This window comes from Sparus aurata, chromosome 8, assembly GCF_900880675.1.
Source record: "Sparus aurata chromosome 8, fSpaAur1.1, whole genome shotgun sequence".
NCBI classification, from domain to species: domain Eukaryota; kingdom Metazoa; phylum Chordata; class Actinopteri; order Spariformes; family Sparidae; genus Sparus; species Sparus aurata.
In genome coordinates this window covers 26,450,340-26,573,589 of record NC_044194.1, presented here as the reverse complement: position 1 = coordinate 26,573,589, position 123,250 = coordinate 26,450,340, and the positions used below count along the sequence as shown (strand labels likewise).

Below are 123,250 nucleotides of genomic sequence, written 5' to 3'. Positions count from 1 at the left end.
GTCAGAAATACAGCGATAGCACATCTCAAGGCAAAAAAAAAAAAGCAGTTGATTAAGCAAAAGGGTAGCTGTTTTTTTTAAAGATTTTTTCTGGCATAGACACCTTTATTAAGCAGTAGACCGATGCAGGACATGCAGCAAAAGACCTCCGGCCGGAATCTAACTGGGGTCAGCTGCGTATGTGGCATGCGCTCTAACCACTCAACCACCTGCGCGCCACCACAAAAGGGTAGCTGTTGAAGTGATACCATGCTTTAATAAAAAGGAACACCCTGTGGATTCATAGCTGCAGGTTAGCCCTGGTGATTTAGCCTGAAGTGTTGTGATAAAGGCACATCAAAGACTCCGCCAGGCTGGACCTCACTGTTGGTCCGGGGTCTGGGGTCGGCTTTGTTGCCTGGGGAGCACCAGGTCATGTGTTGTCTGTCTCAAATACTAATACTCTACAGTTTGCTCTGCAATTCAGTCAGCCTTGGTGGGAAGCGCGCAAGTTTGGATCCCCCTAAGACAAGAACTGGACCTAGCAGGTGTACACCCGCATGCCCAACTCGAAGAATGTTTAGGTTTTCCAAACATGTGTCCGCTGTGTGTCTTCCCTGAGGGCAGGTTGGGCGCCCAGAAAATCAGCCAGCATTGTAAACAAGACACAAAGGGCGGGGCCAGGGGTCTGCAACCTGCGGCGCTGGAGCCGCCCCTTCAGTGACTCCTGTGGCTTTGACATTTTACATAGACATGAATAAAACCTTTTTTTTTAACCACATCGCTGTTTTAAGCCGACAATGATTCTTGCATTGTTTGACAGCGCAAATGTGTAGCCTACACACAGAATTGTATCTTTTCTATCATGTCGTAAGTAATTGGATGATCCTGAGTTAATATCATTGTTTTTTATGCTCAAGCTCGAAGGTTAAGTGCAGTATGTGGAGGAGGATAAAAAGGAAGGATTAACTCACACTGAAATGGACTTAGAAAGAAAAGAAACTGTTTCTTTTTTTACTTGTATTTTTAAAAAAAATCCAGCCTGCTGCTATGTGTTTTATTTATTATCAAATGAGGCTTCTTTTTATATTGTATATGTTCACAAACATACTCAAGTAGCTCTGCGTATACAGTCCTGTATTGCTACTCTATTCCTATTTATTGTAGGCTAGCTCTTTTATTTCATCATTTCTTTTGGCGAGGGCCGGGGGCTGAAACGGCTCTTTTGATAGTAAAGGTTGCTGACCCCTGGGCTAAGCAGACAAAGTAAGGTCCTTAAACAGGATCAAATAACACTCGGAGGCAAATACACCGGAGAGAGTGAACAATTGCAATGCAGGGCGGAGACGAACTGTCAGAGATGGCACGAGTAAAATACATTTCATTTTACTCATACAACATTAAGACAAGCAGATACAAGGAATGAGATAAGACAAGACACCAAATTCAGTACAAATAGAAGAAAACGTACAACATTTGAATTCATTTAACAAGATGCCCAAAAGTGTTCACTCGTAAAAAAAAAAAAAAAAAAAAAAAAGTAAAGAATAGATAAAAATTATTTTTTTAAAAAAAGAAGGGGTCAGAAATGAAGACCAGGAGTAAAAACAAGTAGAGTACAATGCACCAAAGCCACATATGAAACAAAGCAAATAAATAAATACATTTTAAAGAAGCACAATCAATTCCCGGCTTGTGGTCTTTCCCTCCTGATATGTTCAGTGGAAGGGCCCCAGAGTACTTCCACTTAAATGTGCTTTCATCTGTCGTTGCGGCATCTGTCCTTCTGCCTTTTTTTATATTTTCGTCACACGTTGTGACGTATCTTCCACTGCGCAGAGGACTGTGGGTCAGAGTAGCCAGAAAAGCATGCTGGCTTGAAAACTGCAAAAAGTGACAGGATGCAGCAGAACATCATGGGGTTTTCGGCCTACCGCATTTCACGTACTTCGTTTTGGGACATACTAAATCTTTTTCTGGCTTACTTAATATTGTGGTAGTATGTGTATTTGTATACTGGGTATACATCTTCACAAGGGAGATGAGGATAATTTGATACAGGTGATAGATGTGACTAAGGAGCAGAAAATCACAGCAGCAGGAAACATACAAGGCCACAAAGGGGTAAGAAGTCTTGACCTGAGGAGTCGACTTACATCTTAAGGAGAAAAATCATTCCTCTGAGGACAACAGTGTAATCATCTTGACCAGAGAAGACAGATGGTTTGAAAGAGGAGTAAAGGAATCCATCTACGTCAAACTGGAATGACCGTCTTTGAACAGAGGACAATGTTCAAAGACGGACGCCTACGATGCAGTACTGAGTTCTCTCCCCAGACATTTTAACAACCGTTCACACCGGGGCTCACCTAGCCATAGAAACCCACGTGAAGGCCGGTTGGGACACACGACCCATAAGTGGCCCACACAACTCGGAGGAACTCAGAGCTCACATGTGTCCTTAACAACTCTGTGAGGACTCTCCCACACAGGGTTTAAAAGCCTGCAACTCCCCTCCAGTCAGTTAGACCTGAAGAAGCCTCTTGGATGAGAGGTGAAACATCTTCAGGAAACTGAAACAAGTGCAGTTGCCTATGCTACAGCACCTAGATTTACCATGACCTGGATGCCTGAGACCCTTCATTACCATCTACCTGCTTTGTGTATCAGATTAAAGCGTTGCTGGCAGTCTACTCAAGTGATTCACTTACCTTATTTGTTTTTTACATCCCAGTTACAGCGAGACTGCATTATCAGCCTATTACCTCATCTTTGTCTCATCCTCAAACATTGTTAAATGAGTAGTTGCTTTTATTCAATCAAGGCATTTTAGTACTACACTTGACATTGCAGTACGTTATACGGTAATGGATTTAATTCATTTATTTAGATTTTTGTTGTGTTTTTGTATGCTTTGAGGCATTTCTTCCCCTTCTGTGATGTTTTTTCAATTGTGTTTTATAGTTGCTGTACAAATAAAGTTGCCTTTATGAAAATTACATGATGACTTTATGTTAAATAATAGGGTTAAGGATATGGCTGAGGATGACTCAATTTAATTCAGTTAAATTGTTTTCTATGATTTGACAGTCAGGTTTCTCCTGAGCTGAATTGCTTCAACGACAACATTCCTTTTTTTTTGGTAAGGAGTGACAGTCGATCAGATTCGATCAAACTGATTATATTGTAAAGAAATCAAATCCAAATGTTAACATTAAGGATTTAGGGAAGTTAACACTTGCTCAATCCATTTTTTTATCCATTTGCCTGTAATGCTCAGAGCCGACAGCCTGATAATTGTGCAACCTCAAAAAGTAGTCCTAGGGGAAGCTTTATCCTTCTCCTGAAGAAGGTCAACCAAACTTAAACTAGAGGCTGCAGATAAAGCCAGCTTCCTGTTTTCGTACATTGGGGATGTAGGGTGTGAACCACTTATTGGTGTGTCACCCTGCTCAGCAGCCCAGGGAAGTTGAAATAAACATCAATGATACCTTTAAAAGCTTTGGCAATGAACGAGACATGTGTCTGATTCACCGTGATGGTTGTGTAGATTAATTTGAAACCAGTATGCCCCAACCAAGTGGAATCATTTCTAGGTGCAGCTGCGGCTTGATGTAAGCCAACAAAGTTTTAAGCACACCTTGTAAAACAAACGCACTTTAAAATGGCCACTAAAACATTTGTCTCTTGTTGCAAACATTATGGACTGTTAAAAGTTTTACATTCTCGTAAACTCGGCTGCAATCCCACTTAAAACTCGTCAAACGCCTAGGGGTCAGGAGTTAACTGTCCAGCGGAGCTCCCACACTGCACACTTGCAGCCATCAGGTGAGAGGCTACAATCCCTGAAGACGTTGTAATGAAGAGATTAATCTTGAATCATCATGAATGTTATCCTATTGCATGACTTTTTAAAGGTTTTTGTGGCATTTTTATTTTTTTCATCGTCTGTGTTCAGCATTTTATTTATTAAAAGCCTTTTTTCTGCATTTAAGTTTGGTGCCTTCTGATTATTTTGTAAAAGAAATAACAGCAATTGCAAGTTAAGACAAGTAAATCAATGCATCATTGATTTTTATAGTCAAACCGATTTGCTATTTGTCAGTCTCAGGAGAACTTCCTGCCATGCTCACTGAATACAAGTACGTGACTCTTCTCTGACATGATACTGAGCAAGACGGTTGGCCTGCAAAACACCTCCGCACCGGTGCAAACACCAAATACCAAAAAACGTTGTTGTGATGAAGATGATTATCATCGTATGTTGTGTTATTGGCTTTGTCAATGCAACGTTAAACGTAAGAGCAAACTTACTCATTTCATGTGCTTTCACCAACTCCTTTCAATCATTTTGTTTTGTGAGTTCCTCCACACATGGATGGAAACCATAATTAAGTCAGGCTGTGAGCTCATGCATTGAAGAAAATGAAAGGGACTTATTGAATCACTGCATCATAAACCCTTTAAAGCTAAGAGGAAAATCCAATGAGGAGTCTAAACATAGCAGGAATTTCCTCTGAGACAGAGCTACAGTGATGGCAGGGAGGTAAACGTCTTTAACTGTACTCCCTTTGGAGGACATGCTGCTGAGTTGCTGAGATGAATGGCTGCAAATAAACTTCTGTCTGCTATTAAGGATTTCCATCTTTCAAACTTGTGGGACTCCCCTATGACTCGTGCCGTTGGAAGCGTTGCAGAACTGACGATGACGTTCAACTACGCTGACGCAGACAGCCGTCACTGCAGAGAACCAGAAGAAAACACAGTGTGTGAACTTTAAAACGATGAAATAAACGAATGAATGTGAAACACGGGTGAGGACCGGAGCGCCTCAGGTGTTTTTATTTCATCAATATTGTCGTGATTGGGGTTTCAGTGTGGCCCTTTTTTCTTGGTCGTTGGGGTATTTTCCCTGCTTTGGAGTTTCAGAGGTGCGTCTCAGGATGACACGTGTTTTCCCTGGAGGCCTGGAGTTTGACACACACATCTGCATCGTGTCTTCTCGTCACTCATGGTTAATCACCGTGGTCAACTCTACATTGGCTGCCAGATTGTGTCTGACACCGCACTGTGGTAGTTTAACCTTCGAGCCCTTATCCGAGTGTTTTTGCCTATTTGCTGTTTTTGTCTTTGGACCGGATTCAACCCTGTTTCTCCTCGTTCCTCCCCTGTGCTGGCGTCTCCACGCTCTCCAGCCTCCTGCCTACGCTCCCCTGCCACCAGCCACACTGCTTCTGAGACCCCATGAGCCGAACCTCCGCAAGAACCTCGTCTACCAACCGGGAACACCGCACCACCACCACCACCACCGCCACTCGGCCAGCCAGCCAATACGCTTCTCTGTATTCCCTGGAGTTTCTTGACCTCTGGTAACCCCTCTCCTCACGGCACCCTCTTCATCCTGCCTCAATGAGCTACCCCTGGACTGCACTTCATTCATCAATTGTTAAATAAATCACCTTTTTAAACCTTCTCCAGTCTGGTTGTCTGATGTTCTGAAAGAGTAAAGAAATGATGTTCATACGCTGCTAATTAACTCAGCCATTATGTTTCAATGGGAAATGTAATTTATATTTGGTAGGGAGCTCGGCGTGGGAATACAAAGTGCAGCACTTTTGACGCTGAAGCTTGCACTGTCAGTCCCCTGTATGGTTAGGTTTTGGTAACTAAAACACTTCGGTTAAGGTTGGGGAAATGCTGCACTTTCTGCAAAATATAAATAGAGTTAAAATGTTGTGTCATATGCCTCAGATCATGTGTCACTTTTTCAATATTTAACCGCAACCACGGTCTTTCCCTAACCATAACCAGCCGCCTAAAGCATAACCATGGGAAAGTTAAATAATCCTTTGGCTGCTAGGATCTGATATGATGATATTTCATGAAAACGAATGAATGGTGCTGTGTAGAGCGTATACCTCCACCAAGGCCCAACTGTCCCCTTTTTATTCTCTCAGGCCGAATCCAGTTTTGAATAACACAGAATTAAATCTGCTGGACACCGGTTTGTGTTCGGGGCATCATCATTCTTTTCACAAAGCTCCATGCATCACTCCCTGAGAAATTCATCAACATCTTGAGAATCTTGCTACGTTATAGAAAGTGAGGGTGTGTGGCTCAGTCTGTGACTCCCTATGCTCTAACACTGCACTGTTGGTTCATATTCATTGGCACAGTTAGGCAAAAACAAAGCTTCTCTGCTGGCCCACATATACATGGACATAAGGTGACACAAGAGCAGGGATGGAATGTAACAAAGCACATTTTACTCAGGTACTGTGTGAGGTACTTGTACTTGACTGAGTATTTTTCATTTTCTGCCACTTCATAAGTTAACGCCACTACGTTTTGGAGGCAATTATTGTGCTTGTTACTCACTGCATTTATTTTATAACTACTACTACTACTAGCTACTTGTTACTTTGCGGATAGCATGCTGCATCGGAGCCAAAGCAGCACATTTTTACAACAGTCGTATGAAAAAGCACTGATTCCGATCATCAGAAGAAGGCTGAATATTGGATCATATAATCAGCCAGGAACATTTAATATCAGATACTTTTACTCAAGTACTATTCCAATGAATTTAGCATTTACTAGTAGTATTTTAACACATCATCTTTACTTTAGTATGATGTTTGGGTACTTTTAACAACGCTGCACAAGATGAACACCAGCCGGCAGCCCGGACTCTCTAAAACAGGCTGCACCTCCCAGCCGTGATCCTGGAGGAGGCTGGAGGAGGCCGATCTCAGCTCTGCCCATCCTGCAGCCACACTGACTCACACGTACTCTGTGCGGTGTACGTTTGTTCTTATCAGGTATCTCTCTACCAGATAAAACCACTGTATCACATGCTGTCACAATCAGATTCTCAGAAAAAAGAAACCCTGAGTGTTATTCGCGCTCTGATCTGCTCCATTCCACCTCGACTACACCAAGGCTAACACTGGGCTTGAAAAATACATAGATTTCTCGGCAATATGAACACGTGATAAATCATAGCCTGCATATTTGCTCAGGAACCGTTTCTCCAATAACCAACTCTGAACATTTTTCACACAGTCCGATTTATCTTCTAGGTTCACAGTTCAGGAGGCAAACACGGGTCAGTCGGAATGGAGGCACTTTGGAACCGGTATGATACCAAACTTAAAGCTGCACTAATGAAAATTATTAAGTTGTAAGAAAAGTTGATTTTTGAGTCTCCCTCCCATCTCGTCAAACACTGGCGCCTTGGGATTGTTCGGAGTGAGACTTGAAAATCTAATTTTCTTTACAAATAGTACCTTTAAAGCTTCACTCCTAGTGACTAAAAGATAATTATAACCCAACCCAGCAGTGTCACCTTGTCAAAAATTATCCAGTGGTTTCACACTCCTAAATGTTGAAACGCAGGCTCAAAGTGTGGTCACGGGCTTTGCAGCCTTCTTGCATGACTCCACCCCATCTCCTGCACCTTCTGGTATGCAAGTCAGGTAATCGACATGTGGTATGAACGTCACACGTTCAGTGTCAGTATGGTGGGTAGCCTGGGACGCATACAAATGCGAACAAAGGAGTGGTTTGCAGAAATGTGAACTGCCAACAGTTTATCCTGGCGACTGGGCTGCTGCAACTCAATGTTTTGGCACAAGCATCATTTTCAAGCCTCAGCAGGTGGCCGCTTTTAGCCAAAAAGCTCAGATAGATAACAGGCACAGAGAACAAAAAAGCAACCAACTTGTCTAGAAACTGTTTTTAGCGGGCTCACCCCTCAGGATCCGTGTTGCCGGAAACACAATGAATGCTACTGCAGCTTCCTCTCTCCAGGATGTGTAAATATTATCATTTTACACCAAAATGAATGTGTATATGTGTTTGTTTATTTTTTGGGGTAGGTTAAAATTCAACCAAGCTTGTACAGAGATGGATTGAAAAGTACTATCAAGCCAACATTGCACCAGAAAAGGGAAAGTGAGTGTGTCCTCCCGCTGCTGGCTCTACATCGGACCTGTCACTACTGCAGAGTCACTTGACGCAAAGGAATCCATTCACATTAACAAGACAAAAGCCAGACACTATTGGGTGTCGGTGGGGTTCTTCGTCGAGCGTGAAAGGGGTTGAAGTATTTGTTTGTTAAAATGTTAGCCATGACAGCTTTATGAGGGGATGACATGTCAGCGATGGCTCTACGGCTGACCCACGTCAACTTTCATTGAGCCTTTCGAGTGGAGAACGTTTTTAATGTGGAAAATGTGATGTCACCTATGAATTAGCCGCAATGTCTTTGGGGCCAGCTGCACAGGGACTCAAACAGGAATTCAGATATCACGAAACGCCTCAGCAGGAAGTGAATCACTCCTGTTTTCCTGGAATATTTCCGTGTCCTCATTAAGTGCAGCGCGGCTTAATGTTCGCCACAACCACACGGTGACGTTGGTGTGATTCATTCATCCTATTTCATGTGTTCAGACAAGGCAGCGCACTTAGAGAAGCCCGTAGCGATCAACCACACCACCCTGAGAGACATCCAGGGACCTCTGCTTTAAAACGGAGGTAAGTAGAAGCATCTGCAGAGGATGAGTCCAGTTCACAGTTGGAGAAACCTACGCAGAATTGACCTCCCAGTTCTTCTTCCTGACTGTGTTCTCTTTTGCTCTTTTTCGTCAAAATCTGTTGCACATCAAGTTCTACTCAGCCGTGGCTGAGAGGCATCCAGAGATGCCGGGTTGGACTGTGAGGGAGGGTGAGCAGAGGTGATGAGATGCATGGAAACCAGTAGTGGAGCTCGCAGCTCGTGGATAGAAAGGCAACCGGTGGAGATGTCACACAATAAAATGTGAAACACAATCCAGCTTGTCTCATAGAAGGTGATTTGTCTCAATCTTTATTCATATACATCTTCTTTATGCTCCGTTTCATCACACTTTCCTTTGCTCTGCTCCTCTTTCACATTTCTCATCGTCCTTCTTGTGTGTCCAGGACAGCTGATAGTCTGCCCGAGACCCGATAATCTCCAAAGAGTTTCCCCTTTTTAACCCTACCATGACCCAGGGCCCGAGACAACTGACCTTTTGCCCCCCCACCCCCGTCAGTGGTCCGGTGTGTTTCCGTCTCACCTTTTCATCTCACATCCTTTATCATCCATGGATGTCTGGTCGATAACAAGCCCAAATTTCCCAAAAAGGGACACGGCTGTATTTCTACTTGCCCTTCTTCTAATGCTGTGTGTGTGTGTGTGTGTGTGTGTGTGTGCATGTGCGTGCATACGTACGTGTCCGTGCACGCTGATCATCCATCAAGCCCAAGCACACGATTTACAGTCCAGACGAGCTCAAAGAAATTCTCTTTGATCTGGAGCCCTGTCCCAAGTTAGAGCCCCAGCCACAGCAGACTTGCCATGGAGACCAGGCGTTAAGTCCTGCTGGAATCACTGAGCCAGTGTGGAGGTACTGAACCTTCACCCAAAATAGGCAGAAGCTATGTGCATCATACTGACTCCGGGGTTTCGAGCTATAATCTGAGCTGGATCTCTTAAATAACCAACCCTAACCCTGGTTTGCATTAAAGAGATATTCCGGTGTAAGTTAAATCCATGGTCTAACACACCGTGAAACTGTGTTAGACTCCCTCTCGAGAGATCAAGTTAGCAGGCCGCTAATTTACGGAGCTTTATCAACCTCAGAAAGGACCGCACGACAACAACACACTGCAGTAAATGGATCCAAATATAAACCACCACCAAAAAGCCACAAATAATGCTCAGAACAGCACCAAACTTCAGCAACAGTACAAATAGGGTCTCAGCACATAGTCTGGGACATCTAACCTCCGCTAGCTTAGCTAGGGAAGCTATTGGGATGCTAAAAACAGACTTCAACTCTCCTCCATCAGCTTCCAGGTCGGGGAAGTCCCGACGCGACGATTACCGAGTGCGGTTAGAAATGCTCAATTCCGTTCTTTTCCCTGTCTGCTCTCGATAATAACTGTTATAAACTGGCAGGTAAGACGCATGAACTTTGATTGCTTTTCCATGGAGTCATAATTATGCATTTTCATCCATGAGCCGCGGAACTCTTCTGCACTCGGTAATCGACTCGTCGGGACTTCCTGTCAACAGGAAGCTGCTGCAGAAGAGAGGTAAATTTTGTCAGCTTCCCAATAGAAATCCCGCTAAACTAGCGGAGGTTAGATGCCCCAGACTATGTGCTGAGACCCTATTTGTACTGTTGCTTAAGTTTGGTGCTGTTCTGAGCATTATTTGTGGCTTTTTGGTGGCGGTTTATATTTGGATCCACTTACTGCAGTGTATTGTTGTCATGCGGTCATTTCTGAGGTTGATAAAACTCTGTAAATTAGCGGTCTGCTAACTTGATCTCTCGAGAGGGAGTCTAACACAGTTTCACGGTGTGTTAGACCATGAATTAAACTTACACCGGAATATCCCTTTAAGCGATGGATCAATAGACTAGCCCAACAGGTGGGTTCAGAGAGAGAGAGAGAGAGAGATTTCAGAATGTTTAGTATAAAAGCATCTCACAAAGTTTATGCAGTTTTTCATGACGCAACAAGTCTCACATTAAGTGTTTTTTCGAATTTCTACTCTTTCTTATTTCTACATAGAAGTAGCCTATAATTGCTAGGCCTACTGTTTACTGGGTGTTACATTTCACATGTTTACTATCAACGGATTATAGTCTTTAATCGATTTGGTGTACATGGTGAAACCAGTTGAAACAGTGTTTTCGAACAACTGCTGGGAGGTGAGATGGACTTCAGACCCAGAAGCAGGCAGGATGCACTTCCTGAGCGCAGATCTGGGCACTACAGGAGATCCTGTACCACTTCTTCTTCTTTTTTCTTATTGTTGATCTTGCTCTCCACATGTCCTTGCTGGGACTTCATGGCACCCTCTCTCCGCTCCCACTCTTGCTCCTTTTCTTGCAGAGTCTTCTGTGGACTAGAGGAGGGAGGGCTCCTCCTGCTCCGCCTGTTTCAGAGCGGCCATCATTCTTGCGTTTCTGTTCGTCCCAAAAAGAGCGTTGGATTTCTCCGTCCCCTGTTGCCAGCGGAGGCGCTCAGTCTCCAGCAGATCCTCTCCCATCTTGAGGTCAGATGTTGACTTCCTGGTCTCTGCCTTGTGTTGCCTGGGATACTTCCAGAGCCCTCTCAGCCTCTCCCTAGTGTCTCAGAAGAGCTTTCTCCATCATGCTCAGTTTCTCGTGCAGCTTCTGAGCTTGAGCCCTCTCAAATACAAGATCATACTCAAGTTGCTCGGCCCTTCACTGTTTCTCTGCCTTTGATTTCTGACCTTAATACCTCCACTTCCTTTTGAGGATTCTCAGTCTCTCATTTTGTCCACCCTGACTTAAAGGTCCTTGCTGATGGACGTCTGCTGCTGAAGTATCCATATCATTTTTCCACAGTGTCTCACAGAAGGCTCTGAAGCGTAATCTCATATCCTCGATCACCTCCACTGAAGAGTCCAGACTGGCCCGAGCGTTGACCAGCTGGGAACATATCTCCCTCGCCATCAGCTCTCTCTCTCTCTCTCTCTCTCTCTCTCTCTCTCTCACGGCTCCACGGCTTACACTTTTGTTTTTCTCGCTAACTTCTCCCCTTTGATCCACTGGGGTGAGCCTCGCCTCGCTGTCCTTCTGCGCACAAATCCACGCTCGACCTGTTTGCTGTTCTGTTCTAATCTGCGCCGGCCCTTCCCCTAACTCTGACATTTGAAAAAAATCAGCACAATATTGTCAAAATTAGCCACAGGCAAGCTTTTGTCCAGATTTATAACTCCCTCCAGCTGCAACATTTGTCAGATCGTAAAGAGATTTTTTTTTTTTTTTTTTTTTTTGATGATGATTTTAGATTAATTTGAATCATTTGTGGTTCAGAGAGTGCAATACCCCACAAGTGGACTGCTCTTTAAAACTCCACCAGTACTAGTCACTAAAGATATCAAACAAATGTATTGAAGTATAAAGTACAATATATGCCGATGAAATGTAGTGGAGTGGAAGGATGAAGCAGCTTGAAGTATTCAAGTAATGTACAAATACCTCAAAATAAGTACAATACTTTACTTACTTTTAAATTTACTTAGAAGTTTTAAGGAACTTTGTCAATACTTTACTTACTTATAAATTTACTTAGAAGTTTTCAGGACCTTTGTCCAGTACTAGTCACTAAAGATATCAAACAAATGTATTGAAGTATAAAGTAAAATATATGCCGATGAAATGTAGAGTGGAAGGATGAAGCAGCTTGAAGTATTCAAGTAATGTACAAATACCTCAAAATAAGTACAATACTTTACTTACTTTTAAATTTACTTGGAAGTTTTCAGGAACTTTGTCAATACTTTACTTACTTTTAAATTTACTTAGAAGTTTTCAGGAACTTTGTCGTGAAACACAGTTTTGGACGAAAAGTAAAACCTTTGAGTGCCTTCCTTCTATCAGTCACACGTCATCATCTCTGATTCACACCAATAGTTTTCCACAGCAACAAGGAATTCCTGACACAGTTAGACCGAGCGCAGCCTATTTAACCCTGTGATGCCGCGTCTGTCTTAACTCTGCGTGTAATGTTTTCACTGGATCCCTAATGGTATTTTGATGGCTCTGACTCTTGACATACAATATGCATGCACACTCATCCCTCCCCCCACGGGGACGTTTGGGGAGCGTGCCTTTTTAGGCTTGAGTAGCCAGATAATTAAAAAAGACTGCCGTTTCAAACCACACGATCTTTGCACGGAGGGAAAATCGATCAAAGGCGGAGGAAGGGAAAGTCTCGCCAAGACTAGCAGAGTGATGTTTTCCCGCAGAAGTATTACATATTCAGAAGATCTGCTTTTCAATGCATCAGAGAATCGGTGGTTTTTCAAATTCAGAGCAGACGGACAGAGTTTGAAAACATCTGACGGCTTCTGATCGTTACTTCTGATCGGCGATTAGATCAGGGGGGGGGCGTTTAAAATGGGGACTGCGAGGCCCTGTTCAGAGTCCAAGATCGCGTCAACAAAAGCAGCGTCACAAGAGGTCTACACAGGATGCTGAATAAGCCTGAGGCAAACCGCTGTAGGATTCCCCGATCGGTGCCTGACTCAAACTGTGGCTGAAGGGGAACATTAAGTGTAATCTGGTAAAATAGATATTTCCTGTGGAAGGTCAATGTTCCACGGCCCTTCAACAGCAGGGGGGAATCAGGCATCCTCAGTGTTGTTATGTTGATTGAAAAAAAGCGAGAAGAATGTCGACCACATAAAAGCAGGGCCGGGACCCTCGCTGAGTCAGGCGGCGATGCTGAAGAAGCTCGACTCTCCGGGCTTCACTGTCCCCGCGCTTTGCGGTCAGATGCGTGACAGATGGCATTCTCTCCTAATATTCTCCATCCCCTGGCTTTGAAAGCACCATTTAGCGTATATTTTTCTTGTATTTCATCTTCTCACAACATCCGACCTTGCCTGTTTTTGCTCAGCTTGACATAGTAAATAACACATGTGCCAATTCAAAGAAACACACACATGCTCACGACTGCGGGGCCCGCTGTCTTCACTTGTATCATTCAGAGACAAACTAATTTATTCTTGAGAAAAAAAAAAGAAAAGAAAAAAAAAAAAAGAAAGAAATACTGTCTTCACAAAAACATCACATGCATCAACAAGTTTGATTTTTAGACTTTGGTTTTGAAAAAGTTGCGACCACGAGTTCGCTGCAGATCAGCAAATACTGGTGGTCAACCTTTCATTCCTTCAGCCAAAAGAAGTGAACAAAGTGCTGCGGCGTCCTGCCCTCAAAGGGTGATCTGTCTCAGACCACTAATTGCCTGCTAAGTGGTTACTGCTGAAGTGCATCGGATGATTTAAAGAGAAAAAGTCGGATTCTTTTGCAGCAGTTTTGGGTAACTCGCTCCCTCCAGAATGAAGTTAAAAATAAATTTTATTAGCCGATCTCCATGCAGAGCATATTTCGAGGCACTCCAGCGCCCACACAAGCGGCGTATCGACTAATTTGTTTGCTGCCAGTGGATGTGCTCGTGACCATGAGCACTGAGATTCATGCGCAAAACATTAGGCAGGTCCGAAACACAGGGATGATTGAGTCCTGTGGTGTGCGCCTCTCTGCGAAAATGATTTGTCAAACAGTGATGGCACTGTCCGCCTCTGATCCCTCCAGCAGCTTCTGATATTAGCAATCCACAGCTGATCTTTTATGCGTCAGAGTGAGAGTTCTGTGTGGGAAGAGCGGAATTCACTTCAGCAGTTCCACATGGTCCAGTGAGAAAAACACTGGTAAAAAAAAAATGTTGTTTTGTTTTGTTTTTTTTTTCAAAAAAGGTTACTCAGTGTTTGCAACTTCAGTCATCATCAGGAGGATGTATTACCTCCAGATTGTTTTTAAGGCACTGACATGTTTACCAGCTGTGACAGCGTCAGCTGGATATGTATTCACTTTGTAGCCTTGGAGCCACAAGAGAAATGCTTTTGACTCCTTTCCCAGGCGTTTATACATGAGTCTGTCTATCTGTGGACAGATTTTGTCAGCATGATAGCGTCACAACCGTGCGAGAAACAGTCACAAAACTTCAAAGATAGTTGGGATTAAAATGAAGGATGAGTTTGAAAGGCTTAACAAGACAGAAAGAGAAAGAGAGGGGGACTGGAATGGTGTCTCGTATCTGCAGAGACACTGCAGCCCTCCGCCTGGATTTTCTTATTTTCTCAGAGTGTTGCTGCTCGGGGCGCTTTGCAGACCCAAAATGTCGGGATTTGACGTCCTGGGAATGACACTCCACAGGCAGCTATCTTTGAGGTGCATTCACGAACAGCTGAGACAAACCCAACGGATTCCACCTCGAAGTTTAATCGACTTTGAATCATATTAATATGACGTGAGCTTCAGCTAGCTTTGACCAGAGGGATACTTTCTACTTTCAAACTTCAAGTGCATTTCAGAGCCTGTACTTTATTACTTTCACCAGAGTCCTTTGTTTTTTTTGTTTTTTTGTTGCATCTGTACTTCTTCTTGAGAAAAGAATGTGTTCACTTTTGCCTCCTCTGCTCATTGGTCAGAGCGAGAACATGGCCGTTGCAGCTGATGCGATACCATCGCGCGGTGGTCTCTAGCTCATCTGGGTTTCGGTTCTTCCGATTTTCCCCTTCCCCGTGCCAGAAGCACCAGAGCTCTCCCTGTTCCAAACCCAAACATTTTAATATCCACCATCCACCATTTCTCATTAGTAATTCTGATCGATTATTGATTACTTCTGCAGGAAAAGGTTCTGCTTGTTTTGTGGTCATGGGTCTCTGGCATCTGTTTGTCACTGTTTGTCACTGATGTTGTTGTTGTTGTTGTTGTTGTTATGAGGGTTGGGGGGGGGAATCAGCATCAGTCCTGACACTCGTTCCACGCAACTCAGCTCACGCGTCACCCTGAAATGTCAACTTTGTGTCTCGCACCAGCCGCAATGGCCATGTTCTCGCTCTGACCAATGAGCAGAGGAGGCAAAAGTAAACACATTCTTTTCTCAAGTAGAAGTACAGACGCAAAAAAAAAAAAAAAAGGACTCTGGCAAAAGTAATAAAGTACAGGCTCTGAAATCACTTGAAGTTTGAAAGTAGAAAGTATTCCTCTGGTCAAAGCTAGCTGAAGCTGACATCATATTAATGTGATTCAAAGTTGATTTAACTTCGAGGTGGAATCAGTTGGGTTTGTCTCAGCTGTTCGTGAACGCACCTCAAAGATAGCTGCTTGTGGAGTCTCATTCCCAGGACGTCAAATCTCGACATTTTGGGTCTGCAAAGCGCCCCGAGCACTTGTGTATAAAAATAAATAATACCAAAAGGAAAGCTGGATTTAATTAACACAAAGTTCAGCAATGCCAGTCATGTCTCCTGACATTATGTCACCCTTGCATCCTTGAAGAAACCCAAACTGCTTCACAAGTGCTCTTCAAACTATCATAGAGGTGAAAAATGAATTAGAGAATAAGAATCACACTTTGTGTGATCACCTGTTTGGGTTTTTTTGCAAACTTGATCAGCGCTGCGTGCTTATGTAATGTCACACCACAGTTCAGGGCTTTCAAACAGTGACTTTATGATTCAGCACTTAATGAGACAATGTTTCTTGTGCGTGAAAAGCGTAGTAGTAAATAAGAGGTTTCGCTCCAGCTGGGGAACAGACCTCAGGACACAGAGGCCCCAAATAAACAAACTTAACTCGGAGGTAAGTCAGTCAACACCAGGATTAAATCTGAAAAACTAACAACCCTGTGAAAACGAATGCTTCAGGTCAACATAAAGGCTTTTTATCTTGAGTTCAAACTTCAACAGGAAGGAACGAATGATTCAAATGCACTCGTGCACTGATTAGCAATGTGCCTCTCCTGCAGTATTTAGACTCCAGCAGCCAGACTAGGGCCTGCTGTTTATCCTGAGTTTAATCCAAATCAACACTGTTGCGCGCTCCTTTCAGCGATGGTGTAAGGCAACATCCATGAGGAGGCAAAGTTAGACAGGTCAGCTAAGTGAGTATGGCATTAAAGAGGGACACTACATCTCAACGCTGTCATGTTGCATATTCTTAAGTACGATTACACGGTGCTGGAACACAACAGTCAATCACAGCGAGACCACAGGATGACACCAAGACGGTTATATTCGGTTCATCTCAAATTGAAACAGACCACGTGAGTTGGATACATGTCTGCTGGACAAAAGCACCCTTCATAGGCCATCTGGAGTCCTTATTTAGTTAAAATACTTGTTTTATCTAAATAAGTCATCGCGACAAGTACGAGATTGTTCCTGGCAGAGGATCTCCCAGGGGCGCCCTGGTAGCTGCCCCGTCTCTGGGTGTCATCCAGTGCTTAATTTGTAAAAAAAAAACAAAAAAAAAACAAAAAAAAACAGGCCACGTGGCACAGAGTGGTCACTGTGCCAAGAGGGTCAGAGGGAGAGAGAGGAAAAAAAAGTCATGGAATACATCAAAAAATCCACAGAGCTTGGAGCGCACTGGATAACGCCTGAGTGCAAACTGTGACAGTTACCTAAACTATAACTGTCATCATTCAGTCCATTACATTACATTGGTGATCGGAAGGTCGCTGGTTCCGGCTGCATGTCGAAGCAAGATACTGAACCCGAAATTGCTCCTGATGAGCGGTTGGCGCCTTGTGTGGAAGCGTCCGCCAATAGTGTATGAATGTATGTGAATGGGTGAATGCGACAAGTGTTGGAAAGCGCTTTGAGCTGTCAGTAGACTGCAAAAGCCCCATCCTGCACCACTGGTGCTTGGTGCTCGCACACAGTCAAGGCTGATGGACAGGGTTTCCCAGATGTCCAATCTTAAATGTGAGGATAGCAACCATATTATCACCACCGCGCTGCTGGTGCTGTTTGCATTTATCCCAACGCAAATGAAAAAAAAGGTGTTTATGTATATATGTATATGAATAGCTCTATATTCTGTGTGTTCCGTTTGTAAAGCCTGGAGGAGTTTACTAGCTTTGATTTCGTTTTTGCAACCCTAGCGTTGTGACAGATAAATCACCTTGAACTTTGAGCCTTAAAGCATGTAATCCATTTACACATCTGATCTTTGGCTTGAGAAGATAATCGGCACCACCTACAGTTATCTGCAAGTTGACCTCCGTGTCATCCGCTCATGTCTTGCCAAGACCGACAAAATTTACAGAGATGGCTCTAGAACCCTGCATTTCTGAAACGTCTGTACAGAAAACCTGTTTTTTTGGTGTGAAAAATCCAAACAACCAGACGAGAAATAAAACAGACCACCCCTACGAAGTGTATTTTCTCTTTTTTAAGAGTATGGGGAGTTTTTACACTGCAGTCCTTCAGTATTTTTACAGATTTATTGTGGCCCTGTACCAAAGCACAGTCAATTTGAAATAAAATAAAGACTATGAAGTAAAAGCGCTGACTTTCAGCTTTAATGAGATGTGAATTGTATTGACGTTATGGCCGTTCACTGTTAATATAAAGGCGTCTCCAAAGAGAACACAAACGTTTCCACTGTTCAGCTCTGTACAAGCGTAGAGTCAAAACAGTGAGGAACATGTTTGTTCTCTTTTGCCGCATGTTATATGGATATTAACCAAGAATGAATCACTGCAATGGAGCCAAACGGGCTGGACCGAAAACTTGGACGCTTCACTCCCGTCATTTGATCATCATTTGAATTCTAAATCAACAACAACACTTTATTGTTACTTTTTCCATTTTGACGACCCGGGACCTTGCAACCTTTGCATCGGACAGACAGATACAGGTAAGACGCAGAGGCACAGAAACTTCAGGACACAGTAACACTCACTGCCACAATGAGAAAGGCCCGTTTTTGTAGAAAAACTTGGTCTAGCTTTAAATCCTTGAGCTCAAATTCAATTTCACCACCTGCATGACACAAAATCTAATAACTTCACTGCCATTTGAACAGGGGAAACGTCTCACACTGAGCTGCTTTCAGTGTCTTTCCAACAAGATTATAGTTTGCTTATAGTTTAATACAGGTTCCCTCTCCCCTGTCCCACACGCTGAATGGACGCTCATGTATCAAAAAAAGGTCAGTCATCCGAGTGATCAATGGCACGGTGGGCAACCAGAAAGAGTCAAGAATTTGAAAAGATTCAATAAACTTTGGAATGTACATTCAGACATGCTGTCAGCTATTTGTTCAGAATAAAGAGCGGACCTTGAAGAAACATAGGTGATAGATAACAGGCCCGTTGTGTTGGAGCACTCTTGGTTTTCACAATTTGCTGTTTATGACTTCAAATTCAATGGACGTTTAGTTCACCAAGGAGAAACTCTATCCAACTATCCAGCACTCACTACAAATATACAAGGTGGGCACCCCGGTGGTTCAGTGGATGCATAGTTTGCCAAACCTGAGCCCACTGCCTCGTTTCTCAATCTTTCTGCAGCAAAAATCGGTCCAAAAAGAACAATGATAAGACACTTTGCCAGGAGGTTGAATCGGGACATGGTTTAATTCAATGGAGAGAAATTCGCTTTGAAGCGCTTACTGTATTCACAATCGCATTGAGGTTGGGGCCATACCCAGCATGCACAGGGAAAAGGGCGAGGGAACATCTTGGAACGTCTACCAGTCAATCAAAGCACATTCTCAGATAACTGCTCACATATGAGCTGTTGAGTCTCTTGTTCCCCTGACTTGACATCACATTGTTAGGACCTAATGAGTTCTGTTTGCAGCTGGCACCTACGTTACATCTGACAAATTGTTACAGACCTGGGATCTGTGTTTAAGACAGTGGTGTTGCACTCAGAAACCGTGGGGGACCAAATCAATGCCAGCTTCTGAGTAATGCTGTTTTAAGCTTAAAAAAATGGCGATACATGCTAATTTCCAAGCCAGTGGACTACTGAGGTGGAATTGTTATTTTCAGATTGAAGAGCTAGTGTCAGCAGTAGCTAGCATGCTAATTAAAGTGACCTAAAACACAACTCCTTCTCTGCAGTTTCTAGCCACAGACAGTTTCCTAACACTGGTAACACTTGCTCTAGTAATAATCTAAGTTAAAAGTATCATTGGGAAAAACATGTAAAACCGACTTTTGTAGTCTGGTGGTACAGCAGAGGTTACTTCTGTATCTTTTGCAAACTGGCAGCAGGCCAAACAGACTGTGGCTGGGTGGATGTCATCTTTTAGTGTCCTTTGGGCTCCTAAATTCACCTGAGGCCCTGTGAGGCTCTCACAACGCTGTAGAATGTCCTTAAGAGACACCTTTTACCTCAGATGCCTGGAGTTTGTGACCCCTCTGTCAGAAGACCACAGGAATATGAACACCCTTTACACATGCTACAGCAGGCACAGGTCTCTGCACAGGCAGATTTCTCAGACAGGTGTAAGTGGGACATGATCTCATGAGGAGACCATCTGTTAAAGTTCATGATAGAACTTAAACAAGCTCCACTGAACATGCAGTGATGGACTGTGAACATTTTAAAAAAAATGCTGTATACACCCTACGGGAAAATGTAAGGAATTCTCAACCGCTCAGATGTCCATGATGTTACATGAAAATCAGACCCTTCAAAAATATCTCTCCACAGCAAATACCACGTGTACCTTAACAGAATCCTGTCTTTCTTTGTGCTTTGAGCACCGTTATCCAACCACTGTGACCGAAGCATACTTACTGAAGAATCCTAACTATCTCTACATAGGTATCCAGGTTTTAAAATAAGGAATCTCAGCAATTAATTGCTGTAACATAGAGCTGATCGTAGAAACACCAGCAATACAATACTGCTGAGACGAGTTCTATATTTTCAATTCACTCTGGCGCTCATTTGACTTTAGCACAGAAAGTGTTTCATGTGAAGGCACAGGATACCAACTTTAAACTGCCCCCTGCCAACGGGAGCGTTTCTGATAGTAAAGACAAGACAAAGGTGCATCGAACTTTCAGTATTGTCCCTTAATGCCAGAAAGAGTCAACATACTGAATACTTAACAACATGCCAGGCAACTCAGTGACCGAGTCATCCTAAACTGTCTTCGAGAGACGGGATGACAACATTGACCCAGAAAATTAGGAGGCCTCTAACTAAATTTGCAAATTTCCGTCAGCAGAAACGGTAAGCATTAAGTAAGTAACTGATGGCGGTAGAGTCTCGTGATCGCAGCTCTGATATCACCCACCATATTTACTTCTGCTGAGAAGGTTGTGTTTTCACCCGTGCCCGTTTGTTGGTTGGTACAGACCTAATGAACTTCTGGAGTGGATCCTGATGAAGGGACGCATCGGTTGTTGCTGGTTTAATATTTAGAGTAGATACACGGCTATCGAGTTTGACACAGGCTTGATTGAATAGCAGGGGACTGATGGGCTTTGATGGAGGTGTTTGCTCTACTGAGTGCCATTCTACTGTAGTTAACAGCATATTACTGTGAAGACAGATTCAACTGGATGTCTTAAAAGTGTTATTGATACAATTCAGCCACTAAATGTGGCACTCAATCTCCCCCCCATCACTGACTTCAGGTCAAAGCGCTGCTGTCTTTCGTAACATCTGCAGCCTCAAGTGGTTGCCAGTTTGTTGTAATACCTTTACGTTCCTAATGCTAAGTGGCTAACGTTAACGTTTCTAGCGCTAGCTAACGTTAATGACACTAACGCTAGCTAATGTGCGACGGTACATGCTGTAAGTAAGTCATTTTGACATATTTTCCCACCAACTGGGTACTACCAAGACTGTTGATCACTGATGAAACACAGATACCACACGATACCAACGGTGTTATACTACTGGCTGACAAAACGCTGTTAAAAGACAGAACCAACTTAAGAATTCTCACACAGAGATGAACAACACGATCATTTCGGACCCAACAAACATTGTAAAATGATTCATTCACAACCATGATAATGTTTTTAAGGAGAAGATCATTTTGATCTGCACCTTTCTACAAGTTCTGTAGAAAAATGAAAGATTTCCTGCATAAAAAGGTTGTCAGCGTGACCCTTATACGAAGAAGAATGAGGAACTCTCAGAGGGTAGGAGTTTGCGTGGCTTTAACAACACTTGTGGATCAGTTGTCAACACCGCTGTGCAGACCTGTGAGGAAATGCAGCTTCCTGCTTCAAATGACAAATTATCAATTTTTTCAAATTGAGAATGTCGTTAAAATGTCAAACTTTAATCACCAGCTAAACTGTTGACGCAGAGCAGGACAACCATCACTATTTTTCACATTGCGCCATGCTCAAGCTTCACCACACACAACTTCCAGCTGTGCAGATTGGGGGTCAAAACTCCAGCCTTCATCACGGTTACCCACAGGATATTGATGGAGTCCTGGCGTGTTTTCCCCTTCGTGCACCTTGGAAGAAGACAGATTTGCGTCGGAAATACTCCCTCAGCCCGTTATCTCCATATCAGTGGTGATTGGTGGCATAAGTGAGCTCCACATGTTGTCCAAGTTGACAGCCACATGTGGCCTTAATATAGTTAGGGCTGCTTTGGTTGTTGGTTTAACCAGGTGAGAGATAATTGGTACTTTTCATTCCAACAGTTCTTAAATGCCTTTTCACAACAACAAAAAGAAGGGTTAATAAAACAGGGGAAAATGAAGTAATCGCATAAAAGACTCAAATACGGCCTTCATGGCATGCTGCCAACTGTGGCATGCCTTCAGTTCACCAGGAAGCCCCAAACAACAAACAGGAGTGCATTACAGAGCGGGTCCTGCCTGATAAAGAAATGCACCTTGAAAGCCAAAACGCGAAGAGACGGCGTGCGATGAATTCAGTTAATCTGGGGAAGAGTCCATCCTGTTCTGTTTATTTTTACATGCCTAGCTACATCAGTCTGCCCATGTGGAAGCACAAAAGGGCTAAGGCATTAGGGTGAGAGTGTTTTTCTGGTCAAGGGTCGCGTCCTCAAACCACGACCTGAGCAAGAGGGGGTCTGGAGTCATCAAGGAGTCTCTGTGGGATATCTCATATGCAAAACTCTTTGTAACAACACAAATGCCCCCTTCCGGACCCATCAGAACAGAGTGACTAATGATTTGATGATTGTAAAGGAGACATTCTTGGGTAATGATTTTTTTTAAACATGGGTCAACCGGCTAAAAATCGCCTACTGACCCCATTCCCACTTCCAGCAGGCGAGTCTGTGATTTGACTTTGAGGCGTTACGTTTAGAGAATACAACAATGGACCCATTGTGAAAGAAGTGTCTGTAGAGCAGTGGATAAATTCTTTTGAGCGTCACAACCCCCGCGAAATGACTCGTTTCACCATCATAATTTGAGCCATTCGGTCCAACAACATTTGGATAGCCTAGAAGAGCTGCGCAATCAAATTATTTAATCCCCTTTCAAGTTAACCGGGCACTAAACCAGAAGTTAGCCGGCTCGGTTCGCGAAACAGGTGTTCTCATAGCCGGGACGTCAGGCTTTTCTGCCTTCAAAACGCAGCTGAGCAGCTTTCACAGGAATGTACTGGCTTCACCTCCAACACTGTGTCCTGTATTAAAATGTCCTTAATAGACCGCATCTCAAATACCTTCCTTTTCTCCGCGCCACCACCGGATGTTGACAACGCGTCATCGCTTCACGCGGCGTGTTCAGCCGGCTCTTACATGTAGATCGAAGCTGAGACGAGGTGAAAAACCTGCTTCTACTGTGGAGTCAATTGACCCGGGCGTAATTGCAGAGGTTTCACATTCCTATTGCGCACAAAAGCCCGATCTTAGCGGGTTTAAGGGGGATTTTTTGACCCATGGAAAAGGGGTATTGTTAAAGACTTGGAGTGATTTACATGTATTAACTATTGTTTCGGCCTGCGTGAGCGGATTGTAACATGTCGTGTAAGAGAAGACCCTCTCCTTCTCACTCAGTTGCCTACACCAGCCGATTTGTTTTGTTTCGAGTTGTTTTAATGCTGTTCGACTGTGGATTTGACTCGGGTCGGACAGTCCAAGTGTAGAAAGGGGGGTTCGCTAACATAACCAAAGAACTGGCTTACTGCGCGACGCAGTGTACGACGGGGCCCCTTGATGAAGAGCTGGAACACCAACATCACTTCATCGTACTGAAACCACACAGCTTCCTCAGACAGTTTCTCCATTTCCATGTCTTACACTCCCGTCTTATACTACATGATAACACGTTCACAACGATATTGTTACCATGCTGGTGTTTAGCAAGCGTAATGTAGCCTATGCCTTGCTCGCCATTTTAGTTTGGCATGTTAAGCATGCTAACATCGGTGTGGGAAGTTGACATTTAACAGAATTCCGAAATCAATGTGTGGTAGAGAACATATCGGGATGTGAGCTTGAGATTCCCCTTCACTAGAGGTGTGGCGGGTTGTTAGTATTAGAACAGGTCAGGATGTTATATGAGGGGCAGTTCTCTTCGCCTGAGGTATAAACAGGGTGGCAGATAGGATGACATTTACCGTCCAATAAAATATCAAAGGGTCGCTGCCCTGGGGAAGGCATGATCAAAACAAACATCAGGGGGTCATTGTTGGGGGAGGGAGTGATTAACAACTGTCGTAAAGTATGTAACCACTAAACATTTGGAGGTCTATAGAGAACACTGTGGATGGAGACGCAGAATGCAATGAAAATCAAGCATCTATAAAGACACGGGCTTGTGTTAAGATTCGATCTGACCGTGAATTTTTAAAATAATTCAACTGGTTTTCGAGGAATCTTTAGTCTAAGATGTAGGAAAACTTTGACAAATAAGAATCACCAAAATATTCTCATATTTCACTTTAAATGCTGTCGTGGTGAAAACTTGAAATGAGCAGGCATGCTGCACCTCTTCTCGCACACAGCATTCACAAACCACAAACTGCGAGAGCACTCTAAATTTACAAAACCAATCATCCTTAAGCAACAGCTCCTCACAAAGCAAAAACAAGCTGAGGGCCAGGATAGTGAAGGTTTTCATCAAAATGACATTATGCAATTTTGGTGCTGCGACATGCGTTGCAGCTGGAACAAAGACCAAGAAAACAACCGAGATTTCGCAAACCCAACAGTAGCGATAAGTGCACAGGAAGTGCTGAAGCACAGATGCTTTCTCAACATTGAAGCCACAGTGGAGCGTCAACGCTCTGACTGTAGAAAGCAACTGTAGGAAACTTGATGCGGCAGAGGAATGCAGTTTGATTAATGAGCAACTGATCGTGACCCCGAAACGCTGTCCAGACTCAGTCTAAACAAGGGGGCTTGAGTGGTTTTACCTACATCCTTCATCATTGATTTGACAGTATTCTGCTGTTAAACGGTCACATGTGAAAATGACAACAGTGAATGTGGCCACATTTTTGTCTGATTCCGGCATGTTGTTAACCGAAAGCACTGCAAAGTCTGTTATACTGTCGTCTAGCACATTGTGTGAATCAAAGGTACCAGTTAAAATACCACATTGGAGAAATGTAACTCTGTAAAAGTTTAGAGGATTTGGACACTGACATTAGTGAGGAGAAACTGCAGCTTAGATAGCCAAAGTCAGTTTCAGTCAGTCCAGCACCCTGACATTGGTATATACTGTATCAAATACCTGACAGATCATGTCTTTGTTGAGCATGCTGCTGCATTTATAGGCTCACACTAAAATCCTCCTACTCTAAAGTCAAACAAGTGTGTTTTCTTTGGCACAGTATTTAGACTGTGTCGGCTCAGTTCACAAGTTCACAACATTGAAAAGTGTCAGAAGTGTCATCAGCTCTCAGTTTACATTGTCTAACATGTCTATTTTTAACGAGGTTGGGTATAATTATTTGATTCAAACACTTCAGAGCAGGCCTGTACACAATACGCTATATCTGTCTATAGCCTTATCCTATATCAAATAACAGATTTAAATCTGCTAGATCTGGATTTTCATTTGAATCAGCGTCAAATTGTACTGGCTAATAGATGTGAGCCACCTATGTACGCCTGATTTTGTTCATCGAGATCCATGTATGATTCACTATGAAATTCCTTTTATGATGCTCGGTCTCAAAATGTTCATGAAAGTGAAAATGTCCTGGATCTGTAGCTTTATCCAGTCACGGTTTAATCAAGTTATTGGGGTCGAGACCCTTCCTCCATCCAAGTTTCATGGAAATCTGTCAAGTAGTTTTTGGTATAATCCTGCTGACAAAAACCAACCAAGCAACCAAGCAGCGGACACGGAGCGAGAACATAGATCAAGCTAACGTTGACCACCATGAGCTAATGCTTATCCAGACCGTGGAAGGCTGTGGCTGTGAAAACACCTAGTGTATTAATCAGCATTGAGTTGCTCTTCTTACATATTCAACTTTATATTTTCAAAATGTAGATTGTTTTATTTGTTCATAAAAAAGTTGTAGTCTCTCTTGAAATAGGTAATGTTTTGAGAAGGACTTGCACAACTACGGAGCCCCGTAAGGGACATGGGGGGGGGGGGGGGAAATTGATGGGTGAAAGAAAAACAAAAAAACAAAAAAACATGTACTTTTGGCAAAACACTATTAGAGCGCTGACATTAGTTTAAGCTGGCGTAACATAAACGCTAACTCCATTTCCCCCTATATTAGTCACTATCCCAGGCTCTGTGTTGTGTCCTTGTCTCTTTGCATATCCATAATGTCCTCTTTTTGGACCTCTCTTGACTGCAGGAAATACTCCAAATCCTCCTCCAATGACTCATACTTTTTGCTGATTCCCGGATGGCCAAGTGATTGCAAGCGACCAGCAAAGTGTTACAGCTTCGCGAGATCTCGCAAAAAGGACATCTTGTTGCTTTTTTCACCCATCCATTTTTTTCCCCCTCATGTCCCTTACGGGGCTCCGTACACAACAGATTCATCCATTCATGAATTTACATCCACACTTTTGCCAGTTTTGCCACTACTGCCCGTTTAAAGAACTGCAGAGGATGGGCACTTTTTTAAAAACGTTTGGAAAACAACAACAACAACAAAAAAACACACAATGACGCTATACAGCTTGTCTGGCTTAAAGGTCCTATTTGTAAGAAAATTTGAACTGTAATTTGATTGTAACTTTTGTCAACTTTTCATACAAATCGGACCTTAAATCCAAGTCTGGGGAAGTCCAGAGATCCCAAATTGATTTGAAACTTGGTTGTTTACACCCCTGAACTGTGGTCAAGATGCCTTCTGGGAAAAATGGGACACATGCCCTACACAAAGTGGCGATAACTCGTTCGGCATTTGATATGCAGTGATAAGAGAAAACAGTGATATCGGTACACCCTCTGGTGACCTACTCATACCGCTCATTCAAATGTTGTTGTTCTTTTGTTTGTTTGCTTTGTTTGTCTTTTGTATTTCTCTCTTTTTTGGTTTGTTCCGTTCTATCTAGCTTAACTAGGGGGCTACATAGCCTATGCCAGTGCTATCACTGGGATGTGTTATCAAAAGCGTACTCTCCAATGGTGTACCTATCCATTGCTGTGATCCTGTCTGTATTCTGTATGCAAAATGATGGAATTAAAAAATGAAGTTTAAAGAAAAGAAAACATATCGCAGCTTAAAAAAAGATGTAGCTAACATCTTTTAAAATAAATCTGGGCTTCCCATTACTAAGCCGGTCGAGCTTTGTGGAGCCATTCTGTCCATTTTTAATGTTTGGAACAAGTCCCCATCGCCTTCTGTCTCTTTCGGAGAATGCTGCAACGCTGCTTTTCTCTGAGGCTGCAGAAATGTTTTGCGAGGTACGAAAACTTCACCCGACCTTCCATCGGCACGGGGGGTGGGTGTCTAAATTTTCCTTTAGTTGCATTCATACCCTCCAAAATAAACTTGATTCGAAATGAATTTGTGAGGTAGCATGTGAATCCAGCATGGGCATTTTCACAGATCCAGATGTTTTCTTTCCTGTGCCCTGTAGACTTTTCCCCTCAAATTAGTAGCACATGTCCTCTGGATAAAATTCACCACAGGTTAGCCTTTTGTTGTCCTTTACATATTTTAAAAAGCTGCCCATGTGGTTATAGTTCTATGCAACTCTTCAGTGCCATTGTTCTGAGAGGGAAAGTTTAGTCTGGCCAAGTTCTTTGCTTTGCTCCCACAGGGGCAAAACCATCACATGGGCCAGATGCGAGCACTTTATTGTCGCTGGGTGTTTGTTATTCTTGTGTGTGGTAAATCATTATCTTGTTGTCCCATGCAAGTCAAACATGCTGCCGCCAACAGTGAACCAACTTCAGCCAGGCTGTTGCATATAAGACTCTACGGACGCAAGTGAAGAGCTCCTAGGCTGCTACTCCATGTGCGACTATATTGCGTCCAGCTGTAGAGTGGAGAGTAAAAAAACTGATCAGACTGCCAACAGACCCATGATCACTTCAGCCTGAGAATTTTTCATTTTGACAGATATAAAGTTTTTACTTCTGTTTGAGTCCTTTATTGAACCGTGTGAGGGAAAAACTACAGTCACATCAAATATCGTGCGTTCGTCATGTAGAAGTTGATCTGCTCTCTACAGGAGATAGACAAGGGGATTTTTATTTTGACAGATAGAGAGTTTTACTTCTGTTTGAATCCTTTATTGAACCATGTGAGGGGGAAAAACGGTGGAAGTGGACAAGTGGATTCAGATGAAGATTATCATCTCTTTGGTCAGGACGGAGGGCTCGAAGGAGACCAGCTCAGGGATGCCAGAACCTGGATAAATCCCTTTCATCGATACAATTGAGTTAGGCTAGCTAAGCTGCAGTTTCTCCTTACTAACATCGGTGTCCAAATCCTCTTAACTTTTACAGGGTTACATTTCTCCAATGTGTTTTTTTTTTTTTTACTGGTACTTCCTCCACCACTAATAACATGCAATGTAATTTGCAGCCATTACTGAATAATCTTGTTTTACAGATGGAAGCCGAGCCGACGGATCTGAACGGCCGCGCTTGCATTGATTTTTTTTTAGTAGGCGTGTAAACGGTTTAATTTATCACCATGTGTCAGAGAAAAAACAACTTCACAATATTCACAAGAGCAGGCCATGACACACACACACACAGCTCTAAAAAAAACATTTGAACTTTTCATGAACTTTTCATGCCATTTGTTCTAAGAATGTTTTCCATGGATTTTTAATATGAGGCTATGTGGGTATACATTATGGCTAACTACTGTCCCATGCCACAGCCACAACGGAATTCATGTCAGTGTTGTAGTTGAATAAAGTATGCATGTAAATAGTTAAGATTTAAGTACAGTCTGATGTGCTGATTAGCAATGGATCCTCATCGATCCAACAATTAGCGCACAAAGTTTACCATTCTGGAGAAAGGTTGGTGATATCTGAACTCGAACAATGCAACATCAGAAGCAACACCACCTAAATTCATGGACGGCACTTTTTGGTGGCTTTTCGGGCCAGTTGAGCACTTTGAGTCAGCGGAGCCCATCAGTGAGAGAAATCGCTTTGATTGGTGGATTAGCCAAGCTAGTCGGTGCACATGAGAAAAACCAAAAAGTAAGGGAGAGCCCATGTCGTGTCCATGATTTTACACATTTAGCGCCGTTTCTTCTTTTTTTAGTCTCCTTTTTTTTATTAGAGAAATAACAACAGTCTGTATTTCTGCAGCAATAAGTCTGGTTTTCCTTTGTGAATGATGACATACTTAGCATTACCTTACAAATTACTCACATCACATTTATTATAACAAGTAAATGTTAAATGTTGATGGATGCAACCTCTGCATCCACCCTCAGGCAGTGGCGGTTCTAGACCAGGGGGGCCAGGGTGGGGCCGGCTTTTTTGTAAGGGGGCACATACAATCCGGAAAAAAAGATAAATCCCTCATTCAGACAAAACAGTGTTTACAATTTCAACATTTTTCACTGGGTAGTAAACTGCTAAGACACTTTATTTCTGCCTTTCCCTTCAGGGAAGAAATCTGTCATTGTATTATTGATGCAGACTCCCTGTCGGGAGAACTGCCCCTGCCCTCAGGCCTTTCAAATCTGAGATCTCTCCACTGCTGGAAAAGCCTAACTGATGTTAAAACTGCCATTTATATCCTTTGCTTTTACATTTTCTTTTGAAATTTAAATTTCAAAAGAAACCCTCTCCTCGTTATCTGTCTCTTGACCATCTCCCTTTCCTTCACAACGTATTTACACGTTGCATGTGCCACATTCATCAGCAATCCCGCTTCCTTTATTCCGTCCATGATGGAAACACCACCTGTTGCTGATTGGCTTGAACTGGGCTGTGTACAAATCCCAAGATTATTATGTTGAGTACACATGGAAGTGGCAGCTGGCAGGCCTTGAGGAAGGATTTGCTGAATTTAACATGTAGTGTATTGGAATAGAGTGGTTGGAAAAGTTGCGACTGTATAATAAAGACAATAGGATCAATGTACTCTGTTGGTTCTGAAGGGAAAGCTCCTGTTTGTTGCTGTATTTTTGGGAACCTAATGGCTTTAAACTACTTTATGACAGAAAGGATGCTACCAATAATCCCCTGAAACTAAATTGTTGATGAGAAAATAAATATTGAAAAAAACAACACAACTGACTTGACAGGCTAACCTCACTGAAGCAACTAAAATGCTTCCTGTCGGTCCAGTGCAGCACATTTGAACCTGTACTCAACAGACTTAAATTAATTTAGAGGCTGAAGTGGTGTCCACAACAAAGATGACTTTTCTGCCTGCAAGGTCTAAACTCAATTAATTGAAATTAATTTAAGCAATTTAACTTGTAACTTAAAATATGTTGCCCCCATCCTGAACCCATGACACTTGACACAAAACCTCAAAACTTATTACTGGACCACTGACGTGTTAATGAGCCAAACAAAGCCTCTGGTTGAGAGATGGTTCTCCACACACACAGTGACAGGAAATGACACACAAACATACGGTATTATAAAGCACAAAAAACAACAACTTTATTTACAAAAACAGACCACTGCCCCCATCCCACAAACCCCTAAATTCAATGACTACTGAGGAATGCTATGTCTGTGCCTGTGGCTGAGGTTGGGAATTCACAGGACTGAGAAGAACAACACCCAGTGCAAACCTTCAGTATTCTTCCACCCACTTATTTAGTCTGAGTTCAGCCGTCGTCTAATGCCACAGGGTGGCAAAACGTCTTGAACCGTATGGCCTGAGGCATGAGTGGGTTCGAGGTCGGCTTCTGTTTGGTTCCCAGTTGCAAGTAAGCAATATGCTTTAATAAGCCTGGGGCTGACGTGTTATTAAACGGGCGGCTCGGCAAGGGCCCAACAAAGACTTAATTATACCATTTCAGACTATGGTATATGCATCATAACAGACTGTTCTAATCAATACAGGTTTTATAAAATCATACCATACAAAAACATTTTTAATCTTGCTCAGACCAAAGATAGAGGACACACAAACTGAAAAACACCTTCCTGCTAAATAACAGACATTAAAAAAAAAAATCCCCAGCGATATCGATCTCTACACATCATGTCAATGTGACCGTTCTGCTCAGCATGGACTAAAAAGGGTTTTAAATAAAATGTATTCTCGCATTCGCGCTCAGATCATCATGTATCTATGTGGATGACAGTGTGGTCGCTCTCTACGCAATTAGGCCGTGTGAATTCTGTTCACACAGCTGTTCATGTGAATTAAGCTTACTGTGAGAACCCTACAGACTACTGACCGAGGCCACTTGTCATGTTTCCATGTAATGGTGTCTTTATGTACTTGTGTGTGGTTTCTGCTAACGACAACAGAGGGGAGGTGAGAACACTTACAGGAACTCTCATAGATTGAGGCAGTAAGTCTGTACATGGGGGGGGGGGGGAGACGGGGGACGGCGAGATGGTTGAGACAGCTGTGTGGGTGAATGCTCATTTTTGAATGCAGGTATTTGTTTTGGTGCGTGTAAATTGCATCATAATTGAGCAATGTACACAAAACTACATATCTTGTGGTCTGTTTCTATGCAATAAGATGTTTGTCTCCACACAGTCAGCTGTATAACAATCCACACAAGTCCGTGATTTCTGTTGCCATAGGGGCATTTCTGTGGCACAGCATGATTTCTGCATGTCATGGTACTAATGAGTGCCTCCGTCCGCCCCTGCTGTAGGATTTAGAAGGCATAGCGAGTGCGAATGTCCTCCAGTTTCTTGGAGACCTCGGGAGGCGTTCTGTCCAGCTCTTCTGCCACACTTTTCTGCTTGTGAGGGTCCATACTGTTAAACTGCTCGCAGAGATCTCCGTCAATGACATTCTGGAGAGAAAAGCAGAGAAGACAAACCAATGACTGAATGAATCCCAATTGTCTGTGATGATGATGTGCACATCTTAAAGATATGAACAGACGTGAAATAATTCCAACAGATACCAACCTTGACTGGGAAGTAATAGGATCTAAAGCTGAGATGATCTCTGCCGCACAGTGGAGGGAACTCAGAGCGCATGTGCATCTCTAAATGCTGGAAGAAGTCATGGTCCTGGACAGAGAGACGCAGAACAGAGGAATTAAAACAAAGAAGAGCAGGAAGATGGCTGAGAAAGCAAGTTTCATGAAATCGAATTAATCACCGAGTGGAGTAAGGTATTTTAAAGCCACGGTGATGCATTTAGGTGTGTGAGGATGTTTGTGTTGTACCTCATGTGAGGTGAATGGGACCAGAATGCCGATGCCTCCAGACAGAGTGGTGTAGACCAGGGACTCTGATCCTCCAGGGATCAGAGTGGTTTTCTGGAGAGATAACACCGTCTCTCCTATATGGTAATTCACTACCACCTCAGCCTGGAGAGACAATGGAGGGACAAAGAGTCAGTCTTGTTAGAAATACTGAGTAAGAAATACTGCATAAGAAATACCACGGTGTGATGGGCAAAGCCATACTTGGTTTGCTGGATGACTACTACGATGCTCATGTATGGCGCTTGAGTTTAGATTGCAGTGCATGATACTGATGTATTCTATTTACGTGTTCCTGACAGTCTGACATATGTGGCTGTAAAAACTACTGTCATGTGTAATGTTATATTTTCTACCTCAATCAATCACAGGGGATGCAAAGCACTAATTTCAGCACTGAACAACAGAGTAGATTATTCACATGCTTCAAAAATAAGGTGTCATGTGCTATTAGTAAAATAATCACAGTAAAAACTATATTTATGTGACAGGAGAATATTGAATTTTTTCCTAACACAATATTGAGAAATGTTTGGTTTATGATCAAATATCAGACACAGTAGCACTGGAGAATGATACTGATACGACCCCAATGACCCCCTGACTTCCATCAGTGACAATGACTGATTATAGTCAGTAACTTCTATTGGTCAAGATCATACAATACCATGTCAGACATGTCACTGAAGTGGTTTCAGGGCCTCAGATCCTCCACCCTGACTGCTGCATGTTCAAGTACATTAAGTACAAGTATGTTCACAGTACACTCTGAGCCAAGGTCAGACAGAAGACACACACCGTCATCTTCTGCTTAGAGGAAATTGGTCCGGATGGTCACATCTAATCCAATAACCATAAAAAAAAACTGCTTTGCCAATAATTAGAGGTAAAAATCAGGATGTGCTTTGGATACAAAGGAAGCATTGGGAGACAATAAAGCCTCAGTCTGAGCAAACTGCATAGAGGATATACATGACACTGACGCCATAACACCAAAAAAGCAGAGGCCAAGTAAAAATAAACCTGGCCCCAGACATGCACAAGAACACAGCTTCTCCCTGAAGGGAGACAACAGGTCTGGATGAGACCGACAACAATGTCTCCTGAGAAGAAAATGAGTCCTGCTCAAGATTCAATAAACCTCAGAGCACAGAAATAGGACTGCAATCTGGGTATTTGATTGCTCAGACCATCAATCACTGGAACAAACAGCTCTCTTCTGACAATGATTTAGCCACTGGGGCAAGGGCCAGTGTTTTAGGGCTTCCGGTGTAGCGAGCCAATTTCTGGTCAAAGCCTCTTCCATGTGGCGGTCATTGTTTACAGTCTGATTAGAAACTTGAGACACATCCAGACAACAGTGGCTGATCAAAAGCTAGATCATTGTCAGACAATAGCAGATGGGTTACAGCCAATGCATTCAACAACTTTTGCTCTCAACATGAATGATTTGCCTGCATGCAACCAAAGTAGGCTCAAATGTGTAATTACATGGAAAAATATTCAAGCCCATCATAACTGTGAGGGATTCTAACACAGTGGAAATGTCCCGTACAGTCACCAAAGACTAAGCAGTTTAACAAGACTCTCAAAATGTGTTTCCTAACTGTTGATAAGGTGAGGAAATGAAATCAGCACTGGCTAGCGTTGCCTTGGGGAAGGGAAGAACCAAGAGCACCCAAAATAGTAATTACCAAAGTTGTGCCTGCAGGGAAGCGGAAAGGAATTCAGCACTTAAAAGACTGTACCTGCGGTCTCTTGTGACAGCAACAGTCTCATACTCTGTCCTATTCTTTGTGCTATTGTAAATGGTACACTCACATCGGCCTCTTAATAAAACTCAATGTGGTAAAACAGTAGCCTGTTAATTAAATAACAGTAAGACTGATCAACATGAATAAGAGCTAACAGTTTTAAGTTAAATCAGAGAGAAAAAAAAGCTGCTTTTTAGATTGCTACATTTCTGTTTCTTCAGTACAAGAGAGTAGATTTTGTCATGTCAATGAAGCTTTGCAGAACTAATTAAGATGGAGAGGGACAGAAATGAACCATGTACACTATATGACATTTGAGGTTGAGACAGTCAGTCCTTTCATTTTGCTAGACAGACAGCTGTGCCTCCTGACCTTGATCTTTTGAGATACATAAATTAAATCAAAGTGGAATGCATTTAATTTAATGTAAGACAGCATTTAGCCAAATTATGTATGGATAATTAAGTTCATCCAGTCAGATGTAAACACGCAAACAAGATATTTTGGATGGGAATAAATCCCAGCATCCACACCCACCTCTATAAACAGACACGGTACATTTCCAAACTCGAAAATGAAATTCTCGATCAATGTGCACAGAGGCAGAAATAACTGACAAACACTGTGTCACAAAGACAACTGGGACCAACTGTCTAAATTGGAGGGACTTTCCCAGTCTATGTGCTACCTAAACAGTTTCTGACCAGTTTTTAAATATGGGATGAGTGATGCTGTGTGTGTTTCGCTAACTATGTGCGAGCGTGCATGTGGGTGTGTGTACACACTTGCATTTGTGAGTAGGTTAAACATGTGGCTGACAGTGTTATGCAGTGTGCGTGTACATGTGTGTAGTGTCTATGCGTGTTGGCGGTTGGAGGTCAGAACAGTAGAGGAGACAGATTAGTGAATCAGGCCAAAGTCCTGCTCATGCCTGACTTTTAGCCGAAGCAGGCAGCCTGAATCATTCAAACCTGACTCATAGTATTTCTGTTTAGCACTGAAGCTCAGTTTTGCTCTCTCTACATCCCTGTCGCTCTTCATCTTACATGCTGAGGAATAGACTGGTCTGACTATAAATGCTCAAATAATGGTTCAGGTGAATAATGAAGACACTGGTGGCCTTATCTCGTACTGACTGGTTTAGGTTAAGTGTTTATATAATCTGTAAGCTTTGTAATCAATGTCCTTTACTTTCAATATTTAAACTACTGTTTGTTTGTGATGGAAATGTTCTATTTCGATATTTCAGCACAGAACCTGAACAGAACATGAAAAGGCTGACTTGTTCAGGTCTTTGTTAAGCTGAAGACCTGCATTTGCATTATGCTGAGAGATTTTCAACCTGAAGCACTCAGAGAGGCCCCACAAAAAAGGCAGAGCAATCTGAAAACAGACGCTGGACACACAGAATGAACACTATGTGGACACTGGCCCTCAGAGGGCTGTTGTTTGCAGAGAGATGGTTTTACCTTCTGTGAGGCTCCATTGAGGAGGCCTCTGTCCCATAATGCTTTGTTCCCTGTGGGGTCTTCATCCACATCATCGCTGGTGTTGGGGGGCAGACGGACCTGACAATCACAAAAGAAATTTAGACATTTATCTCTACAGCTTCTCAGTTCTACTGGGCTCCAGATGTTTTTTGGGGTCACTATTGCCACCTGTGTTTTCGGGTCCAATGCCACAAAGAATATGTGATGCATCTGATTCGAAACAGTTGCCTATTTTAAACTGTATTTAAATTTGTTCTCTCTCTGCCATTCAATACAAATCAGACAAACACATTAAACACTCCCTGTCCCCACACTTACAATGCTGATGTTACCAAACTTGTCAGCAGAGGCCATAGTGTCGTAGTCCAGCAGACAGGCTGTGGTCACCCAGCGGGGATACGTGTCGTCAGCGAAGATGATGAGCTGGTTCTCGTTGCGTCTGTAACGGACCCAGAACAGGCTCTCCTGAACGTCAGACACGATCACACGCTGGCCGATGGTAAAGATGCCACTCACCAGGTTGGGAACATGCTAGAGAGCATAAAGTACACTTAGAGTAGGACAAACCATGTATATATCATAATAATACATTTATTTTATTTAGCACTTTTAAGCGTACACAAAGACACTTGCCAGGTTGAAAAGCAGAATAATAAAAACAATACACTAAAAACAGAGAGACAGGAGTTCTACGTTGAAAGCAGTTAGCTTGGGGAAAATCTACTTGGCTAAAGTGATGTAGTGCTGCTGCCTGATATGCAGTGCTGCTGCCTGATATGCAGTGCGGTTCATTGTTCCAGTTGGATATACATTAAAAACTCATTTGTCATTCTGGAAAATCATAACCAATATGGGAAGTACACAGGAAGAGACGAGACTGTTGCAAATCCAATCCCCATCACATCAGCCCATTCCACAGATGTACTGCTACACTGAAAGTGTCCAGACATGAGCCAGTGGAGCCTTATGAGCTATTGCAAATGTCTGAATCAGTTGGATCAGACATTAACAAAACTTTAGCCTGCCAGCTCCCTGGTTCAGTCTTATTGAGCCCATTTGTGATCTGCCTGTTACAAAACTATTAATTCCTACACACATGTATGTATATGACACACGCATATGACCAGGTTGGAGCTGTGACATATCACAATGATACATGGAAAAATACTTTTTTTCACCTCGCCTCGACAGACGGACCATTTGTGTCCTGATAAACTGCCCCTTTGCTGTGATTTATTTTAAGTTGACATGTGTCAGATTTAAATCTGAGCAGGAAGAGCAGGAGACTTTTTACTGAATTAAACAATTCAGCTAAATTTACACTGATGTCATTCACCAGCAGATAAAATCAACATATTTGTCCCCACAGGGAGGAGAAGCCCCAGCATTGCCAGTTCATGTCTACTGGAATGTGCCAGCAAAGGAAGTGAGGTTACAATACAGCCATTGTTTCAATGTTTTATTTAGTTTCTAAAAAGGTAAAGATAATACAGTTTAAATCCTATTTACTGCATTTAACTGGACTTGAGTTTAGGTTATCACTTTAAGTCATTGAGAGAAATTTGGTTAATATGTGTAGATTTCCGATTGAAAAACCTTATTATTGGACCACAATTACCCGTAACCATGTTCCTTTAAAGTTTTATTTTCACTTAAGGATGTCCATTTACAACTCTGCTGTGTGAAACAGAATGCGATTGCTTTTATCCTTTTGTAAATATTCTCAATTAAAGGCAGTATAAACGCAGCCATCAACTTTATAGATTTTTGTAAATACATGCCAATTCTGCATTTGATGCCAGTAACAAGTTTTAAACAAGTTGAGACAGAGGCAACAAAAGACTGTGAAAGTTGTTGAATGCACAAAACACGCCTGTTTGGAACAATCCACAGGTAAACAGGTTCATTGGTAACAGGTGATAACATCATATTTGATATTTGGGTCTTTGCCTTACCTTGTTTTCACACTTGCGAAGCAGCTTCTTTTTGCCCAGGTCATAGATTCTCAGCAGTTTCCCAACTCCCACCAGCACTCGTCCCTGGAAAGGAGCGATGGCCAAAGGGACGTCCTCGACCGGAGTCTGTCAAACAAAACACAAAGAACTAATAAGCTGAAGCCATTCAAATTCTTTTTGTCAGCTTTTAGGAGACTTAAAAACTCAGCAGTTTTGTTGGTTACAGAAAGAGTTCATATTCATGAAGAAGTAGAGGAATGGTCCGTTGTCTCTCTCAACACAGCTCCAGTGCTTATTAGGTCATAACTTTGATTTAAGAAGATGTGAATGACAAACATCAATATGTGAAAACAAATACTACAAGAGCCTGACCACTCTTTGGTCTTGTCACTATGTCCAATCCTGTAAGATATTTTGGAACAAAAAACTACATTTATAATTTTATTTGGTTTCTAATTATTTGAATGAATTATGAAATCAAAAAGTCACTACCTCTCAAGAGATGAGCAAGAATGTTGGTAAATTATATTTTTCAAAACAAGATTACAGAGGTCACAAGTCAAAATTCTTGAGAGTCACTACGAGCGTCTTGTGATTTTCTGCCTTTTTTCTTAAAGCGTTTAATGTTCAATAGGGATGAGGTCTGGTAAGTGAGGATCGAAGAGCTTCAAGTCAGCACCCTTTTCTTCTTCCATGGCCTTAAAAACAGGTCAATCATTACTTTGATGCCGCTCTGAGGTTAATTGTTCTGCCAAATCCTAAAATCCTTAACATAAATTGTGTCTAACAACTTTAAGCCAGACAGTCTGTTAACAAAACAGAGGAAAAGTCATTAACTTAAGTTACTGTGCAGCTGTTTTTTTTTTTACAACATGCTCATTCCATACTGGAGTTTTATGAACGGCTTCATTAACCCTTAGTTAAGTCTGACCTTTGATTTGACCGTGAAGAAGACATTCTTAAAATTAAGGCTACAGTTTGAGGTCTTTCAGATGTACTTTTACAAGGTGCTCATCCTTCGTTCAGTTGACGCTGTAATCATTGTAAGACTGATGTGAACCTTACTCAATCTGAGTGGCTGTGATGATTTTGGGTTGCCTGCTTTTATAGAACATTTCTGCAGTCAATCAGTAAGTATTCCCTAAGTAAATGCAGTTTACTTACCTCTTAAAAGCCCTCAGGTGAGCAATCAGCTAAACTGCTTTCCTGTTTTTTTTTATTTATCTGACATCTCAATTTGAGACAAGCACAGTAAAATAACAAATAAAGTAAGAATATCAAATAAATGGAACAGTCATTTTGCTCAAGTTCAATGTCATCGTTGTGTTGACATTAAAATATCTGATATGACAACAATTGAAGTTACACTTACTAGCCAGATCAGGGCTTTTTCTCAAATGGTCCAATGACACTGCATCAATTAATTCCATATCCACGAATCGTTCCACTTCACACTGGTTGTTAATAGTGGTTATAATCTATATAACATATAGGCACTATTTAACCCATTGCAAATAGGGAACCTGCTATCGTTAATGAGGGAAAAGTAGTTGGTTGCCTCAGAGAGAAACTGGAGTTGTCCCCCCCCCCCCCCAAGCTGAGCTTAACAAGATATTTGCTTTGAATATCAACCAGCAGCAGCAGGAAATGTTTAGTTTGTAAATTAATTAACACTGAGCTCTACAGATAGTGAGTATTTTTCCCTTCTAAAAAGCTGGTGTATCAGGTAATAATGGTGCTGTTACAACCTTGTTGGTGATTGGGAAATACTGCCAACGCAGAAACCCTAAAAAGTACATAATCCATGATAGCGTATCATGACTATGTTATGCATCAGTATCCAAGTTGTCATCTATCTGGGAAATGCATGTGTATGTTGTGCATTGGTAACAAATATAAGTGTTTAGACCACCCTCATCTAAAATATCTTGCCTATCTGGTCTAGTGGTTGGGAATTTCCTCTAAAGTCAAAAGAAATGTCTGACACCACGGTGCAACACTCATGACTCACTTCCCTTGTTAATCCACATCAGGTAACAAACACATGTGGGCTGATTTACCCCGATGGCCTCCACCCTGCTCGAGTTTCTGGGGAATTGCCTCAGAACAGTGCTTGGCGCCAGGGGCAGTAGCTTCTACGTTTGGTGTCATTAAGACTTGCCTGGGGGCTGTCGTGGATGGTGCACTTTAAAGACCTGTCTTTCAAATTAAATCCTAATCTTAGTCTCCATCTTAAACCATGACCTACTAACACTTCAATTTTAATAACAAAAGGGAGTTTTCCCAGACAATTAACACCCTCGGGCCCAAACTCTATGGTCATTTGATATCAGGTCCCCAAGAGAAAAATGTGGGTAGAGGTTTCAGGCATGGATTACATTTCATCTTTACTCTCTAGCAGTCAGTCGTTTCAGTGTCAAACCAACCTTGTGCACAAACTCCAGCTTCTCCCCTCCACTGACGAGTCGATAGGTGTAGATAAAGCCACCACCCACTGATCTTGGGTTGAGAATCATATCCCTGGCAACGCCCACCAGAACATACCAATCATCTCCTGTGTTGGGGAAACGGCACACAGCGACACTGAAAAATAACAAACAAAGGAAAAGAGAAAGAAAGGAGATGTGAGATATGGGCTCTTGAACATCAGCACCATTAAACATACTACCATGATGTCTCTGCAAGTTGCTTGCTCACTAACCATGGACAGAACACAGAGAGCAATCTCCATCTGTTTTAGCTGCCCATAAAACATGTTTATGGCAGCTGCCAGTTATATTCTGTCACTACTGAAACATACTTAATATAATTTAAGAGATGCTGGGAGTTTTAGAGGCTGACAGTCAATTTGAAAAGGTGTAACAAACAGAAAAAATGTCTGGGGTCAGAGTCTGGACAGGATAACCTCATTTAACCCCACAACACCCACACACAGAGAACACTTATCCAATATCCAATCCAAAAACAAAGATCCAATATTGAGTATCGGTATTGGTCCAGTATTGGCCAAAATCACTGGATCGGACATCTGAGAGATGGATAGATTCAAGTTTTACTTTGCAAAAAGCAGTGTTGCATGCTTAGCAGTTTCGTGGCTCAAACACACAAGGGAAACCTGCAGCTTGTTTTCGTTTGTCATTGAGGTATAGGCTACACTGTGTTATACCTCGTATTTTACACTGGGAATACTCAAGTAATTGTAAATGTTTGAAAAATGCTTAAAGTTCTTGTGTAAAGTCCATATAACAAGAAGCAGCACTCTCAAAACTAGTTCATGATGTAGTCTATGTATTTCTTTAAGAGAAGAAGAATATTTGTTCTACAGTTTAAGCATGTTTTTGAATGGTTAAGTTTAGCAGAGTTCCATACAGATGTATTATCTATAGCTACATTGTTTAAGTGAAGGGGAAAGGCTGAATCAGATCAATATCGGTATAAACAGTTACTCATTGTAGTCTTAATGGTATTGGACATGAAAAAGTGTCATCGACCCAGCCCCACACTCCATGTCATGTGAAACCTTTTCTTCAGCAGTGCCTGTTTCACACTTTTAACAGTTGTTTCGTGTAACCTTGACTCTTTGTAATTTTCATTCTTTCACTCTCTTTAATTCCCTTCCTGTTTAGAAATCATTTCCTAACACTTAGTGTCACTACAACCATCTGAATACAAACACCCCTACTCATTAAACAAAAAGCTGAACTCATGGCATTTTTTCCATAACATCTTCTGGTCTGGGTCATCTCGGTTTAATTCGACACATCAGGCCAGCTTAGCAGACATGTGCATTTCCATTATAACAGGGCTACCTGCTTTAAGATGCCTTTAAGTGATGACATGCATGGCCTGTGTAGTGATCAGAGGAGCAGCTGTGAACACTCTTCCTCCCCGCAGAACTATCTTAAACGGCTGTGAATAAAGCTCCATTAATTCAGTGGCAAACACATTACATTTCCTGTAAATCCCTCACAATAGAACTCCATAATTTATTTATTCAAAAGCTTTTATTATGAAGCTCCTCAAACAGCTGAAAGTAATCACACTGAAACTGTAAAATACAGCAGATATCCGAAAGTACGAACAGAGACTTTAGAGATAAATTGAACTAAAAACGCCTTTCTGTCAGGTTTCCTGCACGGACATATGTTGAGTCTCAACACAGGCTCATTTGAGGGAGAGGAGGGGGTAGTCATGGTCATCGGCCATAAGAAGTCACCGCAGCCGACTTGGAGGCAGGGCGGGCGCACTTTGGACCTATTCCAGAGAAGGTCCATCCTGGGCGCGGCTTGGTTTAACCTTGTGTGGTAAAACTGGTAATGGAAATGCAAATCGGCGTGGCTCGGTCTGACTCGGTGCGGCCAAAAGTCCCCAGTGGGAAAGCCCCATCAGTGTCACTTTTATTACACCATTCCAACAACTCCCTTTTTTTTTCTTTTATAATCTCAAATGTTCCGATTAGGACATGATCTAAACTAAGGGTGGGAACTGTTTGGGATTTCAGTGATTCTTCTACTCTTTTCAAACTCTTTATTTTAGCTTTTAAGATTGGAATGTATTTTAATTTTTTTACATAGCAAAATATTGTTTCTAGAGCAGCACAGGAGACTAAGTAGTATCTCCCTGCAAAAAAATATTTTGTGAACATCAAAGCATTGACGGTTAAGAAGAAACCAGCCACAGTCATTCATCCTGTCATCCACTCTCTGCCAATTTAGATTCCCTGGCTGACAGGTACGGCCGTTTGAGGGAGATTTTTCAAAATTTTAAGATGTGTGATAAATTAAAGTGTGCTGAACAGTTTTGTTTATGCTTGTTCCAAACAAATTAGCTGTAAGCCTAACAAGTACTGTATGGCTGTGATGGACGCCTTTCTTTCTCAGTCTGTCTGTTCACTCATTCCTCATCTGAATGCAGTTATCTACACTTCTACTTGTGCAAAGTCAAGGAATTGAACCTGCTCACCTGAATGCAGCTTCGTTCTGTTCCAGCTGCACCTGGTCCAGTGTTGAACCCTGTATGGGGTTGACGAGACGCACCAGTGAGGCCCACTGTCCTGCCCCAGCTTTAGGCGCACCGAAAATGGCTTCTGGGAGATTCTCGTTCAGGAATGCGGCAGCCATCTCAGCAGCCAGCTCTCTTTCATCCTCACCAGCAGCCTCTACCATCTCCTGCAGAGGCAACAATGAACAAAGCAGGTCAGCGGACGGGACAGCACACTATTCTGGTCATCAGCCATCTTTTCTCCATTACTAGGTGACTAATAAAGTCACTGTGACATATTGAACCAAAGCACACTGCCAAAAATCTGCAGAGATTTAAGATTTTTGGACTTTCGACTAAAACACGCTATTTGAAGATGAAACTTGTATCTGAAAAGAATGTGATGAGCTTTATCTCACTCAATTTGATCTAAACTTTTAGTCCAACTCTAGGAATCCCCTGTAGCTATAGTAATATTTAGCCAGTTTCAGTGAACCTTTATTTAACCTCACTGAGATTACTTTGTCTTTAGCAGGGGAGCTAACCCTTGGCCAAACATTGCTGCCGCTGGACTGTACGTAATCAATCTCCATGACAGAAACAAAAAGCTTCAGTAAGGCCTCAGCTTAAAGTACTGAGATGTTGGGCTGCCCCAGTAGGTCAGTGGGTAGAGCACAGGCCCCATGTACAGAGGCAGTGTCCTCGCTGCAGAAGCCCTGCTTTCCATGCAGCCCTTTGCTGCAGGTCACCCCTCCTCCACTAACCTGCAAATCTTCACTGTTTCATCAAATGAAGCCATGAAAAAGTCAAACAATAATAATAATAATAATAATAATAATAATAATAATAATAATAATGCACTCAAAACGTTCTGCATGAAGGAGATGCCAAATTACTTCATGATTTCTTTGTGTAGTCTGTTTCTGTTGAAGTTGTCTTTTGGTGCACAAGGTCAGTATATTCTTAAAACTCAAAGGAGGTGAAGCAGAGTTTCAGCAAAGTGTCTGTTAGAAGCACATGACAGTCGGTCCTTTTAAACTCTAACCTGGAAAAATAATGGGAACCTAAACATCCCTGACTAAATGTATTGCGTTAAAGGACCATTTAGCAGGAGCATTACTCCATCTTCTCATTGATGTTGCACTTCATACCTCAGCCATCTGTTGCTTTCTCTGAGCTTTGGTTGCCTCAGTGTAGGCATTGTGGTCCGTCTCGATCAAAATAAGGTTGTTCGTCTCCGGGTGGATTACAAATTTCCTGGGAGTGTACTGCAGAGGAAAGGCTACCTGGTTGAAGACCGCTCCCAGTTTCTCCAAAGCCAAGATTCTGCCCGACAGAAAAGGAGAGGACGAGGAACGCAGTTAAAAAAAATGTTTTCCTTGAGTGGTACAGCAAGGCTCCAATGATGGATTTAAGCCTCTCACCACAGCTGTTTTGTAAGTCCTGCCACAAACTCATAATTTACAGTTCAGCCCAGGAATTCTGGTGAATGTTGGACCATTATCACAACACAATTGATGTGTTATAGATCATCAGGCCATGTGGTCCATACCTGAAGTTTCTATTTGTTTTGTTTTTTTAACTTATATCGCAAAGCGTTAAAAACTAAACAGCATATTAATATTTTTAAAGAGATGTAACACAAGAGAAATTGCACTTTCAAATTCACTGCATTTTTGCCCAACCTGAATTTCTTGATAAAATGTAAACACTGAGTTTGTTTCAGACTGATGCTCATCAGTGGCTGAGGAGTATAATTATCAATCACACAAATCTTCTTCAGAAACATCAAACATACAACCGTCTCATGGGTGAACAGTGAAGCATTCTCATTCTACATGCCATACTTTTCCTGACCTTAAACTCTCTAGAATGTTTAAACTAAAATGACACATGAGGCTGCTTAAGCTTAACACTAACATATCCATCCAGTGTGTATCAATACCTCAGTGTGTTGGTGGAAATGGCCACGATTCCCTCAGGACATTGCTCAGAGGCAAAGCCAGAGGCGTATTCCAGAGTCTCATATGACAGAGGGGTCAGATGGAAGCGAGACTGGTACGAGTAGCTGAGCCAGGAGCGGCTGGACATTGCCAACACCTGAAAAGAGACACAGACATTAAAGATCCTCTCTCCTTTAAGGCGACAAAAATGACAAGTCCTGTTAGAGCTTAAAGTTTTATGTTTTGGTTAGCCAAAAAACATTTACTTTCACACTTGTGTGAGAGTAAAAGAATGTATCATTTTGTAATTAAGTAATAGCACTGCAGTTATATTGGCACTGTTAGCATATTTTGTGTGTATTGATTAAATGCCAACGTTTGAGTCACATACAGCTTCCTGCCCTTGCATCCGGACTCTGAAGAGTTTGACAGGTCGAGACCCCAAGTAGCGTGTTCTGGTATCTGACAGGTCACCTGTCACTGGGTCAAGCACGGTCCTCAGCAACACACCATTCTGAGAGAGGGGATCAAACACACAGACACATTACTAGGATTGTCATGTAAATAGGCGATAATGTTTTCATGTCAATTTCTATTAATGCATGATTTGGGCTAAAATTTTGGACTTCTGCTGTGATTTGTGGGTAAATGGTTGGTTAGACTTCTGATTAGAAATCACAGGTTGTTGAAGATTTTTTTAAAAGAAAGATACACAACTAACAATACTGACTTATTGAAAACTTAATATCCAGTCACAATATTCCTCCTGGATGACTGATGAGACGGATATGTTTTATATGTCTTTAATTCATGATGATTGCAAAACATGATGAGAATTGTCCTCTTGGATTAACCACTAATCTGAGCCACTGCTAACATATACTAAAGATAAAACTTATGACTAGTGTGTGATTTCGCAGGCGTTTAAAGAAACAACATTTCTGGAAACAGTCTGACAAATAAAAAAAGAATACCTGAAGTCCTATGTTGAGGTAGAGGAAGCCGATGGTTCCCTTTTCTCCAAGTTCATCCTGTTTCTCGACCCCTCCCATCTCGACAATACACAGACTCTCTGGCTGGGCTGGAAGGGCCTGCATACTCAATGGCTGTAGGCAGTCCTGAACATGATAAAGATTCAGAGGGTTATGACCATTATAGCATACAAAGTCTCACCAAAGTTCACACAAACATTTAGCTGGAAATGTCTTCTTCCATTAAAGCCTTAAGTAGTATGGACATTGGAAATCAAGCAATTAGTTACTTTTTGGGAACGATCTATAATTGGTGAATGTCAGTATTCATTCCATTTTACGAAATCAAGGGTGACATCGACGGATTACTGATCAATATGACAACTTGCTCTTTGAAGGTCAAATTTTGATGGCTTTTCAATTTTGAATTGAAATCGTGACACCCCTTACCAGAAAACATTAATTTGCACAAGTGTATGTCTTTAGAAATATTGAAAACCCCATAAAAGATCAGTAATTACTAAAGGATCATCTATCTCCAATGTAAGAACAGATACAGCATTCTCTGGACTCTCATCCCCCTGTGACTGGACATGAAGGCAGCTGCCAGGATGTCAGCAAGTTCCATGCTTCGTATACCTCATCAGACTGCATCCGTAAGGTTAAAACACATCTTCATAAAAGTCTTAATCGATAAAATTATGCGTCGGACCCATTGTTTATTCCGGAGCTGCTGATGCAAGTTGCTATGTTCAAGCGCTGCTTGAACAGATTAACACTGGTTAACACACGATTAACACTGGTCAGTAATACAGAGTAATTTGATCTGTGAATGAATGCTGACTGTAGCCTTTCCATTGCAGACAAAAGCCAGATGTTAGAGAGTGCTAGGAGTATTGGGGAGTGTTATGTCCTGTGTAAAACAGGTATGATAGAACATTCCTAGCATAGTTAGCACATCATGTTGGATGATTGTGGGGCAGCTGAAAAGATGGTTAAAACATGCATTTCTTTAAAAAAAAAAAAAAAAAAGTACAAATTTACATTAGCATATTGCTGATTCGTCATCTTAGCTTCCTGCTGGCATTACCCTGTTAAGACACCTAGCATTCTGTCTGATTCATCCAACTGTAACAATATCAACAACTGTTGTTTACATACACCATCTAAGTCATACATTGCCTTGCATGGTATTTCAAATTTAGTAAGTCAAAATAAATTGCATTGGAAATGTTTACTTCTCAGCTGAGCAACTTGAGGACAGTAAGCAGTGTATGAGATGGAGGAGGTCATTGGACCCACCTAAGGTAATAATTGATCAGCTCAGATGATATGTCAATTGTCTGAGAATGAGGCTGAACAGGTCATTAGTGCTGCCATAGGCCACAGGTAATCAATTTCTCATCCTTTCCCATCACTCCCTTCATGCATGCTGTCCACTACAGGCATATATTGCAGGTTAGTAAGGGCCTTTGTTCTCATTTGATTAGTAGTAATGAAAACATGATGCAAAACCATTTGCTCTGTTTCTAAAAATGTGTGCATGAAAGGATTAATCAATTACTATTTCACACCACCATTTGTTTCAAAGAAAAATTTCGTTACGGACGGACGGACGGACGCTCGTCACCGTCAGCCGGGGGGCACTTTTTTTAATGAGAAGACCGCAGCAGCCCACAAACACCCCGCTATAAAGCAGCTAACATTGAAAATGAGTATAGCGGTGCAGCTCCGCTGTTCCACCGTCTGGAGAGAACTCTGAGCTGGACACATTTAAGTGCATGAACATTAATAACATGTCTTATGTAAGGACAGTGCTTTCTGATACTGAAAAGTCAGTAGCAACTTGTTTTATGTAAATTTGGGCCCGTTTTAGTTTAACAATAGCTAAACAAGATAAGAATAACATAAAAATGTAATGAAATATTGGGCACATTTCAGTATGCAACCAATTATGTGCAGAGTTATGTTCAACCATCCAGTACCTGGGAAGTGGGAACATGAAAGTGCTTTGGGTCAACCTGGACACATCAAGGCATATGCATCTATTGCATTTATTTTATTTTCTATAAATTGAATAAGAAGTTTTCCTTTTTATGGGTATTTTTCCTTTTTCAGTCGCATATCGTGATATATCGTTGATGAAATTTCTTGCAATATATTGAATATTGCAGATATCGTGTATCGTGATATTATCATTATCGTGGGCCAATATCGTCACAGTATCAAATCGTGAGTTACCCGTATCGTCCCACCCCTACAGGACACAACCCAAATCTTTAAATATTTGTGCTGCAACTACAAAAGAATCAAGTTTAAGATCCTCCTACACTCAATTTCTCTTTTTGATAGAAAAACTCTGCCTGAATTGCAGACAACATAATTGTTTTCCAAGTCATGTCATGGACTGTCAAGCCCTTCCTCCAGGACCACTCTGATAACCAAACAGGAACTTTGTTCCTCCTGTCATGTCATCAAGAACTCTGATGGATCCAGGGTGTATGCCTCTGCCAGCGAGGGTTTGACTAAATTGTTTTATGTTTTCAGAAGATTAGAATATCTTATTTCATTATTTCAGCAATATTACAATTGAATGGTCAAACAATTTTCTCCTCATCTTTAGAATAATCCAACTCCCTGTAATGTTTCCAGATTGGAGAAATATGGCATTATCCAGGGTGTCTTATACCCGAGTTAGTCTTGAAAATAATTACACGGGCGAGGAGGAATGTACAGAAATATTACTTGTTTCTGACTTGAGAAGAATCCAAACAAATTAGTTTTGCTACAGGGATGTAATGGCCCCGCTTCAGCAGGATTGCATTCAACTCAGGTACATTCAAACAAGCTGGTTCTTCTCCACTTAGCGGCCATAAAACTAAGATTAATGATGCAGAAGGGAGAGGTTTTTCCCACGAAAACATGCTTTTTAACACACTAATTTACAATAGAGGTCTGGTGGGATTATCAAGGCCAAGAGGACAAATGACATCCCAGTGATTGAGGGGGTCAACAGATATAAACAAGTTAAATTTAAGACATTTTAAGGACCAAGGGCCACCCTGAGTGAAGTCCCACTTGGACTTTGAAGTTGCACCTGACTCACTTATATTAAAGTATTTCTTTGTTTCTTTAGCTGTCTGTTTATGTACTCCCAGTTCACATGCTGCTTATCTTTGCTATTTGATTGGGCCATGGTGGATGACATATGTGCATTTTCAGCATGTTAAACATTGTGTTTTAATTAACGTTCTACAAGTTACCGTCTCGAACAATGAAAAGAGTAGACTCCTGGTTGACTGACCAACCGCAGTCCAGTCGTCTCCTCTTTTCATAAAAACAGTAAACGACTTCTGCTTTGTTTCTTTAGCTGTCTGTTCTCTTGCTGTCCGTTTTCTTCCTTCCATCTTTTTGTTTACTTAATGTTACCTTTCTGCTTTGTGCAGAAGTTTCTATTTTAATTTGACAGCCAAGTTTCAACTCCAACTGAGTTTACTATAACTTTGGAACCAGTTTTATACAGCCTTGCAGTTTTTTTTTACAACGACTTTGAAAGTTTTAAATCTTTTTTTCTTGTGTGTTTTGATAGCATCTGGATGCCAAATGTGGGATTAAAATTATTTACTGCTCATCACCACTTGACCAGCAAGATTGGCAGCACAATAGTATGCCAATAACAGTACTCAACTGTCACTCGACTGACAGTAACCAAGCCTTTTCTTTCTAACACTTTAGACTGGGTTAGACAATAATACAGAACATATGATATGAATGTGTCAGCGTGCTGTGTGTTGTTTTCTCTGCCGAAGGGTCCATCATTTACAAACTAATGTTTTTCGTACCGAAGGGTCCAGGGAGATGATTCGGACAGTGTTGTCAACCAGTCCCACAGCCAGGAATCGCGAGCGTTGCTCACCAGGTGGAACATTAGCCAGGCTCATACAAACCACGTCTGCAGACATTTCCTTCCGCTCTGTGTACTCATTCAGCTGTCCAGACTAGAAACGAAAAGAGAAATGGGATTAATACTCAGTCATCTCAGTCCTTTCCTCTGGTTGAGGCACAAGTTTTCTGTCTTCAATACTAATTTTAGTCACACTGAAATCTTCAACTTTTGCCGTTAATATAAATTGAAGACGCTAATAGGGTTTGATTTTTGCTGTGCCATCATATTTAAGTTTGCAATATAGCTAATATTGAGGTTTTCATTAGGGGTGGGTAAAAATATCGATTCATTAATGCATTGCAATATATTTTTTCCCAATTCAATATCGATTCATAAAATCCTCTGAATCGATTTGGGCAAGCGACCACCTGCTGTCCCTCGCCGAACCTCTCGGTCGCCGCCTCCAGCAGCTGGAAGCGTTTTGCCCGCGACCTCGCTCGAGGGTCGGAGGGTGATGCGCCGCGGAAACACCGCCGTAACTGCGGAGGCAGGTAGTCGATGTCTGATGCACCGCTCTTTCGGAGACTAAACTCCCAGCGCAGCCGATCTCACCCTGGCTGCTGCCCCGTGCGCCCGCCAATAGCACTCTCCTCCGGGGAGGGTGGGGGGGGGGGGGGGGGGGGGTGTCAGTGTCAACGTTTACCCCCTCACGTCTAGCCGGAGGGCAGAGGGACCGTGGTCATGTCTGTTTATGTCAGACAAAAGTGTACCATGCAGTCCCAGAAACAATGCCACTTTCTCAGCTTAACTATGGTTGCACCATTTATAACTTAACACATCGAGTACCTTTGTTTACATTTCAATTCGAACTAGAACTTCCTAGAGGAAAGATTTATAATTTAAGATGACTTTTTTTAATTAAAAAATGATCAACAGGTACTCTCATTATTTATTATTACTTCTTATTACTGAATCGATATCGAAGCATTTAAGTCAATATTAAATCGAATCGTATATTTAATCGAATTGCGACCTAAAGAATCGAATCAAATCGTGAGGTTCTTAACAATACCCAGCCCTAGTTTTCATGTCTGCCACTATGGTCTGTCAGGGACAAGACAATGTCAAAAGACTAATTGATATTAAAAAAGCCAATGTTGAGGTCTGCTTTAGTAAACATTCCCTAAAATCCTTTAATCCCCTCCTGCCCTGTGATAACTTCTGTTATGATTTGGCACTATACAGAGCAAACTGGCCTGACTTTAGACTCTATTGACATCGGTGACTTGTAATATATACTAGGTCAAAGTAGCACAAGACATTAAACACTGAAGCGTAAAAAATCAGTAACACAAAACCTCAACTGCAAAATTTAAATATTAAAAGAATATACCCATTTCCTGTGGAGATATTTAAGTTGAATAAGTAAACAAAATGTGCAATGGCAGATAAAAACATCTTTTTTCTTACCGGGTCCATCTCAAAGTAGACCAGCTCCCCTCCCGTAAGTGCGATAACAACCTGTCTCTGATTCACAGCGCAGCGGACAATAGTTTTTTTGCCAGGAGTTTTCCACTCATTTACACGCTTGTCTGCTCGGATGTGGCGGATACCGTCTGGGTATACCTGTGTAGAAAAAGAAAGTGAATAGTGGGCAGGTTTCATTATTGACTGTATTTACCATTTTCTTATTCTAAGATATCGTATATAGTTCTTCAATTAACTGTCACAGATAGAGCATGATGAGCAGCATCACATTCTAACATTTAAACTTGTCTTACAGATAAATTTGTTGGGAGATTCGGAAATAGTTTGAGATGCAATTATAAAATAAAATGGTCAAGACTGCTTGTATCAAATCTATAGTATGTCTAGTATGAACACAGGTATGAATAAGGATGATCTAAAAGGTACATTCCACTCACCTGAACCAGAGCGTCTTCCCCAAGCAGTGAGCAGGAGAGGGTAGGTGTCGTCCCAAGAAATCCAGAATCTGTCACTTCCTCTACAGTCTCCCCGATGGAAAGTACCAGAGTAGCGTTCACGAAAGACACAATGATGTAGGCATCAAACTCATCTAATGAAAGAAAGAATGCAGACAAAAAGACAAAGGGTGACTGATTAGGAAAACAATGCTGATGGAGTCGTGCTGTATGTACATGTAAGTACATGATCTTGATACATGGGGAGGACACAGCCATACAGCAGGGCCATGTTCTAGGTTTTTCCATATTGATTCTCATGGTGGATCCCAACAAGATAACTGTAATTTCACATTTTTGTATTAAAAACTAAAGTTCCTAACCTGTACTTTATGCACACGCTAGGGTAAAGGCTAAGGGGAAGATGTAGTGAGAAAATTTGGATGATTTAATAATCCATAGCTGTCATAAGATTTGTTGTGATAAAAAAAAAAAATGTTTAAAAAAATGTTTTTCCTCCTCTCTGAACCTTTGCAGAACAGATATCTGCATATATTTTGCAAATCTATATTATGAATAGGTTCCACCTTTATTTCATTCTAAAGTCCAATGCCAAAACAACACACTCACTTCCTTCACACTGAAGACAGTGCGTGTGTATTAAAGTTAAAGACATAAACATGAGAATTTATTTCCCCCACAGGAGACTCAGCTTGGCAGTGTGTCATCTCAGTTTGAAAAGACAAAAATATGCTGATCTGTTTGCAAACTCAAGACATGACAAAGTGCAGCCCTATGGTAACACAACCTCCATGTGGTCAAATCTTACTTAACACTATCCAAAAGGATAAAGACCAGACAATCTGCAGACAGCAACCCCTCACCTTATCAAGAAAAAATCCAAAGGTTTATACTTTAAACTACTTTCATCTTCATCTTATGTCACTGACATTGACAGACAACTGTAGATTAAGACTGATGTCAGTCAGCTGTGGTGGTAAATGTGACAAAGTGTAAAGAGCATTTGACTTCAGGGAAATGCACTGTTGTACACAACATTTCAAACTGAAGAGAAAACATAAACACCAAGATGCATGCAAACACTAAACATCTGCCTGTGCATTAAGGCTCCTCACTTCCCTTTACCAAACACATTTTCAAAGGAGTCACAGACTAAGATATTAAATGGCACAGTCTTGAATCCAAATGTAAATGTAAGGGTCGACTGCAGGTCGTTATAAATCCCTAGTTGATTTGTGTACGCTGGTAGATAAAAAGACCTAACAAAATGTTTCACAATGTTGCCGAGGGTTTGTACACACAGCACTCAGAGACATCAAAATGGTGAAATTTATTCATTCTAATAGCCTTAAGATGAATCCTTGCCAATCAATCCCATAAATCCCAGGCTCTACTGACCTGACTATAGGCTGACATTTTACTACTGGAATGTAGATGCTTGAATAAGGAGTGTGTGAAGCGCATATACCTTCAACATGTCTGCGTACTGTCCACACAGCATTGGGGTTACCGGGCAGCTCAGACACAGCCATCTCTGACACCTGATTAGAGCCAAATAGGGAAGGAGGTTGAGAGAAAACAAAAGACAAAAAGGAAGCGAATAGCATTTAATTTTCATCAAATGTCACATATCATAAAGCAGTGATGTTGATAGGTACATATCCTGCACCTCTGACACATTTATATGCTAAAGGATGCAATTAATTCACTATCCATGGGTCCAGGGGTCCCACCATATTTTATTCTTGATAATGCTACATTGTGAACAACAAATACATATTGAAATAATTATAAAAAGGTTTAGGTGCTGTATCTAAGGCAACTGGGCTTGTTTCAGTTTCTTGAAGATGTTTCACCTCTCATCCAAGAGGCTACTTCAGTTCTAACTAACTGGAGGGAGTGGCAGGCTTTGAAACCCTGTGTGGGAGTGTCCTTAAGAACATAAGTCAGCTCTGAATTTCAGAGTCATTAGGGCCATGTCTGGGTCGTTGGTCAAACCGGCCTTTGTGTGGGTATGCAGGGCAAGGTGAGCCTAGGTTTGAATGGCTGTTCAGCTGTCTTGGGAGAGAACTCGGTACTGCATTGGAGGTGATATGTAATATCTTAGGCCACCTCCTCTGTAAAGACGGTCGTTCCAGTTTGACATAAAGTGTCAAACACAGGAGTGTCTCTCCTTTCGGGCTTTAGATGGATTCCTTTAGTCCTCTTTCAAACCATCTTCTCTGGCCAAGATTTTTACACTGTTGGCCTCAAAAGAATGATTTTTCTCCTTCAGATGTAAGTGGACAGCAGAGTCTTGCCCTGAGGAGTTGGCACTCCTGTGTCGTGCCATTCGATTATGGAGAGGATGTTTCGTCTCCCCAATGTACACATCTGTGCCAAAAAAACATTGGGGAGACAAAACATCCTTTCCATAAACGAATGGCACAACACAGGAGGGCCAACTCCTCAGGTCACGACTCTGCTGTCCACTTACGATACAGTATCGAATTCTCTCCCCAGACAGCTCAACAGCCATTCACACCTGGGCTCATCTAGCCCTAGAAAACCCACGTGAAGGCCGATTTGTCCAATGACCCATAAGTGGCCCTGACGACTGTAAAACTAAGAATCACAGAGGGTTTGAAAGCCTGCCAGCTCCTCTCCAGTTGGTCAGAACTGAAGAAGCCGCACGGATGAAAGGTGAAACATCTTCAACAAAATGAAACCAGTCCAGCTGCTTACGAAATAGCACCTAGATTTACCATGACTTGGATGACTAAGAACGTTCATCCACAATTATAAAAAGGATTCATTATAAAATGAAAATCAGCTAGTCACTGTTTCTGGCTATCTATGCTATGTTGAAACCATAGAAGGAAACCACTACTTTAGTTACATTCAACTATGGAATGCATCAGTAAGGTGTGATAGGTTTGTGGGCCAACCCAACTCAGGATTTATCAGTCGAATCAGATTTTGTTGTTCAATAAAAAGTTTCAATTGTTCATTAATGTTTTTAATCAGCCAACATCAGTATGTTTAATCTGTAGCCCGATGTGAAAACATCAGATTTCCGCGCTCAGAGAAAGTCAAAGTGTTCAGTTCATTAAAATCCAAGCGCACCACAGAGTGTCTCTCCTGCGGGGCTGCAGACAGCTCTGTCAGAGCACAGCTGGCGCTACACAAGTCATGATTGTTTAGAAAACTGTTTTAGAGTCAGCAGGAATTCTCTATGCAGTTTGACTCAAAACTGGGATTTGAGCTCCGTTTCATGAAAACTACAACAGAGATTATATATATATGGATGTTATGGACATAGAATAATGAAAAAATCATCATCGATTACGTTGGTTGCGTATAAACCTCGCTATCACCATAAAACTTTGTCTGTAACCGGGTTTATGAACAACCAGGAAAAGTAAGGTTAACTGTTGAATTATTTCTATTAATGACTAAATGATTGAATAAACTCGGGTTTTGTCCAGAGTTGTTATTTGCAGCTGAGGATAACAGAAATGATCCAGTTGTCTATGCAGCACATGTCAGATGTGCACGTGAACTTTGTGTGTATACGAGCTGTTTCATAATGCTTCTTCACATGTTGTGTGTCGAGACTTTTACCTTCCCACATGTCCAACTACTCAGGACTAACGGAGCCAAACAAACATTCACATGCCGTGTCAATCAACTTCTTGATTTGATTCCAGATTATCGCGCATGTGTGTGTACACAGAACATTTGACAGTGTTGTCTGAAGTTTCTCTGTTGAGACACACTCACAACATTTACAGTATGAATGCAGGCACTGAGCGCGAAACACATGTAACTGTGGATTACAATTGTTAGTGTGATGAAAACATGTGCCTTATATAAACACCAGATGCAGAACAGATTTATGCTGAAATCAGATCCAATTACAGACTCTTCAGTTTTTATTCAGAGAAGAGACATGAACTCATCATTTTTCAGCCAGCAGTGTGTGTGCGTTCCGGTTGTTGTTGTTGGTGTGTGTGTGTGTGTGTGTGTGTGTGTGTGTGTGTGTGTGTGTGTGTGTGTGCGCATATGTTGTTCTGTGTTCTCTGTGTGTGCGTGTGTTCATGTTGAACTGCGTGTGTGTGTGTGTGTGTGTGTGTGTACCTCCAGTCCGTGTCTGAGGACCCTCAAAGTAGATCGGGGTCCTCGTCCACAAGCGACATACAACTGTGGTGTATCTTCATTGGCCAAATCAGCAATCTGTCAAGAACAAGAAGAGATTCATGATCCAACAAGGAATGCACTTTTCAAAATACTTTTTATGACAACACTACAGCTCCAAATGATTTGGGATGCTAAACAAACTCTTACCTGACAGGACATGATGGGTGACAAGTTTTCCTGTTCATCCACCAGCACCAGGTTCTTAAGGGGCCGGGGTTGGAAGAAGAACGTGTCTCCCTCTTCCAGCGGCATTGCAGAGGAGAACTCGGGCTCTTCGTCATCGTCACCCAAGTGCGCGATCTGGTAAAGGTAACTGAAGGAAACGGAAGATGGAACAAAATCAGAAATAAAACAAAAAGACAAACAGTCAAGAATTATGTCCATGAGCAGAGATTTAATGATGTTTTTTTTTTTACAACAATCTGAAGGAAGAAAAAGTACAAGTTGGTTGAAAGTTGTATTGTGTTTGGTTAATAAAAGCCAATTGACTTACTGGTTTCCAAACTCTGAAGACACAAACAAGAAGCCAGTCTTCAGGACACACATGGCTGTTGCCACAGGGATGGTGTCAAAGTATTTCAGCCGGATTTCTGTGACCTGAGAAAGAAGTCAGACTCTTTTTGAACATGCATTTCTGTGCATCAACATTTAGCAAAATAAATCAATCCACTCTCTCAATAACAATTTAATGCTATCCTCCGTTTCACATTAGAGCAGAGTTATATTCCAAGTATGCAGCACCTTCATGAAGATGGATTTGAGTACGATTAATGTTCCTTTGTAGAACTGATCTGATACTTCATTCAGCTTTGCTCACCATTTCCTCATCTGTTTCCAGAGTAACCTTGAAGATGTCGCCCTGCTCAGTCTGGGCCAGGAAGAAGAACATGGACTTGGTCTTGTGGGTGGCTGAGCAGACAAATATCATACCACGCTCTGGGTCATCCAGGTCGTTCTGTAGGACGGGCCAGACAAAGAGAAGGAAGCAAAGTAAAAATAAATGTGCACACAGTGGCTAAAAAACTGACCTGACACAGAGGAATATAAAACAACTGGAGTGGATAAATTGTCTCACAGCCTCCAAATAAACAAACCAAACACACACCTCCTTCTATTTGAAATCAGAGTAGTGGGTGACAACAGTCATTAAATCACTAAATTATAGCTTAAATCCTCAAAGTCAAGAAAAAATGTCACATTTTGATGCATGCTCCTTTTTCCTAGTGTATTTATTTATGACTCACCCTGCGTCGTGGGATGGGACAGCGGATGTCCGGCTGGTCTCCAAAATTCTTATAAGTGATGTAGTTTTCCGAGCAGATCAGAACACCGCTGGGCCCGTCAGAACCACCAGGGACTGGACAGAGAGGAGCATTCAGTGGAATGTGTTTCACATTAAGATAAAAGTGAAAGCAGCTGGAATTCGGGAGCAGGGTGGGCTCTGGTATCCAATCCGTTTGTTTCCTCTTACTACTTCAATGTGTGATGTTGTGTTGGTAAACTGGTGCTGAGATCAGAGGAGTTAAATCTTTCTCCAGTGGTAGTCAGAGAAGAGACATGACAAACTCATCACATCTACAACAACTTTATGATGATTTTTTTTTTGTAATCTAACAAGCCAATGTGTGCCATCTTACAGCCATACCTGTCTTTAAGTTTCATGGACACAAATTCCAACAAATTGAACATAACCAAGCTATTTCTGGCTAAACTGCATTTCCCCTGTCCCCGTTTGTTTGGGTTTTTTAATAACATCTCCTTTGCTTCCCTTTTAGCCTCTAACCATTTCCTAGTATTGCTTCCCTATGTGTAACTAGCGCATGTCCAAATGCTTACCAGTGATAAGGAAATTTCCATGCTCTTCCAAAGCCTCGCTGTACTTGCGGACCACGTGATTCAAGCCCAGGTCAAGCTCGTAAAAGGTGAGCGTCTGTTGCGTGTTAGCAGCAGCTTCTCCTGTCGGGTCATTGTCAGCTTCCTGAGAAGAGCAAATACCAACATATAAAATCAGAGGTGTCCAAAATGAGTCCATGATTAGGCTCGGTATGACTGATGACACTAAGGGAGCAGTGGCAACTTTAAAGGGGGTAAAAAATAAAAAAGGTGGCCGGACATTTAGCCATACTTAGTTGAAAGTGGCTCTGAGATCAGAGGTGTTTGATCTTTCTCCAGGGATAGTCAGAGAAGAGACATGAAGAACTCATCACATCTAGAACACAAGCCAGTTTTATTTTCAAGGTTTAGTCAGAGTTTTCAGGACCTTACCTCATAGTCCATTTCGAGGCAGGCGAACATGGGATTTTCAAAGCCGACGTCGACTCCGACTACATGATAAACCAGTGTGTTTGCTTTATGGGCTTCCAGTGGAGAGGAGATGGTCAGCCTTGCAGCTGCATCTCTGTTCAGGATGTAAACCAGCTTCTGTTTCTCTATCGCTCCTGGACAGGGGAAGGTCAAAGAACATCCAAAGTGCTTAAATTTCACTCAACTAGCTGTCATGTGGTTTTTACATAGATGGCTGTCCTTGAAGACTAAGATTCTTACTGTAACATGCAGCATACATGTTAGTTATATGCTTCTAAAACTTGAGTACTAGAAATCTTAAAATGTTATATGATTAATTGTGACTACACTGCTTAATTAAAGTGCTCTACTAAAATGCTAAATACTTACACATGTAACTGTGGTCTAGAGGTACACTATTCCTCCCAGCTTGAGTCATTGTAATCACTTCTCACCTATCATAACAGCTCTGCCTTTAGGGTCGACAGCCAGGAACTGTCCGGGGACAATGCGCCGGCAGCCACTCTTCCCAAACGTTTCCTGGTGGATCTTCTCAAACATGTTTTTGGATGGATGATATTCCAGGATGACGATCCGACCACTGTCACTTCCAACAACAATGTAGTCTACAAGCACACATGGACATGTATAAATACGAAGGTGGTACATGGAGCAAGAGAACAAAGCTTTTGCCTCTGACACTTTACGTTTCTGTGAGGTCTTTAAATTGATGCAACATGTGTGTCCCAGTGCATGCTCCCTTGACTACATACCTTTGGTTCCTCCAGTGAGTCTGAAGGCCATCAGGGACCTAACGATGCCAAAGACCTCCACTGTGAGAAGAGTGTGCACCTTTCCTGTATTGGCATCTGGCCGCAACAATTCCAAGATCTTCCCCCTGGAAACGACAATCTCCTGCATCTTGGTTCCTACCGAGGCAAAAACATCTTTTTTTCAGCATCCAGCTTGTGAACTAAAAACATCACTTACACACACACACACACACACATCTGGTGAAATACCTGTAATCTACTAAAGAACGCTTCTGATAACCCACCACAAACTCTATGATTAACTGATATCAACTCGGACACCTGAGTTAACAGGGGACCACCTGATCCACAGATGGAGGTCTTAAGCCATCCCCCACAGCGTTCATTGAGGAAGTGTGTGCGACTGAAAAGGTGGGGAAATGGTAAGACAGACTAGAGATAGCCCAACCCCACAGGAAAAAGGCCAGGCAGCAGTCTCACCTGAGAAGTTCCCATGGATGGCATGAGTGATGCCAGTGGCTCGCTGCAGGGTTATGTTGTACAGAAACATGGCTCCCTTTTTTCTGTGGCTTCAACACAAAGGTTCCTCAAGGGCCGCAAAAGGAGCACTAAGCCCGGCTCAAAACTGTAGAGAAACAATAAAAGACAGGGGTTTATCAGTGGACGGTGATATCTCTGTTAATACTTTGACCATGTCTGGATAAAGAGGGCTATTCAAAACTGAACTGAGCAGCACTGTTGAGGAAGGAGCACTGTGGTATAATCAGCTACCTTCCCCCCAAAAACACCACGCACTTCACAATGAAGCCATTCTGAGTTAGTCGAGAAGTTCTCTAAATGCTTGCTGGACACACAAAATGAACTCGTGAGGTTAATGTTTACATGCCAGCAGCCGGCGAGCATTGCTAACGCTAGCTTAGCAAATACGACACGAACTTTATGCTCAGCTATACTCGATTTATCTACTTTAGTTCGCCTAACCTGTGTTCTCTGTTGCAAGACAAATGTGCCACACCGTAACCCTTTCTTCCTCGCCAACCTGTGCACACATTTAGCGTGTACAGCTCTTATCAACTTGTATTCAACTGTGTGAGCGCCCATTCATTGAAGGCGCCACTTCTGCCTGCCGCTATTTTTCCCATTTCTTGCTCTATCGCTCAAAGCCCGGCACCCTTAACATGCATACGATGTCCATTCGATAGCGGACAAACTGTAGATTTGAAGGATGGAATATTTACCGGCGTGTTTGATAAGATGATTCAGATTATGGATGGATAACGTTTCATTTACAAAAGCAATTTCCCCGTCACTCAGGGAAGCCAACGATGAGCCGCCGTTTTGGGGTCCTTCGTCAGCCAAATACCGTCACGTGAGGTGGCCCACACACTGCCTGGCGGAAATCTGAGACCGGCGGTGGTAGCGCCGAATCTCCAGCAGATGTCGCCAAAGACCGTAAGACTAATACAGAGAAACACGGGGAGATGGATACATGGAGGGTGTGTGGGCTTCACAAAAAACGATTTCTGACATTCGTAGTATGTACATGTGTTTTTTTATATAAAGGAAATAAAGTGACTCACTTAAATATTCTATGGTGCAATTCATCTATACGAACTCATGTTGTGCAGTAAAAAAGTAAAATCTTACCAGTAGTTATGTCAACACATTTGTCAAACTTTGATCAGCCCAAAATTCAATACAGTATCAACACAGCGTTTTTCATACAATCATAACAGAAGACATCTCAAACAATAAAGAAGTGTTCAAGGGGTTAATACACTCATAGTGCTGTACTGGCGTATGTTTGAATGACTGCACACACACATCACTACTAAATGCCTAATCCTAACCCTAACCCAAACCAAACCAAACCATAACCAAGTCTTCACACTCAAACAGCCCTTTACAGAAGTGTGGCCCCAAATGTTCTCACTTCTCACTCACTCACATCCTAGTCCTGATGTCCTACCCTAACCATAACCACTTCTTGCCTAACCCTAACTCTTACCCCATAGAGTTCTGCAGGAATGAGTCCTAAAACCCTGAAATGTTGGCATCTTTGCACTTCATGTTTTTTGAATGGGTTTTTGGTTAAATGCTTTGAAATAAGGTCTGTGATTAACGCAAGTTTGAGATATTTTCACTTTTTGACTAATAAACCGTTTAGCTAACAAGTGAGAGTATTTCAGAATACAGAGGTTTTCAGGGACATTAAAGGTCATCACAACAAACGTGGAGACTCATCTACTCACTAGTCCATCTTTACAGGTGGACTTAATTTGCGATCTATTGTTACCCTAACTTTGCAGCTTGTTGATTAATATTAAGTTGTGTATAGTATAGTGTAAAAAGATGCTTAGCGGCAATGACATTGAAGCCAAGCAGCCATAATGTAGTTATGTATAGCCGTTAACTTTAATTCAACGTAAACATTTGACTTCTGCCGATTGCGTTTGTGCTTCAAAAATCATAAAAGTGGGGTTAATTCGTGAATATGAACTTTTCTGTGTGTGATACTTGGAGAAAAGCATTGACGTTTCTCACCTATCACTTTCTTCAGCATGATTTGCCAAAGGAAATGGGAGCGAAAGTGTTTTTTTTTTAACCTTGACCAGCTTGACTCATAATAAAGCAACCTACAATATGTGTAAAAACTACAAACTCCTAACTGCTTTGCGCAACGCGGCCCAAAGATTCAGCGAGGATAAAGGGAGTTCAAGTGGGTTCATACCCTCATGATTGCTGTTGGTCACGCAGTAGTGCTTAGTCTTTCAATCAAGTCTGTGCAGCCCGTAATGAGTGGATCTGCTAAAAGGATGGGTTAGGAAAAAACACAACTGGGAATGATTTACAGTCATTCACAGATTCAGAGGTGAGTATTCAGCCGTGGACTTTAAATACAGCGACAACAGACTCAGGACTCTGTCACTGTTGTGGTTTGGCTCCTCTGAATAGCTTCTTTGAGGGAGTCACACAGTTGTTGCTGTAAAGCTGCAGAGTTCACTTAACTAGGAGACTACCTGTGAGTTTGCTTTCAAAGTAAAATCAGCAAAGGCTTGGAAAAACAAATGTGCCGCATGTCAACAATGAGGTGTATTTACTAAATGTAAAAAGCCCACCATCACTCTACTTGTGTGTCATTTCAGAATTGTATTACCCGGGTCTTTGTTCCCTCCTCTTTTTCACAGAAGTGTATTTATTTATGTATCACTTGTCTCAATAAATGTACAATACAGATTAGATTAAGCCTCAACAGTTTCAGTTTGATTTTATACTAATGGCCATTAGTTTATATTGCAGATGGATGGAAATGTCAAGCATGATGGAACATTTTATGCATATGCCTGGGGAATGCCCTTCATTTCAGACTTGATAGCAGAAATCCCATAAATGTTTTTTTTTGTGATTTTTGCGGTTATAAATTGGATTTCTGTCCTTATCTTTATGTATTGTATGACTCACTATGGCTGCTTCAGCAGACAAGAGAGCTTCATATGTGATCCAGACCATCATTAAGGCGGGGAGGCAGGTTGTGTCAGCAAATGAAGATTCACAGACATCCATCATTTCATGAATGAACATTTCATTTTGGACTTTTGAAGTACATTAGCACTACAAAGTACAACAGTCTGAAAACACGATGAGTATAGGACTTTGTGCAGACTTTATTAATGGCAAATGATCAAAAGCACAAGCCTATAAAGTACTAAAACAGGAAAATATGGCAGGATCTAACATATTTGTGCATATTCCTGCATGTATGTATGCATGTATGTTGCTATCAACTGCATGGGTGTATGCATGTTACAAGTAAGTATATGCTTTATAAGTGCATGCACATCAACACATGTATATACACACACACATATATGCATAAACATACAAGCAGTGTGTCTTTAATTTATGGGTCTCTATAGTTTCTGCTGATTTGTATATTCATGAATTTGGTATTTGTCCATGCAGCTAAATTTATAGAATGTGAATTTTAAAAAAGCCAAGGTAGAAGAGGCAACAAAGACTGAATAAGGGACAGAAAACATGCCCTTAAGTCTTTAATTTGACAAAAAGCAACATAATGGTGTAGCCGTCAAAGCCACACAGTAGTTTAATTGTGAAAAGGTGGGACAGGAAGTTGTAGATTGACGCTAGTTAGCGTGACAGCAGCGACCACCGGGGTCTACGAGGACCGTCCCTCCCAGGAAGACACCAACCGACGCCGCCTCCTGCTCCTCCTTCTCCTCCTGCTCCTCCTGCTCCTCCTGCCTGGTGGTTGAGGGCCGACCCTGAGAGCACGGTCCCCGGTCTGCACCTTGTGTCGGACACTGGCTCGCCTGTCGTTCCCACTGAGCGAGCGGGTTAGCAGGTTTTTAGCCTCCCCATCATCTGGTACCCGTCGGCTTTGCATAGCTAGGCTGAAACCGCTAATGCCGTTTTTTTGTGTGTTTGTTATCAGAGGTCCATTTACATTCCTTCGTCGTCTGGCTTCGCACGCAGGGAGACTGAGGGGAGAGAAGCACTTCGTTAAACCTCAGACAACGTGACTGAGAGCCCGGAGCGAGATCCGCTGGATGCCCGAGAGCAGCGGCAGCGGCAGCGGCGGCGGCGGGCACGGCTGAACAGGACCGGCTGAACAGGACCGGCTGTGGAGAGCGACACTGATTTGGGATTTCACCCAGAGACACAACTGAAACAGCAAGGTGAGCATGTGGGTTATTTAATTTCTATGCAGCTCGGATACACAGTGCTGGTGGTGAGGAGGAGGAGGAGGCAGGTATCCTCCTCCTCCTCCTCCTCTTCCTCCTCCTCCAGCGTCTGCTGCTGGTGTCGGAGGCCACGGGCTCCGCTCATCCCCCTCTGCCCGGCCGGGGATGCATTGTTGTCGCTGACCTGCCTGACAATGTCTGCCTCTTGTGTCGCCGTGGCCATCAGTATGTGGGAGCTCAGGCAAACTGCCAGCCTGATTTGACTACTGTATTTCATCTTGCAGGGTTTTATTGTCTATGTAAAGAACAAAAAAAAATAGAAAGTTACAGTAAAGTGTCCGACATCAGATCTTATTCAGTGGGCACTCTGGGAAAGTGAACCATTTGTGTATTTTATGGCCAAACTCTTTCTGAAGTGCTTTCCTAGAAATGCAGTCACTGTGCAAAAAGAAAAAAAGAAAAAACCTGCCAGTAGGCAACCCCTAAAAATGTAGCGTCCTTTATCGCTTTGACATTTTGCTCCCAGATGACATTAAATACTGTGACTTAGCTAGAGCTTGACATTTAAATGCATCCTTCCTTAGCTTCCTTCTCGTTCTCCCCATGTCCCTCCAGTCACCTTTCCACCCCTCTCCTCCCTCCCCACATCTCCCCCTACTCCTCCTTTCCCCCCCGTCTCCTTTTTCCTTTATACACTTGACACCCATTTGCCCTTCTCCCCACTTCTCCCTCCCCCTCAGTCCTCTCTCCCCCTATTCATCTGTCTGTCGCTCTCCTTTTCCCCTCCATCGATTTGCCTGGAGGTGTTGCTAAGAGACAACAGCAGTCGGGGTGCCGTGAAGGATAGAGAAGATGTAAGGGCAGCTTGGCCTGCTAGGGAAAAGAGTTTTGAGATTGTGAGTGAGTCTTCTCTTCTCTTCCATCTTCTTCTCACCATCTTATTTGGTAGACAAATCAGAATTGTATGAATATGCTAAATATGCAGCCAGTTGGGCATGCTTCCAGAATCACGTCATGCCTGTGCCCCGGCCTGGATGTCAAACAATGCTGGTTGGTTTGTGCAATGTTACACTTTTAGTATATGAATTGGTAAAAAAAGGAGGAAAATAAGGGTAACCACAGTTTCCAAGAGCCCAAGTTGTAGTCTTCGAATGTCTTATTTTGTCTGACCGACCGTACAAATTCCAAGCATCTTCAGTTTACAATGATATAGAACGGAGTGAAGCAAAAAACTGCAAGTGTTCACCAGTTTCTCTTGAGAAGGCTGTTAATTTTTGATTAAATAAACGTTATGATCAATTTGATTTTCATTACATTTTAAAGCCCTGCTGTTAAGTGCTCTGCTCCAGCGTTGAGCACTGATGTAAAGGAAGTGCATGCCAATCGGTATTGTCTGGGGTCTTCATGTGAGGAAGTCCAATATCCAGTTGCAGAGTGTCAAGGCCATAGTGATATGTCTTCATGGGTGAGATTGTATTGAATGCTGGGCTGAAATCAACAAACCGCATTCTGAGGTAGATGCTCTTGTTCTCAAGGTATAAGGAGACTGTGTGGAGGGCAGTGGATATGGCATCGTCCGTGGATCTGTTGGTCCTTTATTGTCATTCGTTCAACTTGAACTCCCCACTTGATTTTATGGCGGTCTCTTTGTGTGCTCAAATAAAGTAATGTCCAAAACCAGTGACAATAGGTCAGAATATTCGGGGCACTGAAATAGGTGCTGGAAAATAAATGCAAAAATGTACAGTGGAATCTGAGCTCCTTTAAAGAAACTGTAAACCCAGCTTCAAATCTCAAGAGTTTCTCTACAGCATTATGAATGAATGTCTGAATAGCTGAAAATGTAAGTTAAAAACGTCAAAAACTGTCAGGTTGTACATTTTTAAAAGACAGCCTGTCCATTTCAAACCAGTAGAAATACAGAAATCTCTCAAGTGAACACTCCTCTAAATAAATGTTGTCTTCATGTAGGATGTGATCACTCATGAAGCTGATTGAGGAAGTAAGTGCTCAGCGCCTGTAGGGGAAACATTTCTGTTCTATTTCTGATAACCTGTAAACTATGCTGACTGATCTAAAACTAAATGTCAGTGTTTTAGTTAAGACCTCCCTCATCTATGTTCTCATCTCATGCCATCGTATTTTAAAAGGAGCATAAAGAAACCTTCATCCTCTCAAGAAACCCAGAGTCTCACATGTGCCAGGTCAGTCTCACATGGACCATGGACAGCTTAGCAATCCATGGTCAGAGGCTTCATAACCTTCAACCTGGCCTCCTGGTGCCTTTACAAGAAGGATTTGTGGTTAGCTCCGAAGCAGGCTGTGTTCAAGATAACATAGCAACACATCTCAATGCACCGCCTTCTCAGTTCTCTGGAAAACAGCATCATCATTCGCAAAATGTCCAGAAAGTTATAACTATTTAGTCTCTACATGTATTAGTGTCCTGCGATGACTTGTCCAGGGTGTACCCTGCCCTCGCCCAGAGACAGCTGGGATTGGCTCCAGCAAAACCCCCCACAACCCCATTAAAAAAAAGAAAAAAAAAAAAAAAAGGGATAAAGCGGTTACAGACAATGGATGGATGGATGTATTGCGTGCTCTTCTTTGTTACATATTCTGCTCTGCTGCCAGTAGACTTGCCCATGTTTGCGATTGGGCAAGAAACAGGAACAACTCCCCTTTTATGTGAATGTGTTCGTGGCTCAGTGTGGAACACCTGGGTTGACTTACGGAGTTGATAACCACCTTCGTATAACTACTTGGTGTGATTCGGACTGTTGGGGTTAGTTAAGCCGGACAACAAAAACATACCTTGGGTATGTTGTACTCCTCTGGTTTAATCATCCCCAGCAGGCCATCATCAAGTATTGTCATATCACCGACGACCCTCAGTGCCTCAGCACTCCAGTGTCCTGCTCAGTGGCAGAGAAGCTCCTGTAGGACCTTGCTGATCCAATCCACTGTTTCTATAAATGGCCTCCACCAGACCGCAGGCTTCAAGTCCCACAGGCTAAAAAAAAAAAACTGCTTGCATCTCACACACCTTTTACATAACTTCACCTATGGGACCCAGTTTTAAAAGACATTTTTTTCTGATTACGTCCCGTGGTAATGAGTGCAAGGAGTAACCACACACCACGTGTATCCAACGCATTGAGCACAATGCTCAAATTTCTATTCTGGATTTTTCCTGGCTTTGAAAGAGGCTTTGATGCTGCAGCAACAAAGCATGCCTGGCTTTGTAATCATGGCCAATATAACACCTAAACCCGTCTATTCTAATTTTATGCTTGTATAAACACTGTGTTTTGGCAAAGACTAACACAATACTCTCCCAGTGGAGGCAGGCCACGGCTTCTAAATCCATTTAAGTTGCATTTACATTACTGATAGGACCAGAACAGATCCATCAATTTGTAAGATTTACTTGCTTAAATCTACTCACTATAATTTCATTTTGGCATGAAACCTTAAATCTGGCTCTCTGGTCCTCATCCTTTGGCAATATTTGACTTCTTTCTAATACTGTTAACAGTTAAGCTTAAAATGCTTGACCTGTGAGTTACACCATTGACAACTATCTAGAAGTGCCTCATAGCTTACTGGACAATACAAAACTGTGGTCAACTCAATTTCCTACCAGTGCTACACTAATTTATGATGCTACTGCTGTTTAGATATACACCAACTTACAAAAATATATAAATCAGCAAAAATATTTGAACACAGATATACAAAACTAGGTGTAAACAAAACCTCGTGTGCTAAGTAGGCTCATTTATAATTCTCTATGTTTATCATTTTACACTTTTTAAGATTTTTCATACGTACAAACGCATCAAGAGTTTGTGTAAATAATGTATGTGGGAAGTTTGTGTTTGAGCAGAAAAACACAGATTAAATAAACCACTAATGTGTTGAGATAAAGATAGTTGTCTACCGCGGTTTTGAGAATACCCCAAAACGTTGCAGTATATGATGGTAATATTCTTAATAAATGAGAATTGTATTTTTTCTGCAGTTCAAAACATGCAATGAAATATACATGCTTTGTGAAGGGGAACAATAGCTAGAACACAAAGGGCACACGAGGAGCAAACGCAGACGAACCAACACCAGGAGGAAAACAGGCAAACTGAAAAAGAGTGAGGGCAAAACACAGGTGGTTGCAGAATACAGGTGGGAAGCAGACAAAGGCAAATATCACACATGAGGAGAGAACTTAGGTAATAAACACAATGATAACCCCAAACCATGATGGGAATCAATGACAATAAAATACATTTTCATAAAACTGAAAAGGGACCGTGACCTTGGAGATCTGAGAGTGTGTTCCATTTAATGACATCTGTATGAGGCAAAACCTAATTCATGTCCCTCAGACATGTTATGTGTTTTGGATCAACTTCAACTTGAAGATAGAATGTGTGCTCCACTGACATCTGGCTGTGTTCAGTGGTAAACAGTCCAATCAGCATATATTCCCAGATCAAATTCATCTGGAGTAGTCACACGTGGTTATCAGCTCCAGCTCTGATCGGCAGTGATACAAAAATGACGCCCGAAGGAGTGGTGCAAATTCTCACCCCCCTTTCTGGAGCGATGGTATGATGTTTATGAAGTAACAGATGTTGGCCTGTAACCGTGGAAGCAGTGCTCCAACACTGTTCAGGGGGCAGTCAGGTTTAGAGATATAAAACAGTTAACCACTGGTTGTCACTCCATGCTGCTTTCTACTGTTCCCTGTCTTCCCTTGAACGTGACACACCAGAGAGAATAAACAGGCCATTACAGTTGGAACATCTTCATCCCAGAAGATGAATCGTAAAAACTTTTGTAATCCCCTAATTTTTCACCAAGGACCATCGTCAGGTCAAAATATTTATAGTAAATCATTTGACAATATTTTGTTTTTTGACCAAATACAAATATTGATTCAGGCAAAAGAACGCCACTTGCTTTAATCAACATGCGGCTCGAACTTCACTACAGCAAGGAGTTTAAAATATTCAAAGTTCACTGCCTATGCACATGGAAATGGTATTTTAAAATTCATTGCAGAGCATAATTTGGCGTAACGATGAAGTTTCTATGAAGCTGAGAGAGATTATTCTGTTCGCGCTCAGAGGCTGCTGGTGTCAGGCTGTTGGCCTCCGATAATAGCCAAGTAAAGTTAGATGTAGTTATAATGTCACTCACACTTCAAACATTGTGCAGTGTGCATATATTAAGTTAGTACAGTGGGTTAAATATAGAAAAGTCCCAGTGGGGGTGTTAATCCGGAGCGCTTTGTGTTTCTTAATTACAGTAAGCTTTTGGTGGGTGTTTTCCACAACAGCACTCACGCATATGTTTTAAGAAGGTAAACTATAGGCATACATATTTTGTAAATATATTCCAATATGTTCTAAATTAGGTATTTTCCCCCAATTTTCCGCAATCATGTTTCTTGGGAAAATGGGAAAGAATTTTTGAGTATTCCAGAGAATTCCATTTCCCAGGATTAGATCCTAATCCAAACTGTACAGAAGTCAGCTGCCAGACTTTTAGAAAGAACCAGGAGAGGTCATCTCATCACTCCTGTTTTAGCCTAAGTTTAAGTATAGGTTTTTAGATTTTACGAATTACTTTTAAGGCTCTTCATGGCCTCTCTCCCTGCTTTGACCTCTTAGCACCAAACGTACATTGAGATCCTTTGGGCAGATGTCTTCTGTCTGTTTTAGAGACCAAATGAAGACTAAAGGTGACGGAGTGTTTGCAGTCAGGGCCCCCGAAGCTTTGGAACGATATGCCCGAGGACATCAGTGACCTCCTTTTTAAAGGTGTGACATGCAGGGATTTCCTTAAAAAAAATACGAAAGTAATCCCTCTCAATGATCACTTGTCACCCTCTCAAAGTGTGTGGCGGTGTCTGTATCTGCAGAGACCCCGCTCTATGCCTGGATTTTCTTAACTGTGTAGTATTTTGCTGTGTTTATAATGTTTCTGGGCGGGATACACATGCCCAGCCGGTGACAGCACAAGGATGGGACTATAAAAACCTCTACCTCCTCCCTCTGTGTGAGCTGCAGTTTGGACAGAATGAAGTGCGCACATTTAATCCACTCAAATTCCAACTTTATAAACAAGAATGGCACTTAGTAGAGTGCATACATCCACCAATCCCCCACAGTTCCCTTGAATTAAATCAAAACCTATCCAATATCAAAATCTGTAGCCCTGTATCAATCTGAATTTTAAACCACACATTGCTGCTCAGCCACTTAAACACACCGATTTATTTTTAACACGATCCGTGCATTATTTCCAGAGAAATAATAAAACGGTTGAAAAACACACTCTCTGGCAATGATAATGAAAGTAAAAGAAAATTCCAGGCTTCATCCCTTTATCCGGGTTCCGCCCCAAAAGTTAATGCGGGCTATTCCGGGCCATCTTCCATCCAAGTTGCGTTGAAGTCCATTAAGTAGTTTTTGTGTAATCCTGCTGACAAACCGAACAACAAACAGAACAGGCAAAAAACATAATCTTGCTGGGGGTAATGAAACCTTTTTCTCCGGACCAGTGTCAGCTGGGATCAGCTCCAGCCCCACGCACTCCTACAAAGGATAGGCAGCTATCCTGGGGATGCATGGGTGGATTGACGAATATACATGAACTGTTTGACAGATTAAAAAATCTAATAAAACCTTCAGATCTGTCCTATGCTCAAACCTATCATGTATCTCAGGACATGAGACACCAGCTGACAGACTAAGCACTGAGCCAAGAGGTTGCTAATAGGATTCTTACCTTTAAACCATGTCTACACACACACAAGCACACACACACACACACACACACACACACACACACACACACCTCATTATACTCCTCTTACATTCTGAGAGTACTGAGAAAAGATTTGAAATGTAAATCCCTTCCGTCAAATGCAGTGAGTGTACTCAGGATCTGTGACTGGTGAACACAAGTAGTCAAAACAATACTCACCAATCTAAAAGTTATTTTTATTTTTTCATTTTATTTTATTTCTGAGCACAGATTCACACATATACAGTTTGAACAGTGTTAGCCCCAACTTTGATTTGAGTGCAGAGCTATGCAAGCTCCCAGATTAGGTGCTGCTGCTCAGTGCTGAATTGTGGTAACATTACTGCAATTGCTTACAATGGCAGATTGAATACTCGCAAGACATTATAACGCTATTAGAGAATAGGAACTGGCTTCTGTAATGTCCTGCATTTCCTCCAGTTTGTGTGTGTACCCTCACCCTCAGCTCTAGTAAAAGCAGTGAGATACGTGTCATTAATATGGGTGTTGAAGAACACAGAAGTCATGGTTTAGTTAATACCCCCATTTAGGAGTCACGGTTTCATGCAGGTTTGGTACAGCAGGGGAAATGAACATGAATGCATCTTGTCATACGGGTGAAAATGTGAATGTGGTTTAGCATGTTTAATGTGTTGTACCTATAACAGTGGAGCAACGCAGATACAACGTCTTATCATCTTATGCCGCGACGTCTTATCCACAACTGACTGGGAACCTAAATTGTTCTCAAACAACAAGTTTAAAGGACACAAGTGGGTCTTCAAGCTCTGGTGTTTCGTTTGTGTTCACCATTGTGTGACTGACTCGCACACAATCAGCTTATTTCGCTAACCTGAGCACATGTTGCTAACAGCATATGGCTTAAAGTTTCTTCTTGGAACTTGGGCTTATGAACTTTGCCTGTGCATTACATGCATTAGTCTGCATACTGTGAAGGTTGGACCATGACCCCTGCACAGTGACATTGGTGCACAAATACACGAGTCGTTAAAGCTCTAGTGAATAAGATTCTCAACCAAATGTTTGACTGCATTGAGTCTTGGTTCTGTACCAAAACTGGTGTGGTTGGTCATCATGGTTACAATCATTGTTGGGAGTTTAAAAATCATAAACCCATTTGGAACTTCCAAACTTCTCCATGAAAGCTTTCTCATGGAGCTGGATGTGTGCAAATTAGGCTGTGACAGCAAAAGGAGCGTTTTAATGAGCTGAAGAAACTGTATAATGTGCATCCAGTTTAAACACTGCCTTGAGGTAAATGGCCTCCAGTGAAGTTGAGTTTATGTGCCTTCATGAAAGAAGGCATCATTTCACATTGTGATGGGCACAATGTGAAACCCCTTCAGGTTGGGAAAGCACACGCAGGAGCAGGGAGAGAATTGAACAGGACATTACATAATGCAGAGTACATGGTGGACATAAAACCTAGTCTTCCCCACATGTGTACACACACAAGCAGGCACAAGGACAAACTCACACATAATCCTATCATTTTAAACTGCTTACGGTAACTGTATTTTTTCTGTCTCTCTCACAGAGACATACGCACACACACTCTATCCTATCACTGTAAACTACTTAACTTTCTCACACACATTAAACTCCTTTATTTACACTGGTGTTTGAACCAATGCTAAAAACCACTTAGTGTAAAACCAAAGAAAGCTTTGAAAGCACTTTGCGTCGCACTGCACCGTTGTTTATTTCAATTATTGGAAATCAATTCAGCTGCTGTTGATGGTTATCTGGTATTGTTGTTTATGGCTAATTATTTCTCCAATAATAATCACTGATCTTACACGAAACTATCAGATTAGATAACACAGGCAATGTCGGTCCATTTATCTCCACATTGTTTGTCTACTTACTGATCAATGGCTTCTGTTACCGCTAATAAAAGCCCACACAATCACCAATGGATGACAGGGGAATTTTGTACCACTTTGTGCTCATGGAGCAGAGAGAGGCAAACAGCATTTAACACAAATCACTGTCAAAAATGTAACTGACTAAATGTTTTGCAGTAATTGAAACATTGTTTTAGGTGCCTTTTCAACGGAGCTCATTTATTTAGCAAGGAAACCAGTTAACCTTTCCTGACAACCATGTCTGTCTACATTTATAGAGTGGTTGCTAATTGCTTTAAAGAGGTCAGATTATGCTAATTTTCCGGTTTGTACTTTTATTTTGGAGGTCCTAGTAGAACAGGTTTACATATTTTTATTTTCAAAAATTTAATTATTTTTCTCATATGGTGTGTTCAGGAATTTGGTTAATTTTTCTCAATTTCAATATAAAAGATACATAAAAAGAAAAGAAAGTACACATACAAAAGCAATAGAACATGTTTTGTTCATAGGCAAGTCGATTTAATTGAAGTGTAACCTTGCACTGCATTCAGCATAATATCTTCTATCACATGAACAGATAATTTGCTGGCTCCCCATTAAATAGGAATTCAGTTGAATTACTACCCTCTGCAAGCACAGTGCATTCTACCATCACATGTGCAGCCCACACTACTGCCAACACTGCTGCACTGTCTGCAGCAAAGAACTGCATGCCTTATATATAAGGAGGCCGGAGAGGAAATTTGATTTCTGCAGAGAAGTCTTCTTTTGCAGATAGGGAGTGTTTTTGTGGGGATTGTTCCACGAAAGTTAAAAGTCAACCAATTAACAAAGTTCAACCCAAATAAATTGTACTATGTGAGTACTCATGTGGTAAGGCAGTAATGACTACTGAGTCAAGAACGGGAACATGTCGTCAGGCATCGCGCCTGGTGTAATGCTGTTGCAAGATGGTAATTCCTGTTATTTCTAGTTTATTTCTAGTAATTTCCTTGTTTTTTTTAATGCTGGTGTGAACAGGTTCATAGTGCTGTAGTTTTCCAAATGGATTGCTTTTGTGCAGTCGTTTGTAATTGAACTGTACTGAATAGTTTTCTTCACTCTTTGCTCTCGTCTGCTCTCTCTCCGTGCCTTAAAAGCGGACTTAAGTGGTTACCCTCCGGTGTATTTCATGAAGGTGTCAAAGCAAGTGGACCCAAAACAGCAGTAAATACCATTAAAATTCAGTTTACAGCTGCCCCCCTAAGACCAAACAACAGTGACACATCAGCAAAACACAGTGAGCATTCCAGCGTTTCCAGCTTGATGAAATCGATGCCCAAACACCAGATTAGATTTCTGGGCAGTCACATGCTTTGCATTGGAGAGGTACTTTGAACACAGCTGAATAATATAATTATAGATCACCGTTCTGCTCTCACAGCCAATCCTGGGGCTGGAGCCACTGATGTTCATCATATCATTAGAAATCTGCAGTGCCGGGACTTAGAAGCCCTTTCCAATCTGTCTAATTAACTCAGCAGGAAAAGCTTCAACTAGGTTAATCTGATACCTAGGGAGTTGAGTTTTAATAGAGCAACGCACAGCTAACTGGGTTAGCCTGTTTTTCTCCTCACCTCTTTTCTCCTCTCCTCTGTATCTTTCCTCTCTGAATTTTTTTTTTTTTTTGATGATACATTCCTCTTCACTTTTGGTTCAGAAGGATTTTAAAGTAGGCTAACACATGGGTCATCCTATTGATACAGTCTTAAAAAGGTTGCTTTCTCTCTGTCTCTGTCTGCAACGCTCCCCATGCATTATTCGCAACGGGAAATAGCTCAATTACACAGGATCCTCACAAGCAACATTCACTGAATAAATAAGTAGACACAAAGCATTGAGGTGTCAGACTGATGTTCCTTTTACTGACAGGAGAGCTCTGGTGACAGACATGGCGGGTATTAGACACACTTTGTTAACAGTTTGGCTCGCTTTCAGTAGAGAATAAGGCATTCATAGATGGAAATAGACAAACAAAACAAAATGGCAATGTTGATGGATAGCCAGGTGTGGTCTACCAGGTGTATGCTGGTCCATGTGAGCAAAAAAATCTAGATAGATGGATCCAAAATGTACAGAATACCCTCAGGGGCCTATTTTTATTGTGTCTTACCTTTCTTCGAGGAAAGTATCTCTGCACAGCACTCAGTCTAAATGATGTGTTCTTAAGTCTGATCAGGATGCGTGAGGAATGGAGTAACTATTTTAGAGGCAAAGTCTTGCTGTGGGACGGTAACCAGATGGTCCAGTTTGGTCTTTACTGGGTTTTCAAAATGAGGATGATGATTGCTGTATTCATGGTAGAGAGGCTCCAATTAACAATCATTTTCATTATTGACTCATTTGCAGAGTATTTTTGGGAAGCATTTAAGACTCTGCATTTGCTCTCTTAAAGGTCAAAGAAAAGCCGAAAATCCTGAAGTTTAAGAAGCTTGAACCAGCAAATCTGCGCTTGAAAAATGACTTGAAATGAGCAATTAATTGATTATCAGAATAGGTGGTGATTTAATACTTTTCGACCAATCGATTAATCGTTGTAGTTTATAGTCAAGTTTAACAGCACTGCAGTCAACCACCTCAGTGACAGATTTATAGTTTAATTGACACCTCTCTGATAGTGTCAGTCTTCGTAAAGGTGGCATTCATGGCTGAGCTGTTGTTTTCGGATTGCATTAAATCCCAATAATGAAGACACTATGAATAATGTCATGGGTTTTAGTTTATTAATAAATGATTGACTATTCACTGCTGCCAAAAATTCATAATGTCATCTGTCATGGCAGATGACGGTGTGATATGTCAGGGGTTTTTTTTTGCTCTCTCTCTCTGATCTTACCTGTGCTTTGTTATACCCGGTGGTGCGGCATTGTGGGAAGGAGAAAATGCCACTTGTCAGCATGATTAGGTCGCTGTTTGAGTCACTGGTGGTGACAGTCTCGGATTCCCGCGAGAAGCCCCTGAGCAAGCGTAACTACCAATTGTGTACCAAGCTGTTGCAAAAAAGCTCGCTACTTTATGTAATGCGGTGCAATATGTCAGTGTGGTTCTATAACAAAGTGATTCTGCCGTTAGTTGGGGGAGATGAAGGGGGACAGGGCGCAGTCAGTCTGTCCAATGTGAGAGGCTGTGTCAGGTAAAATGCATCTTCTTGAGAATGCTGCTTTAGTGTTGCTTTCGTAGGCTGTGAGCCATGAATGAATGAATGAATGAATGAATGAATGGTTCAGCCATGTCTTTGAGCTCAGGTCACACCTGTCAAAGCCTCCCTTTTGTTCCAGATAGTTGGCAGGAAGGTAGAAAGAGCCATCCATCACATCAGCTTACTGAGGGCTTTGTTCTGTCAGGATTATCGGACCTTCTCTACACACCCCGTCCTCACCTGTGTATACCCATGTACTGACAGCCATTATGACTCTTTCACTACACCGCTGATCTAATTTAAAGCTTTAAAAATGCTGGAGCTCCAGGTAGCGAGCAGCTATTGCTATTTTGGTAGCGGCTCTACAGTCAAAGTCATTACTGGTACTGTGAACTCAGTGATCAGAGTCTTATGACAGGATCACTCTGGTGGAACACATTGTAAATAGATACGCTTGTGTCACCGATCTTCATGCCCTCCTCTACAGTATTTTTCAGTTAATTCGACTCTCACGGAAAAAGCTGCGGGGCCTGTTCCTCAAGTTGAGAAAAAGCGAGTTCCTTTTCTTTTTCCGTCTGTCTCTCTCATGTACGGCAACACAGACGTGAGCGCTTCCCAGGGCTGCTGTCTGTCAAGTGTTCACTTCATCTCCTCTGACTCCCAGAAACCTTCTCATCTCTTTGTCTCTTCTCATGCTCTCATCTCTCTACGGAGCAGGGAAGAGCACACATGGGAGACAGAGTGGGGAAGTGCAAAGGGATCCCTCCTGCTCTCTTTTCAAGAAAACATGTAGGGCCGAGGCCTAGTTAATCGAATTCCCCCCGAAAACCAGAGAGACTTTGCTCGCTCTGAACCACAACCTGACTTGAATTTAAGATGCACTCATTAGTTGACTGCATGCATGACACAAAAGCTGAATTGATTTCAACCATGTTTTGCGTGAGCGGAGACAGGTTGGATTAAACAAACACTCTCTATCAGACGTTGCGTTAGACTCTGTCGTTGCCTGTCATTTTGACCAACAGGGTCATAAAAATGTCATCATAATCTATTAGTCCCTGTCTGTTTTACTTTCATTTTTAATGATAATGAGACGTAGCCTAATTGATAGCATTTAGTTTTCAAAACAAGCCGATCACAAGCGCAATTAATATACAAATTTACAGATTATGCAAAAGGTGAACCGAGACCCAGACCGTTCGATCACCGTTAATGTCAACACCACCAGAAGCAGATGAACGATTTGGGTTTTTTTCTGCAGTGACAGTAGAGGGCATTAAAACACAACCACACATGCCCTTTTTGATTTAGTTCTGAATGCTAAATCTGGGTTCTTGGGACTGGATTTGTCATTGTCACTCCAGCCAGTCGGAGAACATTTCTCCCAAGTGATCACAAGTCGGGAGGAAGTCCTGCAGCACCCGTTCCCTCCGCACCGGAGGGGGCTGCACCCATCTGTAACCCGAAGTGGTCATGCATATGAGATCAAAGACAAGATGAGACAATAGCTAATTAATATGCACACTTGCCACCAGCTGGACAGAGGGGTCTATGCATGGGGTCTACATATGGCTGGCAGTGTTGCGTATGAATTACTAATGTCGCCTTCAGTATTCTAGCCCGAACAGCCTTAAGATTTTTTCCCCATTGTTAAAAAAAAACTCAGTCAGTTACAATGGAAATATTTAGCTAACCAGTGGTACCCGCCCTCATAACACTCTGTAGCAGTTTTAAACACGTAACTTGCTTCAGTCACTTCCCCCTTCCCAAAAATATATCTTTTTGAAAATCAAGTTAGAGTAGAGGTCAAAACTACTTCAGTAAATCTTTGGCCTACATATTGTTATGGCAAAATGTCTGCATTATGATTGAAAAAATTCAATATAGGGCAATTAAATCATCCATTTATTGCTTCGTAGTGGCCAGTGCTGGCTGCAGTGTGGCTGACTTTAATCCGGACGTGTTGCTTTTATACATCAAACCCCTGTTAGGCACAAAATCCGAGTTCCTCTCTCTATTCCTAATTTTTCATCCAACACATTTGTCACTAGAATCGTTATGCCTGGTGGGACATTATTGTTTTCTTCTTTGATTAAGCTTTTACAAAATAATGTACGACATGGCTTATTGTAAACTCTCCTCTGTTGACACTTGCTTTTGAAAACCGCCCCACTGTTCAATCTGTGAAACCACACCACAAAATGTTCTTATGTTAGGTTTAAACCTTAAACCGTCTCTCACTAGCTGACACTGCGTCTGGCTCACAGAGTTCATTCTTTGTTGTTACAGTTGTTAATCTAAGTCTGCCTTTGTCCTTCTGTCATCCAGTTCTTTGTCAACTGGTGCAGCCTTTAAGTTGTGTCTCGCGAATAAGATGCTACTCAGGTATCTTAACCTTTTTAGGATGAAAAAGTATGTCCGACAGGATATATGCTCCATTTCACTGTTGTTCGAACAAGATTAAGCATGTTGTCTACCTTACAGACACATTTATGCACACAGTTGTGCTTATGTAGGTGGTGTCATTGTGATAAATGCGACACAAACAACAGCTGTGCCGATGACTCAAGTTTATCTCGTCGTTGTAGCAGAGAGGTACAGGAATTACTGAGGCCTCGCAGTATAATGACAAAAAGAATTTATCATATGCTATATGGAGTTATGGGAACTAAGAAATGTAGTTACAATCTTCTACAGTAACAGTTGGGTGAACACGCAGCAACTGTCCATGCTAAGAAGGGTTAAAGGGACAAAGATTGATGATTAACTCCATGTGCTTTATTTAACATATCATATTTGGTGTGTGTGTGTGTGTGTGTGTGTGTGTGTGTGTGTGTGTGTGTGTGTGTGTGTGTGTGTGTGTGTGTGTGTGTGTGTGTGTGTTATACATCTACCATACACAGTGATATGGTTGAATGGAAGAGAAATGTGAAAACTGTACCATCTGTGTACGTGGCAGATGAGCAATGGGCCAACGTGTAATGGTATCATTGTTTTATAGAGCCCAGGCTGGGGTAACTTCTGCTTTCACCATCACATATCACCCAGAGAGCCCAGGGGTTTATGAAGGCAGGCTTACCCACTGAGTTTGCATCAGGGCTGAATTCCAAAGCAGCGTCATCCCTGCTCGCCTGTGCTTGGATGGATAGTCTCTGCAGCAGCAGCAGCTGGCACTGGGCCTCAGGACGAAGGACTCTCATCCTCGTCTTCCCTTCTGTATTCCTCTCGCCTCTCTCAGGACTGAAATCTAATGGAAAGAAAAGGAAGGGGGGGGGGAGCAAAGGAAAAGCCCAGAGACACTTGCAGGGCTGGCAGGGAGACAAGAAGGAAGAGAGACAAGTGGTTGGTTCATGCTTTCTGTGTGGCTAAACATGAAGGGGCACAGTGCTAATGCAGACATGCCATCCTTGTTCATTCACAGTCTTGTTTCTTGCACAGCCTAGGACTGACAACACGAAAAATTTAAAAAAGCCCTGCCCCAAGTAACTTCAGTCCTACATGTCTCCCAGCAAATAAAAGAATCTTTCAGAAATTGACCAGCCGCCGTCAATTGTGGATGAAAGACCTGTCAAGCTTTGGGTTCTCACACACACAATTTTTTTTTGTTGTCGACAGAAAGCAGACCGCTCATTTTTAACCAGCAACTGTCGTTTTTGCTGTCTGAAAGGGAAGGATTTTATCAGCTCTGTTAGTTGGTTTAAAATGTTGTCTCGGGGGGAGTTTGTAATGTGTACACCTGACTCATTTCGAAACAGTAACCATGAAAGAAAGGTCTTAAATATGCGCTTTATACCTTACTTAAGTTGGTATTAAGCCCCAGGCAAAAAGTCAGCCTCATCAAGGTGTTACAAGAAAGAAAAAGTCAGACTGTTGTTTCATTCTAGCTTAACCCTCATATACTGGTATCTCAAACATGTTTTCACTTTTAGTGTTATGAAAGGAAGGACATTCAGGATGAGTACTAACAAATGTGTTCTTGCGTACATAATACTGTTTTTTTTTGGAACCATCATTAGCTGCAAGTCAACAAGCTACCAGACTCGCTCATTAGCCGTTATGGTAGCTTGTTGAATACAGTTGAATAAAAGAGAAATGCATATGGAGCCAGAGTGTGCAACACTTTTCCCATTCTCAAGAATTAAATGTCTCAAAAGGCCACATGAAAGGGAACGCAGCATATTCTGTTAAATAGATGCATATGACAGTAGATGCAGTCTAAAATGGCTGCAAAGACATTTTTCATTTGAGCTTGACTTCAGCAGTCAAATAATGCGATTTCACACCGACTGGGGAGTACTGTTTATGCCAAGGTAGCATATCAAGTTATTTACTGCATAAACGCTGTGAACAGGTAGTTTGAAACCAGTGGAAATGGTCGATGTTGTTATAACTTAAACGTTGACCCAGAGCACTCACCTGAATGCAAATTGCGGGGGAAATCACAGCATGTAGCAAACATTCAAAAGGGAGAGTGGAGGGAGTGTGAGAAAAATGTGTGTGTGACAGCAGGGGTTCGAATGATAAGAGGCTCGAAGAAAAACTGAAGGATGGGGAGAAATTGTTGAGGCATTGAAGTGCAGAGAGTACTTGAGATGTAAATGGTAGGCAGGATGGCAGATATTAAAAAAAAGAAAAATCTAAATTGGCATGTATGTCATAACAATATTTGCCAAAGTTTCATGAATCAGTGCACAAATGATGATAACATTTCCTAAATGAATAATTATAAATGATTATCCAAATAAAGTTATCAACACCTTTTGGTTAAAAAAAAAATAAATGGAAAATTCAATGATGAAGTTATTTTAAGTCAGCACAATGCCACTGCTGTAAAATGTCATATTAGATAAGCAGCTCCTACTGAAATGTGTCCAGTGTAATAATACAAATCCCATAAAACAGTATTGTCACACTCGCAGTCAGTGTCCTGGATCACACTAGATTAAACCGTGAGGGCTTGCACGACCCACTGCCAGTAAACATGCTAGCAGACTAGCTCGCTCGGTGGCTGTAACCCTTCCTGTAATTCTTCCAGGCTCAGATAGTGGGCTTCACAATCTCACACGGAACACAGCAAGTGTGTGCACGGTTTCCATTTGAAATTTCCAGCTAGTTTCACAACAAGGATGTTCAGCACTAAATGTCTCATTTGCTGAACAGTCATCACATCTCCAACTGGGATTTCACGCTGACGGTGAAATAAAGTTTCTGCAAAATATAAAAGAACAAGTCTTTGACAGCACAAAAGCTGTGAACAGGTAGTTTGAAATATGAAAATGATCAGTCTTTTTCTATGGTGCATATAGGTTACACAGAAATCACCTACCTCTAAATAAGAATTACAGCATGTAGCAAAGACTTCCAAGGAAGCAAGGAGGAGGGTGAGAAAAATCTGGGTGTGACGGCAGGGGTTTGAATGACAAGAGGCTGGAAGAGAAAGTGAAATGGAGGGAATAATGAAGACTTTAATATAAGGCTGTCCGGCAGATATTTAGATTTGAGCGTCACAACAGCATTATTGCCAAAGCTTTAGGAATAATTCCATTTGATCAATTCAAACAAGTGAAGAGTAACACAGTATTATTAAAACCAGCTCTGTGTGTGTGTGTGTACGTGTGTGTGTGTGTGTGTGTGTGTGTGTGTGTGTGTGTGTGTGTGTGTGTGTGAGTTATAAAAATGAATGCTAAAAATGTCAATCAAGTTATCAATTAGAGAAGATATATTTGCACATCATTGCACACATTTGTGTTGGTAAGAGTCATTTCAGTCTTGAAAAATAAGATCGCGGCTCTTGTTCACCGTCACAATTTATTAATTGTACTGACGTTTCAGTCTGTTTTTTCTCCCTCTGGACTTCCTCAGGAGTGTTTTGAAACATTCAGTAAAATGAATAAATTGCACTCCCGAGCAAGAGCGATTTGCAGGATGTTCTTTACCAAATCATCAAGTTATTGTAAATCAATATACTTGAGTGAGCAATCAAACAAACAACAAAGTGTTTTCATATTAGTTTCAGCTGGTTGATGGGGGTCGTGAGGTTTGCTGCAGTCATTTCACATTTGGGGATTTCTACCAGTAAAAAGAGAGCGTGACAGTGTGTGAGAGAAAGCGCTGGCACTAGACTTTTATGTGACAGCAGGGTGTGAATGTGAGCTGTGTCAAAAATAAATAAATCATTAGGATCTGCGGAAATGTGACGGACGTGAATGTGCTGTCGAGAGGCAATAGGTGCTAGGGAAGAAAGGAAAAGAAGGATGGGGCTCCCTGTCTATTAACTTTCCGCACAGAAGCATACTCTAAAACAATAACCCATTTCGAAATAATGCAATGCATGGCTGAGTTTTATCTCCATACAACGCTTATGAAAATCCCATTTTAGGAGGGATTTATATAGAAAAGCCCTTCCAAGAGGGGCACATTTAGAAAATGAATGGGAAGAAAAAGAACAGGGAGTAAATATCATGCAGTGAGATGAAAGTGAGAAGAAGAGGTGATTGTTTTTTGGTGGTAGGCAACTCCATGGCTACCTTTATTCAGCTGTCAGGGAAGACGTACTGTAAGTGCTTTTAAGTGCGACCTTTTTCCGTCAGTGATAGCACAAATGCGAAGCTATCTAATTCAGATACAGGATGTAACGACTCATAAATCCAAAATACGAAAGTTGAGTGAACAACCGAAGAGAGAAAGCCAAATCCCTTTACTCTAAAGTAATGACTCGGTGGTCGCGTATATATCAGTGCTATCAGATTAAGACGGTTAAGAGGCGTTGAGAGCGAGGAGGGGAGGGTGAAAATGAATCAATTGATAAATACAAAGGGGAGGACCAGGATGAGAAAGAGGAGGAGGAGGAGGAGGAGGAGGAGGAGGAGGAGGAGGAGAGGCAGCCTGATAAATTACAGTTGCATGGAAACTGTTAGAATAGAAAGAGGGGTGGTTCTTTTTATGATTGATTATTGGTGAAGAGAGAAGGCAGGCTGTGGAATACGGAGAGCGAGGGAGGATGTGAGAGTGGAAGAGTAAAAAACAATGAATGATTTTAAGTGTGGAAAACAAGCAAAAAAATTATAACAATGTACTTCTAATTTAGCACATCCAAACAGTCACATCATTTTTGTTTAACCTAATCTGTTTCTAAGGGCTCGGTATATCACCACTGTTTCACAAATGAATTAAAATGTATACGTGTTAGCTCATCAAAAGCAACAGGACTTTCATTCATTTGGCCTCAACTGAACTGTGCCACATTTCTCTGCTTCTCCTCTCCTCTTTGTTTCAGTGCTGCCTCACACTCCCACTATTCAGGGGCTGGGTTTGTTTCACAATGAGAGCACACAGGCTGTCATTACACAGATAGCTTGTGAACTCTGCTTAACACCAAAGAGTTGAGGTGAGGACGCAGAGCAGAATGCTGCTGGACAGCGGCCTTTTAACCACAGTATGCAGAACATGCTGCACACCTGGATCATTTTTATTTGTATTCATCTATTTCTGTAGTCAAGGCATCACTGCATGTGTGTTAACTTTACTACAGGTGAAGTGGACAGCGTGCGCTAGTCTGTTTCCCTGATTTTGTCAGCCTTCGGTCTTCTCCCACGCACCTGTCGACCCTAAGGTGCACAAAAACTGCGCTCTCGTTTCTCTCTAAAAACTGGAGTCTACCAATTTTGATGATGACAAAACACAGATCCGCATGATGCCGACGTCTTTACATTCATGTTAGAAGCCGGAACCAGCGGTCAGAATTCTTATGCCGAGTTAAACAAAAATGTTATGTAATTTGAAATTGTAAAATCACAATTATATGTTCATGTTTTTAAGGAAAATAGCTTGCGCCTATTCTACAATCTCAGTTTTGTGTCATTTTTAAAAATGAATTGTCTACCTGACAATGTTATCAATATGACTTTGAAGCTGTCTCATTCACGAGGAACCCAGTACTTGGTATTTGTAAGTTTGTCCGTGTTCTGCATTTTGCATGTGCACAAGCCTGCCAGTGACACGACACACAATCCTGCCACCAATTTTACGCATACCTGCTGTTTGTTAATGCAAACAGAATGTATAAATGGTGACCCATTTATACATTTTGCAGGCTACATTTTCTGTCCAGGAGAACAAAGCCATCCACAATCAAATAACTTGGTGATAATCAGTCTTCGCTCTTGGCTCTTCTGAAGAAAGTTAACGATGAAGTGTCATTCTCAGGTCGTCAAAGATATCCCCAGTAAGTAGTTCCCGGGTCATGGAAAACTACTATACACACCAGGTGGTGAGCCATTGTTGAGCCTGTTTATGCCCGCTAATTCTCCCTTTTGATTATACAGTAATGTGTTGAGTGTCAAATAATTTAAAAAGGTCTTTTGCACCTGGGTGACTGGCTATACTGGTTATGTTTGTAATATGCCACTCTTGTACTTCAAGGCTGCTGCTTTGTTTGCTCACACAATGTGCAATGTGTTGCCATTGTCAGCCAGTGCCTCTACTGTCACCTTTAAAAGAAGCTACGTCTCACCCCTACTTTGTACAAAATGGAATTTAACTTTATGCAAAGATTTTACGCACAGCAACCTCAGTCTCACTTCATTTTCATATGGCGTTTGAATAAATGCAAAAGAGGGTCCTCGTGTTTTAAGGCTTGGTCCACTCCACAGCAGCCTGGGTCCCACCAGTCTCCTTACCTGCCTCCCCTGGCTCTCATTAGCCATCACTATCTCAATAAAACATCTTTAAAAAGTATGTTGCTAATACATAAAACAGTCGGAACAGAAAGAGACAGATGATGGAAGAAAGGTGTTAAGACCTTTAAACAGTACCCAATCTGCTTTCTTCCCATTAGCTCTGTAGCTTTCAGCCACCCACTCATTATTATTTTGGTAATAGTGTAACTGTGTAATATCGCCAGCATAATGGAAACTGATGAGTTGCAAAATAAGGAAGGGTCCATTAGTGGCTGTTTCGGTTCCCATTAGGCTAATGTATTTGTTGTGTTTCTTCACCTGTGTTTCTTCACCATGAGGCAAACCGAATCAGTCACGACGCAACCATTTATAATACAACAAATCAACACAACAAGTCATTTCAAAGCAATACTTCGCTTTCCAAAGTGACGATGATTAACCGTGTTACGGAACTCTAATGAGCAGATAATGGTTCGACAATCAAATGAGATAAAAGCTGCCAAAGGCATGCAACTGCTGTAGGATTCAGTGCCACATACGTATACCGCACAGGTCTGGAGCTGCCATGGCTGTAAATATGACTTATTTCATAGATTGGTTGCACAGGATGCTCACAGATACCAGCACACCAAAATCAAATCACCACCATCACTGCTGAGGGCAGATGGACTGATATTTGAGGTGGTCAGATTCAGCTGAAACAATGTGGATTCAGCAGGGCCCCGTCACTGCCATGGTGTGATGGGGTTAGCCAATGAAATTCCAATGAACATTTGTACCTGCATATACTACAGGACAGAACATCTTGTTTTGAGCTATGTGTTCCTGCTGTTCTCACATGAAGGTGTAAATTATGTGTGGGAAATTGGAACCATCTCATAGTCAGCATGAAGTTTGTTGTGGCCGAAAATGAAAGCTTAGCGAGTTAATGGCTTCTTGTTTTTCTGCCAGTTTCATTTGAATGCATGTGTGAGTGTAGAATTGGCTTCAGGCAGGCAGCCGAAGGCTAGTCTCAATACAACATATTTCCCGGCCGATAACATAGTTGTAAGCCAGACGTTCGCTTGTTTCTATTAATTAATTTTCGGAACATTTCCTAATAAACACTTTTCAGGGCAAACATCGCAGGTGGAATTTCTAACATTACTAATGGCTGCGTTCCATATAGATTTGCTAGTTTGAGAGCCCTGGTATTGTGCATGCTCAGTCCCTGACATGGCTTACTTGGACGCTTAATAGAACGGACTGGCCCTAATGTTATTGGTCATAACTGTGCTTTTCCTGCTATGACAAGCCAAAATGTCTGCCTGGAAAAGGGTCTATTGCCTTAGATAAGATATACATTAATGTCTGAGAGGGAAATTTCTTCTTGACTCCATTCTTCACTTCCACAGTGCATACAAATCAACTGTACATACTCATATAGCAAGTGAACAGATCAACATCTCAACAACACACACTGATTTGAGTGTCAGCATTGATACATGTATACTGTTTAGAGCCCTCCAACAGCAGAAGGAAAAAGGCTTGTCCTCGGCATGTATGCTACTCCATGCTAACACTTTAGTCTTGAGTCAGACTTGTTAGGGACCAAAACAGAGCTAGAAGAAGAGACTATACTGATTTTCTATGAATATGTCAAATGATCGGAAGCTTGGGTGGGTGAATTGGCAACTGCTTGCTGGCATATTCGGCACTATAACTTTACAAGATGAGATTTATAAGATCATTCACTTCTCAGCTTATTATAGACATGTGATGACTCTCTTTTAATGAGCCGTAAACAGAGATCTATTTGTCATCTTCATTTTACATCAACACAGACAGTTAGAGAGTCACTGCTTTCTGCTTGGGGCCCCTGGGAGTTGCAGAGTGCTGTGGGGACTGTTTTTAATTTAATTTCATCAATATTTTACTGTTTTCTCCCTAAAGTATAGTGTATAACCTTTTAATAAACCCGCCGTCAAGGACAGTAGTCCCATGGAGTTCAAAGTGGATGTTCTGCAGCTCTCTTCTCCAGCTGTGAGAGAACATGCAGTTGATTGTGGGACACACTGCCAGGGCACGGTCCATGCTCACTTCCGTCTTGTCAATAGTTTTGGACACAGTGAGGTTCAGGTTGTGCCCGAAGCAGCTTAACCACGGCCGGCAGGATAGGTACTGAATAGCCACTTTTTCTATGTGGCACCCATTGTTGGTCATGAGACGGGACAATTTACCCCCTTTCTAATTTCCATTCGTGCAAAGCTTCCTGCAAGGTATCAGCCAAGTGGCAGCAGTGGTGTGGTCTTCTGGCAAAAAGCTTGTTTGTTGGCATTTGGATACCAGGGTCCATTCTGTGTCAATGAAATGTGAAGTCGGTGACACGTATGGTGCCTTTTTTTACCTGACCACGTGTCCTTTGTGAGGGAAAAGTGTTGTCCAGGTGAGATGGCTCACTGCAGCTCAACTCAACTCACCTTTCTCTCGTTATGGGCAGATACTTACTATTACGATACTACAAATTCATGTTTTTTTTTAAATGATGAATGTGGGCTCTGCTACAAGTCCAACAGGACAAAAAACACCCTGTTCTTATCAATGCGCTGTTCAGCACCACTGTTAAAATACTTGAACTATGGCTGTAAATCCTAGATTCACTGGTATAATAAAAGAAAAGTAGGGTTAATAGAGCCACTGTTGTCAACGTAAAGTTGAGTTTTGCGCTTAACACTTCATGGCTCGGTGCAGGAATCGGCCTCTTGCCAGCGTATTTGTGACCTCTGGCACCTCCTAGCAGCTCAGTAGGGGAGGAGTGTTCATCACTCTCAGTCTCTTCAATAGTCAGATCACACATATGTTCACACTCTCGCTGCCTGTCTCACTCAGAGCAGTCTTATATGACACACAGACTCAGTCTCACAACATTAGAGACGCACAAACAGCCACGCATTATTCATTTGAATTCCTTAGGCAGAAAGATGTTTGATGTGTTTAATTGGCCACTGGGGAGCTATTGGCCAGAGCGTGCTCTGTTTTTCTCTCTCTTTCTATCTTTTCTATCTCTCTCTATCTATGTTTCATACTCCTCTCCCTCCCCTCACATGTAGCGTTCAGTCTGCCCCCTTCCCGTCTCTTTGACTGCCGATTGAACCCCAATCTCGCTGAAAAACAAAGAGTCTTAATTCAGACTCACCACTGATGATCCTCTCTCGACTGAAAACAATGAATTTCAATCACTAGATTTAAATGCTTGACATCAAGAATTAATTTCCTGAGGGTATTTCTCTTTGACTTCCCAATTTGAATATGTCACTCGCAAAATGTTGGAACTGTTCCAATGTTTTAATCTGCAAAGTAATTTTGCAGGCGCAGCCTGACATCCACTGACACATGAACACATTAGACTGCTGTTGCTTCAAGATGTTTTCATGTTAGATGAGGTAAATTGAATTTCTCTCTCCAATATCCGAGCAGATCCTTTGACAGAGGTCAGGGTTGCTCTTGGGGATTTTTAAAGGCTTTGCTCGATGATGCCTGGGCACTGTACACACAAAACTAAAACCAATTGCCTGCTTGTGAGAGTCACTGTTCGTGATGCTGAGGATGGTTCCAGAAACCTCGTGGACAATAATAAGGAAATAGTGCCTCTGTGCCTCTGTGCCAAGTAATTACTAACAGTAATTACTTAATGTCAGCAAAGGGCAGCACTATTTTAGCTGACTTTAATCTCAGTGAACCAAAATTCTACCTAATGAACCGCAGTGTGTGTTCCCTTGACCCCCCCGTAAGAAAATGTCATTGACGGTGTTGCTGCTGTGTGTCCTTGCCACTTTTTAATTTCTCATGGTGGGAACAAGCTGCTCCTGCGAACCTCTTAGGTTGTTCCTCAATATGCAAATTCCCAGCTGGTGTGATTATCTCTGTGAGTCTTTGTCAGCTTCTGAGACCTCTGGGAAAACTGTCATCCCTGTTTTCATCTCCAGTGCAAAAAAAGTTTCAGACAACTTTTTTAAACCTCTATAGACTCAAATTAAGCAACTCTACTGAACTGTATAATACATTCTGATTATAAAGTATCCATTAAAAGTTTCCAAAGATTCAGAATGTGTCAGGATGAATTTTAAGGGTATTTGCTTCAAATTATGCAAATAACAACAGGAATATTTATCTAAACTGTTGAGTTAAGTATAAGGAAGGTTACTGGACTTGACTAAAGCTAAAGCTAAAAAAATACATTTCAAGCTCTTCTGCACAATTTGACCTTACATTAGGTGTATTCTGAGACTGTTGTTTTAGACTGCTTCAGTTTTAGCTTTGTTTATCTAATAAACTGGCAGCTGTGTATCTGACAGAAATAATGTGACATTTGTCTGAGTATAAGGCATCCAGTCATACAGAGACACTGTGTTGATTTCGTTCAGATCAGGAGACTTTAATATGAGTGACCTTTTATAGGCCCTGGCTAATTATAGCTATGCTGACAGTTCCAACCTAAGAAGTAGTACTCAGTGATTGCAGAGCTTCAAATTATTTAAAATCATGCTGCCAGGAACTTGGCGACGACAAAAATAAGAGACAACATACAACCATCACCCATCCTGTCTGACGTAAACAGGGTTGTGTGAAATAGAGTTTATTTAAAGAGGTCATATTATGCTCAATCAGGTTCATACTTTTATTTGGGGGTCCTAGTAGAAAAGGTTTACATACTTAGATTTTCAAAAAACACATTATTAACCCTTTCCCTAATGGTGCATTACTTCAGCACCCCTTTTCACACTGTCTTGAACACTCTTATCTACAGAACACTTGTATCTACGGAGTGAGACATCTCGCATCTGTTCAATCTTTTACTCAACAGGATGTAGCCAGTCAGAGGCAGAGTGGGGCTGGACATGCTGAGCAAGGTAGTGTGATCCGAGGACTTTATAATTGGTGTATATATGTATATATATATATATAAATAAATATATATATATATATGTATATGTATATGTATATATGTATATGTATATGTATATATATATATATGTATATATATATATGTGTATATATATATATATATATGTGTATATATATATGTGTATATGTGTATATGTATATGTATATATACTATATGTATATGTACTATATATAATATCTATTATTATATATCTATATATATCTCTCTATATCTATATTATATATATCTATATATCATTTCTTATACCTATATATTCTCTATATATATATATATATATATATATGTATATATATATATATATATGTATATATACATACATACATACATACATTTCTATAAGGCCTGTTTCATAGTGAGGAACACAAGTTACAAAAGTAAAGTCAACTTTAAACCAGGCATTTCAGGCAGTGCAGGAGCAGTGTTTTCTGTGGGAGAGAGTAACTCCCTTTGGCATGGACTTTGGGCTTTTTCACTTGGCAGACCTTTGACACCCAGAAAGATGATACATTACACAATTAAGGAGAGGCTAAAATCATATTATGACCTCTTAATTTAAAAGCTCTGTATTTTAATGGAATAATTCATTTAAGATTTCTGACTGTGCATGTAGGTCTCCCACTGATTATACCTTACTTTGAATGTAAAACGGACGCAATATCAAAAAGACACTACCGGGGAAACTGCAGTTTCCACTTGCGGTAAATCATGAAGTTAAAGAACCTTTTGTACCTCCCTTCTTGCTTGACTTGCTGTTGGTAATTATGTATTTCCTTCTTTTTTGTTTTGTACAATTGTATATGTATTTATTTGGAGTTGTAGAATAATATAATCTTAAATAAACTCAGGACTGGGTTTTGGTTTTGAGAGCTAGTTCGTTTTTATTCAAACATCCTCATAGCCAGTCGACCGAATAGGTTGACTGCCAGTCACTCCCCAAAACATCATAAATCACAGTTCCCAGAAACAGTGTGACCTTTGCAGCGTACCAGTGACATTGGACATCAGACCTTCATTATAGCTTGCAGTCTGGTCGGGTTTAGGCACTAACTGTAGACGTTACTTGATGAACGTGCCCACGTTAAGCACATAATTGCATTTACGTAACTTTTCTGCGATAGTAAGTTAAAAAAGTCTTTTGGTTTCACACTTGGCAAGAGCAGCAGTCTCTGGCTAAAAGTCCTGTGTTTGTTTAATCGGACCATCCATCCTCAACCTCATCCTTATGTGGTCTTGCAGCCTATTCTACCTGACTTCTTCCTTTGCTGCTCAAATAATTACTACAGCCACTAGAGTTCTTCCCCTAACAAGAAACATCAATAAGAAGGTAATAAGAAACTTTCATACTGCTTTTTTTTTTTTTTTTTTACCACAAGTATGTTAAAAAAAACACAAGTAAAAATTAGTGCTAATATTTTCTTAAAGTTGTTAGGAGCCTTTTTTATTTTTTGAAATAGTTGAAAGCTACGTTATTACTGCTTTGAGAGCAATACAAAGAAGACACAGCTTACCTTTGGCTTAATTAGGCAATTGTGCCAAAGTAGAAAGCGCTTGAACAATATTGCTCATTTTCTGAGCAAAAATTATTTAAATTTGATGTGTACCATGAAGATTTGCTGCTCTTTTCATTTTATGATATTGTTAACTGAAGATGGAGTTGTGTTCACAAAGAATTTGAATATCTCAAGACATCACTTTGTAATCAGGGAAACTATGGTTGGAATTCCGAATATTTTCAGATTTTTCTTAATACACCAAAACTTCATCTTAAAATGAATTTGCAGGTCAATCAAACATGAAAATAACCAGATATTATTGGTGGATTTCCTGATCTTAAATTCATAACATGCTTTGCTTAACTGATATTTGTGTGATATCTAGCTGTTCCATACAGGCTGTCCTTTTATCACAAAGCTGTTGAATTTCATGCCAAAAATCCACGAACTTCATTTTGGATCTTAAGAACTAGGGAATAATTACAGTCCACTCTGCAATCAAATGAGATGACTGCATATACGAGATCAGTGCTTATCACACTTAGTCTGTCAGGCCTCCTTTTTGAAGCCCCCAGAATTAGTGCCCTCAACCAGTAAATGAATGTGCAGTTCAAATTAAAAGTAAGCTTAACTGTCAGACACCGTCAGGGTTTTTGGACTCAAAGACAAATCTCTTGCACTTTATTCATAAGAAACACCAGACCAAGAAGGATGTTGTCATATTTGGGATGTGACTGACATGTTTTGCTAAATTGGCAGCTTCACCAGTTTTTCTTTTTCCTCGCTGTTTGTAACCTGTCCGCCTCGCACAGGCCCTTCCGTCTGATCAATGAAAATATTTCAAACCTAAATCTTACTTGCCTTGCAAGCATCAGATTGTTGCTCAGTGAATCTATCATTTCAACTCTCTACATCCTACGTCATAAATATTGCTGTAAAAAATGAATCTATGGGGCGCAGTTTGGCTCGGTTGGTAGAGCGGGCTACCCATGTACAGAGGCTTTGTCCTCGCTGCAGCGGACCCGAGTTCGACTCCCGGCCTGGGGCCCTTTGCTGCGTGTTGCTTCCCCTCTCTCTCATCCTGTTTCCTGTCAATTCTTTAGCTGATCTGTCAATAAAGCCATATAAAGGCCTCAAAAATACTTTTAAAAAATAAATAAATGAATCTACAGTCTGCCATGTTTTCCTTTAATCTAAATCATACACGCTAAATTTACCAGATAGAGAGATAGAGAGATGTTTCCTTGCAGCAGGTCGGATCACTCAGTCCCATGATCAGAGTCTGAGTTGATACGCTTAAGACTGCAGCCTGGCCTGGACACATTATGATGAAGTTGAAAGAAAGTAATGGCTTTTAAATGCAAATATTTTACCCACGAAACAGTTCATCGGGACATACAGTATGCAGAGATGTATCAGTAGGAGGAAGATGAATACAGAAAGTGTATAATGCCATTTTTGCCAATTAAATTTTAAGGGCAAGACTTTTACAGTAATTTTGTGCGAAGTGACAATAACCTAAAAGCAGGAATGAAAGAATAATCTCTTACCATAGGATACAGACAGCGGGTTTCCATGGCTACAGCCAAGGTGCAGAGTGAGACTCTCTGCTTGCAGTTTATAAAAATGGAGACACTTAAATTCAGTGATAAAAAGCGCATTATCTTCTTTTCAAATCTGCTGCTCTTTGACTGTGTCTGGGGTTATTGTCTGAGCATGCTATATTTCATTTCATGTTTGTATTTTCTCTCTTCTCTGTGTCGTGTCACTATATGATGGTCATGACTTTCTCTCAGTGTTTCCAGGTAGCGAGTAGAATCAAAGCCGGGGGTGTTTGTCTCAGATACATCCAAACATGGACGTCAAATCTGAGCTGCTGATGAGGGTGCCTCTTTTAGTGAATCCAGAGAGGTCTTCTGGTCAAGACTCAGATGTAGACATGTTTTCAGACAGGAGACCAATTTCACCTACTGTATCAAAGAAAGAGATTGTGACTGTGAAGTAAATCTCCCACTTAAAATATAGATCCACCATATAATACCTTCAAAAAGAGCATCAACACATGAAGAGATTGGCAATGTGCAAATGCAGTAAATCTGCATTTGTGTTATTTCAATTTTGGTTCATGCAAACATTTACAAATGACACGCTATATCATCTGAGTGTCACGGAAACATAAAACGGTGTCATTATCAAAATCATGTCCCGTGAGAGATCAAGCTGATAAGCCTGCTAACTGGCATTAAGCATGCCTTTAGTGAGATAGCTACCTCAGTTGATACCTCGTGGCTTCTTTTTTCCTGCTTTAATGAAACTCAATTGAATTTAATGTTTGAAGAGCAAATTGCAGGCGAGGAAGAGAACATAGATGCTTACGAAGCTTTCGTGTTTAACCAGAGCTAGCATGTTCCTTGCTGGCCGGCAAGTTCACTGTTAGTTTGCCAGCTAAATACCATACAATACAATACAAAATATTTTATTAATCCCACTGGGGGGATACTTAGTGTAACCATACATATAAGACAACAACAAGTAGGACAATAATACAAAAGACATACACACCTCGGGGCAGTGGAAAATAAGGGGAGAGCACAGCACCATGAAGGATGGTATAAACATCAGAATGACTACACCCTAACATATTCAACATTTTCATTTCTAGCAACACTCCACAGTGCTTAGATTGGTCACAGTCCGAATCGTCGACATCACACCATCATCACATCAATTAACATTGACAGTCAGCAACAATGTTCATTAAAAAAAGCGTCACTGCAGCCGGTACAAAAGACGTCCTGGATCTCTCTGAGAATCTTGGCATAACAAGCCTGTCACTGAAAGAGCCCTACAGCTCACTAAAAACACTGTGTGTTGGATGTCCCTCATTTTGCACGACGCTCTTGAGTTTCCTGTCCACTCTTGGTCCAGGACCACATCAAGTGAGTCAGGGGTCACACCAATAATAGATCTTGCCTTCCTGATCAGTTTATTGATCGTATTCCTCTCCTCTGAGATGAGACACACCCCCAGCAAACAACAGCATAAAACAAGAAGCTAGCTGAAATACTCTGGTAAAACAGAGGACCTGAGCTTCCTAAAGAAAAATGACAAATATTAATAGTTTACCAAACATCCCACAAGTTTATAGAATCAAATCTTTAGCTTAGGCGCATGGAAGAATTTTTCTGTGCCACTATTTGGTAGGAACCATGCTGCCCATGAGAGGGGAAACTTTCTGGGACCCAGCCCCTAGGGGGACTCATAGAGGCTGGCAATCATTTTCTTCATCCTGAATATAAATGACTTCCAAATTATATTTTGAACCAAAATAATGACCATTACTTATTAAAACAACAAAACTAAGCATTTAATTTATTGTTGCTTTAGTAAAACAAAGCCCATTTCTCCTGAAAGTGGTATGAGTCTTTTTATTCGTATGAAACATAAAGTGCAGTCTGTCACATGACATAAGATATAAATTGATCTAAACTAACTCTAGTTATTGTGGGAGTTAATGTCCTTGCAAGGCCAGGACCTGCACACGGGGGGATGCCAGAAAAGAAAGGAGAAGAAAAAGAGGGAGCTGGCAATAGCTTTAAACCGAAATTGTAATTCTATGACGATCTTTTTTTCAGTCAGCTAAGCATGCTGCTCACGGCCAGGATGAAGAGGCAAATGATAGCTCGGAGGCTATCGTGACAGAAAACATTAGTATGAAGAGGTAGCCGGAGGCAGCGAAGTAGCAACCTCCACCTGTGTGAGAGAGGATGGTGTGGATAATAGAGAAGATGCTGTGCAAGTTACCAAGTATGAGAAAGATCGAGAGCACATGCATTTTTTTTTTTTTATGTCATATGACATCATATGTGATTCGGTGGGCTGACCTGTGACCAGGGGATAGACTGATACAGCCATTGCAAATATGTTGCAGTGACATTTCTCCAGCAATATACATGAGACCAAATGTATCCATAGAAGATCAAGGTCAAGAGTTTGTTTGTGTTTATGCGCTTTCATCAAGTTTTTAAAGCCAATTATGGCAATATTCTTATTTTCGTTAGCACATTTGAATCTTTTGACTTGTTTTGGATTGTCAGCGCCGCAGTCGCTCTGTCTTATCATTCAGGCTTGGTTTGTCGAAGCAGCAGGGCACGTGTCTGCACCATCGTCAGAAAAAACAGGAGAAGTGGGTGTTGCATTACAAAAGCGTCGGACAGCAGCAGCCGTGGTATCAGCCCTTTACTGTTTCTGATTTTAGCAACAGTAATTGCACAAGTGTGCAGATAAAAAGGAAACACAGAGAGGGAAGGTGGTGGCAGACTGAGACTCTAGACTGCTGGCGGGCTGAAGGAAAGAGCCTTGTGTAACAAAAATATAGATCTTGTTATACAAAGACCATCAATTGAAACCTCCATCTATTATTTATGTTGAAGTGAGGGACAGTGGAGTAAGGTGAGACACAGCAGGAGGAGGACGGTTGAGGGGGAGGTCTGAGGTAAAATCTTGATTGAAATGGAAAGAGAGAAGGTCGATGGGACGGAAGAGGAAAAAGAAAAAAAATGAGGCAGCAAGATTAGGAGAAAAAAATGGAAGAATACAAGAAGAGATAAATGACGGATATTTATTATAACCTGGTTGAACCTTTTAAAAAATCAATGAGACCATGTGCTTTTAAGAGATGCCTCCACTGTGAGGATGCACGGCAGAGAGGGAACGAGATTGGAGAGAGGTGTGCGGCGCACCTGTAATGTCGGCTTCAGTCATTCATCGTCATAAACACACTCACGATCAGAGGAGATGGGGATGAATGAGGAGACTAGGAAATAATCAGAATCAAATGGTAACTGTAGGAGATGGAGGGAAAAGGTGGGTGGAGGTGGTGGTGGTGGGGAGGGGGGAGTAGATTATGAGACGATGATGAGGAAAAGTAATTGAAAATGGTCGGCACCGTGATAACAGCTGCTAATAGCAGATGCTTCTCCTGCAGAATTGTGCTGACGCCTTATTTTAAACTGTGATAATGAGAGGAAAAGACAGGAGATGGAGAAAAACAAGACGTGAGCCGACTGAGAAGATTTGACTCATATAGGCAGGCTAATGGCAGGCTGGCATCAACATGCTCGGTGACAGCAACAGTTGTGTGGAGTAATTAAGGTAATGAAATATGGTGATTAAACTTGGAAGGTGAGTAACACAGATACAGTGATGTTGATATGCATCCAGACATACAGGCTAGCTTAAGCAGCTAATTGCTTCGCTGGTCATCATGCATCTCCAGAGAAATAAGAACAGGAGCCAGTGACCTGCACTCATGTGGTGTCGGAGCAATCGCAAAAGTGGGGGTGGGGAAATGGACGTTAATGCTCATGCAGGTCAGAACTCTGGAGCTCTTTGGTACACGACTTGACAATTTTGTCGTGTTATAAACAGAGACATGGCAGAATAGATTCAATGTTTGGTTGCTTGATTTCATGGCTTTAGTGATAGTACAGATGAAGAATGACAGGAAACGGGATGAGAGAGAGGATGTGATGACATGCAGCAAAGGGCCGTATGTCAGATTCAAATGGGGTCGGGCAATTGTATTGTGTATCGGCGAAAGGCTCAAGCAATCGGCGGTTGGTTTGTTGCAGCCAATATTTTGGTCTATTTTTGTCATTTTATTTTGCTAAATTAATGGTGCGCCTCATTGAACATTTTACTCAATAGATTGATAAAATAAGTACCGAAATTGGAACAGGCAAAAATTGTGGTTTTCTTAATGTGATTAGAAATGAGTCGAGGAGAAGCGGAACTAACCAGTTCAAACAAATGCCAGCAGACTGCTTGAGGAGCGGGGCTCTTTGTGCAAGTGACCAGAGCAGGCTGATGAGCAGCGCAGCTTGCCACTCACACTGAAAAGTTGGGAATAGCTTTAACCTGTACGTGACTTCAAGACAGTTAGAAAAATGAAACGTGCAGCATTTCATAATCCTATTTTTTCAGGCACAAATCGCGCTGAGGAGCGCAGGAATTAAGCACTTGTCTGATGAGAGCCGAGTTTCTCTCGGTGTCAGAATAGCGTACTAAGCAGGATGGTGTATTCACAAATGCTCGTGCAAATTGATAGTGTTATCGAGTCCTTTGCCGCTACCATATGTTTGCAGAGACAGCAAACTGCTTCAGTTATTGCCTTTGGCTTCCCATTTGCATACTGTATAAAACCCAAAAATTCACAAACTGGTGATTTTGTTTTCTTTTTTGCAATTAGCTCCTCCATAATTGCATTTGCTGAAAATGTTCTTTCTGAACAAAATCTAGCTAGCCTGCAAAAACAACATCATCCATGCTGCTCTCTGTTCAGAAAATGGGAGGATCTGAGGAGATTGTGACAGCACTATTAGTCAAGGTCATGTCAGTGCTTGTCTAAAGGTCGGCAGTCAGTCTTGTGTTTAAACAACGGAGGGGCGCGCGGGGGGGGGGTGGGGTTGCCTCAGGTACCAAGACACTGCACAGCCACTTCTAAAATCCAAGACAAGATTTATGGAGTTACCATCGCTATACGTTATGTCAGGCTCCGACAACAAGGGCCATGCAATTTTGTAGGAGTCGTAGGGTTTGGTCTTTACATGGGATTTGTTGACATTAAGGAATATAGAGTATCTTGCCGGACTCATTGTTGAAAGGCGAAAGACCTATTCTTCATGAATATGTTGCCAATTTGTGAATGCTACACCCCTCTCTCAAAGGTTTTTTAATGTATCAGAAATTACGATAAGTAACCCTTCTATTTTTACGTCTTTTAGATGCAGACCTTGGGGAGGGCATGTTTCCAATGTCAATGATAATGAAGCTGGTGCTCACTGCTCTGCAGCAGTGCACAGAAGTGCAGAGTTGAACTGCGGCTAAGAGCGCCAGAACCACATACATTTATACACTTTTGGGCATATGGTCTGGGCTGTGGACCAATGAGTGCCTAAAAGCCACTTGCATGCGGATGGACTCGTACTTGAGTTTGTCATTGCTCTGTTATCACACACTCTTACCGACAGGATAAAGAGAGGAGGTGACTGAGGGTGTCATTTACAGGAACACTCAACAGGAGGCAGAGTAAGAGAAAAGACTGAACATTTTCCAGACTTTGTAAGAGCCATTGTTACAGAAAAGCAGCTGGCAGAAGGGAATTGGGCGATAATTGCTGGTTGTAAAAAAGCGATGGCATCAAACTTCCCTGGAAAACGGCAGGACAATAGGTATGACTGAAACAGAAGATGCAGAGAGCGACGGTAGAGGAACGTGGGGGTAAATGATTGACATTTACCATTCAGAAGGCAGAGCGTCGCCAAAAACTGGACAGAATACAAAACGCAGAAGTCGAGTTAACTTACTGAATACTGCATCTAAGGTATGTACACCTGGATATGTGATGTCACCAAGCATGTGTCCGCGTGTCAGTCTTGCATCAGTCTGATCTATATTCTCCTTTCGCATGCGTTTCTTCAGCAAAAACCCAATGCGACGCGTCCTTTAACAGAAGATTTCAATGACAGCCATGCGGACATTATGGATAACAGCTGCTCCCATTAACAGCTGCCATAGTCAACAATCGTCTGCATTTGTCCTTGGCTTTCTCAAAAATGAAAAATGAATTCAATAAAGACTGCTCTCAGTTGCACTGGCTGCATTTCTTGTTAAGACCAAAGGGGCAGAGGCAAGCTTTATACTCAAATTAATTGTTTCCCTCGGCATCAATGGCATTGACAGAATACATAATCGAAAAGTGAACGTTTTTCCTCCAGTGTAACTGGTGGAAAAACCCAACCAAGCTGAAGTTCATATTGTATTCTGCAGCTTGTTAGGACTCAGAAGACAGCTGTGGTGATGTCACAAGCTCTGCCAGCTCTTCGTGCATGTGTGTTTGTGTGCGTCTGTCTGACACACACACTCCACTTTTATGCCCAGGGGAACGACGGTAAAGTTATGAAAAACAACCAGGACAGAAATGGAACACAAAAGAAAGGAATGGATCTTTGTTTTTGAGCACTGACCAGCAGGTCAAGGTTGGGGGCTTGTGGTTTGTGTTGCCGTGACAACCCTGCATTTCTTTTTTTTGCTGGCTGCCATGGCGATGCATCAGAAATAGAGTAGTGGAAAATGATCGTCGTGAGCAAAAAGGAGATGCAGGCGGTGTTGCAGACAGTCGTCACGATGTAAATAGTAATCACATCTAATCAAAATGGACTCCAGTACACAACTAAGTCTTACTTGATTGAGAGCAACATACAGGGGGATTTCTCCTTAGAATGAGGCTCAAGTCAATGTTGTGACAAAGTTTTTATCATTTTATTTTTATTTTCCTAATCAGTGATTCCAATTTAATACTTCATGACAACCATCATTAGTGGTAACAAACAATTACATTGTACATAACAATTAAGTAATTGCCATATTAATAAACATCTGTTACAGTTTTACAATTACAAAAAAGCCTTTTAATTAGTTTAAAGCAATTGTTTTGTTTGAAGGCACAGATCACCATATATGGATCATTTGTGTTGTAAGACCTAGCAGTGCGAACAAAGACCTTACACTGGTGCTAACCAGATGTAAACAAACCGACACATGCAAAACAACAAGGGGTGTGTGCGAATTGACATGATGATGTGATTGTTTCCCAAAATGCACAATTTTTTACACATTGCCACTCAAAAAAAATCTGTTTTTTGAAAACCTGCATTTAAAAAAAAATCTGTTTATTCGTATATACGCCATTGTATTAATCTAAAAAGTACTGTACGTGTGAACGAGAGGCCAAATGCAGAGGATAATGCACACACACATACACACACACACACAACTCACTCAGATGAGACGCTGAATTCATTTTCTGTTGATCGATCAATCCACAGACCAGTATTCTCAGCTCTACCTAATAATTTAGACGAAAGAAATAAAGCAGTAAAGATGGTTGCAGCCTGTGTGAAGGGGCACTGTGGAACCTCTGTATTGTGCTGGAGGCCGGTCATTCATTGTTCAGTGTTAGTAGACTCTAATGGTAGCTACTCTCTGTTAGTGGAGTGGAGAGAGGCACTTAAGAATGTGTATGTCGTATGTGGTTGATAAAAATGAGATTAATAAATATAAATTGCAAACAAATTGCTACATAGAGCTCCTTTTAAAGATGTATTATATATTTACACAGTAACACACAATATCCCGCGGCCCACTGTTATTATTTTTCCCCACATGATTTAGGCTGCCTTACTATTCCCCTCAGTGTCTCCTTCTTGAATTTGTGTTTTATTTATTACCACGTCCAGTGTTCCATGATATAATGAAGCCCCTAATAGCAAAGTCAGCCCATCAAAGGAGTCTAAAAGTCTGCCAAAAAATCTCCACATTGAATTTTTACATCTTATTCAATCACTGACCTTTTCCTTGGGCTGATGATATTCAGCTAGTTGAGTCGTATTTCCTCACATACAACCATTTACTTTTCGGATGAAAACACATTTTTTTCCTCAACTTGTAATTGAAGTTATTTTTTAAGGTATTTTCTCTAGATGTGTGCATCATGCCTCAGAACAGCATCAAATCTTAATAAGTCGGAAAGAAGATTAACTTCGGCTGAGCTCATTTACATCTGTAGTCTTAATCAATACATAGATACGTTGCAACCTGGAGGCAATTTGATGCACGATCATCTTGCACAGCTGCAGAAAACACAGCAGCTACCGGATCTTAAAGGAGTTCGTACGGGAGGTCTGTTCCTTTGAAAAAGGAATTTTTCTGCCCCGACTCCTTCAATCTGTAAACTGTCAGTCAGCTTCAACATTTCCAATTCAGCTTGGTGACATTTTGAAATGTGTTCAGTAGTTTCTTTTTCCCTGAAAAACAAACTGAGCAGGTGGGAGTACTAATGAAAAGAAGACTGAAACGGGACAAATGCAATTGATGCAGCTGAAAGAGCAAAAAAAGGCTGCTGGAGACAAATAGAGCAGGGGAAAATAAATGTTTGAGGTGAGCCAGGTTGGACCGAGTGAGAGAGGAGAGGAAATTAGATTTAAAAAGTGGGAGAGAGGATCAAAGTGGAAAAGGACATCAGGATTAAAGTTGTCGATTCGGTCAATGAGGCTAATGGCAGTAAATGACATTCTGTCTTTTATCTCCTTCTTTTTATGTCTCTACAGGTTTTTCCGACGGAACAGGACGCCGGACTTCAGGCTGCACGTGGCAGTCGCTTCCCTGAACAGCAAACTCACACAGACATTTGATCATGAAATAAAAGAGTGGGTGCAGTGGTTTGTGCCCCAGGGGTCCAGGTTGCACAGACTCACACACCCACACACACACACACACACACACACACACACCAGAACTAGTCGTTACTGCAGCTGAAAGACAAAAGTGTAACTGGGATCAGTGTGTGTGTGTAGGTGAGGTAAGCAGGTGTTTAGAGGGCATCAGGCGAACATGGGCAGCGCAGACAGCTGGCATAAAGTGGGCACTGCTTGAGTCTTACCCTCGGATTACAGTTTGGCAGATTAGAGCTAAGCAGCAGTCACCTCGAGCTCACCAGCCTCATGAAACGTACGCTGGCGGCCAACAGGGCACACACAAACAAACACACACACACACACACACACAGCAGCACAGCTGTAGAACACAATTAAATTAGTGCAGCTGGCAGACTGTGCAACCCTGGCTTAACACCATACCCGCATTAAATCACAGGCACAAAGACGTGCACACACGCACACACACACACACACACACACACACACACTCACTCTGGGTGCAGGACAGCGCCGCCCCCACCCTTCCTCCCGTCGTCCTCACGAAGCCAGCTGGAGAGAAGATGAGATTTGGGGCTGATTGGTTTTGTCTTTTTTTTCCATCACACCCTCATCACCCTTACAGCCCTCCATCCACCACTTTCGCCGTTCCTTGGTGCAGCTTTGGCTCAAGATGAACCATCATCATAAAAATCTCGTCACCGGGAGAACATCAGACAATCCGCGTGCGGTGCTTTGATTATTTCTCCCAAAGGACTTTTGGTTTTATCTTTTGAGTATTTTTTTTTTGTTGTTGTTTTCATCTCTATGGCTGCAGAGTGGAGCAGAGAAAGGACTTCTTAACAAGTTGTTGGACTTTTTTTGTGGATTGTTGGAACAAAATCAGTCCGACTTGGCAGAAGCCCTCGACTGCAGAGCTGACATCTAGAAGGTGATAGCTGTGCTCTCATTGGAGCAGCGTACCGAAATCTTCTGCTACTCTCGTAGCGTGGTTGATATTTCATCACTCAACACAAAGAGTTTGAACTTTTTTCTCCCAACTTTTTAAAACTTGGTGTCTGCGAGGGACGCCAACAAAAGGGCACTTTTAAACTTGACACAGCTGCTGTTCTGCGAGTAGCTCTCATTGCCTCGCTGACACCGGCAGACACAGACAATGGACTGAAAGGGTTGAGAGAGAAAAGGTGAGACCTTGAGAAGGAGAGAGAGTAGGTGAGATCAACCTCTGGAGAAAAGCAAAAGAAACAGAAGGGAGAATACTGAGCTGCAGACAGAGAAGCCGAGCCGAGGCGCAGAGAAGAGAGGAACAAAACAGGTATTTTTTTGGTGTAGGACTGCTCGAGACGTGATGGAACAACCTTCAGGCCAGACCTCCCCCCTTCTACCGCTCCTCCTCCCTCTCATCCTCCTCCCTTCTTCCCTCCCTCTCTCCGCTGCTCTGAACTAGTCTGCCAGCTTTCCTTGGCTACGTCGCCTCAGAGCCACGAGAGAGACAGAAAGAGAGAGAGAAAGCGGAGCGCCGGAGCAGAGCTCAACATTCACACAGATGGCAGAGGAGGCGAGGAGGACCTGCTGCATGCGTCCACGCCGCGCGCTGGATTCCACTGAGGATGAACGCTGCGATTAATGCAAGAAAAGAGGGAGGGAAAAGAGCAAGGTGGACATAAAGACAGTGGAAGCCAGAGAAAGGGCAAGTTGGAAAGTAAAGAAGGAGGGAAATGAACAAAGGGTAGAAAGGTGGAAAAGAAACGAGAAAGGATCGAGGCTGAAGGAGAGATCACCTCTCATTGATAGCAAAGGACTTTCGGAGCGGCTAGGCTGCAGCTGTGTGTAAATCAGCCGCAACTCCTAGCCTGTGTGTGTGCGTGTGTGTGTGTGTGGAGACATTTCTGTGTCAGGAGAACACAAAGCTGTAAAGGAGAGAGAAAGAGAGAATCCAGCGGGAGACGGGGAGAAAGCGTAGGAGCATCGCTGGCGCACAGCTTGACTGTGAGACAAATTGACTCTGACACATTGACTCCTGTCTGTGTGTGCGTGTGCGTGTTTTTACTCGTCTGATACAGTGGGTGATCTTGCACTAGACCGGGAGTCATCCCAGTCACATTGACCGGCCCTCTGGGGTTGTTGCGTGGAGGTGACAGCGGCGGGGGAGGCGGTGGTAGAGGTGGGCTGGGGACAGTGGCAGGCCTAGGGGTGGGGGCATGGCCATGGGGGGGCCGCATTCCCTCCTCCACCCTGCACCGGGACAGGAGGTGGGGGTGGGGTTCCTGGGGCGGGGGTCCATTCAGAGGAGCTCCCAGACTCTCCGAGCTCAGGCCCTGGCTGAGCGGAGGGTCGACGGGGGCAGCAGGAGGTGGAGGTAGTGCCGGGGGAGGAGGCGGGGCGGAGAAAGGAGGCAGGGTTAGATGTTCCCGCAGAGTCTGGGTTCTCCTCGGCTCGCTGACTCTCATCTTTCTCACCTCGCTCTTCTTCTCCGTCTCGCTCCGTGGGGGCGTCGGCTTCAACTACTTGGAGCCACCGGGATGGGAGGAGTCGAGGCGGGTGAAGCTTGTGCCCAGCTACGCCGGTGCACACAGGTTATCACCACCTGACAGCCAACAGCAAAAGACATGTGCCTGTCCACGCTGCGTCGGAGACCCTGGTGTCTCTGATTGGTTCGATGAGAACTACGACCCGGATATCTCACCTGTGTGGACCAGAGACAATGTGCAGCTGCCTTCTGATGTCTACTACTGGTGGGTGGTAAGTAACCATATATTTACACTTGCATAAAGCCTGAAAACGGGGGGAGCTGCTAGCCATGTTGTTTTTGCCATTAATGCATTAGGCCACTCCAAAGTTGACAGAGTTTTAGTGGGTTTACCTCGCAATTTGGACAACTTCGAGACATTGGTTATTAACTGGGAATTTGATGGAACAATTCTTGAATGTCTTGGAAGTGTCTTGGAAAATTGGACACTTGCATTTGAAATCTGGAAAAAACCCAGATTTCATTACCATCGTAAAGGGCAATTCCAGTACATTTAAAACAGAAGTTTTGGATTCTGTCCAGAAAGCCCCGACATGGCAGCCATGGCATCCTTTGGGGCAACTGCAACAGTCAAAGTTACAATCACTGAAAGTGCTTGTTTTTCCACACCAGACCTTTTTGTGAAAGAGTAAGATCCTTTTTGCCTGCAACCACACACATTTCCCAATTTGCAAAGCTAGCCTTCATATTATTGCACTTTTTTGTTTTTGTACAAATTAGGCAGAAGTACAATATACTACGTCTTGATTAGCTCAAGACAGAGCCAAGCTGGCTGCCTACCCCTACTTTGCGCGAAGCTAACTGAGTCCTTTCTCGATCAGCAAACTTAACATCCAAACATCTTCTCTCATTGTAATATACATATACATAATTGTATTATGTGTAATACACTGATTTCCCAACTTTTTGGGAGGGTAACCCTAACCCTAGACACAAACATTTTAAATTCTACACGTTAGCTTTAACCAACATTAAATACTGTACAATTCAATAGTTGTTTTTTAAGTTTTGATATCACCACCTTCATTCCATTCCATTAAAAACACACAGCTACTACTAGTACCACAGTATTATTAATGTTCTGCAACAGTCAAAACATCAACAAAAAAACAGCTTTGCCAAATGTAGTTTTTACAGTGCATGCAGCACCATCACATACTTCCCATTTGTGTTTATGGCACAGAGTGCGACAGTCAGTTGCATGGGAGTTTACTAGGACATCAACATATGGGGAGTAATGCAACATAATCACGGATGTGTCTACATCTTCCTCATCCTCCCCTGTCATTGGGCCAACCAATCCCCTCTTACAAGCAGTACATGCTCCTCTTGCATCCCTGCCAATCATGTGTCATGGTTGAACAACATGGATGGTCGCTGAGCTTTTCTTAAACCACCACTGAGTAATGTCTGAAAGAGTGAAATGAACTGTAGCTGGTCTCGAGTCCTGGTTCACAGCTGCAGCCTCGGTCCAGCTCTAAAATGGCAGAAAACTGCAAACACAGGCCAACAGCTGCCAAGTCATTAGGTCACATTGCAACAGGGAGGTGATGAACTAGTGGGGAGACAGAAGGTAAAAATAAATGATGGGAAGAAAAGAGAGACGGGGGCTGGATAGGAAAGACATGAAGGTGATCACACAGAGCAAAGCAAAGAAAGGGGAAACATGAACAGTAGGAAAATGGGAGTGGTGAAATTACAGAACAGGGGAGTAAGGAATGAAAGAGATTTGCAAATAAATCAAAGAAATGGAGAGGGGAAGGAGGACAGAAAAAAAGGCGACAGGAAGAAAGGAAGAATTTTTAACATCTGGGAGAAAACAATGAAACAAATGAGAGAATAAAAGAATAGTTATAAATACATACAAGTACATGCACAAACCAATGATATTTTATATTTGATGTTTTTCTGTTATTGTGCACCACACAGAACATCACATCCAATAGACTGGAGAAGTGCGACACACACAAGTTGCCTTGCTTTCAAATATACTGAGCACAACTCTCAACCAGATTTCAGACTTTATTTCTGTTGTTTTTTTTAGTGCCTTTAGTGTTAAAACGTAATAGGAGGCCGCATACATCAGAGTAACCTCTAAATGCTGCTGATTTGTTGCTGCCATTAGCTAGTTAGCTCAGTTAGCAGTGAAGTTAGCGATGAAGCGCCTGGGGACTGTTTGTGCTTACATCACTAGCGCTTTCGACTGGGACAGGTTAGGGCTAGCTGGTTAGCACGCTAACGCCTGTTGATATCTCCATAACATAATACATATATGTCTGAACTAATGTTATAATTCTTATAACACCTTTTGATAATATGTTTTTTAACGGAAATCTGGCGGAAAAATCCTGGAATATTTTTGGAAGGTTTTGGGACAAAATGTGAAAAATGTTGCTGGAGAAACCAGCAGCAGTGAAAAAGCATCTCAGAAAGCTAGGTTTTGGGAAGACCAGTCAATCATCCTGCCCTAAAGGATGGTACCTGTTCACTTTGATAGGAACAAATAGACCATACATTCTTAAATTCTTAAATTATTTAGAGAATAAGGCTGTTATTTCTAATTTCCTGTTCTCTACTTACTACAAACTCAAAACGTCTTCCACGCTACATGTTGTCATTTAATGTACAGAATGATAATTCCATCGGTAGAGTCACGTAGGGTGTTCCACTTTACCCTTTCACATTAAAAGTCTTTCTGCCTTCCTTCCATAGGTAGTCTTTTATTATGAAAAAACACCAGGAAAGGTCAAGTTTTGTCCTAACCCATCTTGAATTAATTAAGTATGAAATCATAATTCCTGTCAAAAGGGAGAAACTCCGAGCTGCAGGGTGGAGAGTATGACATGTTATGGAACCTATGCTTGTTGAAGTTGCTCTGTGGAAATGGACATCAGCTTGTCACTACCCATCCCGAATTAGTGACAATTGTCCTTTATTTTGATCGCGTTGGCCATGCCCCAACTATTATCTAAATATCCGCTTTTTAAATATCTACTCCCAATACTGTCTCTGAAGCATCTATAGAATAGTGTGTGTGTGCGTTCTGGTCGGCAGATGTCCACTACAGAGGATCAATAAACACATTTTAACCTGGCCTGGGTTGATGGATGGCTGGGTGGAGGGGAAAAGAGAATAGAAAGAGGAATGGTCATAAACCTCAGGAGGGACAATGCGCTGGCCTCTACATGTGTTTCTAACCATCATACGCCTTGTTGTAAAAGTGCATCAGAATCAGAAGACGGAATTAAAGGTTGTTTCCTGGTGAGAAGTTAGCCGTGTAAGTGCTCGCAAATTACTTGCTTTTCTCTCCTCTGAGGGAAATTCTGGTTTATTATTGAGAGCGGATGTAACAAAAAAAATGGTGAAATAACCTCCCTGCTTTGACATTTTTTCCCACCACTCCACTACTCGCTTCTAACCCAGCATCCAATCAACCATTGTTAGGAGGGAAGGAAAACAAAAAATGATTGCTTGTATGCATGATTGGAGTATATGCTCTTCAATCAATTCTAATATGTTATTATGCACTCCTGCCTCAGGAGGGGAAGGACTAAATGAATGAATTGAATGAAAGGAACATTTTGAAGAATGATTTGCTGCACAGGACTTAAATTATTTAGTTCTGTGAGCCTCTTTTTAGATTTAGGATTATAAACACGGCATCCATCTTGGTTGATTAAGGGACTTGGTGTGTTACTCGTCTTTTTGATTCACTCGGCAAAATCCCTGTAGGTGATTTTTGATGATGTGCAGAGCTGGAACAGAAAACAGGCTTGAATTGAGGTTTGGACATGTGTTTGGAAAGACGGCTGACATTAGAGTACAGGGGCCACAATTATAAGATAGACTTATGATCAGTTTTGATTTAAGTATGTCTTAAGCAGAAAACCACGTGTGAACTGATTTATAAAGCCTCTCCCTGATGTGGAAATGATCTGACCTGTAAGCAAAGTCTAGTCTTGACGTAAGTGATTCTCCTGTTGGTTACGTAGGGGTAATGCCGTTTGGGACAAATATGGTCCGAGCCTGGGGTGAACTTTTTATGAGCTTTATTTACAATGTGCAGCGGCTTCACACTCCCAAGCTGCATGTTTGACTTTGTGTTTTAACACAAAGTTTACACAAAGAAGCATTTCCGTGTGGATGGCCGCTCAGTCCACATGGACAGCTTCAGGCTCCTCTGCATAGTGGTGATCTCATCTTTGGCTATATCTCTATTCCTGACTAAACCCTCATTTGTGCTGGATTTATATCAGGGAAAATCCCAAAGCACGTGACCATCAATTTAAGCTGATTTGTGATCTATAGGTCACAGGTTTGTAAGTTACAAATGGGAGTCTTAGAACCTGCCCTGGCAAAGTTTTTTCATGCCAAGCATCTACTGTGAATTAAAAGTAAGTATGTTGGAATTGATTTTAAGACTATGGTTAAGTATTAATCTAAGATCATGTTTATAAATGAGACCCCAGGATTTGGTTGCAATATATATTTGTGAATCCTTAACTGAGATTGAGCATTGAGTCTTTTCTACATCCTAAACCAGTTCCAGCAGCTAAAAGGATTTCAACCATTAAAACTTAAGGAGCATCACAGCTATTAAAGGGGCACTATGCAGTTTTGGAGTCGTAATTAAGACTCAGAATTTTTATATTTATTTATTATTTATATTTGTTTCCATAACTGAGTAAACAAGCTCAGAGGAAAATAAGGTCCCAGAACGCTGTTTGAAGCTAGGGAGGTGGCAGGGTCCGCCACATATAAACAAAGTAAAACAGTATGAAACTGTCTTCTCCTCTAAGGTCAGTTTGTGCATTTGGTGTATTCAGTCATGGAAACAAAAAAGATTTTGTATATTTACATATATTTATTATGTAAATCAGTTAAGTCGTGTCGAACAGGAAGCCAAAGAGGAGAGAGAAATACCCGTTTTTTTAACCTAATGGATTGTTTTTGGTCCTTTATGTAACTGGAATACTGTTTTGTACTGTTTTGTACAGCGTTTTGATGAGTTGTTGACCACATTATCTCTGTTGATCTTCAGTCTCATTAGCAAACTAACGATGGTGTTGTGATTTGGCTCATTTAGCTCGGCGGCAGTTACGCCTCTTTAAATATTTAGTGGCAGCTAATCCCGATACAAGAAATTCTTGTGTGGTGCAACTCTTGTCAGCTGAGTGAGGCGTGAATCTCTGCTTGGTTAACGCTTCTCTTGTAATTAGAGGCCGAGTTTGAACTTCACACAGCTGCTGCAAAATTAGTTTAAGTGAAAAAGATAACTTGCGCTCACACTTAAAAGTATGTGCCAGGAAGCTTATACTTTAGGAGTCAGTAGACAGCTGAGAGGAAGGAAGCAAGACTGCATTTGGCATGGCCACAGCAAACATCTGCCAAAAAATGAGTGGCCCCTGAACAACAGTGGTGCGGGCGAGCCAAGCTGGCTCTGGCATCACGCAGGGAGTCAGACACGGAAGAAGCCCGTGGATGGAGGGATCAAGGAGAATGTAAAAACAGAGGGAAGGAGTGAGAGAGAGGTAACGGCATGGGAAACAAAGCCGGGGAGCGTAAAAGACAGATTTAGTGGTCTCTGATCAGCGCTGATGAGCTGCGTGGTGCGCGGGCGTCCCAGAGAGAGAGGAAGCGATGAAGAAAGACAAGAGGAGGAGGAGGAGAAACAAAGAGGGAGCAGGGGAAATTAAAGAGGTGGAATTAGACATGAAGGCAAGGAGACCGCTGGAGAGGACGTGTGAATGAAACTGTAAGTGAACGAGATCTGTGTTGGGAAAAGAGAATTAAGGCCAGTGGTGGGTGAAAAAGGAAGCAGTGACAAAGGCGTGTGAAAATGAAGATTGCTGTGTGGGAGAGGAGAAGAAAGAGGAAGGAGAGATGGCTGTGGAGAGGAACATCCATGTGGTGGCTGCCAGTATCCTCACAGGGCTTTAATGTGTGCGCGGGTGAAATCACTTGCTCCTTTTCTACGTCCACGCACATCTGCCTGCGTGTTTTTTCTGACAGATGCTGACAGAATCCTTCTTTAAGTCAGGCAACTTGTTTTTTTGTCAGCTGCTGCTAGTATGTGTCATCATTCTCTTAACATCCCACAAAGGAGGCATTTCAGAACCATAATCCATGAACAAAAAACGCCACTCTTCACATTTAACTGAACAGACACGGCAGAGATGTATTTTTATTCTTGACTGTGAACGGTTCATGCTTGTAAGAACTCAAGCGCTCCGTTAGTCTGCAGTGACTGAAGACCGCCTCAGAAAGGACCGAAAGATGTTTCGCTTCCTTGTTCACGCTGGCCGTGAAAAGATCCCTGCTTAATGAAGTTCTGGTGTAAATGATGCACGACTAACTTCATTCTGTACAGATATATATGCCAGAGTTGATCTGAAGCAAATGCAAAGCTTGAACTCTCTAAGTTAATCAAATCTGATGGATTTCTTCAGCCTTTTTTAGTCTCAATGTCCCTCTGGTGTTTAAAATCAATCTTTAATATTTTTTCTAGCTAGTTAATAAATGTGTGGTTGAAAAGTAAAATAGAAAAATCAAAGACCTGAAATAAGCTGGAAGGAAAATGACCAATAAAACCAGACTAAGACACCACACCACACCATCCTAATATAGATACATATACAGGTTCTCAGATGGTATAATGTTCCCCATGTTCAACATCGTAGTTTAGTGTTAACACGCTACTGTTTGCTAAATACCAATAAACACAGGGTTGAGAATGTCATCAGTTCATCAGGTACAAACCAAAATACTGAGCAATGTAAAATCAGGTCAGTGCCTCCAGAGTTTACACCAACAGGCTACATATCTGTGAACATATTAAATAACTATTGGAGGAGAGCTGTTCAACAATATCCCAGTTTTGTTGTCGTATTCTAGCTGAAAAAGCAAAAACTCACCCATCTACTCACGCTCATGCTGATGGAAAGTCAGATGAGGATTGTATTCCACAGAACACACAATTTTCTTTCAGTTGTGTATATTGTATATACAGTATAAGTAATGTAGATTAAAAGTAGTTTTTTTGACTTGGAAACCTAAAAGCTTCCCATTCACTGTCTTTTAAACTCCATTTACATCTTGCGTTCTTTGAGCTGCCCTGCGTTGTTCTGCCTCCTTCTTATCTTTTACTTTTTCTGTCCTTTATTTATTTGGTGACAGATGGTGTAAAAGAAAAACTCGCCTGGAAAGACGCACAAAAAAAAAAAACCTTCAGCACACTCCCATGTTTAGGTGTAATAAACGGTTGATGTGCAGACAACCAGATCCAAGCAGTCTGTTAAGAGCTGAAACGTCTGGTGGGAGTGAGAAGTTTACTAGGTGTTTGGATCCTCCTGCACTTCTTGCATTCTATTTGACATTTCCATCCCTTCTTCCACTGCCATCTGTTTATTTTTTATTCATTATTCAGCCTTTTTTTGACATGTGGACAGCAATGTCTCTGCTCCTCTGAACCACAGCTCGCCTGGTCTTGACTGCGTCCTGTCAGTCTGACACATGGCCGTTACCTAGGAGCACACAGACACACCGGCGCAAGCACCTGTCTGCTTTCACACGAATGCTGACAGGTGCATGCGTACACACGAACATGGGCACACAGAAAATAACTCAACATAAAGTCTGTTGTCACATCCAGTTTGTCTGCAGAGGAGAAAGTGCACATCCTAACCATACTTTACCGCTCTGTCTTCCTGTCTCTCTCTAGATGCTGCAGCCCCAGTTTAAACCCCACAGCATCCAGCAGGTGCTGCTGAGGCTGTTTCAGGTATTTTGTATTATTAATTTATCTTTCCATTACCCTACTACTTTCAAATCAGCCAAGTCATTACTTCACACTCTTGAGCAAAACCCAGAGAGGAACAGATTGTCTTTATTAGACATTAGCGTCAATCAGTGACTCAGCTCATCCCTTTTTAATGTATCTGTTTTTCACTCTCTTGATGCATTCACATCAGAATGTGTGTTTAGATATCTCAGTCTGGCTCCCAGAGGCCAGAAGGGCTCATGTATTTTTCATGAATGGTCTCATGAAGAATTCTCCCCAGTATGGAGAGCAGGATGCTTTTTTACTATCACGTCAGAGATGCAGGTTTTATGCCTCCTGCTGTTCTAGTGCTAGTTTCTTATTTAATGTTCGGTGTAGTTTCGATGTGGTTAGCTTGATTCAATAATGGCTGTCTATCGCAGGTAATTCCTGGAAGGTCGCCGTACGGCTCTTGGGATCCCGGACGCTGCCTGCGCTGCGCCGTCGTCGGGAACTCCGGGAACCTCCGCGGGGCCGGATACGGGGCGACCATTGACGGACACAACTACATCATGAGGTGAGAGGGGTGGATGTAAAATATGGATGAGACCAAGGGCGCATCAGAAGGAGCAAGAGTGAAAGATATGGAGATGAAGAAAGGAGGAGGAGTGAGACAGCTGGAGAGAATAAGGGAAGAGAGAGAGTTCAAATGAGGAGCACATTTTACCCTCACCCTGCATACTGTGTGTCACGGAAGTTAAGTCACACAAGATTGTGCGTGATCAAATGGGAGAAATACTTCTAAAGAAGAATACAGCAGATGTGTCTTTCTAATTCTATATTTAATCTCATTGTCAATTGATGTCCTGTGTTCAACCAAGAGGTCATCTGACTCGTATGAGGTCACGACAGAAGCTCAAACACACAGATTGTGTCCTTCACATGCTCACAAATCCTTTTGTCTCCATATATTCCCCTAGTCGTCTTCATGCAGCAGCGAGAAATGACAGAGCCTGATTGTTGTCAGCTGGCATGGAGCTATATGTTGTTTCCAGCAGCAAGTGTGTGTGTGTGTGTGTGTGTGTGTGTGTGTGTGTGTGTGGGTGTGTGTGTGTGTGTGTGTGTGTGTGTGTGTGTGTGTTGTGGCCACATGCTTGTGGCATGAAAGCCTCTGCAGGAAACGACTTGTCATTTTTGTTTTTGTTTTTCCGTGCGCTCTAAAGGCATTAGCATCCATTAGCGTGACTCTCTCAGAGGACCTGTGTGGGCAGCCTCCAACTTCCCTCTCCCGTAATGCCGTCTCATTGCTGCATTTTTTATTCTCATTTGTTTTAAAAATCAGCTTCGACCGCAACAGTGCTGCTCACCCCCACCCACCCACCTCCTGTCTGTCGGTTCTCCAACCACCGCTATCTGAGCCAACATCTGTTTCACTGACACATGGGCAGGCGCACTCGTGGCCAATTTTAATTTTTTTTTTTTTTCAGGCGCACCTTCATGTTTACATAAACACCTCTCCAGACAGTGACTCACATCTACTGTAAATACAGCACAAGTCTGGAGCACACAGACAGAGCTGAGTGCTTCACTTACTGTCTGACTGAAGGACATTGGACCAAATCTACTTATTATATCATATTATTTAATGTGCTGCTGGAAAGTACATGTCATCAGACTTGTTACAGCTATGAGGCGAACCACAAACAAATAACGACTCAGAACAATTTTGTGCATGTAAAGACAAACCTACTCATCCGATTCAAGGTTAGATGAGCAGGTTTGTCCTTACGTGTGATTTGATGTGAATGGTGTTGCTCGTGTGTAGTGAGAAACACAGAGAATGATCACCTCTACTTTGCAATTCCCATCTGCTCTGTGGAGTATTTTATCCCCTCTCAGCTCATTGTTTTGGTTTTACAGCCCCTTCCTTTTCTGTTTTCATTGCTCTGCTCTGTTTCAGTGAAAACGTTTTGATATACTCACTGTATTCTACCTGTCAAGCACTTAATGGCAAACAGACACAGTTAGTGACCTGCTTGGGGGAGCATAATGGATTTAGCAGCTGAGACAATAATGTCAGCTTTGTGTTTACAGCTTGTTGGGCTGCCACGGATGGCCAAAATATCAATTAATGCAGGTTTAATGGAGTCATATTATACTCATTTTCAGGCGCATTATTTTATTTTGGGTTATTACCAGAAGAGGTTTACATGCTTTAATGCTCAAAAAACACACCAGATTTCTCATACTGTCCAGATCTGCGGAACTATATTCCCCCTCTGTTACTCTGTTTCAGCTCCTGTCTCTTTAAGACCCCCCCCGGAATACCCAGTCTCCTCTGATTGGTCAGCGCACACACGCCTGAGCTAACATTGCTATCAACAACAGAGCAGCTGTGCTAAATCAATTCTTACACACCAAACTAGCCGCTAGTGATAAATTATTTGTGACTTTGTGATGTCACAAAGTCACAAAATTAAAGGCGGGAATACTGGCGAGGCGTTCAGGAGCAGTGTTTAATGTGGGAGAGAGGAGCTTCTGTTGGTGCAGACTTTGATCTTTTTTAACTTTCAAGATCTTTTACGTGCACATGAACGTATTTAAACAGAGAAAAAAGTATAATAGGTCCCCTTTAAAACTTTGAAATTAAACTAGATACCCTCTAATTTCCTAAAATGTGTAACTGCTTCTTTAACCTCTCCTTTAAAAGCCCTCAAGTCGGTTCCAAAAATATTACATAAAATCTATAAAGTCAGCATGAAATGAGATCCCTGTGAATACTTTTTGGCACCTATGGCAACTCACGATGCCAGCCAACAAACTGTGACCTAAGGACACACCGTGAATCTCTTAAGTTGTTCCTCTCTTGCTCGTAGGATTAACCTGGCCCCCACAGTGGGCTACGAAGAAGACGCCGGCAGCCACACCACTCACCACTTCATGTATCCAGAGAGCGCCAAGAACCTGGCGACCAACGTCAGCTTTGTCCTGGTTCCCTTCAAAACTTTGGATCTCGTCTGGATCACCAGTGCTCTGTCCACCGGCCAGATTCGATTGTAAGAGCCCGCACAGTACACGCACACACACGCACACTTTTGAGTTGAGCAAAAGCATGTATGTGACTGCATAGAAACACTAAATTAATTCTGGAAACATACAGCACACAGCACAAAATGTTGGCACAAAATTTAACTTTCAGACACACAAATACACATAAGTGTAGTTTGGGGTCAAACATTCACTTAAATTTACACACACACACACACACACACACACACACATACATACACACACACAGTAGAACTGTGACAATCCAGAGAGTTGCTGGGCTGGAACAATCTGTCAGCTGTCAGTCATCTAGGATTCATAGCTGCAGCAATCACATAAAGCGCTGATTGAATGTGTTTAATCAATTTCTCTCTCTCTCTCTCTCTCTCTCTCGCTCTCTCTCTCTCTCTCTCTCTCTCTCTCTCTCAGTACGTACGCTCCAGTGAAGCAGTTCCTCCGTGTAGATAAAGACAAGGTGTGTATTTTCAACCGTCACTGCAATTACTTTTGGCCGCTCGCACGCTCACAGTAATGTGCCAACACAGAGTGACCCCGCTATGATGCAATTATATCATCCCCCTCCCCTTTGTTGATGAAGGATTACACTTATATTATAAACCTTTCCATTGTTTTAAATAATCTTCCGCTCGCTCTTTAATCCCTGAGAATAAATAAAACTTAAACTAATCCCCTCTCTGTGAAGACTGTGAATATCTTCGCCTGGTCAGAGACTCAGTTTTTTTACAGTGTCTTTGGAGCCGGCCCAGAAATATAGATTTAAAAGATTTACTCCTCCTCAGCTGCAGAGCTGTGATCAGCCTAAAGCCCTGTTTGTTGGGACCGAACGTCGCCCAGAGGTAGATGATAAGTGTGTAATTACTATTCATTTGGATAACAGTGCTTTTAATCTTTCACAGCAATCGCAACCTCGAGGGGTATTAAAATGTAACTCCGCAAAATCTTTCCTTGTTCGGTCGGACCTTTTGAATATGCAGCCGCTGTGATTTGCATGAGGTTATCTGTGCTGTTATTGTTTGAATCACCTGAGCGAACATTTTGGTTCGGAATTGTGAGGCAGTTGGATTTAACTACACGTAAAGCAGGAATGTTTTTCAAAAATAAATCCATGTTTTTGTGGCTCCACGTATCTTCTCTGCCTACTTTCCATGCAGGGGTTTGGTTTTGATTTCGCTTTCTGTTAAATGTGCACGATGTAGTTTTGGAAAAAGAAATTCAAGTTCTTACAAAGTAATAGTTCAGAGCGAAAAACTGATGCGATCTTTGAGTCTTAAAGCATCGAAATCTATTGTAGTCGTAACCCAAAACAAAATGATGAACCTGAAAACGAAAATGAATGAAATGTCTCCCCCTCGAATATCTCTGTCCACCACCAGGTCCAGGTGTTCAACCCAGCCTTCTTTAAATACATCCACGACCACTGGACCAGACATCATGGGCGCTACCCCTCCACCGGCATGCTGGTCCTGTTCTTCGCCCTGCATGTCTGTGATGAGGTCAGTTTAACTTTTCTCTGTTTTTTTTTTTACACAAGTGCATCCTGTAGATTCTTGGATCATGCTGAACAACTCTACGACTCTCCTCCAGGTGAATGTGTTTGGATTCGGGGCAGACAGTCGAGGAAACTGGCACCACTACTGGGAGCAGAACCGCTACTCCGGAGAGTTCAGGAAGACCGGCGTCCACGATGCCGACTATGAAGCCCAGATCATCCAACGGCTGGCAAAGGCTGGCAAAATCACTGTATTCCCCGGGAAATAAGCAGCGTAACACCGTGTGTATGTAATGTTCCAACGCTGGTGCGGCAACGGACCCTGAAGAAGCTGCTAACAATGTGTCCGATACGACCTTTCACCTACCTGCACCACTTTGGGCTCCCGGCTTTCAGAAGGTGAAATGGTACCAAATAACGCCATTCCATTCACTTTCTGTCATATTTGAGCGGTTTGTAAGCCAGTTGAGGCTCTGATTTGTGAACACAGTGTAGACTCTTAGAAAACCAGGAACAAGGTACATCTTAGATCCAAATGTAGTTCTGCTCACTTAGGACTGGCCTAAAAGTGGTAGATGAGCCTTAAATTTGAGGACTTAACTCTCTTGGACAGTGCAGGAATGGAAGACAAGTCGACATATGTCTTTTCCAAGGGGAGCTCAAAATAAAACAGAGGGCTGGACTGCAGGAAATCTGAACAAATCAACGTGAATACCAACTTGGAGCCGGACAGAGGAAGATCTCAGATGCACATGTCCCACTTCTGGACTCCATCCAGTGGAAATATCCAGTTCAGATGAGTATCTAATCCTCGTGCAGATGCTACGCACTGAGAGTGCCACTGAAACAGCATCATCAGCATCTAGACTATTGCTTTGTAGCCATGTAGTGTCTGACAGTGACAGAATATGTAAACTTGGACACTGTACTATTTACACTACGGACAGAAACAATGGGGCTATCAGACGCCATTGCGCTGTTCTTCAGTTTGAGGTTGGAGGACTTCTGTCCCATCTCTTACAGAACCCTGGGCCGTGTCTACCTGGAGAATAAATTGATCTTCTCAGATCTTTATATGAGGCAAAACCTCACTTGCCACTTTCCACTCTCATAACCCCACTTTATGGGAGTTCTGCCACACAAGACGGTGTTACGAGCACCTAGTCCGACTGTGACGGGCTGTGAAACAGTTGGTAAAAAAGGCGGTAGGTGATTGCTATGAGTTTGTATCGCATGGCTTTTCCTCTAAAGCCCCCTCCCCCGGGTCTTTAACAGGCTTAGCAAGGCCTCGACACCTTGCAGCAGACTCACAGAAACACGATCCAGACATTCGCCTCTCGGCCATTCTGACTCAGAACGATCAGTGCAGAACAAGCATGAGCTTCAGCTTCTGCAGAGCCAGCCGGGCGGCTTTTAAACACCACAGCGACCACAGGGCCCGCCACGGTCTTTGTTCACATCCAGACACTGGGAGAAATGTTCTGGGGGAGCGTTGGTTTGATTGCATGAGACTCTAATGAGGCCAAAAGTCCATCTCCTGGGATTTCGTGTTTGGATGGAGGCACGCTGGTTTCTGGACCGGAGTTTAATCCCCATGTGGTCTGTCAGGGTCTATTTTGGGAGGGGAGAACTCGAGACAGAGAGCTTTGGGGTTTTTTCGAACCAGTCTGACAAAGCCAGTGTGAGAAACACATACTTTGCCCCAGCATTTTTAAGGAAGAAAAAGAAAAGACGTTTTGCTATTGTTGATATGCAGCAAACTGACTCTTCTGTACAAACTGTACTGGGTCGACCACTCTGGTTTTGAAAGGACTGAGACACAAAGGGAACCTCGCTTTGCTTCTTTTCCCTTTCACAGACCGACAGCTACAACCTGACACCTGTATCCCGGCGGGGTTACAGGCTGTCAGGAGCATTTTGCCCCATATTATGAAAGAAAGCCCCACTCGGATCAGCAGCTCGGCTTCATTAACCACTAGCCCCGCTCCCCGCTCGGCCAATTCAGACTTCAGCTACGTCTGGAGGTGGGTGGAGCCACCGAACGCCTTAGACTTTACCTCCATAAAATGCACTTCCTGTTTCTGATTTTCATGACGATGGAGTTTCCCCGCTACAGACTGCAGATTGCATTTGTTAGTTTTATGTACTGTTTATCTTTAAGTTTACACTTTGGCTGGATTTATGCTATCGACTCAGATTAGATTTTCTTTTCCACCCAGGTGGCACAGTAATGTTTTATATCATGAAGTAATACACACACACACATTTATAGCCTCCAAACAAATACGAGTCATGGAAATGCTGCTAGACTGTATTGAAAAACATAAACACCAGTGGAAAAACAGAAAATGTGTGCCACAGAGAGGAAGGAAAATACAAGTATTTAGTTTGAGCCGAGGCTGTAAATCCATCCAAAGATGTGTTTATCAAGAAGCAGCTGGTGGCTGACGTGGAAGTTTGCTCAAGGTTCCTATGCAGATCTGAAAAATATGGAGCGGTGGAGATTCAAGGAATCCTCAAGGCGCGATAAGTATTTGTTATTAATGTTGAATATTCACGGCTCAATACACAACATATTAAATTAAAGGCACCCTGTGGAGTTTTTAATCACTGGTAGCGATGTGGGTTGTTATGTGGGGGTCCCTGTTTTGTCTGTTCTTACTCAAGCGCACAAGAACACAAATGTGATACTCATTCCTGCCTCTATTCAGCTGATCGATTAGGCCAAGACATCTATTGCGCGAGGAATGCGACAGTGGGGCAGGGAAGAGGAGCGCTTGCAAGTAAACTTAGACGTAAATGATGCAGGACTTAAAGTAGCAAAGCTTTGACGGCCATCTGAATAAAGTCTACTGCTAAAAATTGCATCGGTGCGCGGGCATTTTTGTGACGTCACCTCCTTAACCAACTGACCCCGCCCACTTCAGACGAGACTGAGGAGCAGAGTCTGAGTAAAAAAAAAATCGGAAAATGTTTCAGTTGGTAAAAACATAACTGCTGCAACTTTGTCAGTAAACTGTGTTTCATGTGGGATCCTCCGACTCACAGGAGGAAGCAGCGAGTTTGAATCTTTTAGGAGGAGGCTGCTTACAGCTGAAAGTTTAGCAGAACTTGTTTTTTTCCTTAGAGGGAAGTTGGTGTATCGTCTGTGACTCACAATGTGCTATACAGTGAGCTAAAATGTTAAAAAAAAAAAGAACTCCGCCACCATTAAAACGGTAAAGAAAGATGAATTTGTGCGGAGAGGCTGCGTGGGAACCGTGAGTGCAGGCTGCTGCAGCAGATGGTACCTTTATATGAAATAACACCTGTGTACCTGTGAGAGTGGAACCTCAGTCTGCTGTTTAAAGTTGAGGGATTGAACCACATGACATTATGAAGTGTTTTATTTTTTGTACTTGCTGAGAACAGTTTGAGGTAGACAGACACACACACACACACACACACACACACACACACACACACAAAGCAAATAAGGTCGGGGGTGTCACACCGCCCCCAGCAGGCAATGTGAAGAACTGTGCCTCCTTTCCTTATATCACTTCTGTTGGTGTATTATTGTGTTATCTTTGGATGATATCGTGTAACCACGTGTGACTCTCATGCGTCACTCATTGTACTTTATCTGCTGCCAATGTTTTGACCCTACTTTGCACATAACAGTTTTATTGGACGCTTTAGTGTTGAGCTGGGCTCGTTTTAAGGGTCAGTGCAGCTGAATTTGGACATATTGTTTGTGTTTCCTCTCGCTTTGTCACACACACACACACACACACACACACACACACACACGCACACACACACGCACGCACGCACACACACATTCATGCTTTCGTGCCTTGTCCTGCTGCTGGACTTCTCTCGCCTACAGCTGCTCCATCGGCAACTCGCACCTGCTACCTTTGCATTTTTTTCAGCCACATACACACACACACACACATATACACACACACAGACACACACTTCTTCTGGCTGAGAGCTGTGCCTTCTGAGCTGTGCATACACACACAAGCACGCACACACACACACACTCCCGTGAAAACACACACTCTGCCTTCTGCTCGGGTTGCAGACGCCTCACGCTCGTCTTTTCTTCATGCTTTGTACACTGATATTGTTTTTTTAAAGATCGCCGGAGGCTAAAGCTGAGGATGTGATGCAGGATGTGATGAGGAACTGATGCAGCGCGACTCGCCGTGAATTCATATAGGGCCACTTGCTACTTTTTTTTCCTTTTTCTTTTTCTTTTACATTTAGAGTACACTTTTGAGGCAAGATAACGTAGAGTGAGGAGCGGCAGACAGAGAGGGTCACCTGCTGGGTTCGAGCCCACGTGGCTGCAGGCACCTGTTTCATCTCAAGCAGATAGCGAGGATGACTTAGCAGCTTAAGATTCGGACGTATCGGCTGCAGTGCCCCTTGCTTTGTTTCCCTCCGACTTCAAAACGAATGTGTAAACTGTTTCGGAGATTAACTTCAGAACGTCTTTGCGCCCTCTGACAGGAGAATAACACATTCCTATCACATTCTCACACCTGCAGCGAGTAGAGGAGTCTTCTACAGTCTGCTGTGCCCGCCCCTGCTCCGGAGTGGAAACTGTTATGAGCTTCTGCAATTTCTCACAGTTTGTAAACCAGAACATTGAGATCAGATAGACGGAGGAGCAGGGTGATCCCTCTCTGCTGTGCCAGCCTAAATTAGAATTGATGGGGTTTTTTTCTCCCAGCCTACAGTACATGACACAGATCTGTTCCCTGTAGCATTTCTAGCCCTAAAGTAGGTCTTTTCTCCCGTCGCTGACCCAATACACCGGTTCTGTAGTTCCTCTGGAGTTGATTCTTAAAATAACTGGAAGAAGCGCCGGTTTTCAGGCCACGCCGGTCGAGAGCATTTTGCAACGACGTGGTTCTCGATTGCCCGGGGAGCAGGGTGTTCTTCTCAGGTGAAATCTGAATGTGTGAGAACGGTGACGGCGAAAGGTCGAGTGAAGCGCTGTCGCAACTCAAACTGGACTGACTTCTGTTGATTTATTGAAATTCCAGGCCAAACTCTCCAAAACATCCTTTGGTCTTCTTTGCTGTCCAGGTTCCCCTCTCATCCAGGACTATTTTTACACCGTTTTGTTGTTTTTTTTATCTCACACATGATGTGCTGAGGCACATTTCAGTAAAAGCCACACGCAGAAACCCAATTACCGTTTGCCTGAAAATGTGTTACGGCTGCACGAAGCGGCAGACACAAACAACTGGATAGAAAAAGAGACACATTAGGTTCATTATATTTAATTCTTGCAGGGTAATTAAACAGAATGAGCATGGAAACGAGCACAGTCTGAAAGCACACCTGTTCAGCTCAGACAGAGTCCATGTGTTTGTGTCGGCTTTAAAGGAATAATTTGACAGCAGGATGAACACTGCGGCTCGGTTGTAGTTGTTCGGAGTAAGACAGGGCAAGATAGATACCACACATGCACTCATATCTGTGTTTTAGATGCAAGTTCACAGCTGCCAGGAGACATGTAGCTTAGCATAAAGACCAAAAATTGGGGGGAAGCAGCCTGCCAGCTAATCTGTCCAAGGCTAATTGCTCTAGCCAAGAAATAGTTAGCCTATAACCTACAGCAAAGCTAGAAATTGCTTCTACAATTCTGTTTTGACAAAATATTAAACTGAGCGAGTTCTAGAGTGGTTTGTAATTAAAGGTGCAATATGTAAGAATTGGCCAGTTGTTAAAGTCATACTCCAAAATGTAGGGGGCAGAAGCTAACTGCTGTTGACTGTAGCTGCTATTAGCTAGTTATCTCAGTTAGCCGTGCAGCTAGTGGTCACACACTTGGTTGCCACTCCTTGTTTACTGTACAAATACTAAAGTGGTATCAATCTTCTCATCAAACTCTGCAGGAAAGCAAAGTGGCATTTTCCCCATAATGTCAAACTTCCTACTTGCTACTTTTTTTCCCTGTAGCTGTAGAGCTTTAAGCTTTTTGACCCTCAAGTATTAATCTGAACCTCATTGTCGAACCGGAGTTAACACAAAATCAGAAAAATTGGAAACTTGGACTGTCAGGGAATAAAACAATCTCGACAGTGTCTCCAGCCGGAACTCAAGAGAATCTGTGCAAGAGAAAAATAAATCACAGCTCCTATGGCTTGAAAAACACTTTAATACCATTCACACCTCCTCAACCTGTTTCTTTCTAGTAGCTATAGATTACGGTGGCTGCAGCTCGGTGTCGCTCCAAGGCAATGGAGAATAAGCTTTCTATGGCAGGGACAGAAATATCACTGACTGTTGGAGAGAGAGCTCTGAGGAACAAATACATCCTGATCAAAAACACTGGCTGCCCAGGCAGCTGGCGCGGTGACATCGCCCGCGACTATTGCCAGCTCGCTGTGGTGTTTGAGGCTGAGGTGAGGACAGCCTCGGGCGGCTCGCCTCTCTTCACTTCACTGGTCTGCAGTGAACAGAAACAGCTCTTTAGCAGCAGTCACTGAGCCGCAGACCGCACATATCAGACTGTCTCTGTGGTTTGTAACGCTAACACTCGTACCTCTGTCAGCTGGTGTGCTAGCACCCTGCAATCAACTATGAAGTATCAAGTAGGATTAAAGGCTGCCTCCTGAATGCATCTGCCATAACAGCAAACATACAGGTGGCTCACATGAAGCATAGTTTCATGTCTCGGTGAGGAAAGGTGAATCTTTGCATATGGCCATGTTTCCTGCTGTCTGTTGTCATCTAGTCACACTTTAAAGTCTCATCTTCAGTAGGACTGCCTGTTCGTCAAGGTAGGACGTGTATTTACTACATGGAAACATATGTATGATATGTGATCAGACTCTTTGTATCTTATGCTATTGTACAAATAAAAGCTTCATGAAACATGAGCTTAACGTGTGATGTGTTTCTGATGTTACGGCTTTGATTTAGACTCTAGAGCAAGGGTGCTCAAACCTTTTCCTTCAGGGGGCCCAAAACTGAAACTTAATGGTGGATCATGGGGCAAAATCAAGTGCCTGTTGTTTTGTATTGTATTGAGATCTTCAATCTCCCCTAAATTGTCTGACTTCCTTTTCCAGGTGCAACTCTTCTGTACTCGGATTACGGAAAATGAGACAATGAAACAGCTTTTTAAAATGAAAAACATTTAAACAGCATGAATTTTATCGTACATCTTTGACATTTTTGTTTTTGTTTTGGGTAAACAACATCTGTCAGGCCGTACCAAACCTCTGGGCAGCCCTGGTAAATACAATTATCAATCCATCTTCAAACTAGCACTGCTGGGAGTATAAGATACTTTTTGATACTATATGGAAATGCTGAGAGAAATAGTGTACTTCAATTGTAATCAGTAATAATCAGCAAGTTTGAGGATTCAGAAAGAAAATGAAATTGTCAGAAGTCGTTGTTATTAAAAGCAAAGTGGCTCCTTCTCATCTTCAAATCACGGCTTGACTCAAACTTTCTAATGACCTCACTGGATCAGTCGCAAAGGCACCCAAAGTGAGCACAGCGTCAAGAGGATCGATACGTCAAGCTGAGTTCTCTGAGAAATAGAATAGACGCGTTCAGCAGAGGTCCTGACAAAAGAAGGCTGTCAATTAGCAGTTTCCAAACCAAACCGCAGTAGGGGAAGCAAGAACAAGGGTGGGATGAGAAAACGTCCAATTTATTAATGAATCCAGGTTTGAGATGTATTATAAAGAGACAAACACAAGAGAGAATTATACCACAGTGTTTCAAACCCACACTGAAACATGGTGGTGGGAATATTCAGGTATTCAAGTACCGATCAAGCGCCACTCCATTCTTCAGAGACATGCTACACCCTCGGATCTGCATCTTTTTCAAAGACTACATTGTGATTTATGGGGGGGGAGTTTTACACTCTTAACAAATGCAAAATGGATGTATTGGTGCTCCAGCTTTCTTCCACAGTCCAAAAGTCGTGCAGGTTAGGTTACTTGGTGGCGTACCCCGCCACTCACCTGGTATCAACTGCGACCAGCTCCCGCTCCCAGCGACTCTGCACTGGATAAGCAGGTACAGATAGTGGGTGGATGGATGTATCTATAAAAGGAAAGCAGTGACTTACTTTAGTTCTTTCAGCTGCAAAACAAACATTCAAAGCAGGTGCAAGAAATTTTTATTTTTTTACGTC

General features: G+C 42.1%; 2 protein-coding genes and 1 long non-coding RNA gene across 4 annotated transcripts; 2 read left to right on the top strand and 1 right to left on the bottom strand.

The window, feature by feature from the left end:
* Window positions 1–30,357: 30,357 nt before the first annotated feature.
* sf3b3 (splicing factor 3b, subunit 3) lies at window positions 30,358–59,658 on the bottom strand. 2 transcript variants are annotated; one of them, XM_030425889.1, is made up of 27 exons: window positions 59,523–59,658; window positions 58,765–58,909; window positions 58,285–58,440; window positions 57,967–58,137; window positions 57,494–57,666; window positions 57,065–57,206; window positions 56,473–56,585; window positions 56,046–56,183; window positions 55,722–55,825; window positions 55,376–55,541; window positions 55,169–55,264; window positions 52,518–52,590; window positions 51,032–51,183; window positions 50,577–50,732; window positions 49,063–49,218; window positions 45,224–45,367; window positions 44,641–44,763; window positions 44,252–44,406; window positions 43,458–43,632; window positions 42,289–42,494; window positions 39,753–39,909; window positions 37,327–37,452; window positions 35,690–35,902; window positions 35,351–35,449; window positions 32,089–32,232; window positions 31,826–31,930; window positions 30,358–31,707 (listed from the first exon to the last, which is right to left on the bottom strand). In XM_030425889.1, the coding sequence occupies exons 2-27, from the start codon at window positions 58,832–58,834 to the stop codon at window positions 31,567–31,569; spliced, it is 3,654 nt and encodes a 1,217-aa protein (XP_030281749.1). In that variant the 5' UTR covers window positions 58,835–58,909; window positions 59,523–59,658; the 3' UTR covers window positions 30,358–31,566. The 2 variants fall into 2 exon arrangements, with proteins under 2 accessions (XP_030281749.1, XP_030281750.1); XM_030425890.1 differs by lacking the exon at window positions 59,523–59,658 and adding an exon at window positions 59,266–59,360.
* Window positions 59,659–62,417: 2,759 nt separating this feature from the next.
* Window positions 62,418–102,423, top strand: LOC115585993 (uncharacterized). The gene is made up of 3 exons (XR_003984798.1): window positions 62,418–62,639; window positions 62,738–62,981; window positions 100,135–102,423. It is a non-coding gene; the product is annotated as an uncharacterized LOC115585993 (long non-coding RNA).
* A 30-nt stretch (window positions 102,424–102,453) lies between these two features.
* Window positions 102,454–121,973, top strand: st3gal2 (ST3 beta-galactoside alpha-2,3-sialyltransferase 2; the record flags this gene model as incomplete). The annotated part of the gene is made up of 7 exons (XM_030425731.1): window positions 102,454–102,981; window positions 110,490–110,549; window positions 110,972–111,105; window positions 113,405–113,584; window positions 114,006–114,051; window positions 114,971–115,090; window positions 115,182–121,973. Coding segments are annotated over 7 exons (1,242 nt in total), but the record flags the coding sequence as incomplete, so codon positions are not given.
* Between the last annotated feature and the right edge of the window lie 1,277 nt (window positions 121,974–123,250).

Excerpts from the sequence above, each read along its gene's own strand:
- sf3b3 (XM_030425889.1), bottom strand. The coding sequence starts at position 58,834 with ATGTTTCTGTACAACATAACCCTGCAGCGAGCCACTGGCATCACTCAT. Across the intron at positions 55,265-55,375 it reads CACCCATCATGTCCTGTCAG|ATTGCTGATTTGGCCAATGA; the intron begins GTAAGAGTTTGT and ends TGTTCTTGACAG. Across the intron at positions 39,910-42,288 it reads CAGAACGAAGCTGCATTCAG|TGTCGCTGTGTGCCGTTTCC; the intron begins GTGAGCAGGTTC and ends GTTATTTTTCAG.